General features: G+C 42.2%; 6 protein-coding genes across 11 annotated transcripts; 2 read left to right on the top strand and 4 right to left on the bottom strand.

Moving 5' to 3' along the window:
- Window positions 1–21080: 21080 nt before the first annotated feature.
- On the top strand, window positions 21081–67087 carry IDUA (alpha-L-iduronidase). 2 transcript variants are annotated; one of them, XM_069880678.1, is made up of 14 exons: window positions 21081–21211; window positions 24739–24879; window positions 52347–52429; window positions 53045–53152; window positions 53800–53895; window positions 54460–54662; window positions 55074–55253; window positions 58214–58430; window positions 59039–59254; window positions 59821–59942; window positions 61244–61369; window positions 61965–62041; window positions 62791–62891; window positions 65001–67087. In XM_069880678.1, the coding sequence occupies exons 1-14, from the start codon at window positions 21090–21092 to the stop codon at window positions 65099–65101; spliced, it is 1893 nt and encodes a 630-aa protein (XP_069736779.1). In that variant the 5' UTR covers window positions 21081–21089; the 3' UTR covers window positions 65102–67087. The 2 variants fall into 2 exon arrangements, with proteins under 2 accessions (XP_069736779.1, XP_069736780.1); XM_069880679.1 differs by lacking the exons at window positions 21081–21211; window positions 24739–24879 and adding an exon at window positions 27089–27114.
- SLC26A1 (solute carrier family 26 member 1) lies at window positions 30510–65122 on the bottom strand. 4 transcript variants are annotated; one of them, XM_069880676.1, is made up of 4 exons: window positions 64987–65122; window positions 64518–64618; window positions 33615–34265; window positions 30511–32314 (listed from the first exon to the last, which is right to left on the bottom strand). In XM_069880676.1, the coding sequence occupies exons 3-4, from the start codon at window positions 34233–34235 to the stop codon at window positions 30794–30796; spliced, it is 2142 nt and encodes a 713-aa protein (XP_069736777.1). In that variant the 5' UTR covers window positions 34236–34265; window positions 64518–64618; window positions 64987–65122; the 3' UTR covers window positions 30511–30793. The 4 variants fall into 4 exon arrangements, with proteins under 4 accessions (XP_069736775.1, XP_069736777.1, XP_069736776.1 ...); XM_069880674.1 differs by lacking the exons at window positions 64518–64618; window positions 64987–65122 and adding an exon at window positions 46241–46420 and having other exon boundaries at window positions 30510–32314; XM_069880675.1 differs by lacking the exons at window positions 64518–64618; window positions 64987–65122 and adding an exon at window positions 40995–41163.
- A 5457-nt stretch (window positions 67088–72544) lies between the features above and the next one.
- On the bottom strand, window positions 72545–78914 carry LOC138733275 (purpurin). Of its 2 annotated transcripts, XM_069880330.1 has the most exons (6): window positions 78785–78914; window positions 77768–77885; window positions 76291–76427; window positions 74614–74726; window positions 74195–74407; window positions 72545–72773 (listed from the first exon to the last, which is right to left on the bottom strand). In XM_069880330.1, exons 2-6 carry the CDS (start codon window positions 77882–77884, stop codon window positions 72763–72765), a joined length of 591 nt encoding a protein of 196 aa, XP_069736431.1. In that variant the 5' UTR covers window position 77885; window positions 78785–78914; the 3' UTR covers window positions 72545–72762. The 2 variants fall into 2 exon arrangements, with proteins under 2 accessions (XP_069736431.1, XP_069736430.1); XM_069880329.1 differs by lacking the exon at window positions 72545–72773 and having other exon boundaries at window positions 74166–74407.
- A 13461-nt stretch (window positions 78915–92375) lies between these two features.
- PDE6B (phosphodiesterase 6B) lies at window positions 92376–116282 on the top strand. The gene is made up of 22 exons (XM_069880460.1): window positions 92376–93211; window positions 95510–95662; window positions 95998–96087; window positions 98602–98742; window positions 100404–100478; window positions 100569–100633; window positions 101692–101758; window positions 101903–101950; window positions 102130–102279; window positions 103253–103396; window positions 103975–104040; window positions 104666–104812; window positions 106360–106467; window positions 107512–107621; window positions 108630–108717; window positions 109223–109323; window positions 110683–110790; window positions 111472–111535; window positions 112230–112304; window positions 113182–113265; window positions 113545–113701; window positions 115639–116282. Exons 1-22 carry the CDS (start codon window positions 92801–92803, stop codon window positions 115695–115697), a joined length of 2511 nt encoding a protein of 836 aa, XP_069736561.1. The 5' UTR covers window positions 92376–92800; the 3' UTR covers window positions 115698–116282.
- Window positions 116283–119280: 2998 nt separating this feature from the next.
- On the bottom strand, window positions 119281–121717 carry ATP5ME (ATP synthase membrane subunit e). The gene is made up of 4 exons (XM_069880159.1): window positions 121623–121717; window positions 121406–121460; window positions 121014–121112; window positions 119281–119422 (listed from the first exon to the last, which is right to left on the bottom strand). The coding sequence occupies exons 1-4, from the start codon at window positions 121656–121658 to the stop codon at window positions 119397–119399; spliced, it is 216 nt and encodes a 71-aa protein (XP_069736260.1). The 5' UTR covers window positions 121659–121717; the 3' UTR covers window positions 119281–119396.
- Window positions 121718–125651: 3934 nt separating this feature from the next.
- TMEM175 (transmembrane protein 175) lies at window positions 125652–140097 on the bottom strand. Its single transcript, XM_069880680.1, has 10 exons — window positions 139961–140097; window positions 139183–139221; window positions 137514–137611; window positions 135394–135445; window positions 134119–134154; window positions 132823–132906; window positions 132004–132168; window positions 130672–130750; window positions 129075–129216; window positions 125652–128532 (listed from the first exon to the last, which is right to left on the bottom strand). Exons 1-10 carry the CDS (start codon window positions 140087–140089, stop codon window positions 127875–127877), a joined length of 1482 nt encoding a protein of 493 aa, XP_069736781.1. The 5' UTR covers window positions 140090–140097; the 3' UTR covers window positions 125652–127874.
- Window positions 140098–142312: the final 2215 nt, after the last annotated feature.

Here is a 142312-nt window from a genome sequence, read left to right on the forward strand (position 1 = left end):
AGAAAATTACAACTCTGCTTTATCTAACTAGTTCTGTCATTTGAATTACAGTTCTGAGAGGACTGAAGGTCCAGGCAGTTTTTTTTTCTTTTTTTTCTGCCTTGTCTCCTTTTTCAATGCCCAGCACCACACAGATGAGGTGCTGTTGGTATCACCAGCCAGGAAGATGGACAAAAAAATTAAATAAGTCCTCTTATTTTCCAACTTGTATGATTAAAATAAGTAGATTTTCCATAGCACTTCCCTGCTCTTATGTAGGGAGATAGGCTGGCTGTGACTCAACTACATCTGTAAATAACAGTTTTATTCTAGAAAGAATATTATATACACCACAAATTATTGAATTTGTAGTTTTGTATTGGATATACTATATGTAGACCTCTACGTTAAGGACTTGTTCCAGCTAGATGATTGGTACATTTTATTGCTCTTTTATGACTGTATGTGCTTTGCATTATGCTATATATTTTTTTAAACCTTCCCATGTTTCACATGGACTGTGGGATAAAAGCCGACATCATCTATTACATGCTTAGAACAAGAGATTCAAATTAATTGTGAAAGTTCTGTTCACTTTTATGTCATTTAAATGTTACGTTAATAAACACACAAAGAATGTCCACCAAGATATGTAACAAGCACATGCTATATATTTTTCTGACAAAGATTCCCCCTTTCTTCAGTCCCTACGCACAGGGAGTTATTTTCTGTTGTCTGCTGACACTCTGCTAGCAATCTGTGGTATCTACCAAAGGTAACTAAGAACAAATTATTGCTAGTAGTTTTAAATTCATTTGGAAAAATGCAAGGATTTAGATCTGAGAAAGGCTCATCATAAATCTAAAACAGCAGATGGTTTGTAAAAATGACTGGTTGCTATGATCAAAACGTTTATCTCCTTTTTAAAATATAAAACAAAGCATCAAGCTTTTCAGTAACTGAAAATATATTTTCCCTGGCCAGCAGGAATGTAGATATATCAACTATACCCTCGTAAAAAGTCGATTAAAACATATTTGCTGTATTCTAGCAGTTATAAGTACTAGATTCCTTGTTTAATGAAACATATATCCAGGATGGAGAGATTCAAATAGTTTTACAATGAAACCACAGAGTAAGGATATATTTTCACTGCTAGGCACTTTCAGGGAGTATTTGTAGAGAATGAGTGTTTGCCAGGACTATCTGGAAAAACAAAAGACAAAAAAATAGCAGTTAAGAAAGAGTATTATTTTCACTAAAAAGCAGACCATTTTTCATTCCGGGAAAGGTGTATGACAAGTCGGTGAAGAAGCACATCTCATGTTGTCTATCTTCTGTTAGCAGACAAGATTCCCCACAACAGCTTCAGCTTTGTAAGATCACTGAAATTGACTGGTTTTAGCTATTACTTTCTTTCCTATTCCTTTAACAAAGATGCTTTTCCTCTTTCTCTTAAAATAATTTTATTTCTTTATACTGTGCAGGTTATATTCATTAGATGAATATATAGAGTTATCTAAGCACTTTGAAAGATGTTCTTCGATATGTAGGTCAATCAAAAATCACTCTCTGATACCCTGTTCCCACTCTTCAAGTATACTCTCTTTTTTATTTGTATGTAAATAACAACTTATTATAGCCATTATCATACAAGAAAAATATTTAATGTCACTGTAGTCTTCTTTTTCATAAGTACCGCACGTCAGAATATACTAATTTATCCTTCTATCCCTCATCCCACACTAGTTTTCTTAAGGAAAACTAATTGGACTGTTAGATAGCTTTGACACTGAAATACAACAACTAAACAGTTTCTGGATTTTCCTCGGTCAGCAATTTGCAAACACCTTGCAGAACTTGCCTAAAATGCTCTGTTTCCCTGTTGGCCTGAGGAAAGTAAGCAGAAGTACGTGTGTATTTAATATTTCTTCCATTCAGAAACTCTCCAGATTCCATGAATTTGAGCTGGTGCCTGTTGTCAGGGATTAATTCTCTCTGGCTTTCTTCATGACTGAAAAGAATTAACAAAAATTTTATTAGTCTTGTAGGAGTATCTTGGGAAATAAAAATTAATGTGGGCTTTTCGATGAGATAATCAGTTCTACTGCAATGTTATCAGTGCTACATGTAAAGTAATCTCCTGAATTTCTACATAAAGTAATTTGATAGTCACTACAGTGTTTTGACATATATTATACAAGTGATGTTGTATGCTGTTCTAATTTGAAAGCCTATCTCCAGATATGAATGGAGATTTGTGTGATTACTTGCAAGTACATCATTTATGACAAGACTGGCAGGCTTGTGGTTTTACAAGAACAATAGAACACTGGGTACAATCTCAGTCATACATTCTGAAGTCAATGACAGCCACATGCTATAGATGAACAACCTTTGCATTTTCCAAATATTTTTCCAACACCTTAAGTTCACATTCCATCTAAGGACACATTCAACAAGATGATGTACATTGACGGTGTCCTGTTACGGTAGTACTCATTTCAGTATCATGTCCCAGACAGATGTTATACTTGACAATGTACCTGAAGCATGCTTCCTTACTATGTTTTCCTGTCTCTTACAATGCTCAAAATTTACAGATGACAAGTGCATAAATTGGTACGGAAGGGAAATATTGCTTAATGGCATCTTTTTGGTTAAAGGCAATGGTATCTGTGAAGAATATATCACAATGGGTTACATCCTTGGAACTTGCCATAGTTTCACCCTGTGTTATCACTTCTAGAGAGAAACACTGTCTGATAAACATGAAGTTAACTTTCAGAAAATGAAGCTAGTTAAACAAGACCTAACTGAAGTTAGAAAATGGATTTCACTTTAGGTCAAATTAGAATGGAACTATTTCATTCTCCTAGATGAACAGAATGCTTCTTACTGCCAATAAAAAATATATATTTTGGTGCTAGAGAACTGTTGAAACAGAAATGTATTTTCAACTCATCTTGGTGGAGCTGCAGATACTGCATCAAGTTCACATTGAGATTTGTGTGTAGTTTTTAGTGCAAGACAGAGTAGGAAAGCCAGAGACTTCATTCTTAATAAAACACTTGGTAATGTTTCTTTACAAAAGAGAAATCCGTCTTCACAAAATTCAAGCTCACTGAAGCAATAAAATAGCTAAAAATAAGCTTAATGTCAACAATAAATTCATCTCCCGGAAATGGTAGCGTTTCATCGACTGCCTCTCTGAGTGCCTGGTATAACTGTTTCTCTGAGATTACATGGACCCTATAAATTTTTATTACTTTTTTTAAAAATTGAACTGGCTTCAGAACTTACACCAAGCATTAACTAAAGTCATAGTCCTTGTATATACCTTATATACAACACAAAGTGAGGCTAACCCTTCCTGGGATTTAATGCACTCCTCATACGGCACTGAAGCCTAAAGTTGCCAAGATTTTATTTCTGAGAAGTCTCAAACTCACCTTTCCATTTTTCTGTAGTGGACAATTGTCATCATTGCTGCTTGGTAACAAGTATCCATAAATCTAATCCACTTAATAAAGTCAACTGGAGTTGATGTTTCTTACAGGTGCAACACAGGAGCTGTAACTCATTAAAGGTGATGACAGTTGTTGCCCTAAGCTGTTGTTATACCTCTGTGATCCTGGCTATTTCAGCAGCTAAGCCAGTTTTCAACAGTTTAGTAACGTGATACATGACCAATATTGCAAACTGCTTTATGGATATCACAGCTACTTGAAATGCCTAGAGTTCTATATAATTTCAGTTTCTGATCCTGGCCCATGTAAAATAATGACTTTAATTTGGATTAGTCCAGGACAGTTTCCCTGTCATCTGGTACAGTCACATCTATAGAGGGACCTCAGCAGATGCTGTTGTATACAGTTAACTCCGTCATTTGGTCTTTAGGATACACTCTCAGTTCCTGATAGCTGAGTATATTTCCTGACACATACCATGTTATGGCTTCTAACCTGCATATCATATGGCTATTCCTGAGTGCTGAGCAGTACTGAGTAAAGAAAAAGTGTCCCCACTATAAATCAGAATTTTCCACAGACAATACCAGATGGATGCTGCCCTCTTATGGTTAGTGCTGGAGACAGAATATCAGTCTCAGCCCAAACACTGGAACCTTCCTTAGTCTGAACAAGTACAACCATTTCTATATTTTTAAGATCCTGTCATCTAATAGAATAATCTTTAATGCATATATAGGTGAAAAACATAATGGATGTCAAATCCCTTTTAAAGGCACAAGATAGGCACAAGATGCTGTCTGAATACTGCCGGTTACCAGGGATGCATGTTCATCCCAACGAAATTTCCATGTGAATGAGCTAGATAGTCTATGGGGCCGGATGGGATTCACCCAAGGCTATTGAAGGAGCTGGCAGATGTGCTGGCCAAACCCCTTTCCATCATCTTCCAACAGTCCTGGAAGACTGGGGAAGTTCCACTGGACTGGAGGCTGGCTGATCACAGAATCACAGAATAACCAGGTTGGAAGAGACCCACCGGATCATCGAGTCCAACCGTTCCTATCAAACACTAAACCATATCCCTCAGCACCTCATCCACCCGTGCCTTAAACACCTCCAGGGAAGGTGAATCAACCACCTCCCTGGGCAGCCTGTTCCAGTGCCCAATGACCCTTTCTGTAAAGAATTTTTTCCTAATGTCTAGCCTAAACCTCCCCTGGCTGAGTTTGAGGCCATTCCCTCTTGTCCTGTCCCCTGTCACTTGGGAGAAGAGGCCAGCACCCTCCTCTCTACAACCTCCTTTCAGGTACTTGTAGAGCGCAATGAGGTCTCCCCTCAGCCTCCTCTTCTTCAGGCTAAACAACCCCAGCTCTCTTAGCCGCTCCTCATAAGGCCTGTTCTCCAGCCCCTTCACCAGCTTTGTTGCTCTTCTCTGGACTCGTTCCAGAGCCTCAACATCCTTCTTATGGTGAGGGGCCCAGAACTGAACACAGGATTCGAGGAGCGGTCTCACCAGTGCCGAGTACAGAGGGAGGATGTTGTGCCCTTCTACAAGAAGGGTCGCAGGGAGGACCCAGGAAACTACAGACCTGTCAGTCTGACCTCAGTGCCAGGGAAAGTCATGGAGCAGGTGATCTTGAGTGCTATCATGAAGCACATGCAAGAGAACCGGGTGGTCAGGCCCAGTCAATATGGGTTCACAAAAGGCAGGTCTTGCTGAACTAACCTGATCGCCTTCTGTGACAAGGTGACTCGGCTGCTGGATGAGGGAAAGGCTGTGGATGTGGTCTTCCTGGACTTCAGCAAAGCCTTTGACACAGTTTCTCACAGCGTTCTGCTTGAGAAACTGTCAGCCTCTGGCCTGGACAGGCGCACACTCTCCTGGGTGGAAAACTGGTTGGATGGCCGGGCCCAGAGAGTGGTGGGAAATGGTGTGAAGGCCAGTGACAAGTGGGGTTCCCCAGGGCTCAGTGCTGGGTCCAGCCCTGTTCAATGGCTTTATCAATGACCTGGATGAAGGCATCGAGTGCCTCCTTAGCAAGCTTGCAGATGATACTAAGCTGTGAGGATGCATGGATCTGCTGGAGGGTAGGGAGGCTCTGCAAAGGGATCTGAACAGACTGGACCGCTGGGCAGCGTCCAATGGCATGAGGTTTAACAACACCAAATGCCGCGTCCTGCACTTGGGGCGCAACAACCCTGTGCAGTGCTACAGACTAGGAGAAGTCTGTCTAGAAAGCTGCCTGGAGGAGAGGGACCTGGGGGTTTTGGTTGACAGCCGACTGAACATGAGGCAGCAGTGTGCCCAGGTGGCCAAGAAGGCCAATGGCATCTTGGCTTGGATCAGAAACGGCGTGACCAGCAGGTCCAGGGAGGTTATTCTCCCTCTGTACTCGGCACTGGTGAGACCGCTCCTCGAATCCTGTGTTCAGTTCTGGGTCCCTCACCATAAGAAGGATGTTGAGACTCTGGAGCGAGTCCAGAGAAGAGCAATGAAGCTGGTGAAGGGGCTGAAGAACAGGCCTTATGAGGAGCAGCTGAGAGAGCTGGGGTTGTTTAGCCTGGAGAAGAGGAGGCTGAGGGGAGACCTCATTGCTCTCTACAAGTACCTGAAAGGAGGTTGTAGAGAGGAGGGTGCTGGCCTCTTCTCCCAAGTGATGGGGGACAGGACAGAGGGAATGGCCTCAAGCTCCGCCAGGGGAGGTTTAGGCTGGACATTAGGAAAAAATTTTTCACAGAAAGGGTCATTGGGCACTGGAACAGGCTGCCCAGGGAGGTGGTTGATTCACCTTCCCTGGAGGTGTTTAAGGCACAGGTGGACGAGATGCTAAGGGGAATGGTTTAGTGATTGGTAGGAATGGTTGGACTCGATGATCCGGTGGGTCTCTTCCAACCTGGTTATTCTATGATTCTATATATAATGTCCTATATTAACGAGTTGGAATATTTTCTGCAGAACCAAACCCAAAATTTCCGGATGTAAATAGAACGTAATATTCCTCTTGTAGATTAGGCAAAATAGGAGCACCCCCACTTTGACTTCTCAGGAAAACCTGTTTTCTAGAAGAAAGAAATGGAATACAGCGGTGTTCCCTACTGCTCATACAGCTCTCCTGTTTTCATTCTGCTTCTTTGTTGCAAAAGCCAGCACATGTGTGGTCACTCCTAGGGTGTGCTTGGAAAGCACTGGAGCACAGATGCCAAACTCTTGAATGCATTTTTTACAGCATCAATATATGGGGCTGTGGCTGCCTTCCTGGCTAGCTTTGTGCTGCTGGCTGGCTATGCATTTGCCTTCCAAAACTACTGCAGGAGTTGCCAGCAGGACTGGTGTGAGGATTAGTCTGGTTCAGCTGCCCTTACCTCCAGGATGCCATGATCTTTCAATTTCCCTTTCACAAAGGGAAAGAACAAGATTCTGGAAGCATTTTTTAGAGATCATTTTACAAGTGGCTTTTGCGGTGAAGGAAAAGGAAGTGCTGTATTAATCTGAACTGTTAGAATACACACAGCAAATAACCCTTGTGCAAATTCTGTTCATACATTTTGAACAGGCCACAGATTGATCAAGTTTCTTCCTCAGCTTGCTCATAGCTAAATGGCAGAGCCATATTACTTTACATATTCTTGAAGACTAGGTATCTTGAATATTTTTAATTTGGCAACAGGCAAAATAACATATTTACGACTTTAAAAACAAGAACAAGTAAGAACAAGTCATATTGTTCGGTTTATGACTAAAGCAAGAATAGTGAGAAAAATACAAAAAACAACTGAGATAGGGACCCTGTTTGCCTCTTGAACAAATGTACCAATCCAAACTTCCTCCTTAGTCTTTCATATGCATCAGATAATGGTGAGAGAGAAAGAATATAAAGATCTGTCTGGCAAATATCATAACCCAAAAGCAGGATAAAGGTATTGAAAGACACCAAAGTGACACCTATTTCTTTTCATCTTGGCTGTAGGACAGGTGTGTGCATGATGTACATCCTGAAAATAGGCTGGTAAACAGTACATACCCACTACATTTCTGGAGGTCTGAAAGGCAGTGTAGCTTACTGAGGCAAAAGCCAATATAATGTTCCTTAGGGGATGGTACAGTCCTGCACTGCCTGAATACAGGGCTATGCTTACAAGCTGCGAGAGAATCCATCGTGTGTTCATTCCAGTATCTTTAGCTTCCAGCTAAGACGTATCTTTGCTATTAATTTCCTTAAGAACATCCATTACTGAGCACAGGCATGGGCTGCAGAGGTGAATACCCCATCTCTCTCTTTGTGCTTTGAAAAGTTCTTACACAAATGGTGGCTCCAGTCCTTTTTGGAGTACTGCATGGGGTACTCTAGTCTCGAATGAGAAGTCCCCCAGGGAAAGTAGAAGTGCTTCTGATTCCTATTTACAAGAAGTGAGTAATAAGGATGGGATTTGAACACATGCAAGCCACATGAACCCATTTATTGATAGTGGGTACTATGTTCAGAATTAGAGGAGGCCTACTTCCAGCCAGGTGGAAGAGAAAGGAGTTTGGTTTCACTGCACTGTGTGGATTTGATAGCCTTGCATATTTAAAAAAACCCCACAACCTGGTAACTGTTTATATCAGTTACTGGTAAGGCATAGTGCAAGGAAAGCCTCAATCAAGAAAAGGACTGGCTCTTACAAATTAAAACAAGTGAGTAGTTGAGGAAACTAGATCTTAGACAATCACTTTCTCATGTGCTTTCCTTAATGGAGAGCTGAATTCTCAGCATCTAACTGCATCGATGCCTGCACTCAGATGGAGCTGAAAAGTTGATTCCCTGTGCAGTTGCCTGAAGATTTAAACCTTTAGGGATGGCAGTTATCACTGAAGGCCTTTTTTGTACTGCAGCTTAATAAAGGATCTGAACAATGACATTATTTTAGGATACACATGTGAAATACAGCACAATGTGGTGATATGCAAACTTGCTCAAATGTAACTAGTTAGAAAATAAATGGCCCAATGCACCCAGTCTGAGCTAATTAGCTCTCTAGATTGATTAGCTTTGGATTAGTTTCACCAGTCTAACATGATCATGCTGCTTCCCGGAGTCCAAAGTGGTTTGCTTGATGCTGCACTGCAGCAGTTAAGAGTTCTGTTAGATGTTGTATGCACCATGATTGTTAGATGGGATACATGTGCCAACAGTCAGTGTTCCAATTAGCAGCCAGAGGCTAAAATGTTCTGACACTGCACTGGCTGCAAGTGGCATTATTCAAATCTTATGGGAGAAAGCAGCACACTATTTCTTCCACAAACTAGAGCACACGGTTAGCATTTCTGCTTCCAACACCTAGACCTAGTCCTGTAATCTAATAGTACCTCTATTCCACAGTCAATAATTGTACATAAGCTATGTGTATGAAAACAGCTGGAAAAAGTGTTAACAGCCCATAACGTAAAAAGCCCTCAAGGCTTTTACCAGGTATTTCCCTATCTTATTGTAATCCCTACTTCCCTACCCTAATGCACAGCCCCTGTGGAGACAAAACATACGTAGTTATTAAAAGATTTATTCACAAGTTGTTTTCTGGTAGCTTCAAAGTTGTTTGAATGATCTCTCATGGCAGAGATCACAAGTGATGCTAAGACAACTTAATTTCATTGACATTTTTGTTGTCTGTTTGTTTTCTAAACAAAAGAAGACAAGAATCTACCTAGTGGTCCTTCCCCTCTTCTCCCAAAAGATGCAGGATATGAGAGCATACCTGATTCACACTGCTTACATGGGCTGCCCCAAGCTGCTCCTAAGGTAGCACAGCATTCAGATTTCAGTGTAGCACCATTGATGTTGACTTCACAGCGACCGTCTTGGATGTTAAGCCAGCAAGTCCCTTTCAGGCTATCTGCAGTGGAAAAGAAAACAATACAGATCTGTCACAGCAGAAAGCTGGCATGCCATCTTCATGCTGCTAGCAGACAGAGAACCAAGGGAGCACAGGTTCTCTTTTAAAAGAAAACCTTCCAGCAGAGTAATTTTGTACACATTTTTGTTTAGAAGAGGTGGAAAGGAACAGTACTTTCACTAGAAGCGAGCAACAGAGCACACTGCTTGAGGTATTTTATAGTCCAGATCCCACAGCTAGCAGAGTTTTTCCAGGTACTACAGGGATTTACTTTTTTATTTTCTCTGGTTACTGACTGGTCTACAATAGCCAAGTTACAAACGCAGGAATCATAACCAGGGACATCCCCTTCCAGCTGACTGCCTGAACCACTGTTATGAAATCCAGGTGCTCTTGCCTCTCTCACGCTTGGTGAACCTTCAAGGTTGTTGGGAAGGAAAAAGAGATAAAAAAGTGGGGCACAGGAGTATGCTATAGTCTCTTAGGAATTTGGTTTTGCTGGTGTGCTAGCTATGCTTTGAACATGCCTGTGAGATTATACTCCACTCTCTGCTCCTGAGGGATCAGCCCCAGCACACTCCACTCCTGAATCATGAATTGGAACCGATAAACCTGACGAGCTCATGGCAAAACCATCTCAGGAAGTGCCCAGCTACCTCAGGCAGCACCTCCTGACTGCTGCCCAGCCTAGAGAGCCACTGAGCAGAGCAGAGATTTTCCACCTCAACTGCTCTCTCTCCTGCCTGAAATCCTCTGAAATTCTCTTCTAGGTATCCAAATCTTCAGGTCTCAAAATTCTCTCTTTCTGTACTCATGCCATTTTTTTTTTAAAAACAGCAGTTAGATCCTGAATCATTTACAAACCTTAAAAGTTGTGTGTACAGCAACCTTGTAGAACAAAAATCTCTTGAAGCAGACAATAACCTTTGTGATCAGATAGCAAAAATGGTCTGTATAGATCTAACCCAGACTGGAAGGTTAGCCTGGATAGAGTTTAAATGCATACTCAGAGCTCAAAGCAAAGCAAGTGGCCCAGATGAATTTAATTACTAAGGAAAGGGGAATTGGATTTGGTTTTAAGATTGATGTATATTATATGGACAAAAAGCCAGACTATTTATTAGGTGTTGTTGATCAGTGCTACTAACACCTTATATTTAGGAGCAAAGTTTTTAGGATAGAATCATTGTTTATTTTTTTTCAAAGAACTTCAAGTTTTCTACAAAATAGACAAGTTATAAAATCATAGACTTGTTGAATCATAGGATGGCCTGACTTTGAAGGAACCCACAAGGATCATCAACTCCTGCTCCTGTCCCTGCACCAGACAACCCCAACATACACACTGTGTGTCTGAGGACATTGTCCAAATGCTTCTTGAATATCGTCAGGTTTGGTATCATGAGTGCTTCCCTGGAAAGCCTGTTCCAGTGCTCCACCACCCTCTAGGTGAAGAACATTATCCTAATATCCAACCTAAACCTCCTCTGGCACATCTTCCTGTCATTCCCTTGGGTTCTATCATTGGTCACCAGAGAGAAGAAATCAGTGCTTGCTCCTTCTCCTTCCCTTGTGAGGAAGCAGCAAACTGTAATGAGGTCTCCCCTCAGTCTCCTCTTCTCCAGGCTGAACAGACCAAGTGACTTTAGCCACTCCTCATACAGCTTCCCCTCTAAATTCTTCACCACCTTTGTAGCCCTGCCCTGGACACTCTCCAGAGCTTTATAACCTTTTTATACTCTGGCACCCAAAACTGCACAGAGTACTCAAGGTGGGGCTGCACCAGTGTGGAGTAGAGTGGGACAATCACCTCCCTTGATCAGCAAACAATGCTGTGCTTGATGTACCCCAGGACACGGTTGGCCCTCTTGGCTGCCAGGGCACTGCTGGCTCATGTTCAACTTGCTTTCAACCAGAACTCCTAGATCCCTATCTGCAGGGCTGCTCTCCAGCCTCTCACTCCCCAGTCTGTAGGTATATACAGGGTTGCTGTGTCACAGGTGCAAAATCCAGCAATTGCCCTTGTTGAACTTCATGGTGATTGACCAGCTCTCAAATTTGTCCAGATCCCTCTGCAGGGCCTCTCTACCCTCAAAAGTGCCAACAGCACTTGTGTCACCTGCAGACTTCATTATCAAACCTTCAAGTCCTGCATCCAGGTAATTTATGAAGACATTAAAGAGTACTGGCCCTAAGATAGATCCCTGTGGAGCCCTGCTAGTAACTTGTAGCCAGTCCGATATAACCCCATCAATTATGACTCTTTGAGCCCGATCCATAAGCCAATTGCTCACCCATTGTATTTGTGCTTATCCAGTTGAATGCTGTACATTTTGTTTACGGCAAATGACTTAGTAGCGTCCCTTAGTTCCTTAAAGAATGACTCATCACTGTTATCATCCTGTTTGGGTGGTCTATTGCAGACTCCCACCATGACACCTGTTTTAATTGTTTGTCCCGTAGCCCTTACCCAGAGGCTCTAAATTATGCCGCTGCCAATGCAAGCTCATGCATTCCAGTTCTTCCACTACATATAATGCCACTGTCCTGTTTTGCCTGCCCTGTCTATCCCTCCTGAAGAGCTTGTAACCATCCATCATTGCACACCAGTCACAGGACTCATCCCACCAGGTTTCACCTACGCCAATAATGCTGTATCTTCGGGACCGGGCCAAAGCTTCCAGCTCCTCTTGCTTATTCCTCATGCAGCATGCATTCATATAGAAACACTTCAAATGTGGTTCATTGTGTCCATTTCCTCATGGAGCAGACTGATTCTTATTAGGAGGCAGCTCCTCAGGTTTTGGCATGCGTTCCCATTGCTCATCTCTGACCAGCCTGCAATTGTCCCTTTCCCTCTTTAAATCTAGTTTAAAGCCCGATCAATCAGCCCTGACACCTCTTGAGCAAAAACCCTTTACCTCTTCTGTGAGAGGTGCATGCCATCAGATGCCAGTAGACCTTATAATGAGTAGAACACAGAGATGGCCTTTGAGATGATATAGAACACAATCCTTTATCGGCTGAAGTAACAGGAAAAACATTCTCCCAAGAATGTGACTGGAATCAGCCCTAGATACTGAGCAACACACTTCTTGAACAGTTAAGTGTAAATCAGCTGTATTGTTTAGGTAAATGTTGCTCTTGAACATGTAGGCCACACTGAAACATAGGCACAAAACAATGAGGGATACAGAACAGGATAAAAGGCATCTTTCCCACACCTCGATCAGCTTTTAGCTGACAGTCAAGACTTGGTTTAACATGGTAAGACCAAAGAAGAAACCTGGACAGTCATTAGATGGGTCTGCTCTTAGCCAGTCACAGGATGGGCATGTCCCATATTAAGGCACCAACATGGGGAGAACAAATACAGGTTCTTTAGCTGCTCTTCTACACCACATCCAGCTTGCTGCACAGGTATAGATGTCTCTGCTTCATGTCCCAAAATGTAAACACTTCCATTGTTTTGTTCACTAGATGTTTCTTGAGCTCAATACCATTTATTTTTAGCAGCCAGCTTTAAAGCATGGAAAAAAACAAACTAATATCCCAACAATGATTTAAACTATATAAATTAGCAGGTGACTTTCCTCACACCAGCTGCATCTGCATTATCCTGCCAAAGCAGGAAGTTATTACCCAGCATCAAAGCATTCTTTCTGTTGCTTGCATCTCTGATTCTGACTTGAAGAAGAATATATGCATACTACAGGCAGATGGCAGCCTACTTATTGTGCACCGTATGAACTCCACAAATCTTGGCTCAAATGTGCATTAAAAGTATATACTAAGTGCATATTTCAAAAAGCATTAATGGCAGTATCCCTACAGTATGAGCAATTCGCAAACAGCAATGCACACTTGTACCACCAACAGATATATTTCAAAAACTATTCCACATTTTTCCTCTAAAACTGCAGCCTCAGTATTACCAAAACAGTCAATATGCAAGCAAAACAAATGCAAAATATGTCATTTTTTTTTTTGTGTGGAATGCTTTGATTGCAAGTGCTGAACTAACAAACCTCCTTTGCTGGAGGTCTGAACTTCACTTTGAGGGCAACTGTTGTGACTTGAATTCTGACTGTAATTTGAGCAGGTAACTTCTTCTGTGCCCTGGAAAGCTCACAGAAAGAGACAAATGGCTCACACCTGTGCCCAACTTCTACAGGTAATATGGATGCAAATGGCTCAAGACACCTGGTTCTTCAGGCTTGAGGCTGAGCAGACTGAGCAAGGGAACCAGAGGAACCAATAGACTGAAGTCTTCTGTCCACAAACCAAGTAAAGAACCTGCATCAGCCATATCACTTCTGCATATAAGATCAGGCTGACATGCTGTGTACAACCTGAGTCCACAGGACAGTGAAAATCAGCAATAAGACCAAGTAGCAACGAACACGCTGGAGCGACACATTGTACCAATAAAACTAACAGTAATGTTAAATTAATCCTTTCTTATTCTAATATAGTTGTCATGTGCTTTTACTTAAAAATTTGACATTAGCTTATTTTGATCAATCTTCCAAAGAACACAACACATTCCTAAACCCGTACACTACCTCAGCCATATATTTAAGTTTTGGCATTTGCTTTTCATAGCTGATGCTATAGGAATGCTTTACAGAAGCAATCGACTAAAAAAATTAGGGCAAATATATTCAATATACAAGTCTTTCACTGCAGCAGTAATGGGAAAAACCAACCTCTTCTACTCTAGAGAAAGAAAATGCAGGCATTCAATAAATGCATTGGTAAGTTTTGCACACCATAAGCTACTTGTAGCCTCCAGTCATAGAATCACAGAATCATAGAATAACCAGGTTGGAAGAGACCCACCGGATCATCGAGTCCAACCATTCCTATCAAACAGTAAACCATGCCCCTTAGCACCTCATCCACCCATGCCTTAAACACCTCCAGGGAAGGTGAATCAACCACCTCCCTGGGCAGCCTGTTCCAGTGCCCAGTGACCCTTTCTGTGAAGAATTTTTTCCTAATGTCCAGCCTAAACCTCCCCTGGCAGAGCTTGAGGCCATTCCCTCTTGTCCTGTCCCCTGTCACTTGGAAGAAGAGGCCAGCACCCTCCTCTCTACAACCTCCTTTCAGGTACTTGTAGAGAGCAATGAGGTCTCCCCTCAGCCTCCTCTTCTCCAGGCTAAACAACCCCAGCTCTCTCAGACGTTCCTCATAAGACCTGCTCTCCAGCCCCTTCACCAGCTTTGTTGCTCTTCTCTGGACTTGTTCCAGAGCCTCAACATCCTTCTTGTGGTAAGGGGCCCAGAACTGAACACAGTACGCGAGGAGCGGTCTCACCAGTGCCGAGTACAGAGGGAGAAGAACCTCCCTGGACCTGCTGGTCACGCTGTTTCTGATACAAGCCAAGATGCCATTGGCCTTCTTGGCCACCTGGGCACACTGCTGCCTCATGTTCAGTCGGCTGTCAACCAGCACCCCCAGGTCCCTCTCCTCCAGGCAGCTTTCTAGACAGACCTCTGCTAGTCTGTAGCACTGCACAGGGTTGTTGTGCCCCAAGTGCAGGACCCGGCATTTGGCGTTGTTAAACCTCATGCCATTGGTCTCAGCCCAGCAGTCCAGCCTGTTCAGATCCCTTTGCAGAGCCTCCCTACCCTCCAGCAGATCGACACTTCCACCCAGCTTAGTGTTGTCCGCAGACTTGCAAAGGGTGCACTCGATGCCTTCATCCAGGTCATTGATAAAGACATTGAACAGGGCTGGACCCAGCACTGAGCCCTGGGGAACCCCACTTGTCACTGGCCTCCAGCTGGATTTCACACCATTTCCCACCACTCTCTGGGCCCGGCCATCCAACCAGTTTTCCACCCAGGAGAGTGTGCGCCTGTCCAGGCCAGAGGCTGACAGTTTCTCAAGCAGAATGCTGTGAGAAACTGTGTCAAAGGCTTCGCTGAAGTCCAGGAAGACCACATCCACAGCCTTTCCCTCATCCAGCAGCCGAGTCACCTTGTCACAGAAGGCGATCAGGTTAGTTCAGCAAGACCTGCCTTTTGTGAACCCATATTGACTGGGCCTGACCACCCGGTTCTCCTGCGTGTGCTTCATGATAGCACTCAAGATCACCTGCTCCATGACTTTCCCTGGCACTGAGGTCAGACTGACAGGCCTGTAGTTTCCTGGGTCCTCCCTGCGACCCTACTTGTAGATGGGCACAACATCAGCCAGCCTCCAGTCCAGTGGGACTTCCCCAGTCTTCCAGGACTGTTGGAAGATGATGGAAAGGGGTATGGCCAGCACATCCGCCAGCTCCTTCAATACCCTTGGATGAATCCCATCCGGCCCCATAGACTTGTGGGTGTCTAGTTGGGCTAGCAAGGCTCTGACCACCTCCTCTTGGATCACGGGAGCCTCATTTTGCTCCTCTAGCTCCTGGGTTTGTACTTTACTCACTTTTCAATAATCCAGTCTCATCAACTGTAGTCCAATTCCAAGGGAAATTTTGCAAGGCAGAGAAACATAGAAAACCAAGCTCCAACAGCATAAATCTGGATGTCTTGCATCAGCTGTACTGATGATGCTTTTGTCCTAACACGATCTCACTGGTAGTACAGAAATTTCTTTCCGAGATTACTTTGCTTGATGCGAAAAATTAATGATTAGGCTCACAATACATGGATGGTTCCTATTATTCAGATTTTTTCTGACTGGTCACGTATTTTTTTGTCGTTCGCATTACATTCCAGGCCAAATGGGACCTCATACTGTAAACATTTCAATGGAAAGCAGTTGTGAAGAAAACCCAGAACACTGTAATAATCACGCCCTTAGTGAACTTGTAGCACCTCTGGACATGAGAACACAACAAGATTGACAATAAACCCTACAAAAAAGCACAGATTAGTGTGGCCATATGAAGAAATCAGCACAATGTAAAAAAGAACAAAAACAATGCTAAACTTTACTGGCCAGTGATGCTACAAGGAAATTGAAGAGAATGTTTAGGCACAAAAGTAATATTCACTTAAAAAATACGTTAAGGCATAGACAGATTCCATCATTAAATGGAAACTGGAGTCTTTGCATTCAATTTCCTATCTCAAGAAAATCTTGGCAAGTCAAGAAACTTGAACGAAAAACTCCAAGCTCATTTTAAATTAAAAAGAACATTTAAAATTAGTATCATCTAGTCATTAATGATACTCCAAGCCAATTTATCCCACATATCCTACAATGACTTCAATTATGTTACACAAATAAGATGAAACAATTGCAGCTTGCGATCACCTAACATGTACAGATGTTTGCAATCCTTTGAGTTTTCTTGGAAAGGCAAGAAAAAAAAACATCAATGAATGGCAATGAAAGATAAGGCCAATGACATCTTGCAGACAACTGTTGCTTCCAGCTCTGATAAAATCTGTGCAGTCAGTGCTCTGCTTTTTTTCAATGAAACAGAATCCTCAAGGGATGCTAGCATTATTTATTTATATACCTATACTCTGTGTGTGTCTGTGTCTGTCTGTGTGTGTCTGTGTCTGTCTGTGTGTGTGTGTGTGTGTGTGTGTGTCTGTGTGTATATATGTGTGTGTGTATACATTGCAGGGAGCTGGCCTCTTCTCCCAAGTGACAGGGGAGAGGACAAGAGGGAATGGCCTTAAGCTCCACCAGGGGAGGTTCAGGCTTGACATTAGGAAAAAAACCTTCTATGGAAAGGGTCATAGGGCACTGGAACAGGCTTCCCAGTTAATCAATATGATGCCACAATTTTTATGTTAGTTAGAAGGGAAAATAACAGGAGGAAATACCCACCGTGACATATCAGCCCTGTAGAGTCCAACTTGCTGCCAGGTGAACATTCACAACTGAAAGATCCAGGATGGTTCCTGCAGGCACCATTGACACACGGGCTGCTTTCACATTCGTTTATATCTATAATCCAGAAACAAAAGACATTGTTACAACTATGATGTGCTCCTGGAAACAGCATACAGCACAAATGCTACTGTGGACCATGATTTGCCAAGACTGATGGGTATATTTGTGTCCCTCACCTGCCTCATCCTCTCAGTATGAGACTCGAAACATATAGGGACAGGCAGGTACAACATGTGTGCTTGGGCAAGGTAGCACCTATTTTGACAATGTTAATTAAAATGCTCTTTTCTACAAAGACAGTGATTTCCATCTACTCAGACTATATAGCTTTCCAGCATCAATTACAACTGTCCTGTGAGAAAACAAAACTCTTTTTTCATAGAATGCAATGCATTTCCAGCCACAACATCCACTGCACAATCACAGGCCTCACTGTTTCTGTCACTTACAGCTCCATGAGGCTGTAGAATAATTAGGAAAACCCTGTCAGAAGCAAACTATTAGAATGCTGGCTGCAGTTCATTAGTTCTGGAAAGTGTTCTAGACATCAGAGTTGAATACTATAAATGGTACTTCCCTCTAGCCCCCAACTCCTTCTATTTATTAACCCTGTGAGTTTTTTAAGCCTGTTCACATGTCCAACTAGAAGCCCTGCAGACAGTATTCTTTGCCGATTTAAGTGAAATCAGTTTAAAGATTAAAACAATTCTAGCAAATATTTTCAAACCACTGTAATCTTTTGATTTGGGCCCTGAATCAAGCAATACATTCTAATCCAACTGGGCTACTTCTTTGGTGGGCCTGAAATAAAACTGTGCAGTGCTTGCTTATGTTTTCTAGTAGTGCTTAAGGAATAATGTCACATCCGTAAACTAAAATACCCTAACATAAATTCATTACACATTACTATGGAATCTAGTTAAGTGCTGGAAACACCAATAACATCAAGAGAACTTTTTCAAGGCGAACTAAAATACCTTTCTCATGTTTTAGAAGCCTGGAAAAAGGTACTATTTCCTATTTCATAGAATGGTTTGTGTTGGAAGGGACCTTAAAGATCATCTAGTTCCAATCCTCCCGGCCATGGGCAGGGAAGCCTTCCACTACATTAGGTTGCCCTTCTCTTCAGGTCTACTCTCAATGCATTCTCTGCCCAGACTATATTTGTGGCCTCATCCAGCTTGACTTTGAACACTTCCAGGGATGGAGCATCCATGACTTCTCTGGGCAACCTGTTCCAGTGCCTCACCACCCCCACAGCAAAGAAATTCTTCCTAATATCTAATCTAAATCTCCTCCCTTTCAGCTTAAAACCATTACTCCTTCTCCTACCACTACACTCTCTGATAAACAGCCTCTCCCCAGGATTCCTGTAGGCTTTCCCTTTAAGTACTGAAAGCCTGCTATAAGGTCTTCACAGACCCTTCCTTTCTCATCTCTAGGCTAAACAAGCCCATCTCTCTGAGGGTGTCCCTGTATGGGGGGTGTTCCAGCCCTCTGATCATCTTCATGGCCCTTATCTGGACTTGCTGTAGTGGATCTATGTCCTTACTGCGCTGAGGACTCCAGGGTTCAAGTAGCGCTCCAGAAAAGGTCTTATGAGAGCAGAGCAGGGGGGCAGAATTACCTCACTGGACCTGTTGCCCACACTTCTTTTGATGCAGCTCATGATATGGTTGGCTTTCTAAGCTGCAAGCGCACGTTGCAGCTCATGTTGAGCTTCTCATCAACCAACACCCCCAAGCCCTTTTCTTCAGGGCTCCTTTCAATCCATTCTCTAATCAGCCTATTTGTGCTTGGGATAACCCTGTCCCAGGTGCAGGACCTTGCACTTAGCCTTGTTGAACTTCACGAAATTCTAACAGGGCCACCTCTCAAGCCTGTCAAGGTCCCTATGGATGACATCCTTTCCCTCCAGTGTGATGACTATACCACAGAGCTGGGAGTCATGAGCAAACTTGCTGAAGGTTCCCTCAATCCCACCGTCTACATCAGCAAGAATGATGTTAAACACCACTGGTCCCTGTACCAACAGCGAGGAACGTCGTTAATCACCAGTCTCCTCTTGGACATTGATCCATCAACCACAACTCTTTCAGTGCAACCTCTGTCAGGTCTTCTCAGAAAAGAGAGTTTAGAGAAGGCAGTTATTCCACTGCAGAAGACCTGGCTGCCAAACTGGCATTACCTGTAAAGATAAAGGCAATCTCTTAGCTATCCTACATGGAAACCTCATTACAACTCAGATTGGGCTTGCTGCTCTTCCAAGGCCTTGGTGTATGGAGCTGAGCCACACCACAAGCAGGTCTCGGGAATTTAGATATATTCCCCTTGCCAGTTTACCATTCCCACCTGAGCCTCCAGGATGTAATGCAGTTGCCCAGCTTTTGGCTGCGAGCCTTGTAAACTCAAAACAAGTACCACCAGGACTGAAGTCCTCAAGAGGCAGGTGAAGCTGCAAGCAGAGGAATAACGTATCAGCAATCATAAGCAAGCCACTCTGCAATGTCTTAGAAATGGGCCCCAGCTAGTCACCCCTTTGAGAGAGGGAACCTTTTGGCTGAAGCAGAGTTACACAAGGCATAAACTTATTCATGTCGTCTTTCCCTAGTTGCAATATTCTTGAGCTGAGGAATAAAAGTCTGTCTGTCTTCATCTCTGCTGCCTCTGGCAGAATGTGTTCATGGAGAGCTCTGGTGAAAGGGGCTGAAACAACAGAGCTTTTGGGGTGGGAAATTTTGGTTGCTCCCCTAGAACTGACAGCTTCAATTTCCATGGGCACAGAAATCACTTTGTTTTCTTCTTTGTTCTGGTCTGCAGCCCAGTTCTTTGCCTGGCATAGTGCAGCTTCCCTGGTGTGGGCACTCTTACAGGGGGCCGTGACTCCCCCTGCTAAATCCAAAGCCTCTGTTGGAAATCAGGCTAGAGTGTCCATCCACATATTTCATCAGAACTAAGGGACACAAAACGAGATGGTATTTGGGGATGCGGGAGGCCCAACTCCCCCCATTTTTCTAGCTGGCAAAGCTTGATGATATTCCCGAAGACCATAAAATATGTAAAAATGAGGGATGCTAAGGAAGAGAGTTCCACCCCCATGGAAAACCCAATCCTCAGACACATGTCATCAGAACTAAGTTGTTAGAAAGTCAGTCTACAGCCTCTCATTTACATCATAGCACTGAAAGCTGTTGCCATGCTGCGTTTGACGTTGTCCAACACAACAACTGGACTGAGAGCCAGCTCTGCCAACGCAGCTGAAACAGAAAATTGTTCTTACGTTTTCTTCTGGTCAATAGCTTCTTCCTCAGAAAAGTCTTAAAGCTTACACCCGCCCCCTTTATGCGCAGCCAACCTGCTTTGCTTAGACATCCTTCGGCGCCACTCGTACAATAAACGAGATGAAAAAGAGACTCTTGTCTCTTAATCTTTCCAGCCTTGCGGATAAGAGAAAGGCACCCTCTTTTTGTTTTTATCCAGAGACCGTTGCAATGATATACCTTCCATTGGAACTTTCTTATTTTTTTCTCTTTTATAATGAGATTTATCTAGAGCTAAGGATATTTTTGCTTTTTTTTTTTTAAATTTTATTTTGACTTAAAGCTCATTGCCAAGCCGAGATCACCAGACGCGTTTCGGCTGAGAAGGAGGAGCCGCGCCGCCCCGTGTCCCGCGGCGGCTGCCCGGCGGCACAGCGCCCTCTCGCGGCTGCCCGGCCGAAAGGCGCGCCGCGCCTCGGCTCCGTTCGGCCCCGTTCGGCCCCGCTCGGCTCCGTTCGGCCCCGTTCGGCCCCGCTCGGCTCCGCTCGGCCCCACTCGGCTGGGCTCGGCTCCCGCCGGCCCCGCTCGGCCACGCTCGGCTCCGCTCGGCCCCGCTCGGCTCCCGCCGTCCCCGCCCGGCCCCCGTGCCGCCATGGGGCCGCTGCTGTGGCTGCTGCTGCCGCTGGGCGCGGGCTCCGCCGCGTACGTGGTGTCGGTGGATGCGCGGCGAGCCGAGCGGCCCCTGCGGCACTTCTGGAGGAGCACGGGCTTCTGGTAAGCGCGGGCCAGGGCTCCCCGCGGCGCGGCGGGGTCGGGCCCGCTCGGCACTGCCCCCGGGCGGGTCACGGGACGGGGCCGAGCCGCGTCCCCGACCGGCCTCGGGCGCCCTCGGAGGTGTGAAGCCCTTCTTCGTGCCCAGGCAGCACACCTGTTGGAACTCAGAGCTCATTCCCTTTCCTTTGCACCGTCCCCGTGGTCGCAGTCCCGAAGTAGGGTCAGGCAAAGCTTCCCTGGCTGCTAGTTCTCTGCAGGACACTTCTGACAGGCACCATCTTCCTGGCACGACCAGTGAGCGCATTTGGTCCAAGACAAGGGATCCGGTGGGGCCACCACTTAATCAAGAAAAAATATTTCACGGAAACAGTCATTGGGCACTGGAACAGGCTGCCCAGGGAGGTGGTTGAGTTGCCTTCCCTGAAGATGTTTAAAAGACGAGTGGATGAGGTGCTCAGGGACATTGTTTAGTGATTGATGGGAATGGCTGGACTCGATCCAGTGGGTCCTTTCCAACCTGGTTATTCTATGATTCTATGATTTTCTTTAGTGCTTTGCTTCTTGGAGGAAGCCCAGTGTTGCTGAGCTAACTGAGGCTACTGCAAGTTTTCATGGAATCATTAGGTTGGGAAGGACCTCTTCGTTCAGCTAAATGAGTAACGAGCCAGATAGGAGTATATGGGTAGAAAATGTCTTTCTATTAATCCAGAGAGTAGGCTGAAAATATTGAGTGTAAAGGGAAAGACAAAAGTCAGTACTGACTTCTTGAAGACAGAGGCCTTTGTAGTAGGAGGACAAGTCAAAAAAGCATTAATAAAAGAAGTGAGCAGGAGCTACTTCAGATAAATTGTGCTGTTCAGTAGTCACTCAGGTGCCCATAGCTACCTACTTTCTGCAGTATTTGATTTGTCCACAAAAGGAAAGGAAGGAACTGATTCCCCAGTCATACCATATCCTTTTAAAAGGTACAATTCCCTACTACTCTTGGCTCCCCATGAAGGCCTGTATTCTGTTTAAGCATCCTTCCCTCTTCTCACTTCTAATAGCAGGCCACTTGAACTCTCCAGACCAGAGATCGTCTTTGTTCAGTTGATTTGCACAATGGTGCTTTAGTCATGGACTTTAGGTCTTTCTGAAATGCTTGTGTCTCAGTTGTGCCTCGGTTTCATCTGTGAACTGCAGGTGCAGACTCACTAAGTCTGCTACCATGATAATTTTCTGTCCAAAATGGCTTAACCATCTTTGTTCATGGGCGTTCAGACACGTGTATGACACACACTGTGAGAGTTATCGTAGCAGACTGTAAGTGCTTTCCAGCTCAGACATTATTTCCATGCATATGGTTAGCCTAATCATCATAGAATCATAGTGTCTCCAGGTTGGAAAACGCCTCTTAGAACATCAAGTCCAACCATTCCTATCTGCCAATAAACCATGTCCTTGAGTATCTCATCTCCCAGCCTTTCAAATACCTTCAGGGATGATGACTCAACCACCTCCATGGGCAGCCTGTTCCAGTGCCTGGTGACCCTTTCTGTGAAAAATTTTATCCTGATGTCCAGTCTGAACCTCCCCTGGTGCAGCCTGAGGCCATTCCCTCTTGTCCTGTCCCCTGTCATTTGGGAGAAGAGGCCAGCACCTACCTCTCTACAACCTCCTTTCAGGTAGTTGTAGAGAGCAATAAGGTCTCCTCTCAGCCTCCTCAAGGCTAAACAACCCCAGGTTCCGTCAGCTGCTCCTCGTAAGTCTTGTTCTCCAGCCGCTTCACCAGCTTTATTGCCCTTCTCTGGATGTGCTCCAGGACCTCAACATCATTTTGTACTCTACATGAATGCTTCTAGCAGGCTCAGGAGCAAAAGACAGTTTATTCCTCAGCCACGTTCGTATCTTAGCATAAACTGATCATGACTTCCTTCACTTAGGCATAGAGTGGATTAAAAAACAGATGTAGGTCTGGAATCGGTGGTAGTAAGCACTTCTTAAAAAAACAATTGACATTGTCCTTATGTACTGGAACAATTAAAAAGACCCACGTGGTTGATACATTTTAACTAAGAGTGGAATTGTTAACTTCTCTGTCTTACTCGTGTGACTTGAAGCAATCTCAGGGAGGTGATGTCTAAGTGCCTGTTTTACTAGTAAAGTTGGCAGAAGGGGTCACACGTGCTGACAGGTTGGTATGAAACACTGTAAGGCTGTAATCTGTATCAAGACTTGCGCTTTCTGATAAGGATGCAGGAGGTGAGGTAATAAATAGGCTGTGTCTTATCTAGGATAAAAGTTGTGTTAGGTTTTTGGCCAGTTGGGGTGAGGCTTTTCCCCTTTTGGGCACACGTGTTTCTCCAGCAGCAAGTTCATTCAGTGCTGTCCTTGGAGACCTTGGAGATCCTTGGATGTATGTGGAGGGGCACAGAAGAGGAGAGGGTGACCGTATGACTATTCCCAGCATAATTACAGTGAACATGGAGCTGATCCAGCCTTAAGAGGAGACAGATCACAGTAGGAAAAGCATAAACTATATTACTTCTTCAAATACACAGTTAATATGCAGTCTGTAGTTAGAGCACAAGTCATCTCTCTTTGCAGTGTGAAGACACATGGAAGTATTCCACCAAACCTTGGGGACAATGTTTCATCTTTCTTGTAATACAAATGCTTTAACACTCAGATTTTGTATGTTATTAGGAGGCTTAATGGGAGTCCCTAAGGATGCCCACACCCAGTGAGTTGGGCAGTGTTCTAAGTTTCTGACTTGGGAGGGTGAAGTTGAGATCTTCCTCCATCTTGCAGTTATTTATCTGTGGAGATGGAGGCAGCAGAAATTTACCCCAGTGTCATGTTAATTTCAGTGAAATAAGTAGACACCAAAATCAGTTTAACAGAGTCATTGCTTTGTAGCCGTGAGCAGACTAAACTGCTTACAACATCAAGTATAGACTCTTCAAGCCACATGCTTCTGTGGTTCCTTATGCTTAGGAGTGAGTTGAACATGGCTGGAGGATGTGGAAGCTCTGAGGGTCTAATTCTGCTTCTAATAAGTGCAGCTTCCACAGCAGAGCAAGAGTTGGTGTTTTTACATGGACTTCAGCAAGAAGATCAAGCCCATATTTGTCTTACTGCTCACCTGAGCAAGTCTGACTTTCACTCCAAAACCTAAAAGACACTGAAGTCCCTTTATCATCAGTTACTCGGAGGCAAGGTGAATGTCATTGTATGGCCTCTGCAGGCCACTGCTGCTTGAGGTTGCTACCTGTGCAGCAATGACTGCTTGTTATACTTCCTTTTGAGCAAGGCAATGAGATGCCCCCAAGTTGTGTCCTGCTTTGTCAAACTACATGTGTGTCCAGTTAGCCCCAAATAACCCACAACTGCATTTTGCTTCCATCTCACATTAGACAGTATTCCTCATGCCAGGGAGGATCTTGCAGGTGGTGTAGGGGCCTAACACAGGAATCTTTGGATAGTCAATGGAGCTGCTTGTTAATGTTGCTATATATTGTTTCTTTTCTGTCTCTCCTTTCCTGTAGCCCTCCTTTACCTCACAGCCGTGCTGACCTTTTTGACCTGAGCAAAGACCAAGAGATGAACCTTGCCTACATTTCTTCTGTTCCACATGGCGGCATTGAACAGGTTCGGATTCACTGGTTACTGGAGTTAGTTGCTCTCAGGTAAGAAAACACCTCAAGTCAAAATCCAGTAAAACATGACACATTAAAGTGTCCAACAGGTGCTCACTTTGATATTTGTCATAGTATAATTGCAAGCTGAGAATTAGTTTGCTTCCTTGGAAGTCAGTTTGGGACTGTATGACATTAAGAAAGAGAGAGCTTGGATTGAGAAAGGTGGGGTTAACCTGAATACACTTCATTCTAACAACAGTTTAAGGAGCACTTTAAGGTTTCATTTTGCCTGAAGATTCTTCTGCGTGTGCTGGTGAAATTGTACCGAGACCATCTCAGGTTGCGTGCTACAGTCATTCCACATCTCCTCTCTGCTGCCGTGTCCAGGCCTCAACATCTTGATTCCCTGTTTTACCATGAGCTCCAGTGAGGCCTGGCTCCAGTGAGACTGGCAGAAATGGGTTTCCTAGACCATTGCATGCGCATTGCATGTGCCATGGTCTAGTGCAGCGTTTTTTAACTGGATGCATCCTTTCTAAAATACTGCTTGGCACAACTTTGAAAAGAACTCTAGAGGATTCTGCAATGGTTCCTTAAACTAGGAGGAGTTCTGCTTTGCAGTCAGGACATCTACACCTGGTGTTCTGGAGGGAGCTGTCAGTTTGATTCAATGCAATGACCTTTCCAAATGTTTGAAGACTCGTATTACGTGTTAGCACTGCTGTTCCTTCAAGTCCATCAGAGTTTGCTTAGTGCAGTGACACCAGCATCTACTCAGTACTGCTGGGTGAAGCCAGTCTTTTAGAAGTTCAGCTTGAACACATCCATACCAGTATGCCCAGTTGCAAAAACAAATAGAGATGCCTGGAACAGGAGTGTTGGTCTGTGAAGAAAGACAAACCACAAAAAAACCCCATCAGCAGTTGTAATAGCTTTTAAAGTTCTTCCTAGCTCAGGCTGTTGCTAACCTGAGCATATTTACAATCCACATTGTTACTGCATCTGCTGTCTCAGCCACGGGAAGATGGGGAATTTGCCATTTTTAACTGTGGAGAAGTGACAAGGGGAAGGAGGGCTCAGACTCTGGAAACAGGGTGTGAGCAGACAAGTAGTGGGTTTCAGAGTGTACATTAGGAACAGGAGAATTTTTTTTCTTAGATGTTAGGGTGTGCTTGTGTATTACATAATTTGTAATTGTTTGTTTGGGAAGGAGTTCAGAGATCCTGCACACAGAGAAGTGTTGCGTTTGTACCTCAGAGCTAGTCCATCTGTGAATACAGGGGGTGAGACAGCTCCTCCCTCCTATCTTTCCCGGTGGAATTTTCCCAGTAAACACCCTTTCCTGTGCTGTGTCTCCCTCTCTCACTGGATTTTATAATTACTCTTGCAGTGACTCAGTTTCAGCAGGGCCAAGGACAACTGTCACTGCTCACTGCTGCTGGAGTCCCTGTCTTGGATCTCAGAGGTTTCTTCTGAGGAATGGCTTAGGTCTTTCAGATCTCTGTAACCAATTGACTTAGAGAAAAATCTGTGAGTACCTTTGAAAAGAAAGCAGCAACACCTACACTCAGAGTCCAAAATCTCTCCTGGAAGCTTGTTTTAGCTGTGCGATGCCTTGGATTGGGCTTTCCAATGACTGCGTAAAGGGAATGCATCTGTTATGGATTCTGCTCAGCCTTTCTAGGGAGTGAGGCACGGAGTCCTTCAGAGTGGGATGTTCTTTGCGCAGTCTAAATTCTAGGAGCATGATGGCTTAGTAGTCAAGTAGGAAAGCTGCAGTAACTGAAGGGTAGGGTTCTAACACACCAGACTCAGTATCTAGCCCAGCATTGACACGTAGAAATTAGAAACTTTACTACTGTCTAGAACCAAGCTCATTTTGCAAAACTGTGCATTTGTCAAAGACAAGAATACATTTAAGTAGTGAAAGGACAACCAGTGACCTAAGCAGCAGCAACAGTTTGGAATGGAATGTTTTGGGAGAGAGCATGGAGCCTGCAGACCAACATTGGGATTGAAGAAGCCACAGGGGCAAGAATGCAGGTCCGAACAGCAGTTCATTGCTAATGCTGAATTCTGTGCATGTGCAATTATCTTCTTGAAGCAGTGATTTCCAGAAGGATATAAACCGTTTTTGAGTGAGCAGCCTGGAACAGCAAAACTGTGTTATGTCGTGGGATTTGTGTGTAGAGATGTCTTGGAAGCTGTTGTAAGGTACTTGACTGAAGAGCACTTGCAAAAAACAGAGAACTAGGAGATCCCACCACTGTTGATGGCTAACAGGTACAGTCATTGCTTTTCCTCGCAGTTGTGCCGTCTGTAGAAAAGTACCATAAATATTCCTCCCAAGAAGCAGGCATACTCATAGAAGAACGCTACCTTCACTTTCTTGCTTCTATAATGCTCTTTCTCATTATGTCTTCTAATCCCCCAATGCTGAGTGCATCCCTGTATTTTAACCCTTTTCTAGGCAGCAAACCAACATCTTATCTTTTTCTTTATTCCAAGTTATCCTGCCATTTTACCACCTGTGAAAAGATACCACAAGGCAAACTGTTTTCAAAGAACTACTAGTTTTATTTTCCAAATGAAAGCATGTGTTTGTCTCTAGGTCATGTGACACAGGAATATTCATGTTTACAAGGGAACCCAAGGTGTCTTTCATGTACTGGACAGTTGCGAGGATTTTAGTTACCAGTGCCAACAAATACAGCCATTTTTACACCTACACCACACATTCTGGTCATGCTGCACTAGTAAACAGGAGAGTTTGAGGTAAAGACTCGCAACTCTGTTCCCAGCTTCATGCAACCCACACAATCCACAAGTTGAGAACCCTTTCCTGTTCTTATGTAGCAGTACTGAAGTTTGTTGGATACATGGTTTATACAAGGCACCACAGCAAAATAGTAAATCTACATATGCATATAACATTTTCTAAAAGACATATAATGATTTTATTTCAACATTAGTATAAACCTAGTTAGAATTACAAGCCCATTCCCAGCTCCTCTCAAAGTCACGATACCTAATTCCTGGTAGAACAGGAGAAAAGAGAATCAACAGGTTTTAACATTTTCAGTCTTCACAACATGAATCTTTATAAAATGCAGTATAGCAAACATACACGTACCAAGGAAAGGCTTGCTTTTTCAGTTACCTTTTACTTGCTCCTTAGAAATAATTTATAGTCTCCCAGCACACCTACATCATAGTACTGAAAGCTGTTTCCATGCTGCGTTTGACGTTGTCCAACACAACAACTTGACTGAGAGCCAGCTTTGACAATGCAGCTGAAACAGAAAATTGTTCTTACGTTTTCTTCTTCCTAGGAAAAGTCTTAAAGCTCACACCCCCTGTTTATGCACCGCCAAGTTTCTTTGCTTGGATATCCTTTGGTGCCACTCTTAGAATAAACGAGATGAAAAAGAGAATCTTGTATCTTAATTTTTTCAGCCTTATGGATATGAGAAGGACACTCCCTTTTTGTTTTTCTCCAGAGACTGTTGCAAGGATACACCTTCCATTGGAACTTTCTAATTTTTTTCTTTTTTAAAATGAGACTCATCTAGAGTTAAGGATATTTTTACTTGTTTTTTCTTCACATTGTAGGCTGGTTGCTTGACCAATAAAAGAAGTCCAGATTGCTAGGATGTGTGTTCTTTTGTACTGAAGCAATTTTATTTGACTTCCAATAACAGCTTGCTTTGGCACAACAGACTAAGAGTGTCTTTATTGGCACTGTCTGGCAAGAACTCTTGTAAACCCACTTCCTCATCCTAGGCCCTGGCAGGACCTTAAAAAAGATATACTCTGATCAAAGAATGGTTAGAAACAAAAGCAGACACAGATCAATACTTTGTCCTTGGGCTCTGCCCACTTGCTTTTATGACGGAAATAAGGTAGTGATACCAAGTCAGCAATTTAAAGAATAATGTAATTAAACTGTTTTATGGCAGGTGAATGCTGCCATTCGTCAATCCTGTAATCTCTTGAGAGACATTTCTACCACGTTTTACTGCTCTGGTAGTACTGAGCTGTGCAGCTGATATGTGTTTTTTTATAATGAATACAAGAAAATGTCAGCATTGAATCACTTACCTAATATTGTGCTATTCTCAATCCTTTTGAAGAAATTTTTTATTTGTCTTTTGGGAATGTACTGCTTTTCCCTTAAGAAAATATTTGTTCTTGAGAACCAGACAGGCTCTGGGGCACCTGGAGAACCTCAGTTTGAGTATTCTTTCATTCAGTGTCCTGAAAAGTTGAAATAAGCAAGTCACATGATGTGTTGGCCTGACTTTCCTTTTTAAATGGCACAGCAGAAAAATGGCTTCTGCATACATGGAATGTATTTCTAGAGTCTGCTGATTGTAAGAGGCACAGCTGTGATAGAATTTCCTTCCATGCTTGGTGCTGTGTGTGAACCAGCTACAAATAAGGAGAGAAGGATAGGGCAGCTGTCCTAATTTTTGTGCTGGTAATTATAAGCTTGAGTATGAGAGAGGATTTTGTTCCAATGCTAGAACACTGACTATTAACTGTGTTACAATTAAAATCTGAATCTATGCTTGTTTGTAGAGAGACAACATGCAAATAGAACAACACAATGGTCTCTGGGGTTATCATTTGACACAAAGCAGCAAGTACAGCAGTTAATGCAAATTGTTATAGAAGGTAACCCAGCTCTGGAAAACATAGTTTAGTGTACCTCAGAATCAAAGAATAATATGATAGGAATAATAAAATAAAATTTAAAAAAAACCCAAACATCTGTAGCATGTTCAGTGATGGAATTTTTACAGCATATAGGGATACACAACTTATGAAGTGTTGCTGCCAGGTGGTGGCCCAGGTATGCTGCTGTAAAGCTTCATTAGCATTGCATTAGAGAAGACCAGCCAGGCAGTTCTCACTGACCCATCACTTTCCTTCTAGGCACACCACGCATTTACCTTACCACCCTACCATATTTACTCCTGTTTCTCTTTGCACCTGTGCAGGCATCTGTAGAAAGAACGTGATGTGGTGCATCACAGTTCTGAGGTTTTGTGTTTGATGGTGCTTATGTGTTCCTGAATTGGAGCTGAATCTGTGCAGTAGGGTCAACTTATTTTTACAGGATGGTACAACTACCTGGGTGACTGTGTGACTGCCAGTTAAAGCCATTCATTCTTCTTAATCCTGTTGATCCTCTTATTAGTTACAAAATTGTACATCAGAGTCATATTTCTTCCAGCAGCATGAAATGGATAGGAATATGAAAACCTTAAGTAACTAATTACCACAGATTGAAGCCAGTAGCACAAGTGGACTCCACGAGTAATTTTTGGAAATGATGGTTTTGAGAGGGAACTTTGGAGAGGGAACTCTCCTGTAGCATGTTGTGTCATTAAACTGATGTAATCAAGGTGGAGAGACATACTACATTCCACAATATTTTACACATTTTATTTGTATGCAAACGGTGGAAGTTGTCTATGAGTACACTTAGAATGACAGAAGGGGTAGGGCCTTACAAGCCAGAATTTAAACCATTATGTGACCAGGAGGCTACATCCATTGCGTTTTCGTGGAGATGGCTTGTAAATTGTGTGTCTTATTAACACAAACCAGCCATTCAACCACTAGGAGAATTAACTGAAACTGGGCAGACCTTCCAGCACAACAGTCTCATGATGTATATATTGGGTCACAATATGATCATGGCACAAGGGGGAAGCCAATCCCAAACTGTTGTACTGTTCATTACCTGCGTTTTGAAGTGAAAGTGTAGGTAATAAGCCAATCTGTTTCATCCTGGTCCCCGACTGCATCCCCAGTGGCTGTCCTATGTGGCAACTAACTAACAACAGAGCTTTTCAAGGGGGAAAGGCCAATGTTGTGCCTGATAATTTAATTACTGCAAACTGCCCCTCCTCATCCATCACTTCTGTGGTGAATCATCAGTGAAGACACAGAATTAAACTGAGCAATCTGCTGGAAGCATTTGGTCTTTTGCAAACTGCACAGCATTGTGTATACTATAGAACAGCATTTCCTGCATACTTCCAGAATCTTTCCCAAAGTAACCTCCTCTTTTCAGAGAATCTATCACTGAAGGATTGCAGCAAGCCAGGAGAACAGAAATGTTTAAGTCATTGTAGTCTTTCAGGATTTCCTTTAGAGTATTAACTCCAGTGGTGTCCAAAAATGAGATGGAAGAGCAATCTACAACAAGGGCTTGGAAATCAATTTGTTTAGGAACTAGTTGCAGTGTGGTTTCTCCAGTACCTAGGCCATTAGCAGCTGTGTGATCTCCCTTTTTCAGATGCTGCTTTTCCTTCTTTTCATATTTCTTCCTTCTGGCAGCTTCTAGGTTAGGATCTAAGTTGGTCAATCTGTACAGAGACTTTAGAAAATAGTTTCTATTTGCATAGTAAAGTGGGCCCTCAAAACGGAATATTTTGACCTTCGGAACAGAAGAAAGATTTTCATATTCTAAGTCATCTTCATAAAAGCTGGTGTCTTGGATCTGACCAAGCAGGGCTGTCCGTGGGCGCTGAGTTCGAACAATGATACATAACATGGAGAATACAATGCCAACCAACAGCCCTATTTCTGTGCTAATCAAGGCAGAGGCAAACATGGTAACAACCCAAACAATTGTGTCCAACTTATTTGTGTGGTACCGTGCAGGCACATCCTGGAACTTCCTCAGTGCTCCTCGAAGGCTGACAATGATGATACATGCCAGGACACTCTTCTGCAAGGAGTAGAAGAGAGGTGCCAAGAAAAGCAGCACCAGCAAAACTACCATTGCACTAATGACTCCAGAGACCTGAGTCTGGCAGCCTGTAGATGTTTTGACGAGTGTTTTTGCCAGGGCTGCACTTGTTGCAAAACAGTGAAAGAAGGAAGGAATGATGTTGCAGAACCCCACAGCAAACATTTCCTGATTGGCTCGGATGGTGTAAGCATATTTCTTTGCACACATTTCAGAAAGGGATACAGTGAAAACAAAGCTGACTATGGCGAGAGGCAAAGCATCTACAGCGACTCGGACCATTAAGTTGAAATGTGGTACCTTGGGGGGAATAAATCCTGTTGGAATAGTCCCAGAAACACTGGATGCATACACTTCATTTAACTTCCCGTAGTGTGAAATCAGTGTTGCCACAACAATAACTACCAGTTCTGTAGGAAGAGGAAATTTCAGCTTATGCTTATACCGATCTCCCAATTCCTTAGCAGTGACCAGCACCACTATACAAATGGCACTTGTGATGACATCACAAAGGTTAGCCTGAGAAATGTTCCGGAAAATATTAATCCAGGTAATAACAAGCATCCCATGCCCTTGGCTACGTGGAATTTTTATTCCAATCAGATACTTCACTTGAGCTGTTAAAATAGTTAAGGAAGCACCAGTTGCAAAGCCGTCTAATACAGACTCAGATAGGTATATAGATACGAAACCCAGTCGAAATATCCCCATTAGAACCTGAGGAGACACAGAAAAAGAAAAAAAATATAAGCCTTAAATCATGCTGCAAGTACCTAAGAACAGATGGGAAAGAACTAGCTGGAGGCAAGTAGCATTTAGCTGTTTTAATACAGGAATTATCCTGATGTTTCTAGTCTGCTTTTAAAACATGATCCTTTTTACTGTTTGGCGTACTACAAACCCAAGAGGTCAATAAGGAGTTTGGGATAGGGTCAATGAAACTCTCCAACTCAGGCAATGGTCTGAAGTTATTCCAGTGAAATGGATTGTCGGAATTTTATTTCCCGTGCAAAAGATCATTGGATCCCAATATGCTTCTGTTATACCAAAACAAATTTTCTTTTTTCATGTCTTAAAATGAATGAATTTAAAACTTACAGCCATTGCTTTGTGAACAGAACTTCAATGACAACAGCCAAGATCCTTACATTAGTGGCACTGTTACATGAAACAGCTTTTAATTGTAGCCCTTTGAACAGAAGGGAGAGTACAGCATATACAGGACTTGTGGCATGCCTAAGGTCAGAAGTGGCAGAATTGCTCACTTCTCAAATCCCAGAGTACTGCCCTTAACTAGTTGTGGCTCCTTTCTTTAGTGGCTTTGGGAAATAAAGCTTCACAAGGACATTTTATTGTTCATAATTGTGACCTGCAGTTTCTTAGTAAACAGGAAGATAGCAAGCTCTTTCCATACAATTAATATGTAAGTATGTTCATCATGCTCCCTTCTGTGTTCTTTTGATATCCTCATAACTGGCAGCATGTTGATGAGTCTCAAAAAGTCCAGCACGCCCATTGTCTGAAAAGCAGGTTAGTCAATCTATTCCCTGTCTTTTCCTTTCTGCTTCTGAATTATCTTTGGACAGCAGTTTGGTAAACATGGTACTCACTAGGAAAACACTGAGCAGTGCATTTAAAGCTTATGTAGAAGTAGGTGAGTGGATCAACGCCTTTATTAAAAATTATATCTTCATTGTTGAAGTACACGGCTACCTGGGAATTTCTGTATTGGATTCATGGACCCATGAAAGCAGCAAGGCCAAGAGCAGTAATAGATGATAATAGTCTTACAGAGGATACTTGTTTCACCTCTGCTTGCTAGAAGCTAAGAAAACTGCTTACCTCATGCTTTCTCTGAGTTGCCTACAGGTAGGCTTCCTGGAGAAAACAGTCTTAAGGTCATTCAAGTGAACTGATGCTGTATCGCTCATTAGAAGAGAGTCAAACCAAAGCTTAGGTCATGCAAAGAATCTTTAGGAACTTTGTACCTTGCTTTTGGATGTCAGCAGCCACTTACCTGATACACTCCAGCCACAAATGTCAAGGCTGTAGCAATGCCAATAGCATAGCATTCTTTCCCGCACTCAGCATTCATCCCTGCAGTTGTGAGGTTGAAGGCAGTTGTATTCAACTGACTGCCATTCTGCAGAGAGCCATCACCCAAGGCTGGTGGAGCATCATCATTCAAGTCAAACCCAGCCAAGAGAAGTTCTCGGTCCACAACTTGTCCCACCATTAAGCTTATCAAGCTGAAAATGCCAACTGAGACGTGACGGGATGTGCCCATTAAGAAATAGATGATGTTGGCAAAGAATGATGTGTAAAGGCTGTAAATGGGCTTCAGACCTGCTAGGAGTGAGTATGCAATTGCCTGTGGCACCAAAATAATCCCAATCACTAACCCAGACATAATATCCCCCCAAATGTACTCTCTGCACTGGTACTTAGGAAGCCATTGTAAAACAGGAAAGAAATCCATGACAAAGTTCTTCAACTTCTTTGGGGTGCAGGAGCAGCTCTTCCTCAGCTTAGCTAGCATGACTTCTTTCATACTAATCTTGACACGAGTCTTTCTTTCCATGAGAAAGCAGGAAGAGGTGTTGTTTTCCATCATGGTAGCCTCAAGTGGTCTTTCCATTGTCCCAGTGTTTACTTCATGTAGCTGTTCCTGCAATGTGAAGAAGACAGCTGGTAGGGTGCAATGCATGAAGTTTTTTTAGCACAGATGCTTAACACTAGAAGTTTGTCACCTGATTGTGCTTTTAAGGAAGCATCATTGCAACAAGAACACCACCCCAAGGCTTCAATGACACATACCACCAAGAAATAAATTTACACATTGAGCTCTTTCATGCAGACATTTAAGAGTACGTTCCTTTGAATCTGGTTTGTTTTACTAATGAAAAATGAAGTTAAATTAGTCATTTTGTGATATATTTCTGTCAGCTCTTCCAAGTGCTCTGTCATAGAGGTCTCTGTCATCAGAGGCAACGCTCAATCATGTGAAATAAACATAGGCTAGCGAGGTAGGCTATGATCCTTCTAATAGTGTGTCTGTAGTTACTGATGTGGAACTCATATATGATATAGTCATCTGTTACTGCACCTCAATACACAGGAGAAAAATTTTGCTAGTAGTATAGGTAAAGTAGAGTTTTCAGGAGAGCAACAATTTAGTCTTATTCAATGTTTGTGCACAAACCATTGATGGACTCCAGAAGCTGCTACATAAAGGATCCTATTGAATTGCAGATTGTTCTGATGTGCAGCTTCTATTAATTAGTAAGCATCTTGTCACAGATAGCTGTTTGGCAACATGTGGACCATAAACTATGATGGAATCTGTTACCATCTCAGAAGAGTGCTACAAGTTAGTATTTCGAGTTTAAACTTACAATTGCCTTGGATTTGCTCTCCAAATAGTAAGATATAACAAATAATTCTACCTGCAGCAGAACAAATACAGTGGTGTTTTCTGTGGTTCTCCTGCATGGCAGTTTTCTGATATGTAAAAACTGGGAAGATTTATATTCTCCAGATATAGGTGCTTTTGATGTCTTTTTCTTCTATGAACACAACTGTTTTCACTGAACTCGGCCTCTGCATTTTTGCTTAACTGTCAAATTAATTTGAAATTAGCATAGTCTATTCATAAGTCATTTGGGGGTAGTTTGGGACGTTACTAAGAGGCAGGACAGTATCACATGCAAGTGGCCTACCTTAAACAGTTTGAAAATAAAACTAATAGTAGGAAGGTGGAAAACGTCAAACAGACTATGCCCAGTGGCAAATCTTGGATTCTGATTTGAAGCAGAAAGAAAGAACTGAGTTCCAAGCGTAGATACCCATATGTAAGTACTGGGAGATATGGAATGCCTCTTATTGACCTAGAAAAAGGGAGTATGTGCTAGTACAATGGTATACAGAATCTCTAGAAAAGAAAAACTTCTCAGGCCCAGCCTCTCTCATAGAAACAGCCATTATCTCTACAACAAAGCTATTTGGTGCCAGCTGTGACATTGTCATATATGTCAAAGCTTGTCTTCACTTACAAGTTAAAGCTATTTCTTCAGTCTTTTAGTATCTAGAGACAGAAACCATACCTGTCAGTATCCTAAAACTTGGAGTACACTCACTGGTATAGTATTGTTGGTATATTTTAATTATTTTAACGTTAATACTAAGTTTACACTCTAGTGACAAAAGTCATCATTCTTTGTGTAAATTTTATAGGGTTTTTTTGTGAAGAAAAGTGTTTTGATTTGTTAATACTTGGTAACAACCAGTTAAAGTGGGGAATTCAACCTGAGAAAACACAAAGGGCATACGAGTCCAACTGGAATACCAGCAGCCTGTAAGCTTTTATCTGTAGCATTCCAAATAGAGTGTCTTGTTATAAAGTGTTCTGTCTGTCCTGCTTAGAATTTTTTTTCAAGATGTTAACAAGTACTTTTTGCTAGCAAATTGAAAACAATAAGAAGATACGTTTTCTGTAACTAGCCCAAAAGTCTTAACTTCTTACATAGTATTGTAAATGACACAGCATGATTTTGAAGGCCGGGCAAAGTTTACCCACAACTTGAAACGGGATGTTTAAGCGTTACATTTACGTAATTCATAACTTGGGTAAAAGGCAGACAAGAGTTTCTTGGTGCAGGTATGTTTACTGATTCTCCAAGTAGAAAATGACCTGCATAGTAGTATAAATATATTTTTAGAAAAAAGTGGATATCTATCCATCCAAATTATATTAAATAGTTTTTAAACACTGTATAACTTTCTTTGTGTTTGTAAGTAAGTTTTATCTCTGTCATAAAGCAAAACTAATTACAATTTAGTGTAATTATTTCAAAAGATTGAAGGTTAATTTTTACCAGTTATGCCAAATTTAACTTTGGACTGTAATGTACCATATGGTAATGCTAGCCAAGAGCTGCTTGCACAAGAAATACGTTGGATCTAGTCTTTGTTAGAATGCAAAGGTGAGAGAAAAGATAAAAGAAGTTGCAACACCAAGATAAATGCTTAAGAGCATAATTAATGTTTACCAAATACAGAGTGCTAGCAACTGTAATAAGACACTCATTTTTAAGATGCAAAAACTCCGTGCTTTTTGTCTTACCTAAATTAGTTTTGAGCGTGAGAGGCTTGCGCATGAGGACAGCAAGTCCTGTTTGAATGCAACCCGCTTCTTTCAGCCAAGTGAATTCAGACAGCCAAGAAATAAATACAGCTTTTGTTCTGTGTACTTAAAGCTAGTGGGCAGTTCAATACCCAATGAATGCTTTTGATAAGCTACATTAAAAAAAAACAAACCACATTCACTTTTATATACTAATCTCATATATTTAATTGTACAGTTGATGTCTGCCTCTCTCTAAACCCACACAGTTTACTTACAAGTAAATTTGTGTTTACCGAAAAAAGCCCATTAAAATTCATACATATGCATTCTTTGTGTGGCTTTCTTGGAGTTGTAATAGTTGATAGTAGATAAGATTATTGGAACATAATTTCAGTGGAAATCTGTTAAGAGGTCTTATGTATGAATGATAATTTAGCAATATATCTGGGTTGTACTAGTGTGATGAAGCATGGGTCTTTTCAATGGTTTTGATGCATTTTAGAGACAGGTCAAAAAATCTTCCTGGTGTAATAAATATGCTCATACTAAAACACAGCTAAATACTGAAAGTAAGTGATTTTCTTCAGTTGTTTTTTCTCATGAAAATAAGGATTTTCTTCATATAAATAACTATTTATTCTGCTAGAACCCATGTCAAACTAACCTGCTAACTATAAAGCACTCAGCTCTAAAAAAAAGATGATACTGATTTCCAGAAACTATTAATGCTTATTGAGTTTAATTGTTGCTTTTAATACATATTAAAGCCACACCAAATAGGAGAAAGGGAATTGTTACCAGCTAAACTTTTCCAGCTGTGTAACCCAAGAGTTGACAAGCTCTGATGCCTGTAGCTCAGTAATAATTTAATTGGTTCACCTGAAGAAAACTAGGTTCCACCATAGCTGCGTGATATCCCCTGTGCATTTGTACAGCCTAGCAGAGAGGTGGGAGCTTTGAATGCTTTTGCCATCTCCAAAGAAAGGAGGGTAGAGAGCAGATGTGTCTAGTCCTGTGCACAAGTAGACTCCAGCCTTCTGATTCTGGCACTGAGAATAATGGTGTCTTTTCACAGTGGTAATACTTAAGCAATATTCAGAAGCCCTAGGAGCATCAGTAAATAGATTCCTCCACTGGTTCACCAAACTGATTCATATTCAGCTCGGTCCGTACTAAGTGGTTTATAAGAAAAGGGACAACTCCTTCTACAGGCTCCCCATCACACCTTAGAGGTTTGCAGACCTCTTTTGCAGACCATAAAATGCTGGCATTTTATGCAAGTAAAGGCTGCCAGTCACTTGCTGAAAGAGCTGGTTTTAGCAAAGATGCGCAGATGAAGAAGTATGTATCTTAGAAAGTGTCTATCCATTGCATGGACATTGGTATCTGAATGTCCTCAGCTGTGTGGGTACAAATGAGTGTTGCTTGTGTGCACATTCATATCCATATATATCATCCATGTCATGACAACAAAAAGTAGTCTTGGTTATTTTTAATTGTATTTTAATGTTTGGAATTTTCATAGTTACATTTTTTCAAGTTGCCCTTGACCATCTAGGAAAAAGAAAAAAGCTTTTATTTCCTCCTGCTTGAGGAAGTTAGATGTAATGTGGTTTGTCTTATCAAAAAGAGAAACAAGGCAAACAACCATTATAGCCAAAGAAACTGCTGACTTTCCAGCTGGCCTTAGTCCCACCTTTATTCCTGTCATTTGACCATGCAACTGACCTAATAAAATCTCTCTAGAGGGGAGGAAAGATTCATCTCAATGTGTTCAGTAGGATTTCGCTTTGCAGATTCCTTGTCAAGCAGTTTCTGCTAGTACATGTATGACCATTCTAGCTGGATGAGTTCTTAGTGAAACAGAATAACCCCCAAAAAACTTTATTCTGTTGCGTCCTTTTGTCTCCCCATCCTGATTGTCCACCAGAAAATCTGAAGCTGTATCTCTAGAAAACCCAAGAGGGAATAGGCAGGGTGAGCCTGCCTTTCTATGCTAAAGCAATCTTTTAAGTGCTGTATGTGGGACAGAAGTCAGACTGTATCATAATTCTGTACTAGAATCACTCAGTCTGGCTGAAATACTGATTGTAAGTTAGGGTGGAGCCCCTTAAATAGTTTGAACCAGGTGATGGCTTGCTATTTTCTCTATGTTCAAACTGTGAAAAATCAGCTAAAACCTAATGTGGTTAAAGCGGGTTTTATGTTTATCATAGGAAGTTTCATTGTGGTTTTGTTGCATATACCGTAGTAAAAAAAATGTAAGACATCAGTTAGGCAAAGCGTTTGATACAGAGCACTTGTAAGTGTTGAGTTAAACTGTTTATTTTACTCATCTTTCCTGACAGCAATCTTTTCTGCCTGTGAGGAACATCTCTTGGTCTCTAACTGCTATGATTATGTTACTGTTCTGGATTTCATTTTTAACACAGTTTTGAAAAATCCTTTGGCTAGCTTCATTTATGATGCACACATTCAATGTACAGAGGCGTGTTATGCTGGCAAACAAGGGTTTTTTTCAAAGGAAAGAACCCAGAAGCTCTGCCCCAGTGCACTCTGACTCTTCATGGTGGCATAAAAACCTGAACCAGCAATTGTTTCTTTGGTTAGACTTGAACAGATGTGGTAAGGACTTTTAGACCTGACTAGTCTGAAATAAAATCACATGAAACATATATATTTATAATACAGTACTGCTTCAGCACTTACTGCTTTGATTTACTAAGGTGTTTGTTGTGCAGAATTACTTAGAAATGTCAACATAACCTGTTAGAAAGGATCAAGTGACAAAACAGAATAAATTAAATTAATGTTTTTCAGTGGCTTGCATCAGCTTTTGTGTTTTCAGCTTTAGAGGGTGAGGACCCGCATGTACTTGGAAGCAGCCTTAAGCAAGGTGCCAGCTACCAAAGCCTTTTTTTTTAAACACTGACCTGGCAAGCTTTCAGGCTACAGGCAGAGAACATCGCTGTGCATTTTAGGAAAGTTGTGTGAAACATGATGGTCTGAGTTAGTTTTTTACTATATGTGAGCAAAATATTGTGGCTTCGAAGCATTTTCCTCCTGAGTTCCAACATTATGCTAATTTGAAATTGAAAGAAGAAAGCATTTATTGGTCTCTACGAGTCTTAAGTCATCTAGAAGTTAACACGCTATATTACGGAGTTATTCTGAAAGTCAAGCACTCTTAGATTTGTATATTTCTAGTTAAGATGTCCAATTTACAACTTCTACTTCCAGCTATAAATTAATCTAGGATTTCCAAGGTAAGTTAGACTTTCTCAAATGCCTCCATTCATCAGCAGCTGTGATTCAGTTCATATTTTTCCAAGGATTCTTGCTTCAGTGTCCCAGTGAGTAAGATTACAGCCAATGACATGTTACAATCCCAGGGATGAAGAGCAGTCTACAATAGAACTCACAGTCAGCCAGCAGCTGCTGTTAAGACTGCCTATTCAGATCATCCTTGTGAACGATCAGAGCTTGGAAATAAATGATCAAGTAGTTCCACTGGTTCTCCAGGGACTGGTTTTGTTTAGGGGTTCCAGAACGTGCTGGTCAAAATACTGGCATGCATTTGAAGGCAAGACAGCACTATTCTGCAGAGTCCTAGGACATGACCACTAAAAACACATTTTCTGTGGTGTCAAAGAACATTCCTAAAAATCAGACTTCTTCCTTTGGGAAAGGTAGCTAGCCCAAAGTGAAAGTGTTTCTTTAAAAAATCTTTCAAGACAGCTTTTCAGGACCTTAATTATTGGTCACATAACTATACACTAATCTCTGTTTTCTGCCCTGTGGTTTTGCTGGACTTTGTTTAGTCACATTAAACTAATGTTACCCTCCCTGGTGTCTTGGGTTTATTACACAAAATAAGGACAATATTTTGTAAACCCTCTCCCATATTTAATCACTAAGAACATTCTCTGTTTAATGATAATTCAGTAATTTGGGAAACAGATAAGCTTCATCTAGACTACTTTTCAGAAGTACAAATAAAAACTAGCCAAAGAGCTTGTCTTGAACTCTTAGGCCAGACTTTGCAGGAAGGATTACTTCCATAACAATTTCAGCAGACAACATGTTTTACAAACCTTTGCCCAGTATCTACTTTATAAGCAATATTTATGAAGAATGGAATAACAACAAAGCTTAAAAAGCAACACCAGCATGCAAAGTAACTGAAAAGAAGCAGTTCTACACCTTTGAAAACAGCCAGAGAACATATAAAACCTGAATTTAGAGGTATGGGAGGGGAAACAAATCTCTTACCTGGATAGCTTTTTGGCAGAAATGTTCAGCTCTGGTTTTGCATGTGAAATGAATTAAAGTCTTCAGTCAGGCATTGCTTTATTTGCATAAAAGGTAATTATTAGCTAAATATCCCTCAAGGGAAAGTTGGGTAATTATGGAATCTTGAGCTTGCCGCTTGGTAGCGTGTTGTCACTTGTACCGCTTAGAAAACTTGGATATATATGCAGCACTTGCTGAGGATATGAGTTACATAATGTGCAAGATTATTAATTAACTAACACTGTTCCAAAAATTATGCTGAGTTTGGTCTAGCACATCTCTGACCTTTGAAGCCGTTTCTCATCTGAGATTTGGTCTGCTTTATGCATCCTCACATCACACTAGCTTTTGATTTTTACATATTCAATGTATAAGAATAGGACTACAGTCTTGCCTGAGATTTGTGTGTTTTGCAGCCTGGAATAAGTACAGCACATAGGATGCTACGGCTGGAGGTCAGAGTTCCATTCCTACACATCGGCACGTTCGGATCACGAGATCTCTTGCTTCTGTGTAAACCAGTCACTACAAAATTTAGGCAGATCAACAGGACAAAGACTGAGTTTCTTTGTAAGGTATAGTAGGTCCGACGCAAAAAAATTAGACTAATCCTGTAGCTCAGGAACCAACTGTGGGAGGGGGGAGACAAAAAAAAATAGTTACAGAACATGTTCTAAGCTATCACGATGATACAAGGCTCAACTTGATCACTCAGTGCAAGTGGACACATGTTCACATAGAAACATGTTCTTAACCTCTTAACTGAAGGAATCCATGATAGAAACTTTTCAGTTATTGACTGAGGCTTACAGTGAAGAGATCTCTAAGACCAAGTCAGTGCTCAAAGAAACCCAGTTTTTGTTGGTAGAAGATTTGAAAGCAAACACAACAGGGAATCTCAACAGCCTTTCAGAAAATCGTCTTTGGAATTGCTTTGAATGTTTACAGCATCGTATGCAGCTGGGTGTCAACTCGGAAGGGAACTATTTTGAAGGATCATAGCTGATTGTCTTAATTTGTTAGATAAAAAGTTACAGGCACTGTCTTGGGATTTTTGTGTTGTACCTCATATAGATGACCAAGTCCCTCCTCTGTTGCCTTAGCTTTTTGGATAGGTGCAGACCGATGCAAATGACTAATAATTATCCATCTCCTCCTCTTGACAAATGTGATAAGTAATGTTAAGTGGTTACTAAGCGGTGTAGATTAACAGATTGGGCTTAAGGCCAGGACTCACAAAAGCAGTTGGTCTATAAGTTACGGGATAGAGATGCGTGTTGCTCAACCAATGAAGAATATGAATATGTGTGCAATAACAATCTGAAATGGGAGGTCCAAGGCCTGAAAAGGACTGTGTTGCTGGATAGACAAAGGTGAAGTGCTTGCAGGGAGATGCAGTGCAGAAGCATGTTGACAGAGGGCCAGGTTTCAGCATCCTCTTTTATTCTACTGCGGAAGTTTGTTTGCTGCTCTTTAAAAATAATAAGGAAACATGAAAATTATGGAAATGAGAAATGTAAACAGCAGCATGGGTGTGAAACAGCAGCAGAAGCACATCTCACCTCCGTGATGCTAAACTAATTGTCATGGGTTCTTGAAACTACTGACTGTTACCAAGAACTCAGACTCGGTAACAGTAGTTGTGACATTCTCATCCCAAAGTCTAAGGAATGTCGTTTAAGTCCTTTCTTGCCCCTTCCCTGTAGGAAGTCTTGTCAAACATTCTTTTCCCTTTGCCATTCTCAAGATAAATAAAAGGGAACAAAAAGAAAGCAGAAGTGCTCCTAGCCTGAATGATGAATTTTGCACATTGATAGTGGAAAGGTAGTATATCTCTTTGGTCTTGTGGACCATGAAAATAAAAATGGCCTTATTTTTTTCTGTTAATTCCTTTCCAGGCCTGTGCTATTTCTTACTTGCAGATTAAAGTGACTTAAACTCAAACTTTCAAATTTGTTCTTTCATCCATTTTACTGACTAATTCTTAGAACCAAGAGTCACCTTCTCTGAAGATCCCTTAAAATCTATCATGCTATCTGCTTTGGGACCTAAGTAAGCTTGCCTGCTGTCTTCTCCTTTACAGCATGTTTCAAAGATTTGCAAACTTCACAATGTCTAGTATTCACAGTCCTGGAATTTGCAGAATAATGGGTATTGCCCTACTTAACTTTTTTTTTTAAAGACATCTCTCTGCATTTCTTTCCAACAGTACTTTTCCCAATATGAGGCTTCTAAGAGTACTGTGGGATGTTAAGGTTATCACTTGACCCCTACCGTATATACTTGGTTGTAACTTTGTTTTGCCTCAGGCTAGCCCAGAAATAACATTTTCTGAAATTTTCAAAGAGAATCAATAACATAAAGTCTTCAAACGTACATGATGCAAATGAAATAGCCTCCTTCTTTCTTCTGTTCAAGTGTTTGAAGTTCATAAATACGGACAGTTATAAAAAGCACTTAAACCTAATGCCTGCAATATTTAAAATGCCATCAAGCCTCAGTTAGTCTACAATTTACTTTTATGCAATAGTGACCAAGTGATGTGCCTAAAACCCACACATTTGTTGGGTATTTAATAGGAAAGATGGGAGCAGTAAAAATAAGCATCCCTCCTTTTAAAAGCCCCTATATGCTAAACCTAACATTCCTTTTTCAGTTGTGACAAGCTGGAAATGTTGTGTGTATGGGAGGGGAGAGACATGGTATTGATTAGCTGTTTAAAAAAAAAAAATAATTATCATCTTCTGTAGTCCCTGCTGAGGGGAAACACTGAGATCTGCAAAGTTTGGTGCAAATGTGTATATTCAAAACTGATTAAGACCATCCTTTACTAGGTATCTTTTCTTCTGTTTCCCACTACAAAAATAGAACCAATTGATTAGCGCTTATCAAAGGCACAAGGTAGCTGCAGTAGGTCCACACGGATTTCTTATCAGCACACAGTAGCACTGTTCCTTAGAAGCACAGCTTTCTACAAGACTAGATTAGAAATTCTGTCGTAATATAGTTCAGGTCTGCCCAATGGTATTACTCCATTGCTGTTTACAGTGAGATAACATAAATAAATAGTAGCACTGGAAAAAAATCTTTGTCCTGTAGAGTGTAATCACAGGTAGAAGATAAACTTAAAATCATTATGTTACAGGGGTGAGTAATCTCTGCCTTCATACTCATTCCTACTATTCTGTTTTAATAGAGCGCATTGTACTACATAGAGATCAAACAGAAGTGCAGTCCTGACTTAGCTTTAATATTTTCAGGAGTATTGTATACTTTCTTCAAGTAGACAAAAAAATACTTCTTAGTGTTAAGTGGAATTCGGATAAGCAGCATGTGGAACTGTCCTTGCACACAGTGTTGAGCTGTCCATGGTCGTTAACACAGTTGTGTCCTTTGAAAAAGGTTTTTTATTAAAATACGTCACGGAGTGGGCTGGGCTCGTAAATCTTAATGTCTATGAAGACTTTGCATACCTTCAGCTGTCTAGGAAGATTTTGCATGAGTGTAAAAAGTCTGAGCTTATCTGCCCCATGAGTGAAACTGACAGTTGTTTCATCCCTAAACAGCTAGAACTGTGGAATCAAAGCCTGCTTATTGCTTGGTTTAGGATGAACGTTACTACTGATATTTGTAAGTCTTGGAGGCAAATTTTGCTGAGCAAGGATAGCCTCTCAGGAATACTGAAGCTTCTTCAACTAATTCCTTGCATTCATATGTAATCTTGACTGGATATCCAAAACCCGTTTCTGTGTGCAAAGAAAGTTGAGGATTTCTTACAGCATTGTCAAGTAAGCTTTCATATTTCATTAGCACAGAATATAATGCACCTTTATACTGAAAAAAAAGTATAAAGGCATCATTTCATATTAGTGGAAGTTGTTTAGCGTAGGAGAAGAAAGAATTTAAAAAGGTTATGCATGAAGATGAAGACCATGGAGTGGAAGGGCTGACAGTACCACGTTTTTGCAGAGACATGTAAGTTTGCATCTCATTGAAAACTGTATGTAGCGCAATTGCTCCTTAATTGTTAGAGGTTTTGCTGTATTTTACATTGAAGAGACAAGAGCAAACACTGGGATGCCATTTAAAGAGCTGCACTGTCTATGAGCAACCTGAGTGCTTGCAAGATATACAGAGAATACTAAGTAGAATGTTGTTGAACTTGATCCTGGTTGCATATTTGGCAACAGGGAGGGCCATCATTCGAACTCCTTGTTGTGATATTACACAACAATAAATAAGCTATGTCCCATGCTGTGTTTGAACTCACATACTGTTGGACTGTATTTCCACATACAGCAGACAGGCAAAGGAATAGAAGGACCATAAACAGAAAATAAAGGTGAGAATGAAGGTGTGACAGTAACAGTACCATGACATGAAACCAGTAAGTCAAATATGTACCATTGGGCACCCATTACTGAGGGTGTAGTATTAGGCTGGATGCTTGAATTAGAATTCTGGATGCATACAGAGAACAGTTGTGCTGCTGCTTGGAAAGAAAAGTTCAGTGACAGCTTTCCCAGACGATGCCAAAAGGAGTTAGGTGCTTCAAACAAGCTAATTTTAGCACTTGGCCCTCATTCCTCTTACTTGTGCATGTGAATATCACCCATTAGTTGTCTTTGTGGTTTTAGTCTCCATATGCCCTCTTTCCAAAACTTTTGCATGTAGATGACACTATTTGGTATTCTGTCATCAAGGACAGCATAAAACCACAATGAACATTTTACTTGTAGCCATGTAAGTGGCTCCTCCTTGTTAATGCAGGAGGAAATCACCTCCATACATCAAACTCAATCAGAAAGAAAGGTATCCTCTATTAGCCCAGCCCACACGTGATTACTGAGCCTACGTATTGGTCACTGACTGAGCCTTTACATTTGCAGTGAAAAATCAATCAAAAAGTATACCCTGCTACTGGGTTCACCTTACCATTATTTCCTTGCTTCCCTTCCTAAATGAATGTAGACATAACAGATCTCAACATAGGTATCACAACAGGATCTCACAACAGTCTAAATTATCCATACCTAGATGATCTGATGGGATATGTTTGCATGTCTGGAGGGACCAGATACTAAAATACCTTATGCCTTTGTCTGAATTGCTATGCTTTCATAGCCTGTTTCACCTTTTACATCTTGAATTTGTTTTGAAAGGGGAGAAGAAAGGTGGGAAGAGACACAACAATCTAATAATATTTTCCTAGCAAGCTAACTCACCTCGGCACAGGAAGCTGCTGATGCTTTGTCTGCCTCTCTCTCTCTTCTCCCCACACACAGCATGCACATTGCTGAAAGAAGGACTGAGACTGTGCTCACAAAAGCAGGCTGAGTAAGAAATGGAAAATCATAGGTCGTGATTAGCATCTGCTTGAAAGCATTCATTGTTAGGTATTTAAAAAAATAAAAAGATTCAGTTGAATGCACAGCCTCCTGGCTAGCTTGTAGAAGAGGCAGTGATTTCCAGTAAATAACGGATCTTGTATTTTGCATTTTTGAAGCGAGCTTGTTCCTAAACGACAAGGATTCATAGCCGTCCTTCTTTTTACGCATGTATCATGCTGGTTGGTTGTGTGGATGGATTAACTGTGACAAGCTGTGACATCAGCAAGGGCTGGATGCTGCCTGGCTGTGTAGTTTTGTAATGCATCCTCCCATTATTGCTGGGCTGACTCTTTAATGCTATAGGGTGAGTGAATTATGCGTAGCATAGACCCAGGATGTACTAAAGACTTCGGCACTGTGCCTCTCTGCAGAAGCTGTGCCATAACTGTTAAGCAAGCAGATTTTCAGTCCCTAGTAACACAAATGATGTAGCTGAGAAGCAAGTGCAGAGTAATGTTAATGCTAATAAATAAACCCAGAAGTGGTAAAATATGCCAGTTCTTTATGTGGGTGCAGTAGTTTTTTGCCTTGCAACTTTGAAAAAAGCCTCTGAATGAGGTTTTTGGTCTGCAAAGCATGTGTGAAAAACACAGGCTGTGTTTTGCCTGGGGAGTGTCAGGAAGAAAGAATCAGTGTTCACGGACCTGCAAAAGGTCAAGTGATCGTGATTATTTTTGGATATGGGGATTTCATGGAAGGGAGAACATGTATGATACCTATACTGATCATAGAAAGCAAGAGCGAGTGGAGCAAGAACTTGGTGGAAGCAGCCGTGGTATGAATGAGTACTGCATTGTCAGCTTCCACTAAATTGAGAAGGGGGAAGTGTTTTTTATTGAAGTGTTGTTTATTAATAACACAGGAGCCTGCTGATTTTGTAGTTATTCATTAATGATCTTGTGCTTAAACCTGAAGTACAAATCTAGTGGGGTTATTTGGGTTGATATTGAGGAAACCTGGAGCAATAACAACTGAGAAGGCGTGCACTGGAACGGTGAATGCTAAGGAGGGCTATATACTCTGAGGTGTATAGAAAAGACAGGACCATTTTGTGTTTTAAAAGGGACTCGGGGGGCAACAGTTGTCCTTTTGGGAAAGATAAACTTGCTGGCTTTTCCTTACCAGGAAATCTTGAAGGTGCTGTGCTCACAGCTTACATGCTTCATTGTCACTTCAGCAGCCTACTCTCCTAGCTGAAGATATGTTACTTCTGAAGATGCTTGTGGAGGGCCTGCTAGCAGTTACAGTTTGAACTGGCATAGTTTGTTGGTGTTTGTTCCTACCTCTTTCCATTAAACATCTTGGCTTTGAACATTGAGTCCCTCTCCAGGTTAGATGGGCTCTTGTGTCTATTTTGTAATTGTAATGATCCCTAAAATGACATCACATACTTTAGAAAGCAGTTCCTTGGGACGCTGTTTCTAAGGATGCTCCTGATAGTAGTCACCTACTGCAACAACTGTTTACTCTTTATGTACTTTTGAGAGGGAGAATTTAATTATTATGCATATTTACACTCATCAGAACAGAAGTGACTGTGTTACCATTGGTCCACGTGTAAAGTGGAATTTGCAGTAACCAGCTTACTAGGCTGGACACAGATAGCTTGACACACAGTTAAGCATCTCTGTCACATGAATAGTGGCATATAATATATTATCTCAGCGTGACACCATATGAGGATAGTGTCTTAGACTGCTCTTTCACTTCTCTCCAAGACTGTAACACAGAAAACTCCCATGAATCGGTCTTTTTCAGGTGGCTCCCTCATGTACCTTTCAAGTCTGAGATGGACCAATACCCTGCTGAAAAAAATTATTTACTGTTAAAGTGTCCATTGCACCTCTCCGTTGGCAATATCTTGTGCCAGTTCTCTGTCCCTATTTCTTGGCTGCATTTACACTAGGTGGGCAGTCTTTCCCAGCAGATGCTTCCAGTGAGGATGTAAGCAAGCTCTGCTGCCTTGGGATTGGTATTAGCCAGCCACAATGGCCAATCTACTAAAAAAAAGACTGTTCTCAGACACTGGTGAAAGCAAGTGAGGTTATGTTAACTTCTGATGTGCTTGTTAACTGTGTCTACCAGAAGTAAAAAGGTAGAGGGTACCAGCCAAATCAGTCTGTCAGGATGAGAAAGGCACTAATCCAATATATAGATATTCCCCAATCATATAGATCCTAGGCTAGACGAAGCTCTCTTTGATAGGATAAATCTATTGATGGTAACCCTACATGTTACCTCTGAATTCCTAAACTGACTGTGAGCTGACAGGTGTCAGTCACAAGGCTTCCTGTACTGGGAAATTTTGTTTAGTGTAGTACAATGAAGTGAGATAAAGTCAGCTTGACGTGTTATCAGAGTTTCAATACTTGACAGCACATATATCCGGAATGGAACACTCCATGCCTATGTTTTTCTTAATGTCTGTAGATAAGATATTTGGTCCAATGTCTGTGGACCAAACTATATCCCTGGACAGAAAAGAAAAGAAGTAGATGCTGGGCACAGGAGAGAAGCTGTAGCTGTAAGACTGAGTAGCAGTATCCACAGTTGTGCTAACTGGATCAGATCTGGCTGTGATTCAGGGTGTTGACAGCAAAAGCTAGCTTACCGCTGCCCTCCCAAGAGATTAATTTCATGAATGGGAGTAGGCTGAAAGTGGCATGGATAAGAAGCACAACATGATTATTTTACAACACTTTGGCAAGTTATGCAACAGCTGCCTATGCACCTGAAAAGGATTTCCCTCTATAGTGGAAAAACCTTACTCCAGTAAAGAGAGGCGGTGGAAAGCTATTAACATGGGCCTGTAACCTTTGACTGAAAAACAGATGGCCCACAAAGCAAGCCTTCCCAAGGAAGAAAGCAACAAGATTTTGGGACAGCCAGCAAAATCCCCTCCATACTCATCACTGCTTTTCATGTTTACAACACAGTTGTTGCTTTGAAGAGGCAGCACGTACAAATCGGTCTGGAACTGAGACCATGACAAAGACTGCAAACACCTCACCAGCAAGCTCTCAGTCTCTGGAGTATAGCAGCTTCAGACCTGTGGCTTATAAGGACATTGGTACCGAGATGCCAGTAATTGTGCTTTAGTGTAGCTGCGTCTTCTGACAGGTGTCCCAGAAAAAGCCCAGTTGAGGAACATTTGAAAACAAGGCACAGACAGGACAATAATTGCTGCTTCATGTCAGAAACGTCCAACAGCTAACAACGAAAGCGAAAAATTCAGCACTGAAATGAAATGACAAGGATATAGCCTTCTGTGTGTTCATAAATAAGGACAGTGGTGTCTGGAAACCATGACTTAATGGCAGAGAGATGAGAACAGGAACAGGCTAAAAAAAATGGTAGAACATTGTAAAAGTCTGTGGGCTTGCCACTGCTATGGGTTCGTGATGCTGCCACAGAAGGTCCTAAGTCAGATATACAAAGCTGTTTTGACAACGTTGTCAGTGTCAAGTGAGTTTATCCTGGATCGGGGATTTACCTTGTCACATGCCTGTGACAGTTTTGATTTGGTCGTCAGTGTCATAAAATTATATTTATAGTACTTCTGGTAACAGCCTGACGGTTGAGCCAATCTTTCCCATACAGGATGTTTGTGAATAATACCATCTTGTGAGTTTCCTGCTGTGCCTCATGCTTGACAGTCAACACGGCTTCCAGACACCGCATAGCATGTAATCATGCAATTCAAGTTCTAGTGATCCTGTATAGGTTATTAAATAAAAGCATCAATTTCACATCAGAAAAATAACATGAGTAAGGAGAAGATCAAGATCTGAGGAAGTGGCAGTCCTATCAGTCAAGTAATCATTTTATTAATAGGAGCATGCTGCCTAGTCTGATGTAAGCAAAAATGATTCTCATTAAGTGACAAGTCAGCCAAGTACATAAGTGCCTTTGTGTCTACAAACATGACACAGGATTTCATGTTCTGTTGTCACTTCAGTCATGGGTAGGAATGGCATTCTGTTTGAAATGTTTTACTTAATTGATACAGGGGAAAAAAGTGTAAATGTACTGATATCTTAAGTGTACATGCGTCAGATAGAAGGCCTTATTTACCCACATGTTTTTACACTGTAGACATTTGACTGGAGTCAGGAAGACACTAGTTCCTTTGCTGTTATCTAAATGGTGTTATTAAGTTTTTACAAGTCAGTAGAGTTAATCATTCTTATGCTCACTGACTGTAAGTGTTCATGTAAGCAAATATTTTAATAGAACACAGGGTACAACTGGAAACAGTTAATGGATCTGAGGAAGCAAAGCTACCTTTTGCAACAAAATATTTGTCTTTGAACTTTGGAATAGGACTATGAGATTTTTTTTTAACTTATGTCTTAGCCACTCCCCCCCAAAGTTCCAAATGGCCATTCTTTAGTTCAACTGTAACTTCTAAAATGCTCTTATGGATACTAAAGTAAATAAATATCTTTTTGCTATTTGCTTCTTTCACAGCTGCACCATTTGACTTTGGCAGGAGCTGCAAGCTTATCAGTTGCTGCAGGCGTGGCAATTTCTGTCATGGTGGTACAACATACTTTAAAAGAGAAAAGTCAGCTTCAGGTTTTTGGTAGAAGAGTGTGACCATGCTGGGGCTAGGACTGTGCGCTTGGTTGCATCACATGTGGAACCGGTGCAGTGGATATGGCTGACATGCCTAGGACATTGGATCTACACTTCACTTGTACAGCTTTTGGCCCAAGCAGAGGCAAGGTGCCTGGGAAAGAGTAGGCAAGACAGCAGTGGCAGAGCTCAGGCTGCTCTGTGCCAGAGAAATTAGGTGTAGTGCTCTGGCAGAGCTGGAGAAATCAGCTTTGAGAGGCACTGGTAAGACCCCAATTAGCCCTCCTATATGACCAGGGATGGACTTAAAAAGACTTGTACACAGCGCATACTGAGTTCAGAATTTAGGCACCAGGCCAAGGCTATGGCTTGTGTCAAATGTCCGTAAGTCGCCCTACCAGAATATTGTCATCAAAAGTTCATTTTTAATTCCTATTTTGTACTCCATAATGGCAAAACTTCTTCCACCCTATCAGATTTCAGTTAAATCAGACCACATGTGCAGAGTTTATGGGAAATTACAAACTAACCCACATGTTTGTTTTCACTGGATATCAGGCAAGAAAAGCCTTTCAGGATTTTAAAGCATATCTTCAAATGTGTCATAGATGAATTGCAAGTGCCAGTTTTCATTCTCTGGGTAAAAGAGCTCTAGTGCTCCCATGCAGGTTCATGGCCAAATTTTATTACCTATGGTCCTGCAAGATTCACTAACACAAAGGGATGGATCATGGGACTACTCCTAAGTCTTTGAACACATACATTGAAAGCTGAGTAAAGGGATTACATCCTGATATCCTGGGAATACAGGAGAATTAGTAAGGAAATGCTAACAATTAAGAAAAAATTACAGATGTGTGCATAAATTCAGTATTCTTTGAAAAATACAGAGTTATTTCTCAGGTGATTTATTAAGAACATTATTAAGAAAGTTATATATTGCAAGTTATGAGGATATTAAGAAAGACTGCATATGAAACAAGGTGGAAACCAACTGGACTGGCAGTAGAAAATCAAACGGAAACTGAAAACACAGGTTAGCCAAAAAAAGCCGAGGTAAATTTTAATTTGGAAAAGAGTTAGAAATCTTAATATCATGTTAAAAACTCAACATCCAGCAAGCAAGTTCATTGTATTGCTACTATTGCTGCTGCTGGAATAGGAAAAGGGCAAAGATGGGACCAGAAACAGTACTTGCTTATGGTGAAGAGCCATTACTTTAGAGGAAGGAATTTTGTGCACAATTCCAAGATCCCTAGTTATCTGTAAATTTTGGGAGCCAAAAGGAGGCAGCCATCTGCAGCTAAGTGCCACCTTTGCTGTAATATTTACATTTCTACTTTTGATTACCTGTATTTTTCAGAGTGATGAATGGGAATCTTTACTACAATTTTACTGCCTTGGATAACCTTATGGAACTTCTGTGGGAAAATAAGCTAATTCCAGGTAAGAGCAGCTCCCTAAGTCCACAATTTCCTACATCTGTTTCTCCATGTTGTGCAATCATCAGAAAATTCCTAGAGAGCTTTCCCAAACCTGATTTTGATAAAAATCAATTCTTTTCTTACTTAGGTTTACCTCATGTCCACGTAAATGTAAACAAGGTGAGTAAAATAGTATTAGGGCAATTAAGACAACACAAATGGTTTTACATTGCTTTCAACAACAGCTTGAGATGTATGAACTGGGAAATGAGTACTCTTGAAGAGCAGAAACCATTGTACCCATTAACATGTACCTAAAACGGCCAGAGAGGCAGATACTGAAGGTATAGCTTCCTTTGAACTTTTGCAAACATCCACTGTTTAAAGTTCCCTCTGAGCCCTGAGTTTATGGTGGTAACTATTAGTATTGATTACTATAGTCATTGACAAGTATCAAGTGTGAGCAACCTCGAATCTGAAATATTCCTGGCAGTACATGTAGAAACAGGAAAGCCCATTTAATGATGTTACTTCATTAACAAGTTTGTTTTAGATAGTGAAATCACCCTTTTGTTAATCAAAAAGTGATAGCATTCACAAACAAAAAAAGAAAACCAATCTTTTGTATCTCTTTCAGGATTTGAATTGATGGGGAATCCATCGGGATATTTTTTGGATTTTGAAGATAAAGAACAGGTAGTAAGATGGAGAAACTTAATTACATTTCTGGCCAGGAGATACATAGGTAAGTTCACACAAAAAAAAAAAAGTTCTTTATTCTGTAGTAATCCCTTCTGAGAACCTCCAAAATTTCAGCGTATTGTGATCAATTTCAAGAGCCTGGATTTCTGCACACAACGCAAAAAGACCCATGCCAGAACAGACAATGGGATAATAGACCCTTTTGGGAAGAACCATGACCAACGTCCTGAATGAGTAGCATGTTATGGGTACCACATTTGGCCTGCCTCTGAGGGCTGACTTTTAAATTTGTTATGTTGTTGTCATTGTAAACCATGAGCTTGCACTAGGACATGATAATCTGAATATTTCCCGTATGCCAGCTTCAAATATCTCTGATGAGACAGAAGCCTTATCCTGAATTAAGGCTCGGTTTGTGCCTCAAACACAAGGCTGTAACTCACATCACCTTTCTCTCTGCTTTCATCTTTTTCAAATACTGCTTCATTTGATCAAAAATGAGAGATCATTTAGAAACTACCCAAATCACGTTTCCCTCATTATTAAAAATAGATAATATTTACACCTCATTGTAGCGCTGGATGTTGAACCTCACCTGCAGCCCTAATTGATAGTACTATATAGATCAGTGACTATTTGGTAGGATTGCCTGAATATGCATCTTACTGATAGATGAGGCCTCTCCTACAGATAAGTATGGGTTGGAGCATGTTGCAAAATGGAATTTTGAAACATGGAATGAACCAGACCACCATGACTTTGACAATGTGTCGATGACAGTAAAAGGTAAGCACGTTTTGAAGCACTGACTAGTGTAGTAAAGTGAGAGAGGTGTGGGGGGTGGGTGGAAGAATGAGAGTCAAAAAAGAGAGATGCTGGCAAAGAATTAAGGTAGGTAGGAGAGATAAGGAATGTGAAAGGTATACCTAGTCTGTTTTGCTAAGGTCGTGTAACTGACTCCACGATGTCCCCTGCTTGGCTATCAGTATAAATACAGGGATAATAGAACAGGAAAAACAGAACAAGAGTTACACTAAGAAGGTGCAGTTCATCATTTGAATATAAAGTAAAGTTACTGGAGGTAAAGAGGGTGAAGAGTGTAATAGGAGGAAAATTGTTCATTGGCAGATGCATGCTTTGGGAACCTGTCCTCCCAAGACCTTTGGAAGAGCCTTGTGAATGTAGCTGAGGTTTTGATGTCTTCTCATGTTGTCTGCATAGGAAAGAGTAGTCCTGGTTGTGAGGTTGTGCCAGTAAATAAAATAATAGTTATAACTTCTCCCTGTAGTTTTAGATCAAGATTCTATTTTGAGTTACCATCTTTGATACATACATCTGTTTGGAATTCAGGGTTTCTCAACTATTATGATGCTTGCTCAGAAGGATTAAGAGCAGCCAGTCCTCTACTGAAATTTGGAGGGCCTGGGGATTCCTTTCATCCCTTACCCAAGTCACCCATATGCTGGAGTCTTTTGTGTCATTGCTACAACGGAACCAACTTCTTCACAGGGGAGACTGGTGTAAGGCTAGACTACATCTCTCTCCATAAAAAGGTCAGTCCAAGATTTCATTTAAGGTTGGTTTTTAATTGGTTCAGTCCAAGTTTCATTTTATTCTGATTTATGAAGCTGACTTCCAGATGAATATCCAGCCTGTAGCAGGAAGCATTGCTGCCTATTCTAATAAAGTTTTGAAGATGTTCAGTTGTGAGATTTAAACTGAAAGCAAATTTGCCTTTGCCTAATTCCCAGGGGAGAGCAACTCCTTTACCTCTTCTCCATTTTACATTCTAGGAGGAGCTCATGCAAATATGCTGTACTGAATTATAAAAAAATACTAATACTATCTGGCCTAGAGCTCCGTGAAGACTCCAGGGATATGTTTTCAGGATATGTTTATATTTTTATGTTGTATTTACTACTGTTTGCTCACTTTCACTAAACAGAGTGGAAATGTTGTTGCAGGGAGGTGGGAGTTCTCTCTACATCTTGCAACAAGAAGTAGAAGCAGTTGAACAAATTCAGAAGCTGTTTCCAAATTTTACTTCTGTTGCCATATACAATGATGAAGCAGATCCACTGGTTGGATGGTCCGTTCCACAACTGTGGAGAGCTGATGTGACTTATGCAGCTATGGTTGTAAAGGTAACTTGTTTCATTGAGTGTCTTGCCACAGGAAGATTCGTGACACGTTAATGCAGTTGCAAAAGTAGACTTACAGTAAATTTTTAACCAGGTACTCAGAATAATAGATCCAACAAGAGGAGATCTCCCTATTGATACAGCTGGGGTTTCCCTGGATAGCCTGTTTTTGGTAGTTTTATTGAGTTTATATTACTTTTATACATCTTCCCTTTGAAAACAAACAAACAAACAAACAACGACTAAGAACTAGCCTTCCATGTATTGGAGAATATGTCAGATATTGTATACAGTCCCTGAGTTAGGTCCATGTGATAAGACTACACCAACACATCCCCTCTCCATGTAACACTACTGCTATCATCTACTACTGCTAGCTATTACCTCCCTTATGCGAGATATTATTTCCCAGCTTGTATGTAAGTTTATTTCATCAAGAGACATAAGATGTAATGAAGAAGTCCCTTGAGCTGTCAGCATAAGCCCATTCTTCAGTTTTGGATGCTGTCTGTACATGTGGTCTTAGTAATTACTGCTAGTAATCAGTGCTGTTGATCAGAAAAGCAAAAGGAGAAGAGAATGCTCAGCCTTCCTGCCCCGGCAGGAATTCTGTCCTGGCCCTAGAGCAAGCTCAGCTCTTGACCTTGCATAGACTCATAGAATCATACAATGATTTGGGTTGGAAGGGACTTTAAAGATCATCCAGTTCCAACCCACTTCTATGGGCAGGGACCCCTCCCACCAGACTGGGCTGCTCAAGGCCCATCCAACCTGGCCCTCAGTACTGCCAGGGAGCGGGCATCCACAACTTCACTGGGTGACTTGTTCCAGTGCCTCACCACGCTCATCTAGAAGAATTTCTTCTTAATGTCTGATATAATCTTAGCCTTTCCAATTTAGAGCCATTCCTCCTCATTGTGTCACTACATGCCTTGTAAAAAGTCCCTCCCCAGCTTTCTTGTAGGCCCCCTTCAGGTACTGGAAGGTCACCATAAGGTGTCCTTGGAGCCTTCTCTTCTCCAGGTTGAACAGCTTCAACTCTCTTGGCTGGTCCTCATAACGGAGGTGCTCCAGCCCTCTGATCATCTTCGTAGCCCTCCTCTGGACGCATTCCAACAGTTCCATATCCTTCTTATGTTGAGAAATCGAGAACTGGGCACAGGAGGACTCTAGGTGGGGTCTCGCAAGAGTAGAGTAGAGGGGCAGAATCACCTCCTTCACCCTGCTGGCCAGGCTTCTTTTGGTGCAGCCCAGGTTACGTTTGGCCTTCTGGGCTGTGAGCACACATTGGCAGCTCATGTTGAGCTTCTCATCCATCAGCACCCCCAAGTCCTTCTCTGCAGGGCTGCTCTTAATCATGTTGTCCCCCAGCCTGTATTGAAACCACAAGTTGCACTGGCCTGGGTGTAGGACCTTGTACTTGGCTCTGTTGAACCTCATGAGGTTCACGCAGGCCTACTTCTCCAGCTTGTCCAGTTCCCTCTGGATAACATCCCATCCTTCTGGTGTGACAAGTGCACCATTCAGCTTGGTGTCATCTGCAAACTTGGTGAGGGTGCACTCGATCTCACTGTCTCATCAATGAAAATATTATAGAATCATAGAATCATAGAATAACCAGGTTGGAAGACACCCACCGGATCATCGAGTCCAACCATTCCTATCAAACACTAAACCATGCCTCTTAGCACCTCGTCCACCCATGCCTTAAACACCTCCAGGGAAGGTGAATCAACCACCTCCCTGGGCAGCCTGTTCCAGTGCCCAGTGACCCTTTCTGTGAAGAATTTTTTCCTAATGTCCAGCCTAAACCTCCCCTGGCAGAGCTTGAGGCCATTCCCTCTTGTCCTGTCCCCCATCACTTGGGAGAAGAGGCCAGCACCCTCCTCTCTACAACCTCCTTTCAGGTAGTTGTAGAGAGCAATGAGGTCATTAAACATTATTATTAATATTAAATATTAAACAGCAGTGCTCAGTACAGACCCCTGAGGATCCCTGCACAGCAAGAGTACCCACTGCGGGTTTGTTGCTGTGTGAGCCACTACCTCATACAACATCTAGAGTCCAAGTGCTCTTATGCAAAGTAATAATTACCAAACGTGGGAGCATGTCTGTCACCTGGAAACGATATGTTTCATCAGCTGTTCCTGTGGAGACAAAGGCTCACAGCTCTTATAGGCTGCACACAGAGGCAGTCTTCTCCAAGCTATTGACTGTATTGCAGGAAGTTTGTGAGAGCAACCAATAATGTTTATAATATGGATATGGTGATATGAAGAGAAAAAACAAAGGACATCCAACGGAAAATTAACACTTGGGTGGATAGGAGCTGGAGCCCTTTATTCCTTCAGGGATAATATTATGAGACCTTTTCAGTTGTTAGCCTTCTGAAATTCTGTTTGATTTTGATACTTAGGCACAATCTGGTAAACACAGAGCCGGGGACCTCTGATATGTTGAAGGAAAGCAGCACAGCAGTTAGGGAGAATTAATTCCATGTTAGCACCAAGTGGGTAAAATGACTTACTGAGGAACAGAATCCAGGACCAGCTCCCAGACATTTGTCTAATTGGTATGAAGTAACTCCAGAATTGGAGAACCATTTAGATTTAATTCATATGGTAAATCCAGATTACTAATTTAATATTCAAGATAGAGGAGTGTCATTGTTAGTGCAGTAGCCAAGGAAATATAATTTATGCAGAGTACTAGTAATAGTTATTTCAGGGTCTTTCTGCTGGCAAAACTATCTGGATACTTCAAATTTTCCAATGATTAATATATCACCCAAGGAAGAGTTTCTCCAAGAATTATGAGGAACAGTTTAGTTCTTCAGGCTTTTCTAAATGGCAGTGTGACAGCTCTTTTTAATACGCTGTTAAGATTTAAAAAAGATACAGATATTGTATGTTTGTTGGATTTTCTCTGGCATAAAGTTCTCCATCTTCCCTATGATTTTGCAGGTAATCATCCAGCATCAAAACCTGCTCCTTTCCAAAGCAAACAACACCATCAACTACACACTGCTGAGTAATGACAATGCCTTCTTGAGCTACTACCCCCATTACTTCACACAGCGGACTCTGACAGCACGTTTCCAGATGAACAATACAAAGCCACCTCATGTCCAAATGGTGCGGAAACCAGTGCTGACTGTTATGGGCTTGCTGGCACTGCTAGGTATAGTAACCACTGGTTAAATTGAACATTAAAAAACTCATCTACCTATAAGTTTCTTGCTTAAGAGAAATTATTCCAGCCATTGATACTAATATTCTTACCACTGATAGAAGCAGGATATATTCCGTCCTCTGTTTACCAGCTATGTTAAGAAAATGAAGCATCATTTCCTCTGAGAAATTAACAGCTTGGGATATGTTCCTGACAGTCTGTTGTCCATTTGATTTCATTTACTGTTTTGTTTTTGCCCTCTGTCTGCCAGCTATTCCTTTTTTGTTGACTGGTGCTTCCCTCTTGTGCCATGATATCAGGCTGCAAATGTATTCAAGTAATTGCCAGCTGTGGAAGACGCGTGCCATGTACTTAAGGAAGATCCTAATTCAGTTTTATATGCTTAGATGTTACTAGCTGAACTGCTATACATAAGAACTACCATAGTATGTGCCTCTGCTGCTGTTGTAAAATAAGCCTGACTGAATGCTATACCTGGTAAAATAAGCTACAACGTATCTCAACCTGTAGATCCTCATGTTTTAACCCTTCCTGTAACAGAAGCTGATACAGAACTGACTAACACTGATGCTTACAGAGTTGTCACTTTTTTAAAGGAGAAAAGCAGATTTTTTCCGAAGTGAACAGCAGTGAAGGCCTGAGTACTCAAAACAGCACAATTGGTGTCCTGGCATCTGTGCACAACCCAAGTAAGAGTCAACCCTCAGACAGCTGGCAGGCTACTCTACTGATATATTCAAGTGAGGATAACAGGACTTCGTCCAACATCAGCACCGTCACAGTGAATGCCACACACTTCCCCAAACTTAGAGGTAAGCGTCATGTGGGCAGCTCACATAATTGATCGTTAGGACAGAATATCTACTGAAACACTTCTGCTGTGTCACCTTTCGTTGCAAGAGTGAGTTTCGTTTGTTAACTTTCTCCCTTAGCTTTTGGGCACTCCATGATTTTCTGAAATATGATGGTGCTCTTCTGGGAACAGTTCTTTCCTAATGCCTGCACTTTGACCCTGCCTTTAATGACAGCTGCAAGTTCTGCCTTTTTGGGAAGTTATTAATCTCAGTGTCTTTAGCTGGTATGACAGCCATCATGACATGATTACATAGTTGATGCAGTTGTCCAACGAATGTGTGCTACAACTGTGCAGAAAATTAACAGGGTTTCAGTTCTGGTTATGGAAGTAGTAGCTGGAAATTTAAACTTGTCAAATTAAAATTTTAGAGCCTTGTAAGAGTGACTTTCCAATGGAAACCAGGGTCTGAAGTGTTGAAATCACTTCTGATAACGTAGATTTAAACAGTGTCCGCTACATTTATTCTTGTTAATCTTTAAATCCAAGTAAAGAGTTTACTGTCTTTCATTTGTATTCCTAAAGAGGTGGTGTTTGTGACCTATTACCTGGATAACAACCATACCAATCCCTACCTGGTCTGGAAAAAGCAAGGAAGCCCTGACTTTCCTTCCCCAGAACAGTTCCAGCAAATAAGGGATGCTGAGGTATGACCACGTGTTTTTTTTGAAGTGTCGTGTAGGTAAAGTGCTTGTAAATTGCTTAGCTACAGCTAAAGAAAAAAGAAATCAACTCAGGTAGTCAAAATTTCCTTAGCCTATGGACACGCATGCGAAAATGCACTTGCAGTCACATCAAGAAATGCAGCTGATATGTATTTCTCGACATGAGTATATGACATATGCATATGATACCTAAATGTAGATGACCTATTTCTTTGCTACTGGCCTACCTTTAGCTGAGGAGGCAGAGTTGCTCCAGAACAAGTTTCACCTTCTTTCTGAAACTTCAGTGCGCTTTGAGAGCCTCTCTGTTATGTGGCCCTGTGTATATTACAGAAGGGCTAAATTGCTGCATTAGGGAGTTGAAATGAACCCTACCGACAGCAGAAAACAAACAGCTCCCTAAGGTAGAAACTACCAAGTACAGGTTAGGAAGACACTTGGCATCTCTCAAGAGCTCACAGGGAAGCCTGCAGTTTCCCGTCATTGTCACCACTACTGAATGTACACCAGATGGGACAGAGGAGTAAGTCCTCCCAGAGGACTAGATGATCTTTAAGGTCCCTTCAATCCCAAACCGTTCTATGATTCTATGACTCCACTCTCCCTACTGAGAGAAGCCATGCCCAGTGAGCATATATGAGCAGCCTGTCTCTTTAGCTCTGTCTCCCGTAGTTTCCCTATGCATTCAGACCCCTTAGTTAAAATAAAGGAGGCCATCATTATGCTCTTCAGGGCCCATAAACAGTGATTGCCTTCAGACTTTGATGTACAGTACTATGTATTCTTTTCCCAGTCATCATAATCCATTATTGCTATGGCCTGTGGGATACTGTAGGAGCCATCATATCTTCCGTCGACAGGGCAGCAGTAAAGTTTTCAATTCACTTGGCCATCTGGTGGAACCTCATCCTCAGAGATGAGCCGAGTGGCTTTTGTTGCAAGCAATAGCTTTCACTGCACCAAGAATCTATATCTAAGAGCCGGGGGGTGATTTATGAAGACTATAAGTTTGAAAGGTATCCATGAGAGGTAATGAAAAGTGGCAGACTTTGGAATTTGTGATCAACCCAGTTTGTGAGATGGACAAACCTTCTGTTTCCTGAGGAGAGGGAAAAAAGATGAAATAGAAAAGTCCCTTGGCTTGAAGAGCTTTGATGGGTTATCAGCACATTCAAAATTTACAGTCCCAAAGTAAATATACAGTCCATTTCCACTGATGTAACAGTTGGACTTTGGGTGCTGTAATGAAAGATCATTCACAATGATTCTGTTTGGCTTCACAGGACCCAGTGACAACAGGCCCATTCCCATTTCCTGAAGATTGCATCCTGACATTGAAGCAAGACTTACCCATTCCCTCAGTCTTTCTTATCCACATCTGTGCCAGACCTAGATCTGTTCCTGATCAAGTATGTGTTGTATTTTACTGTCAGACTCGCCAAATTAGAAACTGCTCCCTGCTTTAAGTCTTACTAAGAAGAGCTGGGCTAGCATTTGGGCCTATTATTTGTTAGAAGTAGTAAATATACAGTACTTCTCTCCTTTGATGGGAAGGCTCTCCAAGGTATAATTCAAGATAAGCCATTCCACAGCAAGTGATAGGAGCCGTCACTGAGATAACTGCAAGTTTATCTATGATGATAAAATAATAATGCAGTACTAGAAAATGCAGTATCTTTTTGCAAATTACATTATGTGCTACCAGGCTTGACAACAGCTCCCCAGTTAATAATTGATAGCTAAAAATGAAATGGAATCATTGCTGTCATAGATTAGATGTCTGTATCTGCTTATTCAGTCCCACCCCCGTTCATCCTCTGAAGTTTCTCTCTAAGGTTGACAGGTTGGAGACATAGGCTACAAAGCCACAGAGACAGGAATTTTGGTTTTATCCCCTGGTCTCCGTTGAAAGAATAAAAGCAAATAATTAGTAAGGAAGGATGAACACAAAAATCTGACCTGGCTGATTGGTTTGTATGCTTTCTTGCATGTGTCTTTGGACAGGTGACTGGTGTTCGTTTGATCCCTCTCACAAAGGGACAGGTCATTGTGTTGTGGGACGATGAATGTGTAAATTCAAAGTAAGTAACTTTTAAAACAAAATGGATATAACTGAATTACCAGCACATTACTCCTTAAGTTGCCAGCAGTCCTACAAAGTGAAACGACTTTAGAAATTAATGACTACTTGCACCTTGAGAGATGCTACAGTATATTTGACAATGAACTGTAGGATCTACATGCAGTAACTATGGAGAACAACCCTGACTTGTGGTCTGAGCAAGGGAATCTGCCTGTTGCTCACCAGCATCCAGTGGCATTTTTGAGTGACTTGCCTTCAGCACATCAGACAGGAATATCTATGATAAAAGTTGTACTATATATAAAGTTATATATTATAACCTGCAAGGGATGTGAGCTGGAAGAGAGAACCTCCAGTTCCTCACTCAAACAAGCTGCACTAGCCTGGAAACCCTCTGTAGGGAAACTTCCAAGAGTCTATCCAGTGTACATCCCAACTCCCTCAGGAAGTATTGACTTAGCTCCTCTTCAAGCCTTGATGACCCTAGTTTGAGAGTAAAAGTTGTTTGACAATTTGTAGTGCTGCAAGTACCCGATATAACAAGTCAGCCTGGGTGTTCATCTGTGGGCTGTTAGATCTGTGATTCTTTCTAATACTGACAATTCATGCCAACCCACATTTGGTAGGAATGAGTCAACTAAATATTCCTGGATTTGGTCTTCTTTGTTGAAGTGTCCTGAGATCAGGATTTGATTACTCAGCGCATTATTAGTTTTATTTATTGAGCTGACTGCTTTTCTTTTCTAGATGTATAAAGACATTTGAAGTGCAGTTCTCACCAGATGGAAGAGTGTACCAGAGAATTAATGCCAAAGACACAATATTCACTCTCTGGATCTACAGTCCAGGTAAGGCAAGAACAGATTTATTATTTAATCTGTTATGTTAATAGTGCCACTCAGGAGTATGTGAAATATCATTTAGTAACTACTGACGGTATATAGTGACATGCAATCCCATGACAAATAAGGGAACGTCCCTCCATTTAAGACCACATTCTCAGTGAAAGCCTTATTCTCAAGGACAATTGCTAATTGAAAACCAGCCATGAGGACATTGTGAGGAGTATTGCCATGACAAAGTTTCTTGTCACAGAAACCCAACCACTTGCAGCTGCAAGCCTGGCAGGCTCTGAGAAGCAAAGTAGCACTTTTGTCTTTATTCGTATCTGGTGTAGAAACATGCGGGGAGATAAAAAAAAAAAAAGAACAGAAAAAAATAGCTGCACGTGACCAGAACATGATGTTGCACTCTTGGTAGTAGACTCACAGCAAGGCAAGTCTGAGGTTTGGTCTCAGCCTGTCAGGTATTGGCCATGCCTTTGCCTAAATTAGTACAATGCTCTTGAGGTAAGGCAGTAGGAGCAGACTGCCTTATTAATACTTGTTTAGTTAAGATTGTCTAAGGACATGGCATCAACACACAAAAGAGTAGGAGGTCACATCCACGTTTCATGGAGAGTTTGGTCACATTCTGATTCTGAGCTGCTCTGGAGAAAGCTGCAGTTCTGCTCTCATCATGATGACCTGTCTCTGTTCCCATGCCCTTTTATGGCTTGGGAATCTGAAGCTATTGAGCTGCTTTGTTGTAAGAATAGAAGAGATCCTCCATTAGGACAGTTTATCATGGCTGTCTGAACACCTAGCCAAGGAGAGACTGCTCTTTTTGCTGTTTCCTTTAGCCCTGACTAGCTTGCCTAAGTTTTAGATGTTTCACGTTAGAGGGGAGCAAGTTTCATCTTTGTTAAAAAGGCAAAGCTTATCCCAGAGCCTGTGGTCATTATTTAAGTACAACGTAGATGTGATAGAACATACCTAGAAGAAAAACACTAAAAGAAGATAGTGGTGCCTTCTTTCAGTATTTTTTTTTGTTGTTTTGGAGTATTTTTCTTACCAAGTATGGTCTAATCCACAGTGTGACTGTCCAACAAGTAGTACTAATAAGCACTGATCAGAGTTGTGTGAAAGAGACCTTGCCTCAAGGAGATACTAGAAAGAGCAATTGAAAGAGTTCTTTGCCAGAAACACAATCTCATCATAGCTTGAAAACAGCTTAGTATCAGCAGTGGGTACGTAATAGGTTCAGAGCTATTATTGCAATGTAAAGGCTACACAGGTAAGCAAAGACTGTAAATTATGGCTAAAACAAATCTCTGAAATTAGGATTCATTATCAGCTAGTGCTACACATCTGGAACACCCAGCAAATTTAGTTGTTTGTTTCAAAAACATAAGATTGCTTGAAAAAAATCTCACATCTCAGCAGCCCTTACTGCTAGGTTTTCCTTCTTACTCATTATTTCTAGCATTCTTTTAGGAAAAAAAAATCATAAAGCAAACATAAAAATCAAGAAAATAAATGAGAAAAAAAAATTATGATTTTTAGGGGGTTAAATACCGTGGTAGTGAAGGCTATAGTCTTCAAACTAGATCATGTATGAAAACCAGCAGATCCACGGAACATCATCTCACGTACCTTTGGACCAAGTGGTGCTGCTTCGCGAGTTGAGCAGAGGGTTTTCAGTCAGCCTGCATGCTTCTTGTTCTGCTTCTTTGTTGGTCCTGTCCCCACATTACCTGTTCCAAGGCACAATTCAGGCAGGAAAGTAAGTCAGAAGAAAATAAATTAGTAGTTGTGGGTTGCAGGAGATGTCATTGATTTCTTCCAAAGGGGCTACTGCAACAGCAGTCGTCTAGCTGTACTTGCAGATCTTAATTAGGAGAGAGGGGTTCCCCACTGCAACAAAGAAAAAAAAAGCCAGTACTTGGCCATGAGGAATTTATGATCATTTTTAGTTAGGCAGACACAGACATGCTTACATAGGGTGCAGAACTGATTTCACCCCTTCCCCAGCACATTCCACAAACCTACTTTTTATAGGAGTGCCTGCCCCACATCCTCCACGCACCACAGGTGTCAGCCTTTCACAGTGACCATTTCTAACCTTTTCATTTGCAGGTAGCTCAGTCTCTGGCTTTTACAGAGTGTGTGCCGTTGACTACTGGGGGAAGGCAGGCCTGCCCTCTCTTCCTGTGAAGTATGTTGAAGCTTTCAGGTGACTCTGAAGAATGGTGTCCGGCTTGGTGACTACGTGGTGTATGGTCCCTGGTGTATGGTACAAATGACAACTCCCCAGCAAAATAAACTCCTCCCAAGCTGAGGAGGGAGTATCGAAAGGACCTGATGAAGCTAATGAGGAATGTGAGTTTGAAACTGCTACCCTTATTAACTCTTCAGAGCTCAAAAGATATCTTTATCAAGTAGCCACAACTGACAATGCAACTGGTACAATTTTAAGAGGCTGCCATAGGACTGGGATTCAGCTTAGTAACTAGGAATTAAGGAAATAAGTATTTATCATTCCCTGTTTTACACTGAGCAAGTGGCTGGAACAACAAAAGATTTATAGATGTTACGAACTGCAGCAGGAATGGGACTATTGCTTCACTGTATGCATGAGTGTGGCAGCCCAGGCACAAGGACTGTCTGAGAGTGAACCGCCTGCTTTACCTACCAGGCTGTCTTGACATAAGGGTTTGATGGAAAGACACACAGCACCCAGATGTGTTCGGAGCATGAAGTGGAGGATCCCTGCTTCCCTGCCAGTTAGTCACACATGCTCCAGTGGGTTATTTCAGAGCACTTGCCATATCTTCTAATCTATGAGATTCTTCACCCAGCTTTCTCTGCATTTGAGGCTGTTACTTGGATGCCGGAGCTATTCCCCTTGCACAGGCAGAGGGAGGAGTAGTGGCTCATCCTAAAAGGGGACGAACACACAGGAAGCACTGCCCTCCAGACCTCCCCACACTTTCTACGTTTTCCCTAACTCACCTGTTTGCACTGTGACTGTTAGCCACTGCCTCTTTGCAGTAGAGGCTCTAAACCTGAAAGCCCTTCATTCTGTGTATTACCTCTGCAGGCCTTTCAGCTAATGTCTATCCCAAGCAATGCCTCTCCTGTCAGACTGTAAGTGTCTAGAGGTCTGGCTTGCAGTGGCCAGGAGAACTCTGAAGTGCCTTTTGTGTTTTCGTATTGCAGGAGACCACACTCCTATAACACATCCTATAACAAGGCTGCTACTGACAACCAGTTAAGAAATTATTTAAGAACAGTTTGAGCTTCTGTGCTTTGCTGAGCATTTGCGCAAGCATGTGATGGCCTCAGATCTTGAGCTGTGGAACACCTCTGGCTGTCTTTGCAGCTGCCTAACGCTTTATGCAACAACAAAGTTTCCTGAAGTTGCAGGGGAGCTTTTTCACTCTCCCCTTTTCTCAGCTGGCACGGTTTCAAGTTGCTTTTAAAATGCTTGTAGAGGGAAGGATAATGCCAGTGAAAACAGTTGGAGTGTTTTCCCTAAGAGGAGCAATTTTGTCGCACAAACAAATCCCCTACTGCTCTCTTTGCTGACATCAGCCACCTTACCAGTGTAACAACAAAGACTGCATAGTTAACATTCAGGTCTCAGACAAAAAAAGCCAAGTTTGCACAGTAGGAGAGAGCTGAAGTACCTCAAATGGCCTCACTTCTACATTACTGGAAAAGAAACATACAAAAAGTCAGTATATATGAAATTAGGCATTGTATCTTCTTTCTTGTTAATCCTTCAGGTGCTTATGCGGAAAGTAACCCTTAAAAGATTCATTTTGTCACAGTACTCAGATGAAACATTTCTTGCCTTACTGAATAAAGTGTTTATCACATCCTAATCTGCCTATTCCTTGCCCATAAAAGCTAATTCAGAATAGAAAAGGGCCATCACTTAATCGATAAGTGTTCTCAGTTTCAAAAAAAGTTAGTGAGAAGTTCTACTTGGATGTTGATCGAAAAAATAGATTTGCAAGTTGTTATAACTACCCCTAAGTGAGGAATTGGAAAAAGCAGTCATGTGGTTTGTAACAAGCAATTAAATCAAATCTAGCAGTTAAGATATATTGTTTTGCCAGTATGAAGTGGAACCACAGGAAAAAAAGAGTTTTGGAAATATTTAAGTATATGTCCTTGAGAGATTTCAGTGCATCTGAAGCAGAGGAAGATACAGGAGCTCGAGAGGACAGTTTATCCAGTTAGGATATTTGAGTAGCCTTCTATGTTAAAACTCTCCCACATAGCAGTCTTTAACAAACCAAGTACTGTGCACTAGTTAAAGGTGTTTGAAAAAAAAACAAAGCATAACTGTTGCAAAGAGTATTCATCTTGCTGTGCAGGGATATGGTAGAAAATATGTAGGTGTGAAAATCATGAAAAATAGAAGATTAAAAATCACTGCCCTGCTCTATCTAGTAGACAAACTTCAATCATACCTCATACAAGTGAGGTCAATAATGGCATATATGAGGCAAATGACACAGAGCTGGTGAGTCCTGGTGGAATGTTTGGCTTTTGCAAAGCTGCGGAACATAGAATGACAATTTGCTTACTCTTGCACTGTATTGAAGTTTGTTGCTGTGGCAAGTAATTTGCTTTAGGGCAAGTTAGCATCTTTGAGAAGCTTTTAGGCTGGGTGTTCTGCTGGTCCAGGATTTCTGCTTCTCAGCTGTTACAGACATGAGGTTTGCAGCCGCATCTCTGAAATGGTTTGTAATTCTCATGCTTAAAAGTAAGAGTGCTGTCCTCTCTACAAGTTCAAGGTAAAATTCCATGCATTATTGTATTGCTTATTGAAGCTGCAAAAAAAAAGCAGAAATTTTATTTGCAAGGTCAGAGTTTATTATGTTGTAGATGCAAATAAGATTCAGTTTCTTAGGATCAAGTCCAGCCACTTTGAAAATCTGTCAGTAGGTCTCTTTTGCAGGGCTTCTACAGAAAACATCACCCAAAGTAGGGAAGACACAGTGCTTTTTCAGAAATTTTCCTGGCAGTGGCAAATGTACGTTGAAAGCAGAACTGACAAAAAAATGGTGCAGTGTCTGTCAGAAACAACATTTGAATATTCAGCAAGATTTTTTTTTCTTCTATTTTGCTGCTTTGGTATAAACTTACTTTAAACAGTTTCAGCAGAGAAGAGACTTCGATGTTTCCAGACTTGAATTTATTTCCAACAAAGTATAGAAGTTTTGGGCTGCCCTTATCTTTTTTAAAATTTAAAGTCTACAGAAAAATGCTATTTGAAACTTGGAACTTGAGTATTCTGTAACCGTGTGTCACTGGCTCTGTCTGATAGGGCTTCCAAAATTGCGTGTTTGTAACTCTACCATCTCCTCTGTTACAATGCTGTGATCAACAACCCCCCGCACAGCTTTAGTTTTCTAGAGTGCTGAATGTATGTAGTGTTAGGTGGGAGTAGCAGGTACTTTGTAGTGCCTTAGCATCAGAACCAAAACAAGGCTTCAGAGTGCTCAGGTATGTCTGTTGCTGAGCATAAATCCAACTAAGAAACCTAACTGCAACTGCAAGATGAGATTGCCTGCTCTTCAAACAAAACCTTCTGAGGCCTTGTAAAAATTTTTCAACTATTTGTTAAAATGAATGTCAACTAAGAGGCTTTCAAAGGAGCGTTTTATATTGTCTAATTGTACTGTATTCATTACCATCTTCTGTGCTACCCAGTAAAAACAGTTTTTAATCTTTCACATGAACCCTGTAAACACAGGATCTGATCACTGTGTTCTGGAAACGGCTTGAAACTGTTGTGTCAGGTTCTTAAGGTAGGAAAGATAGCTTGATTGGTGTAAGTTCCAACATTGCTTAAAAATGAAGCGTGAAGGGAATGTGACCATAAGAAATCTCAAGGCTGAAGTAGGAACTTAAACTCAGTTACCACAGTCCAGGGAAAACTGGTCTAACTCAGCATAATATCGTAGCGTCAAATTGCAGGACTTTCTGTGTCCTTGCTGGGAGGAGGTTCACTGGTGTGTGAAGGACAATATCCTTGCAGAGTGTCTCCTGCTGTTGCACAGTTGTGGACTTTCTGCCAGCACCAAAGGACCTTCTGAGGACAAAACAACAGTTCTTTTCATTTGTAAGTAGCTTTTTCTTTTCTCTTGGTACTGGAAAGTCCATGCGGGACGTAAATGATGACTTGGGACCTATACACACACTTAAATCCAGGAATAATAGACTGTTTCTCATCACCCAGCTCAAACAACAGACAGAAGTGTGTCTGCTTGTAGACATACACTACATGATGTATGTTGAACTCAATAAAATAACAAGAGAAGTGTAAATTGGATCAGAAAACACCTGCCCTACCCCATCTCGTCTTTCACATTCCTGCAGTCAGGGGAGAACAACAGATAGGAACCTAACTCCCATCTTTTTCTTAACTCACCAGATTATATGATGAGGGCCTGCAAGCAGTGCTGACGGGAACATGTTCCCCAAATTCCTCTGAGAACAAGGCAGGTTCCTGGGGCATATGTAGCCCTGTGGTGTATTCTCCCAAAACCACCACTATCCTGCAAGCCTGGATGCGTAACCTTGTGGGGCTGAAGAGGGATATTGCTGCTTAACTCATCTGGACAGACTACACCAAGCACAGTAAGGATGCACTTGATCCTGCATTCAGATCCTTCTTGCTAGAACTTGCATCTTCTCTGGTCATACTGTTATTGTAATTATAGACATTAAAAATCACACTTCTATAGGACTGGTAGTATTGGTCTGGATGTCCTGAACAAAGGCCAGGCTCCTTCAGCTAAGCATTTGCATTGTCTAATCACTTGTGACAGAAGTCCTAAGTTCACAGATCTCCACCCCAGTAATTCCTAATGAAAGTAGAGCAAGTGGAGAACATTCAGTCAGTGCACTGACCTTGCACGTAGTCCAGCACGAAAGGCTGGTATTTTTCAACACTCGGTAGTCTCTATGTGGTTTTTTGTTTGCATTGCCTGCTGTGTTCTTCTGTCTCTGTCCTTAGATTTAGATGGAAGTTCACTGTCCTGTTCCCTGTCAGGGTAGTTTTCCCCAAACTAGAAGAGCAAGGAACACCTTTATTTGATGATGGCTGAGTCTTAGGAGACCCACCTGGAGAGCCTGGGAAACAAGCTTGAGATACTCCCCTGCATCCCTAGGATACTGCCTCTTGTGTTGGAGAAGAGTCTTTAGTAAACGGGTTTTATGCTTCTTCCAACAGATGTAGTAGATAATCAGTGGATACTATAGAAAGGACTGTGCAAGCATTGTGAGGAATCACAGAATCACAGAATAACCAGGTTGGAAGAGACCCACCGGCTCATCGAGTCCAACCGTTCCTATCAAACACTAAACCATATCCCTCAGCACCTCGTCCACCCGTGCCTTAAACACCTCCAGGGAAGGTGACTCAACCACCTCCCTGGGCAGCCTGTTCCAGTGCCCAATGACCCTTTCTGTGAAGAATTTTTTCCTAATGTCCAGCCTAAACCTCCCCTGGCGGAGCTTGAGGCCATTCCCTCTTGTCCTGTCCCCTGTCACTTGGAAGAAGAGGCCAGCACCCTCCTCTCTACAACCTCCTTTCAGGTAGTTGTAGAGAGCAATGAGGTCTCTGCTCAGCCTCCTCTTCTCCAGGCTAAACAACCCCAGCTCTCTCAGCCGCTCCTCATAAGGCCTGTTCTCCAGCCCTTTCACCAGCTTTGTTGCTCTTCTCTGGACTCTCTCCAGAGCCTCAACATCCTTCTTGTGGTGAGGGGCCCAGAACTGAACACAGTATTCGAGGAGCGGTCTCACCAGTGCCGAGTACAGAGGGAGGATAACCTCCCTGGACCTGCTGGTCACGCTGTTTCTGATACAAGCCAAGATGCCATTGGCCTTCTTGGCTACCTGGGCACACTGCTGGCTCATGTTCAGTCGGCTGTCAACCAGCACCCCCAGGTCCCTCTCCTCCAGGCAGCTTTCTAGACAGACTTCTCCTAGTCTGTAGCACTGCACAGGGTTGTTGTGCCCCAAGTGCAGGACCCGGCGTTTGGCCTTGTTAAACCTCATGCCATTGGTCTCAGCCCAGCGGTCCAGCCTGTTCAGATCCCTTTGCAGAGCCTCCTACCCTCCAGCAAATTGTCACTTCCACCCAGCTTAGTGTCGTCCGCAAACTTGCTAAGGGTGCACTTGATGCCTTCATCCAGATCATTGATGAAGACATTGAAGAGGGCTGGACCCAGCACTGAGCCCTGGGGAACCCCACTTGTCAGTGGCCTCCAGCTGGATTTCACACCATTTCCCACCACTCTCTGGGCCCGGCCATCCAACCAGTTTTCCACCCAGGAGAGTGTGCGCCTGTCCAGCCCAGAGGCTGACAGGTTCTCAAGCAGAATGCTGTGAGAAACTGTGTCAAAGGCTTTACTGAAGTCCAGGAAGACCACATCCACAGCTTTTCCCTCATCCAGCAGCCGAGTCACTTTGTCATAGAAGGCGATCAGGTTAGTCTGGCAAGACCTGCCTTTTGTGAACCCATGTTGACTGGGCCTGATCACCTGGTTCTCTTGCATGTGCATGTTTAGGAAGCTGTTTTATATTGTAGTGCTCACTCAGTATCAGCCTTGTGCTGCACACCTTTTGAAAGTCTAAAGAGCAGGGACTGTTCAGCTTGGTTGTCAGTCCCTCCTAGGTAACTGTAACTTGGAAAAATTTGTGTTGCTGATAAACTGCTGGGTTCAGCAGGGTCCCGGGGGTGTTCTGAACTGGTAATTTTTTTTTTCATAGGAAAAATTCAAAGTGAATGTGATTTTACTACAGGCAGTGGATAAGATATATCATTAATGCTGACTTTTTGTACATGGAGTTGTCTAGATACTATTTTTCTGGTTCCCACTATCTATGAAATGCTTGTCTGTAAGACCTGTTTGTTCAGTATCTTTCAGTTCTATAACTCTCAGATACTGAAGGTTGCACTGCGAAGGCAGTGGTGAGTAAATTACTGTCTACGCCAATCGCAAGGGAAGTAAATGCTCATTTAAAGCAATGTCTCAGTGTTATTCGTTCAGGGGCTTATTAGAAATACTCTGTGCAAACTTTTGAGTATTCAAATGAGCCAGAAATAACCATAAGATATTAGCAGGCAGCAAGGATCTTCCTATCAGCCTAGTCTCAGTGTCAGTTGTTCCAGAGGATTTCCTGGCTTCGGGCTTCAATGAGAAATGCTGGTGCATGAGGTACGTTGTGTATGCCAGGGCCCTGCAGGCACCTACAAGCCTTCATTGCTTTGTGCAGTCTCACCTGGGACCTTCACCTGCACACCCCTTGCCCCTGGTCTACAAACCATCTTCAGTTCAGCCCAGGTCCCTCCTCCTTGGGAGCTTTGCTGAAGGTAGCCCTGCCTCTGAGTCAGTCACCAGTCCTGTTTCTGGCCAAAGCCACCTTGCAGGCACACTATGGTGCCTTGTCACCATACATTTGCCTAATGATCAGCACTGTCAGGGGTCCTCTCCTTGTCATCACCGCTGCCCTGCTCCCCTCCTTGGTGCTGGGAGGGACATGACGGCCTGTGCCAGGGCCACCCTTAACTGCTGTCTCACCTCTTCTCAGTGAACGGCTCAGCATTTCCTGCTCCCTAGCAGGAGGGCAGGTGACAAAAAGCAGTTCCAGATATGTTTTTATTTAAAAACTTTTATTGACAAATGCCACATTAGATATTCCCCTGAAAATTCAAATATGAATACTGTGTCGCAGTCTACAAAATCCCAACATTTTCAAGTGTTTTTCAGGAAAGACATTCTAGTCCATACTATGATTTTCTTTTTTCATTACCTGAGTGGCAACTTCAAGACCAAGAGGTCTAGATTCTGTGCTTAGGATCAGAAGTGTGCTTTTAGCAGGCCCCTGGAAAGAAAGAAAAGTAAACTTTAGTGCTTGTAAGTAAATTTGCAAAGTACTTTAACAGCCTTTTAGTCTTCAGTGAAGCTGTAGCTACAACATTCCTAGGGTACTTCTGAACCAAGATGAGAATGGGAGAAGTGCAAAAGTTGCTGTTTGCATTGCTCTGTGTCTGCTGACATAGAACTTGTGCAGCCTTTGCTAGTACCAGCTAGCTGTGTGTTTTCAGCTTATGTGAGCACCTAAGCATGGGCCCACAAACCAACTACCCTCCCTCTGCTACACTAAGCAATATGGAAGATCTTGGGGCAGGTGTGCCCTTACCAGCCCCAAAACCTTGGATGATGCCAGCACTTGCTCTGTAGTGAAGGACTGTCTCACAATGATACACTGCTCAGGAGGTTTTAGCAGTTCTCTCTTGTCTAGCGGTGCAGAACACATGTTACTCTGGCAATCCTCCAGTCCAGGTCTTCAGGCCAAGCTTAGGAAAGGACCAATCTCCAGGAAAGGCAGTGTGCATGTATAGAGTGTTGGCACTCAACTGTCGACAAAGGGTAATTTCTGCCCCCAGCATAGCCCTAAAAAACTATCTGCTTATCTCACGAACAGCCCATGAGGTAGAAAATCAGCTCCCATGTCTCCAGAAAAAAAAAAAGTTATCTCAAGATGGGCTTTAGACATGCTCTGTTCACACGTAGGTGGCACAGCTCTTGACTCCCAATGCCAGCAGACACAGTCAGAACCGTGGCTCAGCTGCTCAAACTGTCCGGGACACAAATCATGGTGGAGCTAAGAAGGATGAGGGTGGTCTTTCCTGGAGGCAGCTTCTCATTTCCTGGAGGACACTGAATGGACCTAAGGTAAGACGCTGTTACCCAGATAGCCAAGACAAGCACTTCCAAGTCCAGAAACACCATGCTGATATCCTATCCTATCCTATCCTATCCTATCCTATCCTATCCTATCCTATCCTATCCTATCCTATCCTATCCTATATCCTTAGAGGTATTTAAAAAGCAGGTAGATGAGGTACTTAAGGATATGGTCTAGTGGCAGATAGGTACAGTTGGACTAGATGATCTCAGAGGTCTTTTCCAGCATGGTGATTCTATGCTTCTATGATCCTATCCTATCCATCTATTAGCATCACAAAGCTGATCTTCCTTTGGTTAGTGTGTCAGTTTCTGCACACCGGATTTCTATAAAGGCAAATATAAGGCTGTAGAACCGTCCTGTAACAGGTTCTCTCCTTCACGCAGACTTCCCTTTGCAGCTATTTCTTGTAAGATATGATGTTTAAAAAAGGTTGCTAAAAGAGTACAACTTGGATTGCTGCGGTTCTGTTGCATTTACAGCAAGTGCAATCACCTACTCTACAAGCTGTCAGTGCAGCCGTTCCAATGAGGTTGCTAATTAGCCCAAAGTACCTGACTGAAGCACAGGCTGGAACTGGCCAGACATGCAGATTTCCTCCTGCTTCTGACGCACAATGCGCTGAATCGCTGGCGGGAGGCCACGGGGGTTGCGTGAGAAGATCAGGGAATAGCCATCATCACAGGAACCATCCTCCTTTAGACTGCGGCAGGCATAGGTAATGGCATAGTTATCATAGTCGGTGTCAATCACCCAGTAATTATCCCCTGAAACATTAGAACACACATATTTGTCACAGTCAGCAAAACAGAGCAGAGGTGGACACAGTCATTCTGTAGGAAAACAGCTAATTTCAGCATTCCAGCAAAGTATCTAAAGTCATATCTCACATCCAGCTTATCTCTACACCATTAAGTGTCTAGGCAGATGTAAGCTATCGACCAACACTGTGGGACTGCAGAAGTTCACTCACCACCACTGGAGAGGTAGCTGGCCAGGCCCTGGTAAGTCATGTACATTTTTGCTGGAGTGGCTGGGTCAGGTACTGTGTACTGAGCAGCCATGTCAGCACAGATCACCCAGAACCTGCAACAAGATCCATGAGATTGAAGGCAAATCTGTGGCATATTTTCAAAAGAGTGTCCTGCATCTAGGACTCAGGCCAGGACCAGGCTACGGTTCAGCACAACTTCATTCGTCATAGGTATGGTCCTTCTTAATGCAGAGTCACAGTTTGCCAGCGAGTAATGCAAATCTGTGGCAACCTCCTCATCACTGACAGTACATTGGTGCTCTCTGGTCCCACCTCTCTGCTGCGCAACTGTGCTGCAGGTAGGGTGGTGTTCTGACCCTCCTTCAGCTTAGCAGGCTTTTTACCACTCATTTCTGTTCAAGCAAATAGCCACCAAGCAAAATGACGCTTGTCATTTCTTGGCTCCCTGATGTCAGTGTGTAGAGTGAGCTGACTTGCATTTGGGTTCATTTGGGCTCATCTGCTGTGTTCCCAGGTGGAGCCAAGGAGTTGGCTCTCCTCTCCCTAGCACTTCCTAACTCTGTTGGCACAGGGATTTCTGTTACAAGCAAGGAAATACTTACAACCACTCTGCTGTCCAAACAATTTAAAGGCCATTCACACAGCCGGTGGGAACCCTATAGGGTATGGCCTATCTTTATTGCCCATTTCTTCTGATGCCCTTCTCTGGTTGGCGTCTGTTCACTTTGAATACTACCTTTGTCTTAGCACAGTTCATCAGGCACTAGCTGGATTTGTGAAACAGTGGAAGGGTCTTCACTCCTTACCTTGCACAGGTTGCACTTCTCCTTTACCCTGCCATTGCAGAAATTGATTCCTAGCAGCCCTGAAACCTCACTAGATTTCTGAAAAGTCCTTTTGGGAATCATCCCACACACACTGTATGCCATGCCTGCAAAGATTCATTTGCCCCATCCCAAAAAATCCTGGAGTGCTGTGCTTTTAAGATTTACAAGGTTCATAGTCACTTGCTCTACTCCATTATTTATGCAGTTCTTGGTAGTTAATGCACAACAGAACTATTGTTAACCTACGGGAAGCCCCATTTTTTCTTTTCTATGCTCAGAAAGCTATTTAATCTTTTTATGTGTTGCAATTCCTTGTAGTAACCATGACCAACAGTCAAAACTCTTAAGCTTCCTTCCATCTATTTATTCAGACATCACAATGGCATCCCAGAATTGACCATTTTCCTCAGAAGTCTATTCAGTACTGTTTTGAAAGGTGTGTGAAAGCAATGCTCACTTACACACCTCTCATTCCCCTGAACCTCTCAATGAAATCAGAGCTGCCCTGTCCTCACAGCCCCACAGGCTTCGCCAGTTCCTCTCTCTTGGTTGCAGTTAATTTACCCAACCACTCCTTAACTCAAGGCCTTACTTTATAATTTAATTTATGCAGTAGTTTTGTGATGGACTCAGACCAGAACCAGGCTGAGAAGTAACCCAGGACTTTTAAGTGTCTAACCTCTGGCATCTAATGTATTACCTTGACTGAGCTTCCTTTTTTGACAAAGAAAACCTAGTCATGTTGTGTGCTCAGGATGGATCACCATCCATGTCCCCCTTCTCTAGTACTTCGTGGCAGCAGCTAGAGATGAAAGTCAAGAGAGCTCACCCAAAAAGCTTCACTCTGCCTTTGGAAGATGCTGTCATTGTTCCATCTTCCTCCACAGTATACTCAGCAGAGATGTTGTCCTGAAGGAAAAGGCCTTCTGGATCCTTCTTGGCCAGGGCATACCATTTCCCTGCATACTAACATCAAAGACTGTTAATATCTGGACTATTAACCATGGCAAGATAAGCACAAAAGCATTTTTGTAAACATAGTGCCCTTCTAACTATTCATTGCCTGGCCTGTGGAGAAAGTGTGAGTCTGTGTGTCTGTGTAGCTCAGGGGTCCCACTATGCTGTCTGTTGTACCCTTGCCTCTCTGCCAGAAGCGGTGGGTCTAGCAGCTTTGCACTTGTGTGTGCGCATGTACTCATTGTCACATGAGACATGCCTGTCAGAGTGACCCCACGCTGAAAGCTTCTCCCGTCTGCTGGGGGTCAGGCCGGTTCTTCCCTGTTTGTGTTCAGGGCCTTGCTTTTCCACAGAAGATGCCAACAAAAACACCATATGGAAGACAGAAAGTCCTTAGCAAGTTGGCTGGAGACACTTTTGTGGTTCCCAGGAGCCACATTTGATCTCTGATGTTGAAAGACTACTCAGCAAAGCAGAAAGCAATGGCTCTATGCACTAGGAAGAGGAAAGGATGTATTTGGGGGACTAGCAGCAAGGGGAAATAAGATGAGATTAAGAAGAAGAAAAATTCTAGGAAACAATGGGTCCACAAATATATACAAGTAAAATGAAAACAAGATCTAAACAGATAACTGACAGACAGAAAGGCCCTCAGAAGTTACAATTATCAGTAGAAGTACTGAGGAAAGCAGAGCACGGCTGTGTTAAATTTGATATTTCAACAGAACTAATGAGATATGTTTGGCAAGTTAAATGCTTAAGCCTGAAACAGAGTCCATAATCCCCAAATACAGGAGCCTGAGTAAAACTTTGACTTTTTAAAACTGGGATGTTTCCAGCAAAGCAAATCTTGTATAGAGGAATTGCTGGCTCCACCTGAGCTCTGTCTGGAAGGGATGTTTCCTGAGGGACAGTCAAAACACGTACTGGCACACTTGTTTGGACCTTTCCAACACCAAGTTAGCCTTGATTTCTGTCTGACAGGCAAGTGCCCCAGGCACGTGTTTAGACTTTCTCTCTGATGGGGGTTTGTATTGTTTCATTGATGAGATGGCTTAAAGCTGAGATTTATACTGAGTTTCAAACTCACAGATCATGTCTAACAGAATAATATCCTTAACTTTCAAGGACAGGTTTACCATAATGCTTAGAAGGTTAAACAGTAGTGAGATAAGCAAACTACAGGAATAATGTCTGTGAGACCACAAATGAAAAGTTAACTTCTTGGTGAGAAACCCCCTTAGATTAATGCAACCCATCACCTGGAAAAAAATATGTATGAATAATATATTTCATCATATATTTATATGAAACTTCTTCACATATACTGTTGAAGTAACCATAATTACCCTTTTTGGATCAAAATTGTCTTTCACAGAGAAAGACTCCACAGCACAGGTCTGAGCTAGGCTATATTCAATAGCGGAGAAGATTGAGGCCAGGAAAACATACTGTGCATATTTCATTCTGCAAGACAAAAACAGACAGCTTTATTTCATGCAGTAGGTGTGAGTAGCTAGTGCTGTGCCTATAGATACATTCCTCTTATTTTCAAAACCAGTTTCTTTCCATACCGAGTAGACTGCCAGCTCCTCCAGTGAGAAATTACTGCATCATTTGTGGTGCCTGAATCCAGCCAAAACTGAGCATCAACAGTAATTACTTTGCAAGAGCATTTTTATTGTTTGTAGCAGTGTAGTGGTTCATTGTTTTTTTACATTATAAATCAAATCTGACTCTGGATAAGGATGGTAAGAATTCACTAAAATTTGATTTTGTAAAAATTTTTGTTTTCACAAGAAGAGTAATGTTCTGATGAGCTCTGGTAAAGCACTGTAGGTTGTAAGGATGTTGTTTCTAAATATTTCATGGTGAATGTCCACTTCACTGTCAAACTAACAAGGACATGTTCTTTATGACCAGCTTTCTTCACCAAAACAGCTGTCTACTCTAATGGCAAAAGATGTTTTGGTATTGTCTGACCTCAGATCATTCCCTCTACAAATATGACATAATAGTCAGTCTCCAGGGTCTTGATCTACCATAGCAGCACACCCACAAGGTGGCCATGCCTTTATCTGTCTCCTTGGGTATCCCAGCTCATCTGTATCCCAGGATATTTGTTGCTTACACTTTTCAAGGAGAGCACATGCATATATATTCTTGCAGAGTATTTGATGTTGAATACCTCTTCTGATGTCAAGATAAAACACCTGAAACTTGCCTGCAGCATCCAAGCTGAGCTACCAACCCAGGATGTTCAAACACCCAAGCAGCTACTTTGTTCCCAGCTGCTGCCATGTAAGCGGCACTTCCCTGCTGCAAGAGATATTAATCTGGCCCGGCTCTGCTGAAGAGAGACTTACCTGTTGGGGTAGAGATGTTGGAGATCTCTGAGACTACTCTGCTTCAATCTTTGGGCTACAGTCAGCGGGAGAGTTTTGTGTCAATTGCCCTCCAGCTGCCTTTAAATAATGAATCTGCAAAGTCACTAATTGGTTATATTTGGTCGTGTGGCTGAATAAAACACTTAATCTTGGATAATCCATTATGTAAAAACCAACTGTAATCCTCACACTGGTCTGTCTGACTGTTATACTAATACAAACACAGCTTTTACATAATGGAAAAAGCTGCCCAGGAAGCTAATGAGTCTGCTGATGTGATTGTACCACACCTTTGTCTCATTGAAGTCTTTCTACTTCTAACACGTGTTAGGAGAATAAGAACAGATCATTAACCAGAGAAACTCGTGGACTACACATACTCACCTGCATAGGCAAGTGTTCATATTTTATTTGACAGCTTGCATGGGGTAGATGTATAATTATGTTTTCCAATATCTACATCATTAAATTAAGGTGATCTTGGCAAGAGCAGAAAGAACTTATGTATTATCTACTGGCAGGAAAGTGTAAAAATAAAGATTTTTGCCTTCATGTTCACACCAAAATCTGGGAGTCCCCAGTTCTCCTGTGCACAGAAACATCTTTATATGTATTCTTCCCAGCTCATCTTGTTAACTTATCCAGTTACATAAATACTATCTCTCTCCTTCCCAAGATGTTTTTCCTATAAGACTTCCGCACACAAAAAAGCACACAAAAAAATGAGAAGAAAGGCATGGCTAAAACCCATTTTTGATAGCAAACTGTGCCTGCTGTTCTTTAAGTTGCCCCAAGTGCTCAAAGAATTTTCCCCAACTGCAAAGGTTGCCCATGTCCTCTTTCTACCCAGGCTCACCTGGAAGACTGAAGACTTCAGACACTCATCTAGGTGTTCCTAGCACTGACAGTTACTTTTCCCACTGGGCTTCTGGGTGCCGGGGAGCCTTGGACATACATGTTAGGGATGACTTTACATTTCCTATGGAGTAAGCCCAGGGAGTCCTGAACTTCCAGGTTCTGATCCAACAATCTAGGCATTTAGAGTATGGATAAAGTCTCTTTATGTAATGAACATGCTGCAGAGATCCCTTTTAGCCACTTTCCCAGGAATTCCTGAAGAGAAGCACACAGCCTGAGCCCATAGCTAGTGTAAACTGTGTTGCTTTCCAGGCGTAGTGTTTAGGGTTGCCCCTTCTGTGGGAAAGACAGTCCTTGTTTGCTGCCAGAGGAAACTTTGTTTTGGCCTCAGTGCATCTTCCAGTCACATTTTAGAAGGAGGCAATGATATTTCAATTTCTGGCTGTGGAACTCTGTGGCTAGACAGCGTAATGTGTGATGGTCCCTCCTTCTCCCTGTGCATTTTGGCTGGGTTTACCTAGGGACACCTGGACCTGGAAGTGTGAGGAGATGGCACACACCTGGCCACCTCAATGAAACACTGGTTGCTTCATGTCCTGGACAACGTAGATCTGCTTCATCCTGCCTGGACCCCTTGGCCTGGTTTTATAGAATGGTGCCAAACAGCCATTTGCCAAACTGATTTCTCAGCTACAGTTTTCTGCTCATCATATGTACCGTGCTCCAAGGATGAGCGGGGTCCCTGAAAGGATTGCAGAGCACTGATGGCCTTCAGCACTGAGTGATGATAACCAGATCTGGTAGTTCAGGCACAGCTTGTTACCTGTGGCCTTGAGCAGACACTGGGCTGCCTACCTCCAGCTCCCCTGGCATCTTCTTTATAAGCAGCTTCTACTTCATTTAGAAGAAAAAGGAAAATCAACAGAAAGCCCATTTAATTTCTTTGAAATGCTTGAACACTTAAAGAATGTCATAAAAAGCAACTCCTTAAATTACATTTTGAGGGCTAGATGCCCACTAGATTTTCAAAGGACTTTCTCCTGACACTGAATCCCAGTGCAGAAGTGTGCTTTTCTATCCCAATATGGGGATATGAGACAGAAAAACTGCAGTGTTTTCTGTAAATTAGAAGGGCTTCAAAACATTTACCACTTCATCTGTTTCCAACAAAACAGATTAGTTTATGTCCATGTGAGACATAGGTGACGCTTGAAGCCATGCTTAGGTGACCATTTAATCCCCTGGGGATTAAAGACATGCTAATAATAGCTAATCACAGCACAAGATTTTGGTTGGTAACCATAACATCTGTCACTGCATTATTTTCAGTTTTGAGCAAGAAGAAAACAAAATCAAACTAACCTTCATTTTCACAGTATTATGGTAGTTTGTTCTGGAAAAAAAAAAAAAAAAGGGAGCATGGAAGTACTAAAGTGTATTCCTGGGCATGTTAACTTTGATGTACCATGGAATCTGTCTCATGAAAACAAAGCTGCACTGCAGGAGCTGGTTGTCAGAGAAGATATCCAAGGGCTTGTTCCAGACCTGCTCAGAAAAACTCACTGTTTTTTAACAGAAGAGGTGGCCTGACCAAAAAAACACACATGCCATGTACTGGATTCAGCAAAAGAGCAAGGGGTAGTTTTAATGGCCTGCAGAAAATAGGTATGCAGATGAGTTGAGTAACCTTATTTTCTGCCATATCCTATGAAATACAGCAGCAGCAGTTTTGCATTTCCTACCCCTAGAACCCACCTACCCACCCCACCCCCCTTCTGCCTTATTATTGGAATAAGCACTGGGTAAACTGCCCCAGGAATTACTGCAACAGCACTGCAGGTTCAGATTTAGCAACATGTGCTAGCTCAGCAGCCCATGGCACAATATGAGATCTCTAAATAGACTCCTGAATCAGGCATTAAGTTCCCTGCTGTCCAGCAGACCATCAAATTGTGGGCTTGTTTACCGTGCTGGAAAACAACTACATGTAGATGCATTTTTACCGACCTTTCACAGCTATTGTAGTTGTTACTGCAATGTAAGTTGGGAGGATTTCCTGCTCTAGGTTTAGAGCTAATTTTTGCTGCTGAGGATGCAGGGTTTCCTTCCAGGGTGAAACATACCTGTCCCTGCCCTGCTGGAGGACGTGTGTCTCAGTCCAAGGTCTGCCAAGGACTAAGAGGACAGGGGTAGCTTGCTGTACTCCCTCACCAGGGTAGGAGGCAGAAGAAAGTCTTTCACACAGTGACACACCACATGAAGGCCATTGGCTACGAGATTCTCAGTTTCTGTGACTCTGCTCAGAAATGCTGATCTTTCCCAATGAAGAGAGTGATAAAATACAGATGAAGCTGAAATCATTTGAAGTTTGATCCCTTGTCGTTCAAGGGTAAAGTTATTGGGTGTGTTACATCATTAGATAAAAAGGCATCATAAATCACTGCCTTTTTACTTTCAAGGTGCCATTCAAACGCGTCACAGCTATAGATGACATAAACTGAAAGGCACTTTTTCCTTCTGAACTACGGTAGTGCCATTTCTGCTAAACGTATTGAGTGAAAATTGGTAGAGCTGGGGCTCACATGCTTTTATGCACACAACACATTGCAGGCAAAGACAGACACAAGTGTCCTCCAAGCTTGCAAGTGGAAACAGGAGGTTGCCCAAAGCCTGGAGGAGTCAAGGATCCTCAGCTCTTCTGCTGCAATGGGTAGCCAGCCAAGGGCATGGTTTTGTCAGGGCTGTTGTCAAAGGCTTGTCAGCAAAACTAAGTTACAGAGTCTCTCCAAAACCCTTCAGCATCTTGCCACCTGGGCAGCACAGGGAGAAGGCAGAACTGGCGACAAAATCTCCTGAAGTGATATTTAAACATATAGAGATCTGCTGGCCAAAGAGACAGATCAGTTGCTGTGCGGTTTCCTGGTTTCTGCACAATTGCGTGGAGGATGTTTCCAGCTTGTTCAGTGAGCTGCTGGGTTTCACTCTCTACGCCACGGCAGCTTCCCTCATGGCCTGTGCCTACTCTGTATTGAAAGACTGTACAGACCTGAGAAAATCTGATGAAAAAGTGAACTTTTTTGGCCATCAGATGAACAGCTGTGTTTTTTGTTGTTGTTTTCTAGTATTTACTACTAGGCATACCATTGGTGTATCTATACATGTAGCCAGTATTTACTACTGGAACAGCCCATTTGCAGACTTTGGCAGGTTTATTCATTTTAATCACAACACTTGCTTAAAGATACTATACTTGCCTTTTTATGCCAACCTGCTAGCTTCTGGAGGGCAGACAGTAGCCCTTTCAGCATGGGAAGCTTGAACAGCCTGCCTTTTAAAAGAGGGCAAAGAGGATGGCACACACAAACATGAGCAGAGTTCATCTGTCTATGGTTAAGGTCTTTGAGCTTGAAAACAGCCATAGGGTGTCTCCATGGCCTAATCCTATTCTTCTCCTAGGAGAAGGCAGGAGGAAGGAGGTTGCTCCCTTCAGGTAGACAGAACCCCTGCCACATTTTGCAGTGAGGTACAGACCAGAGCTTATTTTATCCCTGGTGTTATTCCCAGGATGCCTTCCAAAAACAAGAGGCACAGAGAATGAGAATATCCCTGAGGGTACAAATCATACATGTAGTATTCTAAGTCTGGTTCCTTTTCTGTTCATACAACAGAAGCAGCTTAACACCAAAAATGCAGAAATAAATCTATAGGCTCTAACTTCTTGCAAAGCATGATGTAACAGCAGAGTGTATGTCCTCCAGCACATATAGCAGGCAGTAAGTGCTGCCTTCATATTATTACTCCAGATTACTCCAATGGGATATTTACAGCTCCTTACATGGCATGCATCTCAAAGTGCTTTACAAAAGTAATACTGCTGGCACAGAGCTTGAGTAGTTCTGGATAAGCCAGGATGTCCATGCTTGCCCTGAGGATGGATTTAAAAGCTAAAACCAGAAGCACAAATTACCAAAGCCATGGGAATCTGTATATGCATGCAACCAAAGGCTGCTAGCCAGGCACCTGGCTTTACTGAGCATTAAGGGACACAGTTTCCATCTGCAACAGAAGGTGGAAACAGACTAAGGAGGGAAGATTTATGGCAGCACCTCTCTGCACTCCAAGGAGTGGGCAGTTGTGAACATGAGGCTGATTAGTGAGTCAGAGAACTAGAGAATAAGCCAAAGGCTTTCACATATAATTGCATTTCAGCTTTTTATCTCTGCTTCCTCTGTGGGAGAAAAGGATGGACTTCCTTATATTGCTTTGGAAAAGGGAAAAGAACTGTAAGGGATTTTTTCTAAGCTATCAAAGATGATGTATTTTTTTTTTCCATGGAGGACTTTGTTTTATACTTTAGACAGCTGATTTTCTTTGAAGCTCCAAGACCTGAGATAAGGTAAATTTTCCATGGATGGGAAACCTTACTGCTCTCACCATCGTATGCTTCTCGTCAGCTGAGGGCACTCAAATAACAAAGCAATCTATTTTATATAAGGTCAGAGAGGTTCCAGTGAAGTCTCAGAGTCACGAAGTGTTACCACCACTGTTAACTTGCAACTGGAATACACTTGACTCAAAGACCACACTCACATCTGCTTCAGACTGAGCAGCAAGATGGAAATGCTGATAACTGCAGCATTGCCTCAAAGAGATAGTTACTAATGCCCATTAAAAATAACATTTCTGGAGCAACCTCTGCTGCAAGAAATGAACATTAAGCAACCCTTAGTCCACAAGGAGAGAAGGAAGAAGAGGCAGGCTGCAGCTTGTGCAAATATTATCAAAACCTCTGGAGTACTTATTGCAGTTCTGTGAGTGGAGTCCCAGCACGGGGAGCTACAACTATTCATTTTACAGTCACTAAAAAACCTGTATGACAGACTTTGTTGCTGGTCTCTGGAACATGAGTAACTGCTTCCCCTTTGCTGCAGCCCCGTGCGTACCAATGTTGCACCCCTCTTTACACTGTTTGCTGAGTACACTGAGACTACATGGTCTCTCCCAGCTTCTTGTGATTTCTTGTCTTGACTTCTTCTTACCCAAAGTGTCAACACTCACGCTCACACTCCCAGCTCCCAGTTGTTCACAGAAGTCTATCCTTTGAGTTACAGCCACTTTCGATGATTGCATCCCTGTGCCCAGAACTGTCACCACATCTTGGCAAGTCCATCCCCTGAGTCACCTCCATCTTTATTATCTCAGAGTGCCATCAGCTTCTTTCTAAACTCATCTGAACGTGTAATTCTCTGGAGCATCTTTCTAGCCTAATTAGTTGTCCTGGAGCAGTCGTGTTAAGAATCACTCAGCATCACCTCCAAAAGCAAATTCTGAAATACTCCCCTAGGATGCTTTCAGCTTTGATTTTCCCTGCTCAATGCCGCCTTGGCTTGCTTCTGTCCCCTGGATCTTCCATGATAAGAAGACCAAGGATTTTCCTCAATAACCAGTTGAGAAGCATGGATGGGTGTTTTCTGTTGTCTTTTGCCCCATGGGCCTCCTGGCTCATCTGTGCTCTTTTTAATCACTGTAGTCTCCATGCTCTCTTTATTCCTTCCCAGGTTTCAGTCCTTTGCTGTTTCCTTAGCTCCCTATGAACTTAATAGTCCTTTTCTTCTTCCTCATTACTTCAACTTCAAAAGTAAAGAAAGAGCAGAAGAGATGATAGAGTCAGTTTTCTCTGGTCCATTTCTTTTCTTTTCTGTGTTGTTTTTTTTTTGGGGGGGGGGGGGTTTGCCATTATGGTCATGTTTCCCACAAATTCACTCTTCTAGGATGCTGCCATCTTGTTCTGCAGGCATCTGAAAGCCTTTTGTTAGAGACTCTTCTCTCTCATCTTCATCATTTAAGTTTGAGAGGAGTTTAATGATCTTTTTTGTTCTTCAGCTTCACAGGATATTTGACCAGCTAAGTAATCTTCTTAGTCAAGGTTTAGTGATTCATGCTAAGAGCTTTGGATACAATCTGTCAGTTGAAAGATAATAAACTGATGTAGTCTTATTGCAGAAATTGCCGTTGCTACTGCATTGTAATAAATATTTTAACTAAGCCATCTCTCCATAAAATTAAGAGGAAGAGAATCTGTGCCTGTTTACAATGTATATAAGGAGGGTAAAGACAAGAAGGCATGTTGCCATACCAGGTCTGGTAGACTTATTCAAGGCTCAGGTACATTTCTACTCTTCTGGCATGGCAAAGATAGCTTTTCTTGTAGAAGTCTCTCAAGAAAAAACAAGAGGCAGACTTGCCAAATTCCCAATTGACTTACATGCTAGAGTGCAAGTGAAGGGCTGCCACTTTCAGAAACTCATGACGTTCTGAAGTGCTGGGCAGTGCAGGGTCCAGCTTCTAAGACACTGTCATTCCCCTGAGTGAAGCAACCTTTACAGCAGGTGCTCTTATGCCTCCTTTTAATATTAGGCAACTATTAAAACAATCAAGCAACAAAATACTGGCATTTATTTTAAAAGCTTGCAACATTCTGCATTTAGGGAGAGGTTGGATTTTTCTTCAGAAATAAAATGAAGCAACTAAGAACTAGATTCACATTAACCTGAAGAGGTACTTCATGTTTCTCAACAATTTTAGGATATAAACCAACATGCTTGTTGATTGTTCCTTATTCAGAACACACTACTGATCTAAAGTAAAACTTGTATTTATGTATGTGAACATAACGCCACATCCTTTCTGTGAGAACTGTTAAGATTGAAGTCCCTGACTATTTTCTGCAATTCACCAGTACAATATTTAAATTAGTATGCTATTTTTAAAGTAATTATCCAAAAGAATTAATGAGGGGAGGGTTGATGTTCTCTAGTCATGACAAGATGGAGCCAATATTCTGGCCAAAATGTAAACAAAATTTTCTGAGGGGTGTCAAGGTACTAATTTTGATTTTAAAACACATTGTTCACCCTTCGAAACTGAACTGCTAGCAGCACACTTCCCTCTGTCCTTAGTAGTGGGTGGAATGTATACTTTATCGTAAACATTTAACAATCCTGCTACAATTCAGATATTGCCTCTCTGGAAAACAGTGCTTTAGCATAACTAGCTACTTCTCAAGTTGCGTTTTCTGCAGACCTAGTATCATCACTAAGCCGTGTTCCTGTGCTCCACTGCTGTATCTCTGTGTAACTGGTGTGCAGCTTAGGCTGGGCTCATGCACGTCCCCGACTTGACACACATCCCACCCTGCTATCCTGCACCTACATCAGGCTCCTGCCAGCCAGGGATGTGCTCTAGGAAGTTCCTGGTTCTTGTTTCTCTAGCCTGCTGAGGTCCCTCTGAAGAGCAGCCCTGCCTATTACTCTGCCAATTCTATACCCTCCCCAGGCTTGTTCCCACTGCCCTTTGCCTCTCATCTGGCTCCAATTATCTCGCCCACAGGTGCCTGCAGGAAGGCTGTGACAGTTTCCCACCATCTAGTTGTTCCACTAGCTGGGGCTGCAGGCCCAAATGGAGCCCAGCAGTGCCTGGCACAGGGTATGAGTTCCCAGGTGGCAGGGTCATGCTGTGGTGCCATATAAAGAAAGGCCAAGACATGATGAGGTTTTGCAAGAGCCCTGAGGTTTTGCACACTAACCCTCTATGTAGCAAGAGACATCCATATGCATCTGGAGGAGCAGGCTGGACTTTGGGTCAGAAAACAACCCTGCCCAGGATGGTTAAAGGGCATGGCTCTGGGCAGGAAAGATTATTATTAGATACAAACAGGTGGTATGAGAAAATTAGTCGGTAAATCAGATAATCTGCAATCTCGTTATACCAACAGATGAGTGAGCCAGAAATATTTGAGTGTAGCTGCCAATACAGCATCCTGTAAAGATAATGTCTAATTAGATTCATCACTTGCAGCTTCCCTCCCTGCAGCCTCTTCATTAGGAGAAAAATATTGTTCACATGAAGGAGGGAAAAAGACATCTTCAAACCTGGCATCCCCAATGCTTGCCATCATCCTTTCTGTTTTGCTGGCAATATCTGCACAATCTGCCTTGGATACAGTCCTATAAATGGCTCTAGCATTGTTTCTTCTCTTGAGCAGTATGTTTTGTTCCACATCAGCTGGATGATTTTACTTCACAAATGAAGTTTTTAGTAGTGTCCACTCTAGGGCTGGGGAGAGATTGTCGTATGAGTTGTAAGGAAAGGGGGCATTTTATTTCCAGAGACACCAGACACCAGCCAAGCCTTCAGGGCAGCTTAAGCATTTGGTGTTCCCATTTGAAACACTGTTTAAAGGACATCCACCAATACTCCACAAGGCAGAGGTCTTATGCCAACTCTGCAATTCAGTTTTAAAGCTATTAAAAACAAATGTGTGCAACCACACGTGCGCAGATATTATTACATTGTGTGACAGCTTAGTGCAAGTTTCCTAAAATAGCAGTTTCATCCTCTTCCAAAATCCTTCATTGTCTGCCTAAGTCCAATCAAACAGTATTATCCTGTTGAAAGCTTAGACAGTATCTACCTCAGTTATCACTAGTAAGCCAGCAATGGCTTTCATGGTGCCACCTAAGTTTCTCTGAAGGCCTAGGGAGCACCTGCAGTCTTTGCACCATGCTTTAAATGCTGGGAATGTCAGCCCACTCTTCTCTAAAGGATTTGTTCTGGCACTGCTGCTTCCCTTTTTGCAGGTCATTTAGATTTCCACCCACCATTCTTACATGGTTTCAGTTGCACTGAAGTTACACAGCCCTGATTTGCCTTGATTAATATTATGTTTTTGAAATTTCTCCATTTCTGCAGCTATAAACTTCAGTACTTTAGGATATTTATGCCTTTCTCTTGTTAAGAGGAAATCATCTTTTTAAGTTTCAAACTCTGTGTGCAGAGAAAAAATTGAGCTTGGATATTTTATATTTTGAACCTAGAATGTCATTGTTGGACACTGTTTGTTTCTCTTACAAATACTTCAATATGAAAATATTTATCTTGAACTGAAAAGAAGGCTTCATATCAAACAAAGTAGGGATATCTGGAAGGTTTGTGTCCAAATAAGTGCCAGCTTTGACTCAATGTCAATAGTTCATCCATTTGCCATTTTTCAGACAAATCACAGTGCAAAATCACATGCAATGGTTTGCAGACCCCTTAATACAGCCACCAAGCCTGTTTATGTCAGCTTATACATAAAGAGTGAAGCTATAAAGTCTGGAAAACACCATATGTTACCAAGCCCAAAGGACCTTCTGTTCAGACATAAGGACATCCTGAGTACATCCTCTGACTGTATAGCTCTCTGCTGTGATGCCCATTTCATGTACAGCATGATTCCTAAATATTGGAATAATTCAGGGAAGTGGCTATGAGCTCTGAGGAGACCTTCTCCCCATCCACAAATCTGACCCCCTTGCACAAGAGAAGTCCACTAGATCAGAGAAACTGCCAGCCCACAATATGCTGGACCATAAGAGGAGCTACAATTCACTTCAGACCTTCTTCGAAGTCCAGGTGATAGGATACTTCATTCCTTTGGGATATCAGAACCTAAATATGTTAGCCCTCTGACAAGTTTTTTAGTTGGTTTTACTTTACCCAGTCCCTTTTCTTCCTCATTATTGTGGGATGAAACAAGGCCCATGCTTTACAGCACACTGAAAGGGCCCAGACTGATACTGGGGTGAATGCCTTGCAAGGAAGAAGGGTACCTTTCTTCATCATGCATTAATCATCAAGAAAATTACTCCTGTTCAGCAGTATTACACTTGTGGAAGTGAAATTTTTCCAGACATCCAAGTAAATGTTTTCTTCACATTTGACTGACCTGAGAGGCCATGGACTGTGGAAGGCTAGACCAACAGAAAAATGGGCTTCCCTCTGGATATAAGTTGATTTTTGTCCACACCACTTCTAGCAGGCTGGTGTCATTACATGTGCACCACTTCCGACCAGAGGTGTTCACTGGGAAAACAAATGATGTCTCTGTTTCTAGAGATATCTAAGATAAGGTGAAAGTAATCTCTTCCCATTGCTGTAGAAGCCATTTCAGTGCCAATTTGAAATCTCTGGTCTACTAAGGAGGACAGACTTTTTCTTAGCAGTAGTCTTTTAGACATTTGGGGATTGTTTTGTTTAGAAAAGAGATGACTCAAAAGACACAACAAACCTCAGTCTTTCCTCAGAAGTCACATTTTTTCACTGTCTTCCAGGTGAAACATTTGTTTAGTACATCTTGGCATAATCTGTTATACAGTAGAAGGTTCACCCTTACGGACATACACCTCCTTCTGCCTGGCAGGGCCGTCTGTGATAAGCCCAGGTAGTGACTCATTCCAAGATCTCACCAGGTGACTGTTCTCCATAAAAGCAACAACTTCCACACACCTTTGGTGAATTCTAGTGCCCTTCTGTACACACCTATATGTAATTTAGTTTATGGATGGTGCTCAAACATATTTACAGACACCTAACTGAGGCTCATATGCTGGTTTAATATGCACTGATGCTTAATATGCCTTGGTGGAAACACTGAGATGCTCTACATCTAAGACCGCCTCTGCAGAGACTCTTACTCAAGAAGTTCTTACATTTCATTAGTAAACTGTTAACAATGACTCTCCATCTTCCAAACAGATTTGCTACAACCTTTTAACTGTTTCATCTAAACCTTTTCCTTAAGAAACAGAATATCTTGTGTGCCATTTCCTCATTAATCAAGACCTGTGACAGTCACTATTTTCCTTATCTCCACACACTTCCAACTCTGGCATAGAGGAAGTTAAGCCAGTATGACAGTTTACTCTTGATGAAAACTACATTGGCTGTTACTTTTCTCCTCTGGTTATTAAAGGAACATGCATATTCTTATATTTTCCTAGAAGCTAGGTTTAAAGTAGTCTGTTGTGGAATTGTCAAGTTCTACCTTTTTTGTGTCTTTTTTGAAATAATCCTACCATCTACTCTTTCCCAGCATTTCAGGCACTCAGAAGATCCTCTGTTGATTATCAGAAAAAGCCATGAACAGCATAGAAGTTGTTTTGCACAACCCTCTGAGCACTCTAGTCCTTCAATAATTTTGTTGATATTCCTATTCTTCCTAAAGTAATAACAGAAAATGCTCACTGTCCTTCATGTTCCTCATCTAATCTCATTTTGGATCTTGACTTTTCTGACTTCTCGTTTTTACTCATTCATGGTATTTTTATACTCATCTTCAATAGTTGCACCAGGCTTACACACTTTCTGTTTGCTTTTCTGTTGCTTAAGATCAAAAGGGGCACGTAATTTACAAAATGGCCTGTTTTTCCCAGTTTCAAACTCTCATTTCACGATCTCACTAACCTAAACTGCCTGCCTTCTTGAAGTTCTTAGCTAGTTCTTTTCATTGCGTACAGTCAAAACCAAAGAAAATTTTCTCTTGATCTTTCTGCCAGCCTTCCTGAATGACCCAAAACCTGAGGAATTGTTATCCTTACAAATGTTAGGCAATTGAAATTCTCCACTGCCACCAAGTCCTGTGCTTGGGACAGATCTACTTGTTGCTCACAAAAGGTTTCCCACACCTCCATTCTGGAGACCTAGAACAGACACCCACTAAGCTACTGCTGAGCCAGTCCTCATCCCTCTGTTAGAACATGGACGTTGGAGGCAGTCCATACACCCCGGCACACATCACCTCCTCCAAGCCTTTTTGAGCAATAATTTAATTATCCTGACTGCAAGAATTACCCGAGCAGGTCTCTGCCACGGTAGCATAGAAGTATCTAAGACATTCAACCAGTTGATGCAACATCTCTCCTACTGCCTCACGAGTGATCCATAGAACTGAAAGAAGCAATAGGAGAAAATGGAATTGTAAATAATAATGGAATTATAATTAATATAAATAATAAGACCTTTATTTCAGTTTCCACCATTTTACCTGCAACCTTCTGAAAGGATTTGTCTCTTAACCCTTTTCCTCTATGCTCCCATGCCTTTGTGTGAGGGTGTTCACCTCTTATTTCAGGAGTGGACTTGGATGGATCAGCAGCTATCTGTTCCATCCTTCCTGCTGATGGGGGGTCTCTCCACCTATCCCATTCCTGTGTTTCAGACACCTCTGCATAAATGTTTCCAACACTGAAACCGCAGCCTCTTCTTTTGTCACCCTTCTCCCGGGCACCCACATTCATATTTGGGCCAGTTTGCAGCAGTTCCAGCGGAAGTGGTGGCAACAAGGGATGGACAACCTGAATCTTTATTTCTTGAGCAGGTGAGCCTTGGTTATCTACCAGCACACAGTGCTGGAATTTAAGCCTATTCCACCCTGATGAAAATCCTTATGCATTTTCTAATTCCACTTGAAGACTAGTGGCCTCCACGGCATTTTGCCTCCCAGCATGACACTGATCTTCACCTGTTGTTTGCACTGCGTGGTGGCTTCATTGATGTGAAACAGCTTCTGACCTTCACATCCATAACTGCCACACTTTCTACACCAATAGTGATGAAGGAAGTTTTTCTGCCTTCTTGAATGGTTGGGTTTTTTAATGTCTGGAGGGCTTCCCATGATTCCTGACACTCTCCTGATTCCTTCCTAGAGGAATATCACTAAGGGTCATGTTTTCTTCTGAAAGAGCACCATTACGTCACTATTTTTGGTTTGATCACCGTGCTCTTCTGTGGAGGATGCATTTGTTACTACTGCAGGGAGCTGGGAGAGCAGAAATAATAAGATGCTCACCTTGTTAGCAAAGGATTAGGCCCAAGCAGTATATATTTAATTAGACTTTAAAGAGCTTATTTCATTGTTAGGAGATGCAGTTCTTGCCCGTTGCTGCTGCCTCCATATAATTGTTTCAGTTAGTGTTCTGCTTATCAAGAGAAAGGAGAGTGTTTTCAGATATTGTGAGTACTCCATTTATATTTGCATTTAGATTAAGAAGAAGAAAGTTGACTCAAAGCTCTTGTAGAGGTCACTTAATCTGTTTGGTTGAGAAGATCTGTCCTCCCACAGACACCTCTTCAGCAGTATAAAGGAATACCTCTTCCTGATGACAAGCTCTCCTTGCAGTGTTACCTCAACCTTGGTCACTCTAGAAGCAACATCTTCTATTACAAAAATTTAGGAATAACATCAGAAATTAGAGCACTGTTTGCATAGACAATATCTTTGGACTACCATCTACTGTGAAACCCAGGGCATTCACAATGAGCATCAGTGAAGACGACGTGGAGAAGTTTCTTGATGGTAACCCTGCTTTTGCCAAGCAGTACTTTGAGAAGAAACTAAAAACAGAGCCATCAGATAGCAATGAGAGTGAAATCCTTTTTGAGTTGATCCAAGACATGCAAGAAAGCATCAATATGGAGAAAGTTGTTTTCAAGACCTTGAGAAGAATCAGGTCCCTTATTCATGCCGACCGCTGTAGTCTTTTCATGTACAGGCAGAGAAATGGCACACCTGAACTGGCAACAAGGCTTTTCAACATCCAAGAGGGAAGCACCCTGGAGGAATGCCTGGTCTCCCCAGACTGTGAGATTGTCTATCCGCTGGACATAGGCATTGTGGGCTACGTTGCACAAACCAAGAAAACCATGAACATCAAGGATGTCAAAGAGGTAGGTTTGCCATTTATTCATTCACTCAGTAGGTGAAAGACTCACATGCTTACTAGTACAAGGGGGTCAAGAAGCAGCAGGACGTTTTGGTGCTTGTTCAAACCTCTTGTGGGGTAACAGCTGTATGGTGGAAATGAAAGCACCAGTGGCAGGTCTGTAAGTTGCTTCAAATGTTATTTATGGAGTGAGATGAAGTAAGCACAGGAATTACACAAGGTATTAATGTCTGCAATCAAGTGCACTGTCACATTTGTCTAATTAAAGAAAAATAATATCAAGTTTAGCAGAGAAGAGAGAGCGAGGTACAGTCAGATGTGCACTGAACACACACAGTATTTTCCACACACACTAATGTTCCAAGAGTAATTTCCAAAGAGAAAGAAATCCTTTACATGAAGTCCAGAAAGCATTTTCCACCACAAATGACATTTGAAAATGTTTGCTGTCTGATGAAGCTTGGGACAGGTGCATTAAAGGTGTTTTTATCAACCAGAAGGAGTGGATTTCAGAGCAGGTGGGTTAATTGCAGCCTGCACGTGGGTGATCTTCATTGGAAGCAGCAAGAGGTAAACTTGACCAAAAAAACTCTTTCAACAAGCACTGCACACTGCAATACCAGGATGGGTCAAAGGAAATTGTATGTTTTATTTTTATGCCTTTGTAACCATATTTACGCTCCCATAGTCCTGAGTTGAATCATGTAAAACTGTATGGCAGCAATTACAATCCGCTTTTTCTAATCATATACGTATAAAACTAAAATCCACGTGACCCAAATATGACATTTGGGATTATTCCATCTATTGTTTGCTAGCTACAAAGAGACCATCTGTCTATCCATCCATTTATTGCTCAATACAAGCCTATCCAAATCCTTTGGCAAAAACTTCCTTGTCTGCCACAGAAATTTTTTGGGGGGAGTGGGGAGGAGAGCATTAGAATTTTGCTTAAAATTCTTAAAGTTCTCTGGCATCAGACATTTCTTCAAGATATGGAAGGATTTCATTGCTCTGAGCCAAGGGCTGGACTGCAACTCTAGTACTTTTAGGAAGTGCCATAAGGTGATTCCTTTGAGGAAGATACAGAAACTAAACTCTTAGCCTACCCCAGTCGTCAGGGAATGCCAGCAGTGGGGGGAGTGTGGGGAGAATGTGCATTAGGGAGTGATTATTCTTTCTGGTGCAGCCTTCTGAATGTGATCAGAGCTTCAGGACTTTTCCTAACCCAACTAGAAGGACTCACAGCTGATAAGATATTCATCTGAGCAGGGGCAACACCTTGGGTCAGCAAGACCATCCCTGCGCTCACTAATGGCAAGTGATGGTGGTGTCAATAAGGCCCCGTGAAGGTGAGGTGATAGGCTATCAGCATTCCTTGACTATCCTTACTCTATTTTCTTTTCTTTTGGGATGGGGGCATCTGCGGCATTCATATAAGGAACAAATGGATCAATTCACTTTGTTCTCCCCCTCCATCATGACCTAGCCCTCTCCCAGTGGTGTGAAAGGCAATTCCCCTGCAGGCAACTTCCTCGGCAGTGTAGTCCATACAGATGGTAGCTACACGTTGCAACCACTGCCAAATTGCTCCTGGGGCAGAGGGCGATGAGTTGCCCTCAAGGGCAGGGGGAGAGCGCCCGGAACCATACATGCTGCTGGTGCCAGCTGCATCCTCCCTTGGGATATCTTCTTAATCACCTCCCATGCACAAAGACCGGGCAACATAGGAGGAAATGCCTGGGAGAACATTTTCAAGAGGAATAAGGGGTAGGTGTCTTCATGGACACTGCAAGCCTGCAGTAGCTTCAGGGTCCAGTCAAAGGTAAATTAAAATGAGGGTATGTGAATGTCCCAGCAACTGTAGCAGACAGCACTGGTTTATAAATTGTGGCTACACAGTGCTTTGTGGTAACTGTGCCCCCTTTGCAATGTCAGTGAGAAGTCAGAGAAAAGAATGGAGGAGGTACTGTGAAAGATGTCAGTGATCTGATGATCACCAGTGGAAAGCCTACTTGTTCTGGCAGTGTTGGACATGTTAAGGTTTATGTTTTGCAAGACATTTGCAAAAAGTGAAAACTGCATGTATTGCAGTCAGAAGTCACAGCCAGTTCTCGATACTAGTTTTTTCCTCTGTACCTTGTCCAATTTTATGCTAATTCATTTCTCCTCCTCAATAATGTTTTAAGCAAAACTTTCTTTCGGCAGCTTACTTCAAGAGACTGTGCTTTAACTCGATTTTAAGACTACAGACATTGCAGAAAATGCTTAATTAGTAAATTTTCTGGTTTTATTTTAACAGTGTGCCCAGTTCAGTCCGTTTGTTGATGAGCTCACTGACTACACTACAAGAAACATCCTTGCGACACCCATCTTGAATGGCAAAGATTTAGTTGCTGTCATTGTGGCTATTAATAAACAGAATGGCCCACACTTCACCAGCTCTGATGAAACAGTAAGTGGTCAGTAGCTCAGATTCTATCAAGCAGTTGTCACTTTTGCCATGTAGCACAGCCTCTTCTACACTAGGGATTCTGCTTTAGAGAAGTTCCACTGGTGTGAACTTCCCTACAGGGGTCTCACCCTCTAACAGAAGAGGCTTAATATGAGGATGCTTATCTCAGAAATCTCTCAGGGAAGTTACACTGGGATAAGCCTTATCTCACATCAGTGCAAAGCAAAGCATTTATCCAGGGGAATTACCATGACGTCATTAGAGGGTTCTTGGGAAATCCAGTATACATGAGGCTGCTGATACATTTGACTCATTCTCATTGTTTGCCTTTTCAGCTTTTTCTGAAGTACCTGAATTTTGCCTCTCTGAACTTGAAAATTTATCACTTGAGTTACCTTCACAATTGTGAGACTCGAAGAGGCCAGGTAAGTGCGAAAATGCAATTGGGCTGCATCTCAAAATCAAATCAGTTCATTCTACTTATTTCAAAGGTGTAGCTGGTCTGCTTCAGTGATTCATCCTGAAGAGTAGAAAGAAAAAGGTACCTTCATCTGCTTGCAATTACCACTCCTTCCCCAGAGTCCTTCATTTGTCTCTCTTCCTGCTGCTGTTGGCAAAACAGTAGGAACTGACACAGTGGCACCAGCTTCAGTAGGACTGAGGTCCAGAGGTTTTGTTGAACTCAGGCATTGAAACACTTGGAGTGTTTAAAAACTGCAGCCAGCAGCACCTAGAGATTTCCCCAAAGAATTAAGAATGTGGGGTTTTTTCTTATCTGCTTATTAAAAATTGCTACCAGATTTCTTTTTAGTGACAGCAAAATTATTCTCGTATGCCTGTTTTATTGACATCTCTCAGTAGAAATGTACAACGATAAGAGGTTTAGAGTATTCTGAACTGAAATAACTCAGCCACCATTCTTTTCCATGACTCAGGTTATGAAAGTAGTCTCAAATTTATTGGGACGGATGTCAATCCATGTAATCACTTTCTGCAGCAGACAACTGGTTGTCATTGTAGAAGACATGCAATAAAGTCTGTGCTTCTTGGCAGCCATGCACTTGTCTCTGGTGGGGTTTCTTGTGAGGACAAATGCCTTTTTCAGCAGAACGGATGCAAAATGAAAGTTTATTTTAGAAGCATTAGGATAATAATTTACCCGTGACAACTGGCATTCCTTAGGGGTCAGTATTTGGACTGGTGTTGTTCAACATCTTTGTCAGAGATATGGACAATAGGTTTGAGTGCACCCTCAGCAAGTTTGCCAACGACACCAAGGTGTATAGCATGGTTGACACGCTGGAGGGAAGGGATGTTATCCGGAAGGACCTTGACAGGCTTAGGAGGAGGGCCTGTATGAACCTCATGAAGTTCAGCAAGGCCAAGTGTAAGGTCCTGCATCTAGATTAGGGCAATGCTAGACACAAATGCAGGCTGAGGGGACAATGGATTTAGATCAGTCCTGAAGAGAAGGACTTGGGGGTGTTTGTGGATGAGAAGCTCAATGTGAGCCAGCCATGTGCCCCTGCAGCCCAGAAAGCCCATCGTATATGTGGCTGCATCTAAAGAATCATGACCAGCAGGTCCAGGGAGTTGATTCTTCCCCTCTACTGTGCTCTTGTGAGACCTCACCTGGAGTCCTGTATTCAGTTCTGGAGTCCTCAACACAGGAAAGACATAGATCTGTCAGAGTGAGTCCAGAGGAGGGCCACAGAGACGATCAGAGAGCTGGAGCACCTCTCGTACAAGAACAGACTGAGAGAGTCCAGCTCATTTAGCCTAGAAAAGAGAAGGTTCCAGGAACACCTTATAGTAGCCTTCCAGTACATAAGGGAACCTACAGGAAAGCTGGGGAAGGGCTCTTTATGAGGGAGTGCAGTGACAGGACAGGGGGTAACCATCTTAAGATGAAAGAGGGTAGATTTAGAATGGATATTAGGAAGAAATTTGTTGACTGTGAATGTGGTAAGGCACTGGAACAGATTGCCCAGAGAAGTCATGGATGTAACATCTCTGGAGGTGTTCAAGGCTGAGTTGGATGAGGCTATGAACAACCTGATCTAGTGGAAAGTGTTTCTGCCCAGGGACAGGGACACTAGGTGATCTAGATGACACTAGCCAGCTGGAACTAGATAATCATTCTATGATCCTATGATTTTATGATTATCTCATATGCTTCATCTAATTTGTTTAGTAGTCGAAAGGATGAACGATAGTCCTGTGACACAGCCATCTAGTAATGCTAATTGAACTAAAGCAGAACTAGAAAAGGTTTATTCCTATTGAGGACTTAGCAGTAGGACAGGGAGAGATAAGGGAGTGGCTAGAAGACAAATGAAAGCACCTAAAAGGTGGAAGGACTAATATCTCCTGCTGGGTGTTCTGGTCTGGGGCTGAACCTAGTAGTCATGTATTCATATGTCTCCACTACATCAGCAGATCCCACAGAAAGGAAGGAAGGCAAGAATGAGTTGCGAGACAGACTGCTAGCTCTACCAGTAGTTCAATTGGCAGACCTTTGGCCACCTAGAGAGTTAACATGGCTCATTGTGTTCAACCCAAAAGTACTTAAGTACAGAGCAAGCAAATGATATTCTTGAAGGTGGTCAGTCTTCATAAGACTGGACTTCTACACAGCACTACATGATCACAGAACCATAGAATCATAGAATGGTTTGGATTGGAAGGGACCTTAAAAATCTAGCCCTAGTTCCAGTATCCCTGTCATGGTGATGACCTGACTCTTCCTCAAAGTGCATCTTTCCCTAGTAATTTCTATTGTGAATAAGCAATGCTTTTATACTGCGCAGTGCAGGTTGCTGCTGTACTTTTCAGAAACCGTAGTAAAAAACCCAGTTGTTTACTTGTTACTCCAAAGACATTTGGGAAGTCCTGCTCTCAAGGAGAGATAATGCTTACTCTTGGATTTTATCCTGCAGGTGCTGTTGTGGTCAGCTAATAAGGTTTTCGAGGAACTGACAGACATTGAAAGGCAGTTCCACAAGGCTTTTTACACAGTGAGAGCATACCTGAACTGTGACCGGTACTCAGTAGGTCTCCTGGACATGACGAAGCAGAAAGTGAGTGTTACCATGTGTGTTGTACATCTTTCTGCATTGCTGGTAACTACTGTGAGGTGATGTATGGAGATAACTTTCACTGAAGCAAACAAAACTTAAGCTAGATTTGAGTCATTATTCCTATTTTGGTCAGCAATTTTTTTTTCCATTGTACAAATGAAGATCATACAAAAAATAAAGAAAAAAGGAAAATGGAAGAGCTTATCACTGTGCTGGGACCGTTGAAAGGGCCAGAGGCTAGGAAGGCAAAAGAAGGGCAGACATGACTGCCCATGTGTTTTACCAGAAAGTGTGATCAGCATAAAACCCCAAACTCTCAAATACTCTGTGAAATCAAGTTTTACTCAACTTATTACAACAATAAAGGTAACAAACGATCAGTAGTAATCAACAATAAGTTAACAGTAACAGCTTTACAGGCAATGTATCTAATCCCTACTACAAGAGAATAAGTATAGTAATTAAGAAAGATACATCACCAATTATCACATTATCATCATCCAGATTTGCAGTCACTGGAGCGACCCTTTTTTTTTTTCTGCAGCAAAGATCTGGAGAGCCTTACAATTGGGAAGTCCTAGGCAGTGCATCCACTTGTAGGGGAGGTCTCCAGCCATCACTGTGAGGGGTCAAGCACGTATATTGTTGAATAAACAAATTACATCACCCTTAAAAACATGGAGACTCTGGACAGAGCTGCTTACTGCCTCTCTTTCTCATGTTCTCTGCACCAAAAATAGCACAGCACAATTCCACTGATAACAGCAATGTGAGAAGTTACAGTTAAACACTACACATAACAATGCAATACTAATCATTCATGGGTCACGTATCTTGCTTTAGGCCTGACAATAAGGCCCTGTCACTGCACCATGGAAATCTTGGTCAAAATCTGCAAAATCAGGAAGTCTGTGGATATCAGAAGTAAAGTGAAAGACCATGCTGCTGAGACCAAACTCCCAGCAACAAAGCAGCCACCTTCCTCAAGGACTCACCCACGTGCATGTTGTCTTGTCTTTTGCATGCAATCTGGCTTCATGAAAATAAGCTGACAGAAGATAAATTACTTCTGCAGCTCTCATGCAATTGTTTGCACCTTTGTCAAGTCTTTTGTGGGGGTTACACAGCATCCTTGTCATAGGAACCCTGCTTCATTCCATGGTCAGGGTAACTGAGGCTACCATGGACTTTGATTTCCAGATTTCCACCACGTTGCTTTTATAGGACGCTAACTGGTGAAGAGATGTATTAGAAGACCTTTAGTGTGCTAAAGACACTTAAAGTAGCCTAAGGAAAATAAACAAAACATTCTTTCACTTTAGCAAGCTAGTAAGTAGTAGATCAGCCATACTGGTCACACTCTGGAAAATGAAGAACACATAAAATATTTACACAAGTAGTTTGGTCTGAACAAAAGAGTCGTTTTCACTGAACAAAATGGCATCCTCTGTATAGGCAGTATATGACTATATACAGCCATATAATGCGTCTGACACTTCCTAATTTAGATATACCGTTCTTCTACCTAGTATTGAACGAGTATTTTTTCATACCTTGTTTACACAGCACAAAACCCAGCATGGTAGAGAAGTGATTACTTTGAGGATCGAGGTAGGCCACATTTTTCTACTCTAAAAATACTTCTTCCATTTTAAAACCAGGAATTTTTTGACCTGTGGCCAGTCCTGCTGGGAGAAGTCCCCCCCTACTCAGGACCTCGCACCCCAGATGGCAGGGTATGTGAAAATCGGATTTCTTAAATTCCCTCCTCTCTGGCTGAAGTGCCTCACCACTAATTTTAACACTGTTCTTCTTTATATTTGTAGGAAATTGTCTTTTACAAGGTCATTGATTATATACTACATGGAAAAGAAGACATTAAAGTCATACCGTAAGTTCTCATTTTCTGTATGTTAAATACTGACACAGAGTGTAGTGAAAACCAAGGTTCCCCACGGTTTAGACATTAATGAGAAGATACGCAAAGGACAGATAGAAGACTGTGTAAGAGAGTCAGAACGTAAGTTAGTGCTTCAACTCACATTCCTGCAGGACAAAGATTTTTCTGGGGCACTGGTATCCTGACTTGCAAGTCAGGCTCCAAAAGTCACTGCAATCAATGGTTCTTTTTAGATGCAGAAGTTAAATTCCTTAACTGCTGCAATTTTGCCACTTTCCTTGCCAGGCAGAGATATTAATCCTTCTTGATGGCTTCCCTGTCTCAGTAGGTGAACACATCTTTTGTTGAGGTACCCCCTGTCTCAGCTCTGCCTCTCACCACTCTGCCACTCTCCCAATCTCTCATGGTCATTCCTGCTTCCCTACCTGTCTTCCAGGTTCCTTATTACACTCTAATCCTACAGTCACAACTACCATCTTAAGGCTACTTCTGGTCTTCTCTATTCTCTTGACATCAAACAGAGACTCCTTCTCTCTGAAAATCACTCTCTCTTCTTGTCAATGAATTTTTCAGAGGAGCCTTGGGTGCCTTGGATAAATGTGGAGTAAGAGGAGTTCCACCCAGTTCTAGTCATAGCACTTTGTCTCAGCAGAAGCGCTGCAAGAAAGGCTCCATTGCTTAGGTACAGCAGTGTGCAAAAGTTCTGGCTGGAAGTCACTCTTAGGCAGTGACTTTATCTTTCTTTGTGCTGAAGGTCTGAAACATAGCCCCTACTGCCAGGAATGACTTTTTCTTAACTGTCTGCAGTCTATGATATTTTATGAGTTATTCTGTATGGGTTATTCCTTGAAGGAAAAGAACTTATTATACGTGAAAAAATTTTTGCCTGCACATGTGTACAACCTTTGAAAGTAACAGGACTGTTTAGTAACTGGGGGTGAAATATGTAAATGCAGGTTATACAATCAGCTAAATACATTCTGGCTCCATGATCATTCTTCAGTAAACGTGTATCCTTGATTTCCCTTATGCATTTTTCTTTCATCCAGAAATCCTACCCCGGACCACTGGGCGTTAGTTACTGGACTGCCAACCTATGTGGCCGAAAGTGGATTTGTAAGTACTTAACCTAGGCTCCATCAAGGCTTTCTGAGATTAAGTCATTATTTGTTGCTTTCTCATCAATTCAGGTTTTTGCTTTGGTATTTAAACTTCTCATTGCCCATATTGTAAAACTTTATCTTTTGTGTGATCCCCTAGATTTGCAACATTATGAACGCTGCTGCAGATGAGATGTTTAACTTTCAGGTACTGTGAAAACTTCCAGGCCCAAAGGATTTTACTTTGTTTGCAGAAATGTAATTTAGAGTCAATATTAGGCATATAAATATTTCTTTATCTTATAGTCTTGACATAGAATGGGAGTGCTGATATACCCAGAAAACACATTAAGTACATGGTTTCTTTCTGCTTGCTATTGCTTCAAGGAAGGTCCTTTAGACGAATCAGGATGGACTATCAAAAATGTTCTCTCCATGCCAATAGTCAACAAAAAGGAAGAAATTGTTGGTGTTGTCACATTCTATAACAGAAAAGATGGGAAACCATTTGATGAACAGGATGAGACCCTCATGGAGGTACAGTTCCTTGCTGTGGCTGAAAGTAGTGCATACGGTTGAAAGAGGTCACTATTGCTCATTGTACACCTGCAAAACATCCCCCATTGTTTTGTAGTGGAGTAAGTTTTTTTTTTTGCTTATAGAAGTGTTGTGCATCAGCCTGAAAGTTTTGAAAGCAACTATATGAAATACTCCTTCTTTTTTCAGTTTTGGAAACCCAGCTGGTTTTGCATCATTTTGTTTCAACATCTTGGATTGGACATCTAGCTATGAGCAGCTACGATGTACTAACACAACTAATTTAACATGATCACTTACATGACAGCTGGGCAACTCTCTCAAGAAATTACAGGGAAATTGTCTGTGTAGCTAAGATACAAAGGGTGGCCAGCTATTATATATACCAACCGCAGCTGTAATTAAAGAACTTGCTGCTTAGAAAAGCTTCTGTGCTAGTGTCAGTCCAATACAGGCATTCAGCTCTCGGCATCTGTTAACAATCAGCGTGTTTCCTGAAACAGATTTTTCTTATCGAACAAAAAGATTGTGAAATAAAAAATCATTTTGAATTGGCAACTGGGAAGGAAATAAATTGAGACTAAACACAGGGTGTAGGTAAATATATGAGAATGGTGATGAGACCACCTAGTTCTCCCTTGATTTGAGGATTCCTGACCTCACCATTATGACACCAGCATTTCCACAGGCATGGAGACATTTGCAGCAACACAAAAATAATTTTCTGTGAGCTGAACTGAACAGAAGGTCCTCAGACCTCCAGACCTCCAGAGGTCTAGGCAGATTCAACAGCTGGGAAGCTGCTCTGCTGAGGAGTAAGTTGTGGTTGGGAGCAAATGCACAGTTGTGCATTGCTAGACTTGTGGCCAATGTGGAGCTTATGTCTCTCTAAAAATATATCATGCTATTTCTGTGACTTTGAGGAACAGATGTTTTCGTTATTTCACCGTTTCTTTCTTTTTCCTTCACCAAGTCCTTGACACAGTTCCTGGGTTGGTCTGTACTCAACACGGACACGTATGATAAGATAAATAAGCTGGAGAACAGGAAGGACATTGCTCAGGATATGGTGCTCTACCACGTGAGATGTGACAGAGATGAAATCCAGGAAATTCTGGTAATGCCTCACAACGTGAAGTGCATCCCTAAGTATGCTGGCCTGGCCCTTGATTTATGTAACAGGTCTTCCATCCCACAGAAGTCCTTCCAGCCACAACAGTGTGGAGGCAGCACCTGGGAGCCCAGTTATTTCACAGCAGCAGAGCAAGGCTTTCTTTTGACTCTGTGGTCTGCCCTACAAATGGACAGGCTGCCACATTGTGTCTGCTGTAATTTCCTCAGCAAAGCCAGGCCTGGAGATAAGGCTTATGCAGGTGCTACTTCAGAGCAGGGCTATAGGGGTGGAAGAAAAGCTGATTTAGTCCCCAGAACCTCCTTAGGGCAGAGGAGGTGGACTTAGAGGGCCCAGCTGGAACACTGACTCTAGGGGAACAACTAAAGAAAGCACAAACCAAAATATAGGAGAGGAGAACATTTTTACCAGGAAGAATGGATTGAAAGACTAGAAAAAAAAGTAAAGTCCAGGAAGAAAACACAATTTGCATACGGGAGCTGCCTTAGATTTCCCCAAAGCTGCATAGTGCAAAGTCCTGTTGGGGTTCACTTATCAGTTTAACACATTCGTGCTCTTTGCAGCCAACACGAGAAAAGCTGGGGAAGGAGCCAAGTGAGTGTGAGGAAGAAGAGCTGGCAAGCATCCTGGTAAGAGCAATTTAGTGTTGGAATGGACAGACCTGGTAAACAAATATTGCTTGTAGGTGGGTGGATGTAGGGAACAGTTCCCAGTGTTGGCACACTGGTACAGATCGACAGGGCATCTGGTGAAGGGTGAAGGCAAAGCATACATTCCCTATTTTGCTGTGTGAGTTTTAGGTTATTATCAGGTGGCAGTGAATGCCTTCTCCAGCTCCTGAGGAGACCTGCTCTCTGTCACATTATCTCAAGGAGTTCAAAGTTCACCTCAAAAAACATCAGCCACCTTGACTTATCACACATTTTGTTCTCTGGAGTAACCATGGAGAGGTCTAAGTCTTTCCTTCTAAAACCTTTCAAGTTTAGAGTCTCCAAACTATATCATGTCAACAAGGAAAGTACTTAACAGAACACAGGCAATATTTCCTACACTTGATGAAAAAAGGCCTCCCTTTTCCCCATTAACAGGGTTATAATGAAAAGCTGCTTTTCAGTCTATTTATGTGTTATATTACAAAAGGAACAGTTCCCAGCAGTATCATATTGGCAAATTTTTATTAAGCAAAACCCATTCCAGGTGCTTCTAGTGTTGGCGTAAGTAGCGCAGCAACAAACAGCCCCACCTCTCTTACAGAAAGAAGAACTTCCAGGACCCAACAAGTTTGAAATCTATGAGTTCAGATTCTCCGATTTTGATTGCACCGAGCTAGAGCTGGTGAAGTGTGGCATTCAGATGTACTATGAGCTTGGCGTGGTGAAAAAGTTCCAGATCCCGCAGGAGGTAGGAGATGGGAACACCCATGGACTCTCGCCTTGGATGGCCAGCAGACTTGCTGTGTGGCTGAGGTCCCCACAAGTGCCCTGAGCAGCTCATGGAGTGGCCAGAGGTCTGGTTGCACAGGGGCTTGCGGGGAAAGGGGTATGCATCTTGAGCCCACTCACCCCGCTGAGGGCAGGGAACACCCTGTAAAAGCCCTCGGCTTCTAAATGCAGGTTTGGAACATGAAGCTGGTCTCTCCTGCTCTGCACAGTCTGCTACGGGAGCAGTTTGATATTCTTTCTATATAGATGGGAGCTACGTAACACCAAAAAAATTCTCGCACTTGCTGCATCTAATGCCACTCACAGACACAGTATAAAAGCATCGTTTCCAGGTGCAACACGGGGCAGTGCATGTTTCTGTGCATATTTCATTTGTTATAATGTGTACCCTATTGATTTCAGTGAATATACACAGACACCCATACTTCTAAGTCCATCTGCTTCTCTTCCCCTGCAAACACAGACTTGCCTTTACTTGGTGCAGTTGATACCAGCTTCCCGAATTCTGGCAACAGGAGTGGTGCGACTCTGTGAGAGCAAGGACCCCATAGACCCTGGTGTGCAAGTTCAGGCTTTTTGCCACAGTTAAAACCCATATAGGACTTGTGAAACTAACATTTCTGTGGCTCTGCCACTCCCCAAGGGATTCCTCAGCACGTCATGTGATGTTTATTTCCATCTAGTGGTATCTGGAGTTAATTGGAAAGGCAGATTGGGAAGTAGGAGAGAACTGAAGGAAAATGAATTCACTGAATGGGAATTACTTCAGTGTTTCTTATTTATAGCATGTCATTGGCAAAAAGTATTCAAAATATCTACTCTGGAACAGCTAACCCCTGACACAGGTGTGGAAAGGAGTCACTCTTGGCTGCCCCTCTGAGCAGCTGAGATTTTAAAAAATAAATATTCATCCATGAATTTGGTCTTTATTAAGAATAGCTACAAGAAGTAGTACACATGGAGAATTAGAATAAAGAGGGGTAAAACCAATTTGTTATTTAATGCCCTATATAGTAATTGCTTAGGTGATATGAGCACTACCCAACTCTCTGTCTATGGAACTACACCTCTTGAAGAAAGATATCAGTATTAGTAAATCACAAGACATGGGAGAGACAAATCCTCCTACAAGAGGTAACATAGAGAAACACAGAAATTTAACAAATTCATGAGCAGTAGGATAAAATCTCTTTTACTCTGGACATTGTTGTTTCTTGTTTCTCCCATAGGTGATTCTTTTTTCTTTAAAAGAAGAAAAAAAGAAAGGGAGAGAGGTATTAAAAAGCAGAGAGCTGTATTTTATAGTCCTGTTTAGATCTCCATTAAGCTTTTCACTGTAACAACACCACTAGGGAAGCCTGGTGAAATTACAGCTTCTGATCCCTTTCTGGGGATCTGTATAGATGGTCTGAACCTCGTCCATGACTTCTGCATATGGTCTCTATTGCAGAAGCAACAAGCAGTAGCCTCAGCACACAAACTAACCTCCTCTTCCCCAATGTGCAGGTTCTGGTGAGATTTGTGTACTCAGTCAGCAAAGGCTACCGCAAGATAACTTACCACAACTGGCGCCATGGATTCAACGTCGCGCAGACCATGTTCACACTCCTGATGGTAAGGTAAAACCACACCAGTTAAATCTGTGGCATAGCCTCATTTACAGGAGGCCTTCTGTTGCACCCTGGAGATATGCAGGGCTTCTTCTGGTGTAAGACAAGAGTTTGTCACTCCTATCACAGCTACTGCTAAATGAGATATCCATTTGCTTGAAGTGACAGTCCTTTCATTACACTTAGAGTTGCAGCAAATACTGACCAATGAATGGAGTGCTTTAATTCTCATAGGCACAGATGTGTACAGTGTTGAATAACCTCCAGATTAAATCCTTCTGCAGAGTAGGATATACAGTCTATAGGACTTCCCCTCCTCCAACAGCTTCTGAGAGAAGAAGCCAAACATAGCTGGCTAGGATGGTGACAAACTCACACTTTCCACTTCTAAGCTAGGGTGGAGGCAACCTCACGTTTTCCATTCCCAGGCTAGGGTGGAGATAACTTCATGCTTTGCATTTCCAGACAGGACAGGCACAGGTGTAAGTCTATCACTTACACTTGTGAAGTGGCAAATGCCATTTCTCACGGGCTGTCAGGACAACAGGTGCCCAAACAAGTAAAAAAAATTTATTAGACTGCTGGTCTGCACTGGGGATAGACCAGCACCAGCACCCAGTGAAGTCAGCGTGGGTGACACTGCTGACAGCAGAATGATGCCTACCATCCTAGACAGTCTTTTGGGTAATTCAGCTTGGAGACCCTGTTGCCCAGAAAGATACAGGGCCCCTTCACATAGTACCTTGTGTTGAGTGACTGAAGGGGTGCTTATGAGAACTCTGATGTCCCTAGAGCACACGGCTGCTACAGCAGCAGGTAGGCATTGAGCAGGTATGTACAGCACACATGCTCGCCTGAGTCTGAAACATTTCATTTCCAGCTGCTTTCCCAGTTTAACCTAAGAGTACCATATATTGCACTTAAGTTTCACACGTGTTTTCTGTTCTGCTGGGCTGTTCCAATGAGGAGATCTCCAGCACAGAGCAGTCACAACTCAGAACCTTTCCTGTCACAGACACTAACAGACATGCAAATTCTCTCCCTCCAGACTGGCAAGCTAAAGCGTTACTACACAGACCTCGAAGCCCTTGCAATGGTAACTGCTGCTCTGTGCCATGATATTGACCACAGGGGAACCAACAACCTTTACCAAATGAAGTAAGCACTTTCCCACCTTCCTACCGCTTGAAACCATTTACTGTTGCTCTCGCATGGAGTGGGATTAGACTGCGATCACATCAAATTGCAGTACAGCCCTGTTTTACACACAGGGGTAACAACCTTCTTTTGCCCATATCCTTGCTTTTCAGCTTGAAACAGCATTTGGGTTTATGTTCAGGCCAATGGAGAAATTGAAGTTTTGCAGCACTCTCCGGGGCTTTACTCACCCCCTGGAAAAGCTCCTTTTGTTAAAGCAACAGTCTGCAGGGTGTAACAAGTACAGCGCAGGAATTTAGAATCCTGTGCATCATAGGAGACTCAGGATGCTACCAGGAGCATCCTGGACACAAGAAGCCTACTTTTTGCTGGAAGTTATCTATGGAGAAAGCATTATATGTGGCACTGCCCTTGCCACCTGCAGATGGGTATGAGGGTCATGCTTTCTGTAGGTAGCTACTAGCTACAGAAAAACAGTTGGATTATTTTGTTGATGAGTCAAGCCTCTGTTGTTCAATTAAAGCATTGTCAAATCAAGCAATCAAATGCAAGCTTTTCTGCAATGCTTCCTGGCAATACCGTCTTATTGTTTTCTGCAGCTTTGGAAAAATTTAAGTGAAGGTGGCTGCTGTTTTGTATATAAGAGGGTCTTGCTTTTTACCTAGGAAAGTGTCCAAAGACTGCTACTTTTTCTGTTCTTATTACTAGATGTCAAAATGTAGTTATTCAGGAAGTAAATAAGCCAAATAATAAAAGTTCAGTCATAAACAACATTTTGGGTGAAATTTGTAGTTGGAAGACTGTTTTATACAGTGTTAAAATAGTTGCAAGCAGTGCCAGGGAAGTGTTTTAACTAGTCTGAAGTGATTAACTATTAAAAATATTACATTTAAGTCTTTCAAAATTAGTTGAAATTGTGTGTGTAACAAAATTAAATATAAAATGGGACATTTCTTTTTAAAATTAAGTGCTGCACTAACATCTTTAATTTTTTGTTTATGCAACCAGATCTCAAAATCCTTTAGCTAAACTTCATGGATCCTCAATTTTAGAGAGACATCACTTGGAATTTGGAAAATTCTTGCTCTCTGAAGAGGTTGGTAATGAATTTTAATGCAGGGACACAAAGTTTTTCAGCAACAAGAGTGCTTGGAACAGTATCTTCCTCTGGTTTCTAAACCTGAGGAACTGCAGCTGCCTCACTCTGACGTGCTGTCTTCAGAAGCCATATCATTATCCCCAAAGGAATATGTTAAATACAGAACTGTTCTCCTGTAGTCCCTCTAACATGGCCAAGGCTGACCCTCCCCTTGCTAACTTCATTTCAGGGAAATGCACACTAAGGCTAGGGTCTGGGCACACATTGTGTTTCAAGTTTCAGGACACTCACTTTGTTCATTGAACAAAAGGCAACTCAAGGCACCAACATACGGGCTCACAACCCTTGTACCTTAGAGGAGAAAGCTGAAACTATTGCTGAAGCTATATTTGCCAGGCAAAAAGTGAGCACTTTTAGCTCACTAAAGGGGAGAAAGGGAGATGGCTAGTAACTCACAATAACACAGTGCTTGGATTCTGCAGCTCCTTTTCCTTTGTTTCAGTCACTGAATATCTGTCAGAACCTCAACCGCAGACAGCATGAGCACATGATTCACCTTATGGAAATTGCCATCATAGCAACAGACCTGGCACTCTACTTCAAGTAAGTCAGTCACATACACTGTGTGCAAAAGGCAGAAAGCAGCTGGTACTTTACAAAGGCAAAATGTGATGATTTGCTCTGAGAACCACCCCCATGCAGCAATCCTCTTCACAACACTGCCTCTGTGAGGCTGCCTTTAACACCGACATCAGAACTGGTGAGGCGAACTCAAATAATTAAAACTAATTTTTACTCACTAGATCGCTTTTGTGACATTTTAAGCTTCTGTTTGCAACAAAGCAGTGCTATGTGATCCTCTAATGGAAAGAGATGTCTATTTTTTTTTTTTAAACCTAGCACTTCACCAGTAAACTTACTCATATGGGAAACAGCCTGGCCAGCGCTACATTAACTTCTCTGGGAGATCAGCACAACCCAAATAACAAGTGGTCCATAATAGATGAATATCCAGTTCATAGATGATTTCAAACCCAAAAGCCAAAATTCCCAGACATCTTGGAGCAGCATGCACTGTATTTCTGGGATAAAAGGCTGGAAGTCAGCAATACATGACTTCCTAAAGAGCAAGGAGCTTTCAAAACACACTTTCAAAATAGAGTGCCGAGACCACAGACTGCTTCTATGTTTTGCACCGAAGAATGACTATGCAAAATATGAACAATCCATAAAAGAGGAATATGAGGAAGGGTGTGATATCCAGTCCTCTTACTCCAGGGGCAGAATGGCTATATGGGAATAGATACCCACTTCCCTACCAGGTGAGAAAAAGCCAGTCTTTGCTCTCCTTGGTCCACAGTCTGCAAACAAAGGCTTGGTTGAGATTAGACCCAGGCAAAATTATACAGACATAACACGTAAGTGAGTAGCTTTGTGGATCTGGCCTAAAATATGTTCTCTAATAGTGTTGAAACAGCAGATTTTTCAGATTTCATACTTCTCAAAATATCTCTGTGTTATATACAAATCCCTGCCCAGAATTTGCTACTTATATTTAGGTATATAAATAAGGTTGAAGAGGTCGGACTAAGGATGTAAAGCCAGGTAGCTTCACAAGCCTTCCAGACAGCTCTAGGTTTCCCTAGTTTGCCTAGCATTCAGAGGGAAATTCTTGTGTTGCCTACAAAGGTGGAAGCATTTCTCAGATGAAATAATTTGCAGCAGAAAGTTCCTGATCATGTCTCACTAGTACACTTACTTTTAAGTAATTTACAACAGTCTCCCCTGCTTAAGAGAAGAAGGTGACGTTGCTTAGTTTTGTTGGGGGCTTCCTTGAGGACCTAAACGCCATGACAGCAACTATTGGAAAGCCTTTTGGAAGGGCTATCAATACCAGGATCCATTGTTAACACAATTTTTACCTTATTTGGGAACTTTTTTTTTTTTTTTTTTGCCTCAAAGAAAGAGAACAATGTTTCAGAAGATCGTTGATGAATCTAAGACCTATGATAGTTCAACTGCATGGACTGAATACCTGTCTCTGGAGACAACAAAGAAAGAGGTTGTCATGTGAGTAGTCAGCGCTGGAAAGGTTTGTGATGTGATCACCTGGCGAGAGCTCCGGAATATGCCTTGTGCATCACTGTCCACTCAAATCTGATATTCTGGAAAAGCAAGGAAAGTATAGGTTTTGGAGTGTCCTTCTGGCCACAGACTCCTAAGGAGATGCAGAATCTGTTCTGGCTCTGTACCCTACCAGACCTCTTTGTAGGTCACAAACAGGAGCAGACTGCAGTAGCAAATTAGAGGTATCCAATCCATTAGATGTTCTTCCCAGCAGCAAACAATCTGAATAGCATAATGCTGTTGTTTTGGCAGGACAGATGTTATACAGTGTGCTCTGCACTGCCAATGAATTGCATCCACAGTGTTACTGCAGCCTGCACTGCCAAACCTCCATGAAGGGGTCAGACTGTTACTCCAATGTCAACATGTTCAGCCCAGCAGTAACTAAAGCAGAAAAAATTCTAGCTCCAGAAGCAAGCAGCTTCCTAGCACAAATCCATTTTAATAAGGAGAGCAATCCTTGATGAGTGTCCCAGTCAGAGCCAAGGCTGTTGCAGCAACCCATCTTTCCTAAAAGCAGGGACTGGGGGAGACTTGACACAGTGTTTGGGTAGAAGCACCCTGAGCCTGCAAGACGTGAAATGTAGGCTATAGAGAAGAAACTAATGTCTTTCCTGTTTTCAGGGCAATGATGATGACTGCCTGTGATTTGTCAGCAATCACAAAGCCTTGGGAAGTCCAGAGTAAGGTCAGGTGCTTGATATACTATTATTTTTCTCTAGCTTATATATTAATGTAATGGAATTGCCTAATCTGCCTAGAAGGTGAATCAAAGTTTGCTACCAGAACTGCCAAAAGGACATTAGAGTAATGGTTTTGATAGTAGTTCTGAATTCTGCAGAAAAGTACCCTAAGTATTTAGCCTCATGGGTGACAGAGATTTTTTACATGTAATACATGGGTTGGGTTTTTTCCAGCAATACCTGCTGTTTCCTTAGTTATTTGATGCCCTTTAGGACTTCCTTCCTGAACTGTACTCAAGCAATTGCTAAAGTAAGAAATATTAGAATTTAAAAAGATAAAAGAAATAAACCCCACCTTGCTGTTCAGCATGAAGAAAGGACAACTACGAGACTCATAATAGGCAGCCAAAACTGTGACCAAGAGGTAAATCCTCGAGAGGGACATCCTGAAAACATTGCTTAATAGATGAATAGTGGACCAATGAGCTCCAGTAAAATAAGGTTGTTGAGCTATCACTACATGGGTACAATTCCCTTGCAATTGCTGCCCTTCCAAGGAGAAAGGCTGTGGCTGGGTGTGGACATGAAGTGACAGAGGGGCTAGAAGTGAGACTTTCTTAATGGTGGAGACCTAAATTGCATCAAGTTATGAAGCTGAGGTCAGAGTTAACTTTTCTTTTTTCCTCCTTGGCAATGTAGGTAGCTCTCCTGGTAGCGGCTGAGTTCTGGGAGCAAGGAGACCTAGAAATAAGCGTCCTTCAGCAACAGCCTATTGTAAGTATCATGCAAGAGCCAGACAGTTCAGTTCAGACAGCAAGTCTCAGCAGAAACTTAATACAAGCAACACTGTTGTGAGTCTTCCTGAAATCACCATGCCTGCCAAAATCCTTTGGAAAAGAAGGTACTCAGCTGGGAAAGACATTCTGTGACAGAGCCTCTTAGATGATTCCCAGTGGCTGTGAACCAGCAAGGAGTGACTGTCCCCCTGGAGACTTTGTGCTGATCCCTTATACATAAAGGAAAAATTAATCATAGAGGAAAACAGTGTTTCCAAAAATAAGAGGAAATGCTACAAACTTCATAGAGTACATAAATTATTTCTGATAAATGGACATATATTAAAGCAGTGTTTCTTAATATATTCTTTCTGCTACAATAACAAATGCTTAATTTAGGCATTGAAAGAGACTAAAGTAATTTCCTGATGCAACCTCCACCTTTGTTGTTTCGGTTTACTTAAAGTAGACTTTCATGCACCCCATCTACCCACAGAGGTATCACATATGATACAGTAAGCAACAAGGCCTTATAAGAGTATTGTTTAATGTTCAGTTATGTTTTAGAGAACTGAAACTCTCCTTAGCACTTTATAAGATGAACCTTTTCGCAGGTATCTGGGTGCAAGGAAAAAGCTGTCCTCTTCCCCATTCACAGGCACTGAAAGAGCTGCCTAAAATTTCTGCTAAAATGTCAAAGGAAATAAGCCTACTTCATTCCTCTGCAGTGGAGGAAGAGGGCAGTGATGGACAACCTTTATGGACAGCATAGAATTACCAGGCTGACACAACGTGGCAGTTTTGGGGAAAAAACAGGGGTGTGTTTTTCAATGAAGTGTTCTCACAAATCATGGTGAACTTGTGTCCTCCCACAGCCCATGATGGACCGGAGGAAAGCTGCTGAGCTTCCAAAGCTTCAAGTTGGTTTCATCGACTTTGTGTGCACATTTGTCTATAAGGTAAGCAAAGCGCACCCTGGCACACTCCATTCTTCCCAACAGGGGTCCAAATCCCAGGTGAGTGAGTCCTGCTGCAGCAACTCATGGGTAGATGGATAGGTACAGGAGACAACAGCTGCTCCTCTCTGAGGCATTGCAGCATGGTCCCTCTTTGTGTAGTTAATGCTTTCCCCGCATGAGCCAGCCTCACACCAGGGGAGGTGTTGGGGTTTGTTCTGGGGTATGATGGACAAGCACTACGGCTGCACTCCATTGCGCTGACGGGTGTGTTTCGGTTAGGAATTTTCCCGTTTCCATGAGGAAATACAGCCTATGCTTGATGGGCTGCTGAACAACAGAAATGAATGGAAGACCCGTGCTGATGAGTATGATGCAAAGATGAAAGCACTGGAGGAAGAGAAGAAAAAAGAGGCAGAGAAGATGGCTGCAAAGAAAGGTCAGGAAAAATACTTAGATTTTCATTCCTGAATCAAAAACATACTTATGCGATACTCTCTCTGATCTGCAGCAAGCTTTGCTGACATGGCAGAGTCAGATGTCCAAAACAAGTTTTCTTTCACTTGCTCCACTGGAAAGGTTAAAGACACCTGGTCTTCAAAACTGGCACCATAACAAGCTGTCAAAGTAAACTAACTGCTTAAATGCCCAGGAGGAGCCAGTGGCTGAGAAATTAGTGACATTACATTCAGCATGAACACCCATGCAGCTAGGGACAGCAGAAAGTCCTTTGTAGTATATGTATGTCCATGGAAAAGAGCAGGGAGACATTCCTTTGTACATGGGAGCTGTGACCAAAATGCTATCCCACAGGTCATAAAGCAGAATGAGTGAAGGAAAGCTATCACACTGCTAGGGAGAAGTCTTGAGGAGATACAGTTCATCCCATTTCTAGCCCAGATTCGATTCTACCTGGAAGCAGACAATAGAAGTAATAACTAGTAGCAATTTATTTTGGTAAAGTCAGTGACCAAATTCTGCGGGCCCAGCCTGGGTAGCACTGAAATCTGTCAGCTGCAGTGGGCATTGGGTGAAAGCTTGTTTGGTAGCCTGAGGATCTGTTTGACTCTCAGAAAGCTGGAAGCAGAAGGCTTTTCTGGCCTTTCCCGAGCATCTGAGCAAACTCTTGTCAGAACTTGGTGCTTCCACTCCACAGAGACTGCATCTGAAGTCTCCTTTTGTTCCAAACTGGACCAAAATTGGGCTGAGACCAATGGGATGAGGTTTAACAAGGCCAAATGCCAGGTCCTGCACTTGGGGCACAACAACCCTGTGCAGGGCTACAGACTAGGAGAAGTCTGGCTGGAAAGCTGCCCGGAGGAGAAGGACCTGGGGGTGTTGGTTGACAGCCGACTAAATATGAGCCAGCAGTGTGCCCAGGTGGCCAAGAAGGCCAATGGCATCTTGGCTTGGATCAGAAACGGCGTGACCAGCAGGTCCAGGGAGGTTATTCTCCCTCTGTACTCGGCACTGGTGAGATCGCACCTCGAATACTGTGTTCAGTTCTGGGCTCCTCCCCACAAGAAGGATGTTGAGGCTCTGGAGTGAGTCCAGAGAAGAGCAACGAAGCTGGTGAAGGGGCTGGAGAACAGGCCTTATGAGGAACGTCTGAGAGAGCTGGGGTTGTTTAGCCTGGAGGAGGCTGAGGGGAGACACCTTATTTCTCTCTACAACTACCTGAAAGGAGGTTGTAGAGAGGAGGGAGCTGGCCTCTTCTTCCAAGTGACAGGGGACAGGACAAGAGGGAGTGCCCTCAAGCTCCACCAGGGGAGGTTCAGGATGGACATCAGGAAAACGTTTTTCATGGAAAGGGTCATTGGGAACTGGAACAGGCTGCCCAGGGAGGTGGTTGAGTCACCTTCCCTAGAGGTGTTTAAAAGATGGGTGGGTGAGGTGCTGAGGGGCATGGTTCACTGGTTGATAGGAATGGTTGGACTCGATGATCCAGTGGATCCTTTCCAATCTAGTGATTCTGTGAAAATCGCAACAGCCCATGGGGGGAGATGTTCCTCAAATGATACAGTTTAGAAATTATTAGAGCTTTCCAGATGTCTTATGTCCCTCTAATTCATAGTAATTAACCTAAAATATAAAATGTAAGCACTTTAGCTATGATATGGAAAATTTCTGAAGAATTATTTCCTAACTAAGAAATTGGTGTTTAAGTGAGGAAGGTTTCTATTGACTACAAAACACTTTTTCCAAGGCCTTACATGTATGATTACTTTGCACAGAAGCCTGCTCTGGGTATGAGTACTATAGGTACAACCTGCATAGATCACTGAATAAATTAAAAGTACTAAAAAAACTCCCATAATGGCTGAGAGGAATATTTATGACCATACCTCTAATTTTGTGTTTCTTTTTATACGGCAGATGGAATAACCTGTAATGGAGGAACAGCTCCAGCTTCCAAAACCTGTAGCATACTCTAGAGACGTTATCAAGGCAATATATGCCACCCAAAATGAGAATGCCCAGGCTTTTTAAGGAAAAAAAAAACAAACTAAACCCCCCCCAAAATCACGGCATACAAATATATTTTTGATTGGACTGTTCTGCTACCTTAATTAGGCTTATGACCAGCCAGGGAAGGGCTAGATCTTGTTTGCCTTAATTGCATCTCTTCCTAATGGTGAGGAGCCCATTCTGTCCTGTCTCTTGCTCTATTTAATGCACCTGACATCAGATGGCATGTGGCAACCCAGAACATTTGGCCTGATAAATCAGGTTGCATGACTACAGAAGAGCAGTTCTCCAGCACAGAAACACTGCTTATCCCAAAGCGGACGGAGCATGTTGAATTCATTATCCTGCTCCACACAACCCCATGTGATTGACAGTATATGCAACCATAGCATGCAGAGTAGGAAAACTGGAGAAGAGCCAAATTTATCATATCTAACCCTGTACCTGTTATGATGTCAGAAAGAAATCTGTGGGTGGGGAAAAAGCATGAAAACTGACAGCAGTAAAACTTTAAACTGCTCTAAAGCATTACAATTCCATGTGAATACAAACTCCCCCGCCCCCACCCCCGAATCCACTCACAGAGATGATAGTTCTGCACTTACTAGAATTTGGATAGGTTTCTGCTCTCTAGAACATGGAGTTTACATGGAAACATGGAGCAACACCCAGTAGCTGCCATCTTCACAAGCAGGATCCACGCTGTGCGTTGAGGCTTCACTCTGTAATACATGACCGTAAGACAACAGTTATCCGTTACAGTTGCAGTTACCCAAGCAACCAGAATCATGGCATCTTCTAAATTTATTCTGTTTTGCCTCATAATGCCAATGTTATTTAACACAGTCCTCTCATATCAGTACCAACCCTTCTTCCTTTCCTCCTTTTTGTTATGTCTGTTTTTTAGCTTCTGCTCCAGACTTTGAAACACTGTTGACTGTATTATTGTACTTCACATAAAAGTTAGTTTTCATGTTTATTTCTGCAACCATATTAGGACATTCAATTACACTTTTGTAGCAGAAGAGACACTCTTCTCTGCTCCCTCCCTCCTCTCTCTCTCTCTCTTTCTCTCTTTTTTTTTAAGTGTTTGGAAATTTATTTTGCTGGGGATTTTCTTCTTCTTCTGTTACTCCTGCTACCTTCAGTGCTTTTACCCTTCAGTATCTTGTTTTGCATTAAAAAATACCGCAAGTAAAAGAAAAAATAGAGCCATGATTGTACTGGGTGATCATTTATCCATGTATTAGTAGGCAAGATGTAATCCTCTACCACAATGCAGCAGCAAACTGTCCTTTGGGGAAATACAGAAACTTGTCCACTTACATGAAAGCTAAATATGCCACTAGTAATCACTTCATGCTGTCTGCCTCAGTTTTGTTAAGAACCACATAAGAGTATTTCTTCATACAGTATACAAAGTCAAACGAGCCTTTTTTCAGCAGGAAAAACACCACAAGATTATCGTAGATCATCACAAGCCACTGTACACTTAAATGCTGAGAAAAGCTCCTTATGTCCTCAAATATTTTCTGGAAAATCAAACCAGGTGGCCAACCTTCCTGCTCCCTGTGCCCAACATGAGGTGCTCGGAGTACCACAGGGTGCTCCAGCAGGGCTTCTGACACAAGGAACACAGAATGCCTGCCCAGCACACCGAACAGTGCTGGCAGGACCCGGGGCTGTGGGTGGAGGAGGTTGTTTCTCAAGGATTGCTCGTTTTCATGGGAGCAGGAAGGTCTCCAAGACTTCCTTCTGCAACAGTGGGGCAGCCCAGGAGCCCTGGGGCAGCAAAGATCCATATATGTGCACCACAGGAAGCTGTGCTTCACTAATGGGAACAGAGCTTGTGTCCCCTTCCTGCTCCACTGTATGCTCTGACTCTCAAGGTAGGGCACGCAGCTCTCTGTAGGTCATTTCTGCAGGCTGGTGGTTGCGTGTCCAAGCTGCTCTGCTGCTGACTGTCATGTCACTGTGGGAAGGCACATGCAGCAGTCTGAGAGCAGTAAGAGAAACAGCAAGCTGAGACTTTTCCTTTTACTTCCCCCTTGTATTTTACCTCTTTCTGATAGGATACAGAAGTAGATAAAGCATTTTCCCCTGCAACTTAATCTCAGGGGCTGCAAGAGTTCTTGCCTATCTTCTGTACAGAAGCTGCATCACTGTTGGAGAGCCACTGGTAACTGTTTTGAAGGGGAACAGGCAGCAGAAGTGATCCTTCCAGGTCCACATGCAAGCAGCTGTTGAAGTGCAAGCACTGATGAAGCTGAGAGAAGGTGCAGGGTGGGTTGAAAGGAACAGAGAGACAACATAGAGCTGCAGTCTCAGATTATCCAACAATAAACCGCAAGGCAGCACCTGTCATTCATCCGTAGTGCCCTGGGACAAGCCCTGACCCCTAGCCTCCTGGGTTGGCTCACGCAGGCATGGATGCTGGGCTGGCATGAACGGAACAATGCAATGCCCGAGACAGGCAGCTGGCGGGAGGAAACTCTTCCCACACATGGAGAGATGTTGTGATGCTCCATCTGCTACTCTCATCTGACACACAGAGCACGTACAGTCCTGAGCTTGGGGCAGCCTCCTCTTCCCTTCTGCCCCTCGCTGTGGCTCCTCTCCACTGGACGTATTAGACACTTAGATCCAAGTGAAACCTGGCATGGCTCCTACCTGCAGTGGTCCCCCTTGGCAGCTGGGAGTTGGCTGCCTAGACTTACTGGGCATGGAGAGGGGAAGCACAGAGAAATAGATTTTCCATCATTTTCCCAGCCCTGGGAGAAAAGTGATGTCATTTCAACACAATTCAGGAGAGGGCTCCTGATCAATCAGCTTTGTGTTGACTGCTGAGTCTAGCTCTGCTTCTGCCATAATTTCCTGTACCTCACTGAAGTATTTTCACCTCTGGCTCGATACGGCTCTCAAGTCCAGTGGGAGATGAGAGATGGTCTGTTAAAATTTAAGTATCCTACTGGAAAAGGTAACACATACAGACTTCCATTCTTGGTTTTGAAGGTGCAGGTAGGGAAGTAGGGATATTGCTATCAGGGCAGGGGACATTTTCTCAAAGAGGAGCTCAGGGGCTGAGAGTAAATTTTCCCTCTGGTGCAGGAGGAGGGGCTTGCCTGAGCATGGAGCTGTCAAGGGATTTTTAGTGCTGTAGCTGGGTCATCATCCCACATAGTAGGACAAGCTGACTCTTGACAGGACCTCTTTGCTCTGCTACTGAAAAAAAAGAGCATGTGGGCGCACTTCAGCTGTCCCTTCTGCTGGAACCAAGCTGCCAGTGGGTTCTGAGTGGGTTCTGAGCGGAAGTGGCTGACATGGCACTGACAAGAGATGCAGAAGCAGGCACGAGGTCTCTTCAACTGGCAGAGCTGTGAGGGTGGCAGTTCGTGCAGAGAGGGAGAAAAAAATCTGCCAGAGAGAGTGGAAACAGTGGTTCTGTCTTTAGCCACCTCTCATGGATTTGGGAAAAGTTCTGTCTTTTCCCAGCTAGCCATGGTCAGCACTTCAGCTGCTGTTCTGAGCAATTCAATCAAAAAATACCAATTGAAGTGTTCCAAGTACTTTATTGATAGAATAGCATGCAGAGATCATCAACCACAGAACAGTTCAGAGCCTTGCCACGTTACTTCCATGCATGAAATTAAGATCCAATCTTTTGTTCATTTCAATATGGACTCTTCACTCGCTAGAAGGGAAGAAAAAACACAGTTAGAATTACTAGTCACTCCCATACAGTACTAAAACGTGCGAAGCATTAGTGGGAGTGAAGGCTACCTTTAAGTATGCCATTTCTTTCTAGCTAGTTTCTGATTCCCACTTCTGCTTATTCAACAGAAGTATATTTCATTGCTTTGGGGTAAAGGAATTTTTTGGCTTACTCATCAGTAAATGGAGTTTTCTGTACTGACGGTTCAAATTAGCCCAGAAAAAGCTATCATTCCAGACATGTGCAGCTATATCCATCTTAAAAGAACAATCTCCAACAGGAGCACTGTACTGAATAAGGTTTCAACAATTGGAAAACGGCACCAAAACCACTGCTAGGAAAGCAGATACGCCATATGTGTGGCACTTAAACAGATTACACATTCTGAAGAAATAACAGAATTCCATTATTAAGTGGAGTAGCAACACCACAGTATAGTCTTAATCTCCAAAATTAAAGAAGTTGCAGCTAAACTAGAAAACATTTAAAAGGCCTGTTTACTTAGTCCATGACCAGTGGAGACTATATATTTAAGATGGTAAAACAGCTGTGCAAAATAGCTTTACATCTCATTAGTAACACAATTCACCACCTTACACATCTGATGTTATACATGTGCAGTTTATTTTACAGGGTTTTGCTCAATATGAGTCTTGTTTAGGACAATGCAAGTATCACAGTTTCCCTGGGGAATATTCACTAAGTGTGTAGCTGCATCAAGAATAGCTTAGATTATTAACCAATTTTTTTCAAGCTATTTTTTTCAAGCCTTTTTTTTTTACATCCACCCAGAAAACTTCACCAAGGTGAATTCAAGCCAGAAAGCACAATCCTCTGGAAGAGACTGAGGGAAATCCTCCATTAGAAATGCACAGGGGACCCAAAAAATAATCATCAGGATAACAGTACTCTACAGCAGGCATGCTATAAGGCCAAAGGCAATGAGAGAAAAGCAGCAGCTCTAAACCTAGCTGACCACTTCCAGTATATTGTTTTCACATGCCAGATACAACAAATGAAGCTGACCTCTAACCCTATGCTAGTGATAGCAGTTAAGATTTTGAGTTGCAATCACAGGCAATTGTCTACAACTTCCAGTTTTGATAATGAGTCAAACTTGTGAAGTTTCTGTATTGCATGGAGAAAAGCGATCACAGGTTTGCTGCATCCAGCTGAATAAGGGACATCCAAGTACTGTTAAGATACAGGTCCAGTTATTCATTAGAAATTAATCAAAAGCTTTTAGCAGTTTATTTTCTCAGCAGAAATTAAAGTAGTCATTTAGCAAGTCCTGTTCAGGTGGAAAAGCTTTTTTAACTCTCCCTCTACCGGTGATTACATTAGGAAAAGCATCTTGAACAGCAGCACTATTTACCATTCAGATAACCCTACCCACCACGCTATCGATGCACACGGGTCTGCAGCCCACTGAGTGCAAGTCTGGATTTTCTCCAAGAAACACTGCAGTAAAACAGTATTCCATTCACAAGCCTATATGTGCACTCTCTACGCGTATTCCACCTTTATGTGCACTCTGGCGTGAGATGCATAAATTAAACAGAGGGACTACCTTCTGCAAGTTCTTTTGCAATCCGCTCAAGTTCTTCACGTTTCTTCTTCTCTTCAGCCTCTATTCTTCTTTCTTCCTCAGCAATAGGCTTTAAGTAGTCTGCCAGTAACACATTTGCTTTAAAACATGACTTCCAGAACCCAGCAGAAAGCTCTGCACCCACCAGCTCACAAAAAACACAGGCCAATAGGTGACTTCAAGCCCAAGAGAGCAGGTCTATGTGGGGCGGCTCAGCCGGGCTGGGGCAGCTTGCGGGGACTTGTGTGGGGCAGCAGGACTGGGAGGGTCGGTGCGGGGTCGGTGAGGGGCAGGAGGGCCGGGGCCGCTCCCCCGGGGCGGGGCCAGGGCGGGGCCGGGTGAAGGTGCCCTTGCGGGCCGCGCCGCGCACTCACCGTATCGCTTCTTGCCGTAGATCATCCCCACCAGCAGCGCCGAGTACCGCGTGAACTGCGGGGGCACAGACAAGGGCGCGCCCTTGGCTCACTCCGCGCCTCCCCCGCCGCCTCCCCCCGCGCTCCCCCCGCCCGTCCCACTCCCCCTACCGCTCGCCGACCCCCATCCAGCGCCGAGGGCAGCGCGAGGCCCGCGCGGAGCCGCCGCCGCGCTCACCTTGATGAGGGGCGAGACCTGCACCGGCGGCACCATCCTGGCTGCGAGCGCGCGGCGGCCGGAAGTGACGCAGGCGGCGCGGCGCCGCGCGGGGAGGGGCGGGGCGGGGCGGGGCCAGGGGTAGGTGGAGCATCCTGCCCCCCTGCTCCTCCTGCGGGGCCTCCGGGGGAGGGTCGCGTCCGGTGCTGGATCCCTCAGTATCACGCGGATGTGGAGCTGTTGGAGCGCGGCCAGAGGAGGCTGCAAGGATGGTCAGGGGGCTGGAGCACCTCCCATACTTGTTCAGCCTGGAGAAGGCAAGGCTCCAAGGAGACTTTATAGTGACCTTCTAGTACCTGAAAGGGCTACAGGAAAGCTGGGGAGGGACTGTTCACAAAGGCTTGAAGGGATAGGACGAGGGGCAATGGGTATAAACTGGAGAGGGACAGATTTAGGCTAGACATACAGAGGAATCTCTTCACCCTGAGGGTGGTGAGGCACTGGCCCAGGTTGCCCAGGGAAGCTGTGGCTGCCCCATCCCTGGAGGTGTTCAAGGCCAGGTTGGATCAGGCCTTGGGCAGCCTGGTCTGGTGGGAGGTGTCCCTGCCCATGGCAGGGGGTTGGAACTAGCTTTAAGGTCCCTTCCAACCCAAACTTTTATTTTATGATTCTACGAAGTCAAGGCATGATGGTTCCTAACAGTGAAGGCTTCTTTGCAGAACGAACACAAATCTCTTGTGAGGTGTTTGCTTGTGGCCTGGTAGGGGATGTGGTTTGCTCATGGCAGCCAAATTGCATTCAGTTGCATTTTGAAGTTGTACCTGCATCTCCATTATTGCTGTTTAACAGGCTTAGGTTATGGAGCAACATTTTCAGAAATAACTACTAATTTACAGAAGCTGAGATCAACATAATGTATTGCAGTAGTGTACAGCTGCTCAGCAGGACAACGGCTTTTAAGACTAGGTGCACCTGTTGTTGTTCCTAGGTCATTTTGCCATACTGTGTGGCACTCTGGTGTTCTGGTGTGCTAACGCACTGCATTCCAAAACAGGCCAAAGGCAAACAAAGTGCTTCCAAAGGGGCAGTACTTCTTTGCTTAGTTTAGGTGAAGGAAGAGATTATTTGTTATGTTACTAACCTATTATATACTTGAATATTATGTATAGGTTTTGTGATTTGAAAACTAAAATATAGGATTATCTCCAATAATAACATTTAGCTAGCCTGTGCCTCGATACTTCCGCTTACATAAGGTATTTTAACAAGGCTGCAGTTAGAAAGAATGGGAAAGAATGTGATTGTATCTAGTTAAGCCAGATAACAAGGACTAGTGGAATGATTAGAGAAAGAACCAGCTAGGACCCAACACAACCTTGATGAGCTGCTGAAGGAGTCTAAGAGCATGTGCAAGAAGGAGAGTTGAAAAGTTCACTGTGAAGAAGACTGTGAGCCTTCCTCCAAAAGACCCCAGCCCAAGAACCCCAGAGGTCGGGGCATGTGCACCAAAGGGAGGGAACTAACATAAATAAATTCCGGGAACGGATTATAATAGACACACCTGTTCCAGGAGAAGTGATGAATATGTATGCTTTGACTGTATACAGCCTTTGTGAATTGTGCTGGAAGTTGTATGCACAGTAGGTGGAGCGATCCCCTGCATGCCTAGTATCGCATTAAACGATACCTTACTTAATAATCAAATTGGCATTCATTATCGAGTCTGGCTTTTCACAGCACCACCAGGTTGGATGGGGACTTTGGCAGCCTGGTCGAGTGGGACATGTCCCTGCCCTTTGCAGGAAAATTGGAATTATATGATCTTTATGGTCCCTTCCAACCCAAACCATTCCGTGATTCTTCAGTGACACACAGTACAGATGTTCCAGTCTTTTGCTGCTGACAGAGCAGGCACCTTGTACTGCAAGCTGTGACGCTGACACCATCACACATGGAGAAGAAAAGGGAGTAAATGATACCATGTGTTTACCTGCAATAAAATCTCAAATTATAAACATTAAGAGATGTGTGATTTCTTTTCACAACAAAAACATTTGCCTTTGTGCCCCATTCCATAGTAGCAAACAAACAGGTCATGGTTACCTGACAGTCTCAAGTAACCCCACAGATTACCAAGCCGAAGGCTGTGAGCCAAGTTCGTACAGTGAATTTAAACTTTGCACGCTACTGAAAAACACTTTACACTGAAAAAAAACACCTTACACTGAAAAACAATCAAACTGATCAAGGCCAAAATTCCTGGTGGCTGACTTTATTTTACTGAAAAATCCAAATGCAAGAGCTGATGCCAAACAATAGCTTCCGCTATCTCTGCTCCAAGCTTGAGTCATCACAAGAAATAGCTTCCTGGTTAAGTTTTAAGAGAAATTTAATTTTCAAATAAAATGGGCAACAGTTGTAAATGACTTACAACATAATGATTAAACACAAATCCTATCTCTGCAAAGAACAGCTGCTACTGTTGTTCCTCCAAAGTAAATTAAGAGCTCTGTACATTCATCATTATTCTGAAGGCTCCAAACTGAAACTGCATCCTTTATCAGTCTTTAACAAAACTTTTCAGCTAGCACTACTTGTTATGGAAGGCAAAGATAACACTGCTGCAAGTGGTTGTTATCATCTTTTAGTGTCTTGAATGGATTGATCTTGACCACAAACCCATTAACAAAGCCAACCGCTCTGAACAAAACAAAATGGACTTCATTATGGAATCCAGTTGTGAACAACAGATTTCTCAAATACCCTCCCACCCACAACCATATTTTGCCCAACTTGACCTATTCCACTTAGGAGGCAGTTGTTCCTGATTGTTAGTACCTGTTCCATGGGCAAAAAATTTCAATGTTTAGAGTTTTACAGAAATGTTTTACATCAATTTTGCTTTCAGGACATCTATTTAAAAGTATTATTTTGGCAAAGATGCAGCCTCCTGGACTTCAGAAAATGGACGTGATTGGTGAGAGCATATGCAGCATACTGTATCCAGCTCTCCTCCTCCCAGTACAGGAGAGATACGGACATTCTATCTAAGGCAAATCTGCCAAAAGGCAATGGAGATGATGAAAGGACTGGAGCATATCTCATGCAAGTAGAGACTGATAGTGCTGGGACTATGCAGCCCAAAGAGGAAGGATCGGGGGTGGGAAATCTTATCAATGTTTATGAATATTTGAAGGGGAGAAGCAAAGACTGAGTCAGACTCTTCTCAGTGGTGCCCAGGATGAAAAGTAATGGGCTTAAACTGAAATATAGGAAATTTCTTTTAAATGGAAAAGAACCCTTTTTTTTTTTAATCTAAGGGAGATAGGACACTCAAACAAATTTACCTGTTGAGTGGTTTATGGTGTTGCCATCTGTATAGATGCTCAAAGTCTGACCGGACACAGACCTTAGTAATCTGCTCTAGCTGGTTTTATACAGCTCCAGCTATTTTAAAAGGAGTGTTAGATTGGACAGTCTCCAGAGGTCCCTTCCAATCTCATCCGTTCTAGGATTCTGGGATTAATTCTGGGATTCACTTAAGTTTTTCTAGATATAAAACCCTGTGGCCATTACTAATTCTGTAACGAACACCTACTTAATTAGATTTGAGAACGCTTTTTCTACTTGAGAATCGCACATTTCTATTAATGCCTCATTCTGAAATGCATTTTCTGAATGCATTTTTTCTCATTCTGAAATGCAACCTCCCAAAACTATCAGAATGATCCTAAACCAACTCTGTTTATACAAAACTTTAGGTCAAGTTTGCTGTCATGTTTAGGTTCTAAGATATTACTAAATTTAGGCTGAATAATGGTATCTTGACTACAACCTAAAAAAAACCCCAAACCAAGTTCTTCTATGTTGCAATTCACTGCTCTGCAAAGCATCCCTGTTAACACTCGAACGAAACTCATTGGTCAGATTGTTTCAGGTCTCATTTTCCCAATGTAATAAAAGAATTAGATTCAACATTTCTTTATATCACATTTTTTAATGTTTGGCATTCACACTAAATGACAGAACGGTTGAGGTTGGAAGGGACTTCAATGCTTCTGAAGGAAAAAAAAAGAAAAACATCCAGCATAATTGTAATAGTAGATATCAGGTTTAATATCTACCTGCAGAGGAGAAATAAAGGGCTAGAAGCTTTGTTTTTTCACAGGCTGAAATTTATTACAAATACACATATGCCTATTATGTGCTGCTGCACATTATAAGTTGAACCACAGAGATCCAAAAGTGCTTTTATTAAATATCAGAAAAACCCTGCAATGCCCAACACAATACAGAATTCTACTGCAAGTCATTTAACCTCAACTAGGTACAAATCCCCTTGAATATCTGAACATACTCTCTCACAAGAGGCAAATAATATTAACGATTACATATTGGTACCAAGGTGCTTCAAATCAAAAGCACAAGTGCTTCTGAAACTGATCTCAACTGAAACAAGGTATCTGAATTTGTTTTTACCAGCAATTACTCCAGGCATACTTTGCCACAGCATTTTAATATTTTTTTCCAATAACAACAAAATCCCTCCAATGCCTTTCAATATGGCATTAATCAGGCACTAAGACAGTTTAAGATTTAAACTAATTGCTCTGCCAAAAAGCAATGTGAAGGCTAGATGACTGCCTACTCCTCCTGTACAGCTTGCTGCATGTTAATGTTTGACAAGCATAAAGCTTATCAAACTGTTCACAAGCGTTAAAAAAAAAAAAAAATTCAACATGCCATGGGCAGGAAATTCCACAGGGTTAATTTTTTTTGCTGTCTTGCTGACTCAGAAATTTGTGAGATTCCTTAGTTAGCCTCTACTTAAGGAAAAATTCAAACTTCCCTACCTGACTGAGAACTCTCATATGTGGCATGGAAATCTCATACCCTCTCTCAGTATGAAATCATGCCTTCAGAATAACATACGGGTGTTGCTTTCAACAGGCATGAAAAAACAGACAAGAAAAGCATGAGAAACCTAAACCTTTCATTTCAGATGAGCAGCTGCTTCAGAACTAAAAACAAATTTACCTTTAGTCCCACAGCTCCTTGAATGCCTGGGAAATATCAAACTACTTCAAACCTTGGAAAGATACCCACGTGACTTCTCATTTGTTAAATACATCCTTTTTTAGAAGGCCAGATATGCCTTAAGAACTTGTGTTCAGGTAGCCCGGAAGACTGTATATGGGTCATAACTGCAACTCCCATCTAAGCTCATGCTCAGAGCCACTCAGACACAAGCAGTTTTCAAAACTACTGGGTTCTGGGCCCCTCACCAGAAGAAGGACGTTGAGGCTCTGGAGTGTGTCCAGAGAAGAGCAATGAAGCTGGTGAAGGGGCTGGAGAACAGGCCTTATGAGGAATGGCTGAGAGAGCTGGGGTTGTTTAGCCTGGAGAAGAGGAGGCTGAGGGGAGACCTCACTGCTCTTTACAACTACCTAAAAGGAAGATGTGGAGAGGAGGGAGCTGGCCTCTTCTAAGTGACAGGGGACAGTACAAGAGGGAATGGCCTCAAACTCTGCCAGGGGAGGTTTAGGCTGAACATGAGGAAAAAATTTTTCACGGAAAGGGTCACTGGGCACTGGAACAGACTTCCCAGGGAGATGGTTAAGTCACCTTCCCTGGAGGTGTTTAAGGGACAGGTGGACGAGGCACTGAGGGACATGGTTTAGTATTTGATATGAATGATTGGACTCGATGATCCGGTGGGTGTTTTCCAACCTGGTGATTCTATGATTCTATGAAAATGCTATCACAAGTTTGTGATTTTTTTAGTTTACGACTAATAAAGGGGGGAGGGGAGACCAGCAATCAATATGCACAAAGATGCGCCATCCAGAAACCCAGAGTTTTCTATGTCTTCCAAGCCTCACTTTCTCTCTTACAGCAGCACAACCAGCTGCTTCTGTTTCTGTGTTTGGTTGCCATAACAACTGCTGTATGTCAGAAAAAAAAGGGCATTCTGCTGGGTGTCTGTGCACTTCTTAATCAATCATCACTGCAGTTACCTGTAAAGCAGCAATTTTTCCAAAAGGATAACTCTAAAGGAAGGAGGACATGCTTTTCTTTGTATCCCCTATGTACTCATTTTTTTCAGTTAGAGGTTTTGGAGAAAAGGTCTCAAGCACAACCAGCTAAACCTTAAATATGCCCTAGTTATGGCCAACATAGGCTTTGGTTTAGATCAATATAATCCACACATGAAGAATGTGAATTAGAAGAACTGAAGTTAACATTATAACTCCACATGCACTGCACGGAAATTTAAGACGTTTCAGTAGGAGACAAACACGCCTCCTCTTCTTCTAACAATACAACCTTGCGCCTGGAAAGAGACATAGCGGACTTTATCACAGTTAAAGAAATTCTAACAAGAATGCGCAAGGCAAGAAAAGCAAATGGGATTATAATCTGCATAAGATGGAAAATTGCTGTACTAAATTCACTTAACAAGCATGTTAGAAAGAAGGCTCCAAGGCTTACGCATGGGTAGAGAGCAAGCTTGGCAAACATAAAGGCATGCTCCTTGCCACCATATCTAGCAAATGGATGCAAAGTCTCCCTTTCATAGAGGAGGGCTGTAGTCCATATTGCAAACTGAAATATACTGGCAAAGAAAGTGATAACACAACTGACCTGAATGGCTTCTATTTCATTGTGAGACCTCTCTGCAAATTCACTGGTCAGCTGGTAAGCTAGTGGAAGCCCACCGATGAAAGCCAATGAAAGTATGTTAAGCAATCCCATTAATCGTGTAGCTTTTGTTACATAAAGGAAAAGCGAGTGATGGACAAACCACAGGAGACCAATTGTTACAAATGAGCCAAAGTAGGCAAGGTAGTTTGGCCCATATTCACTTAAAGCTTCAAGAAGGCTGCCATGAAACTTCTCCACTTCTCTGGGATCAGGGACGTTGTCTTCACTGTGGAGAGAAAGCTTAGTTTATTTTGCATCTTACTGTTATACAAACACACCTGAAGCAACACTGAACTATACTGCTTTACTCCAAGCAAGTAGGGGACAACAAGCATCTGCTTTGTACTTCTCTAATTTGTAACTTAAAAACAGCATTTCCAATAAAAGCTCTGCAAATAAGTCAGATGTGAAAGGAAATCTGAAAGAAAACTGGCATTCCTTTATGTTAGTGCTAAAGCTGCCACCGTGACTAAACAGCTTCTGTTGATAAACGCCTTTCATCTGAAAACATGACTAAGCAAAAAAAGGAAGCTTTCTTCTCCAAGGCTCACCATCCCAATATCCCATCATAGACTGATGATCACTACTGCTGAAATATGGGTGTGAGAACTATCTTTTGTTTTCTGTACCCTTCCAGAAACTCAAACTAACCAGTGTAAGTTTTAGAAGTCAAAGACAATGTTTGGTTAATTTCATTTCTTCAAATATTACATATAGACAGAAGTTATATTTAACAACACAAAGTGTAAGAGACAACACAAGCCTTACCATATATCCAAAATGAGTAGGGTTGCTACAATAGCATAGACTCCATCACTGAATGCTTCTACCCGTTCCTTACTTAGAGGCTCACTAAGGTAAAATGTGAAAGTTTCTAAGCTATGGTGCTCCTCCTCTTCATCACTTTGACCTGGGAACAAATCCAGATGTGAAATGAAAAACAAAATCAAGCAGTATGAAACAAGGCATTTACACTGTGACCTCCCTTTCCCTTTCTCCCGACCTGCCAAAATCTTTCTGTAGATAAAAGGGTACTGTTCATCCACACAGGTCAGTCAATCTGTGCCTCTCCCTGAAGTTCAGATTGCTTTCAAGACAAGTGCTTCAGGGACAAAAAACCTCTGTCCTTTAAACCATATGGCAAAACATTTCTACTAATTGAATAATGACTCAAAGCTGTAATTGAACAAAACATCTGAGCTAAACAAATCAGATGCTGTGCTGCAGGAAGTTGTAGATCCTCTAAGACAGTGCTGAGAACTTATATTACATGGGAGAAAAACATCCTGGAGCCCAGGGCCTGTACTCGGACATCAAATGGCTCGTTTTGGAATACATCCAGTTTTGGTCAAAAGGTTAGGTTCTGGAGCTCTTACAGGAAATGATAAACACAACCCTACAGACTGCCCAGCTAGCCAAACTGCACCAGCTCAGGAGTAAAGACTGGACAAAGAAAAGGTTTACAGCTTCCAGAGGAAATAAGAAGAGTAACTGAATGAAAACAAAGTGTGATCACAACTCAGTTAATAGAGCAGTAATTTACGTCAGTTGTCTAACAGGGTGAGAGCTACACAGACGCGACCTGAGTGCAAACCACAGTGCCCTGTCACAGTGGCCACAGGCAATAATTCTATGTGTTTATTCTCTGGCTCTGGGAGTCTGGCTTTAACCCTCTCAGAGCATTTCTGCCCCCATGTTTGCAACTGCTGCCACATGGAGGAGTCAATAGCATGTCTCCATCTGCAGTGCACACAGACAGACTTGTACCAGGCTGAACAGTAGCAGCAGGAGCACAAAGTTGTTATTCTGACCCACCTTCGGAGTGCTGATTCCAAAGAAATGATCTGTTAGTGTTTTTGTGGTCAGTTACAATAACGAGATTTAAGACCCTAAACAGTTAACTACCCTGAAACACTCTGATTTCTAAGTGCTCTGTTTACCAGTTTTGACAATGTGGGACCATACAGAAATGCTGAGAAGAAAGTGATACAGGCATAAAGCTTCCGTGCCATAACTCAAACCCTGGCCTCACTTTTTAGATGGGAAAAGGGATAGATGGCCTGCAGCCATCTTTCCCAAACTTGTGTGTGTGTGCATGCACGTCCATATTCAGGACAAACCAGAGAGGTTTTGCACTCAGAAATTATCTTTGAATGTTTTGCCTTACACAAATCAAGTCACAAATTAAGGGAAACCAAAGCACAAGAGAAACCACTTGGAAGCACAGCAATAAATCCCCAAATTACTATGTTCCAAGAATGAAAACGGAAGCAGAACTAAAATTACTTCATTCCAGGCCATTGGGATAATATGTTGGAGACCTAATAACATATCTGAACATAAGCCTAAGAATATTGTTACTTACCAGCAATCTTGGTTTTACACCATGTAATGAATCGACTGAGGTGCGGAAAAACGATTACAAGCCCAAGAAGTACATAAGACTACAGAGAGGAAAACGAACACCGTTTAAATTTAGTTATAAAAACATAAATTACATTCCAAGTTTAACATGAACTACTACTCTCAATCTTTAGGCATAATCACATGGAGAAAAAAAAATCTTGGGAAAAGGTTCATCTGAAATGCACATGCACCCACCTCCTGACTATTGCCTGTGCAGTGTAATACTGCTTCTTCATAGCTATTTCAGTACTAGTAATGAAGCAAGCTAAAAGAAGAAAGGAAGTAATTCTGCTAACAAAAATGCAGTAGTGACTTCTTTGGAAGTTGGAGAACTATCCTATGTGATCCTGATGAGTCCCTTCCAACTTGAGATACTCTGTGACTCTGCTTGTGTCCAAATATGACTCAGTGGGTCATACGTGGTTCACAGGCTCTGCACAGCTCTAGGCAGAAAAGGAACTTGGACACTAATTTTGCTGTTATTCATACAAAGGGAAACCACTAGTGAACAAGGCAAGTGAAAAAAGGGAAACAAGGGATTAAGAGGAAAACGTATTTTCGGTTAAAATTAGGCCTGTTCATGTTTGGACTCATAACTGTCCCTTTTATCAAAAACAACCTGATTCCTCCCAAACATGGGGATTATTTAAACACTGCTAATTCCCTTGGAATCTTTCTCAAAATTCATGTTTTCCTAAAGAACAAGACTGAGGAAAAGAAACTCAGGATATATCCAAAAATATATGTTTCAGTTCTAAGTGGGTGTTCTGAGAAAGACAAAAACTATTAATAAGTAGGAACAACTCACTGCCATGTAACAACAATGGTAAAGAAAGAGGCTGCATAATAGTAAGCTTTAGCCAAACACATTTGTATTGAGATGCAGGCTGGCTAACTGGTCTGCTTATTCTATTTGGTCTATTTCCTGACTTACTGCATCAATTATATTCACTTGCCTCCAGTTTGTGCAATGTCATGTTTATTTCATTTAACTTTCCACATTATCTCACCTACCTATGATATGCAAGATGCTAAATTACAGTTTAGAAGAGCAGAGCAAGTAGCAGAATATTCTTGCAAAACTATCCAAGCCCATGGATCAAATCACAGATCAGTAACTGTGGACTGAACACCTTCAATGCAAAACAGCAGCCATGACTACAACACCACAGAATTAGCATCTGAGAAAGTTTGCATATTTAATATGGAAATCATTATTTTAATACACTGTCCTAAATACAACTAATATAAACTGCTGCATCAATGTTTCCAATTAACTGGGAGAACTTACCAAAGGAATAAAGAAAAAAGAAAATATTGCTGCTAGAAAGCATAAAATTGGTCCTCTTAGGATAATCTTTAAGATGCGACGTTTATAAAAACTCTGATTTTCAGACACCTGTATCTGCTGATTCAGCAAGTGCGGGTGATGGAATCCATACGCTACTATCACAGCCTGGGAGAAAAGCATTACTGAAGTTATTAACACACAAGTATACACAGCATTTTAAATATAAAACTGGTAAAACTATAAATTAACAAATTCCAAAACACTTTCAAACTTATCCCTGACACTTGAATGGTGCATCGGTCTTAGCAACACTCAGATTTTACAATATGCTGCATGTCAAGATTTTAAGTCTTCTCTGCAGAGGCTGTCATGACCAGGAATCTTATATGAAAAGGAATGAAGGCCTCCACAATAAGGAAGTGGCAAGGCCCTGAACCAGGATAAAATACTGCCATCAGACTGAGGCTTGACACTCAGTTTTACTCAGTCATCAGTGTTCAGAAAAAAGCCCAGCAGCAAAAGTCAATTGCTATTTCCTCAAGGTATTTTTATCTAAAGAGTAGCAAAGGCATCACTGTTATGCGGACTTGGAGAGTAGCACATTCAGTTGCATAAAATCTGCTTCCCAGGGATGTGGCAAAGTAAATTTTCATCATGCATATAGACACTACACTATCACAACAGACCCAACTTTGAATAAGAATGCTATACGTACAAAAAAGACATTTAGCAACTTACATCCATAGTTAAAAATGTAATTTTTGTTCTGCCCCAAAAAATCTACTTAAAATTGAGAATGTAAATGGATAGCTCCAATACCTGTATAAGGCCAATGACAACAGCACAGACACTGAACAGGAAAATGCCAAAAGGTACGTCTGGAAAGGAGGCCATTAAGGAAAACTAGAAAAAAACACAACTAATCAAATATTTAATTAAGAAGCAATGTAGGAATAACGCTCTTCATTTAACAGTGAAATTTAAAAAAACTAAATAATACTTTGCATTACAACATCATTCCACTAAATGCAATTTCTACCCGCAAATATTCGCAGGCACCCCAACCAAATCAGTCTGGAGAGATGGCTTTGCGCTCATGTCAATACTACAAAGCCACAGCCTTTCTGACACTATGTCTCCATAACAATTGTAGACTGGTTTGCAGTTGAGCATAAAGATTTACAGTGGTTTGGAGGACAAGACGTTTGTAACTGCAAAAATTCTTTATATTAGGATACCTTTTCAATTCTTTTAATTTGGCTACCTCCATGGCTCCCTGTTGTATTAGTTTCTGCAGTCCACTGGGAGTTAAAAAAACAACCAAAACAGCAGGGAGTAGTAATAGGGTACCCCTGTCAATTTTCTAAAACTTATTTCAGCTTCAAGGCAAAGCAAAAAGTATGTGCTCTTGCTGATTAAGATTGCTTTACTGACCACAGCCTTATTCTCTGCAGACTAGTATATAACACAAATAACCATGGTGAAACAGGTGCCTGTCATACAAATCTGTTCTACACATACAATAAAAGTCAATATGCATTTTAAGCATCTGTTTTGTTCTGCGAAATCTGTGTTCAGCTGCAAATATTCTTGCTAGGTCTAAAGGCTATCTGACCAGAAATTGTGCAGAACATCAAATTTGCAGATTTAAAGTATGAATGATTGGCTGCCAGAATCAGCCATGCTGACTTAAGTCAAAATAGATACCAAAATCTTGAGTCTAGATAACAAAAGGAAAATGTTTCACCTAAATAGGTGTTTGCAATACAGCTTTAGGTCCCTTACAAAATGCAAAATTTTCATCTGGCAACTCTTGACACTTTTTGAGACAGGTGCTTTTTAAAAAGAAATCATAGGAAACTATAACTTTCTATGGTTTTCATTTTTCTTTAAGAATACTGATTTTCTGCCAGGCCTAAAATTTATAGTAATTGAAATTTAAGGCACATCCTCGAGATTTTTTAAAAAGTAAGACTTAATACTACCATGGATTCGGGGTTTATAGCATAATAACAATTTCCTAGGTTTCTGAATACTTTGGTGAAGTCTTTCCAAATAAATACCAAAAAAAATGTTGTAATTCAAACATATGTCAAATTTTAGACAAGTACTTACTGTGTAAGGCAAGAAAGTTATGATCATCATACAAGCCTAAAAACAAAAAAAGCACACAGAAACACTAGGTAAAACAGAAAGCAAGCAATTCCCTTATTAAAGATGTGTCAAGACAACAACAAACAGATCAACAAATTCACGTTTCTGAAGTTGCTAAACTTTGACTGTAACAAATGGCTAGTTAGGTGCACATCTTCCATGTTTGACATCTAAATTGTACAGGCATATTTTAGAAAACACTATAGTTTTGCTACCAACAGCACAGGTAAAAGCTTTGTTATGGGTCTTAACAGACTTATTTCTAAAGTAGCAATGCCAAAAGTACCAGACTTCTTAAAGAGATGTTTCTGATTTGTCAAAATCATTAATCTCTCATCACAAATATTTCCTAAATAATAAAAGGCAAAGGAAAAAAAAAAAACAACACTTCAAGCACAAAGAAATGAAATGCTTTGAAAGCTACATTAGATAAGAATTACATGCCTTAAGCTAGTCCTCTAACTAATTTGCAGTAATGTTACCTCATGGAGTTTAAACTCAGTACTTTTATTAACAAAAATAAATTAACTGTGTGCACATGGTCAGAGAACAGAATTTTAAACAACACAGTAATGCACAAAGCTCTAGCTCAAAACAAGAACATGTTTACCATGGCAGCATCCTATTGCAGCTATCAGCAACCAAGATATACAGGCTGGCTTGTTAAAAAAAAACACTCAGATAAATGAAGAATTTTTAAGAGATAAGGTTTAGCCAAGTGTAGATCTCAAAACAGCTATTCAAGAGATTGATCTCTCAGTAGTAGTTTTTAAGAGTAAATAATCCTCTGTTTCAAATAAGCTTCAGAATTAATTTCTGAGCAACTTAAACAGAGAAATGACTGAAAATGTAATTCAAACCTATCACTAAATTTTTTTTGCCGCAAGAGAGACAGCATTTCATTTTCTTAAGCCTGCAGGACAGATACTTCAGCTGGACATAGATTAACAGAATTAAAAGTTTTTCTGTTTCTACCTCTTCAGTTTCCTAAGATGAACTTCAGACTAACCTGTTGCAGAGGTTCTTTTTTGGCTTACAGTAGAACACACGCAAGATAAAAGCAAGTTAGTTATCAATAAGCAATATGGAAAGGAGGAATTCAAGCTCTTTCTATCTTCCCAACTTGGAAATTTGGCAGAGTTATGCTATTTGAATCAGAAACTTTAGAATCTGTAAATACAGACTTAAGAAAAAGTGATCTGTACTTCCTAGTCCAGCATGTCTGACAAGACTCACCAGATTTAGAAGAGCGAGGACATCATCTATGAACTCTATCACTTGAAACAACCTGTCAAGGCAAGGCAAGATACCATGAACAAGCCAGGTCCCAAAATATGTTTTACAGCACTTTATACAAGTTCTATTTATTCTATTATAGTGGAATCTGATTTCCTTTGCTCCAGAATTTACACAACTAGGTGTAACCAAAATTCATTCATACATAGAAGTAATTTATTAGAAAAATTTAAGAAGCAAGATATGAAGAGTCAAGTTCAATAATGGAGCAGTTATTAAGAACACGATTTCTATTAGAAGGACAAGTGACACGTGATATAGCAAACTGGCTTTTTTTCCCTACTCTATCTTTCATCTACCCCTGAAATTATGTATTTACTTTGAAGTAAATTTCACTGTTGTTAAGAGCCAATTAATCTGTGAACTGATCCACGTTTCAGTTTTGACCCATTGAGTCACATACCAAAAAAACTAACAAGGCTGTAAGCTACAAATGTATATCATTCCTTGGAAAATGGAAGATACATGAGTGACTCAGGAGCAGGATTTGATGATGATTCTCTGGAGGACTTGCTATTTCACTGCAGGACAAAATGCAGCTACATCATAGAGCAGGCCACTGCTTTGCTTTTCCCAAAGCAGTTTTTCCCCAGAACAGCTCTATCTTCTGTCACCTGACACACGGGACAGGATAGCCAGCAAACTGCTAGTGAGCTGCACAAGGCTTGGGAGCCACAGCACAACCATCACCTATTGGCTTAAACACAGGCAAGGCCCAGAACTAACTGGCAGACAGTCTGTGCTCACTGCTCAAGCAAGTGCTTCTGAAGTGTGAACAAAGGCAAACTTCTAACAGCAGGCACTGTTCACTGCTCACACAAGAACACTAACAAGTCCATTTGACAGCACTACATGGATCTTCCAGAGCAGATCCAGATGTTCAGAGCCGATCCAAGGTCTTGGATTTTCCTTTGTCTTACATGCTATTGTCAAAATCTACTATTCTAATCTCTGAGTTTTACTTGAGAGAACAGAAGCAAGTTCATGCCAGAATATTTTCAGAATTTTAAGGCTTAAAATTTATTTATCCTGAAGATTCAGCATAGTCTCTATTGGGCAAACAAAACAAACCTTTCTTCTAAACTGCCACACAGTTAAAGAAATTGCTGATCCATGAAAGTGTCACTTAGAATCGGTAAAACCAATCACCCTCCACAAAACCCTAAACTATTCAAAGACTATGCCTCAATAGGCAGGGGAGGTTTAGGCTGGACATTTTCCGCCGGGGAGGTTTAGGCTGGACATCAGGAAAAAATTCTTCACAGAAAGGGTCATTGGGCACTGGAACAGGCTGCCCAGGGAGGTGGTTGATTCACCTTCCCTGGAGGTGTTTAAGGCACGGGTGGAAGAGGTGCTAAGGGGAATGGTTTAGTGTTTGATAGGAATGGCTGGACTCGATGATCCGGTGGGTCTCTTCCAACCTGGTTATTCTATGATTCTATGAATATTTACTTATGCAGTCAAAGAAAAGCCATGTCATAACAACACTGATGTGAAATATCAGCTTCAAATAATGAATAACAGCTGGCACACCTCTAATTGAATGCACTCAATCTACTTAAGGAAAGAATGCTATAACATTTGTAATTTTCAAAATGGAAACAAAACCTGTCCTGATTCCAGCATGATGCCTACAAGTCAATTTCTTTTTAACCAGGAAGATACTGGTAGGTGGTTGTAACATTACAACTGATTTTGTGAGAAGCACTGCTGAGGACAGACAGACAAGTATTACACCAGTTTCTCTATTTGTGTAGCATACAAGTTACAAAATTATACTTTAACAGCATAATTAGAATTTTAATTCCACCTAGAACATGAAGTAAAATAAGGTGTGACTCTAATTTAAAAGATGTATGTTTTCCTCTATATCACTGTGTTAGAGGTGCAAGAGTACAGTTATCCACTGTAAAGCACTTCTTTATGATTAATATTTTGTATAACCCAACAAAAGACAATTCATAAATATATCAGCCAGACAGAAATGTATCAGACACATGGTTAACTCCTTTTAAACAATGCCTTTTCTTTAACTTCGGAGTTAAACACTGTTTTCCTACCTTACATGAGCTGCCCATGCCACAGTGACTATCAAAAAGGTCATCAAGTAGACTGCAATTTTTGCTAGAAGAAGTTGCTGAACACTTTCACCCAGTTTCTGAAACAAGGAGTGACAACCAGAGACAGAAAAAAAACATTAAATGCTGCATTGTGAAATTACTAGCAGTATATGCAAATGAGGAAGGACATGCAGTCATGCAACAGATATTTTGAAAATACTTGCCAAGTACGCAGTTCTCTTCCAACAATCTTTTTACCACCATGCAGTGTGTCTGGTTTATTAGACACTTAGAAGTATGATGAAATGAGTAGTTAGGGGAATATGATGTACTAACACATCTCTTCGATCTGTAAAAGTGCTTCCCAAAGCTGTTCACCTCCTGATTCATTTATGCACTGTTACTGTGATAATGTATTTCAGAGGAAGTTTTCATATGCTGACTGCCAATGATGAGGAAGGGAAGGGCTTAACTACAGCTAATTATGTGTGTACCATCACTACGACTTAAACAGACTAACTCAGCACTCTTGCTGTGTGATCACACTTGAGCTTCCTGAACTAACGGGGGCAAAATATCTGTGCCTAAGTCTGTAAAAAAGAATCTGCAAACTTCCTCAAATGTTTATGTTTCCTAGCATTCCTGTTTCTTTCAGAATTTATTTTCTGTAGTCTTCTTTTCCTACCTTTGTGCTTGTTCTGATTACACTTATTATTAATCTGATTTTAAAACCAGCTTTCATCCTGCACTATATAAGTGGCTTCTCTAAGTGATGACTCATTACTAAAAAGAGCAGATGCTTTTGGAAAGGTGTTTTGGTCAGGCAGGCAATCATTTTTCATACAGAAGTAACTGGATAAAATCTATGGCCTGTAGTACAGGGCTCATTCAAACTTTACATCACAATTGCTGCAGATCACACAGATGTTCAGTATTTAAGTTTTTCCCCCCAAGCTCAACAGCTGCTTCCTCTAGGGAAAATTTCTGTTGGCTTTCATGTTACTTATTAGTATGGGCTTTTTGAAAGTCTCGAACTTGTGAAAATGCAGCAAATAAAATGTCTAAGACTTGGAGTTTTAGAAAGCAAGCATCCTTTATCAGGCCTGGGCAACATGAGGCAGTGATCTCCATCAATCACGTGCAACGAGACAAAAGGTGGTTAACAAACGTATTTCCCACTTAAGTGGATATGTATAAATTTTTCCAAAAATCTTATGCATATTCTATTACTTTACAAGGACTAATTTTCATGTTGTTATGAATTTCACAGTCAAATTGCTGGCTATTTTGGAGCTTTGGAGCCAGCTCTGTCTGACCGTGCATAAGATGGGAAAACACTGCAAACAGAGGTGATTATAGAAGATGACACATCTGTTCAGCACAGATCACACTCCCCACAAGACTTCATCATCTTCAAAGAATGAACAGTCTAGAAAAAACACCACCTCAGGAAAATCATGTTATGAGAGGGACATTCTGCCTGACTTTCAAAAAAACACAATTACTTAGGTGAAACCTAACTCTACTTTAGCTTAAATCAAAAACATTCCACTTTTTGTAATAGTAACTACTTCTGGTATCCCTTGAAATGAACTGGAGGTGCCAAATTTGAATGTTACACGCATTGTAAGGATATGACAAACAACAACAACAAAAAGATGCACAATACCTGGTCTGGATGTATTTTTGTATGAGCCACAGGCAAAATCTGAAATGACAAATGTAATTAATACACAGCACTATTTTCCTTATTGTTATAGAACCATGGAACAGTTTGGGTTGAAAGGGACCTTAAAGATTCCACAATTCCAATTTCCCTGCCATGGGCAGGGACACCTCCCACCAGATCAGGCTGCCCAAGGCCCCATCCAGCCTGGCCTTGAACACCTCCAGGGATGGGGCAGCCACAGCTTCCCTGGGCAACCTGGGCCAGGGCCTCACCGCCCTCATCTGAAGAAATTCCTCCTAATGGATAGTATAAATCGGCCCCTCTCCAGTTTATACCCATCGCCCCGAGTCCTATCACTCCAAGACTTTGTAAACAGCCCATCCTCAGCTTTCTTGCACTGGAAGGTCCCTATAAGGTCTCCTCGGAGCCTTCTCTTCTCCAGGCTGAACAGCCCCAACTCTCAGCCTGTCCCTGTGTGGGAGGTGCTCCAGCCCCCTGACCATCCTTGCAGCCTCCTCTGGCCCCGCTCCAACAGCTCCGCATGCCCCTGATGCCGAGGGATCCAGCACTAAACACGACAACCCGATAAAGTCCCGCAGGAGGAGCAGAGGGCAGGATCCCCCCTCAGCGCTGGCCCCGCTCTCGGGGCGCAGCCCGGGACCCGCTCGACGCTCACGCCGATGCCCCGAAGCCTCTCCGAGCCGCGGCGGCCGCGAAGGTCCCCGGATCCCGCGAACGGTTGCCCCCACCACGCCGGGGACGGGCTCCCCGCGCTCACCATGACGGTGGCGATGATGGAGAGCAGCGCGTCGCTGTAGGCCAGCAGCCGCTGCGAGGTCTGCGCGCCCCGGCCGCGCTCCGGGGACAGCGACGGGTCCGGGCCCGCCGAGCCGCCCGCAGCCGCCATCGCCCCGGCAGCAGCGGGAGGGCGGGGCGGGGGCGGGGGAAAGGGCAGGGGAGGGGACGGGAGGAGAGAATCAGGGAATCGTAGAATCACAGAATCACCAGGTGGAAAGAGACCCATCGGATGATTGAGTCCAACCATTCCTATCAAACACTAAACCATGCCCCTCAGCACCTCGTCCACCCATCCTTTCAACACCTCCAGGGAAGGTGACTCAACCACCTCCCTGGGTAGCCCATTCCAGTGCCCAATGACCCTGCCCATGAAAAATTTGACCTAATGTCCAGCCTAAACCTCCTCTGGCAGAGCTTGAGGCCATTCTGTCTTGTCCTGTCCCCTGTCATTTGGGAGAAGAGACCAACACCCTCCTCTCCACAACCTCCTTTCAGGTAGTTATAGGCAGTGATAAGGTCCCTCCTCAGCCTCTTCTTCTCCAGGCTAAAAAATCCAGAGTTCCCTGAACTTCTTCTCATAAGGTTTGTTCTGATTGGACATTAGGAGGAATTTCTTCACGATGAGGGTGGTGAGGGACTTGTACAGGTTGTCCAGGGAAGTTGTGGATGCCCCAGCCCTGGAGGTGTTCAATGCCATGTTGGATCGACAGCCTGATCTAGTGAGAGGGGTCCCTGCCCATGGCAGGGGAGTTGGAACTGCATGGTCTTTAAGGCTTCTTCCAACCCAAACTGTTCTATGATTGTGTGATACAAGTGATGTGAGTTGGCAGCATCTGGGGGAAGAAGCCTCCTTACAAATGACATGCTGATGTCACACACCACCAAAGCCCCATGCAAGTAATGGGCATACACCAAAGGTTGCACTTGTAAGCACTGTAGTGTCTGCAGTCATAGAATTGTAGAATGATTTGAGTTGGAAGCAACCTTAAAGATCATGTAGTTCCAACTGCCCTGTGTTGGGCAGAGTCACCTCCCACAAGTTGGAGGAGACTGCAATTTTTTATATGGATGTTTTTCTATGCTTTGTATGAAGCATTTTATGGAACTCGTAGCTTGAGCTTAGACTGTACTTATTACAGAGAATCAATATGTTGCCAGGCACAAAAATCTCTGTATGACTAGTTCAATTTTATCTTGTATCATTGTAAACCCTGAAGCTAAAGAAAAAAAAAGCAATGCAGCAGATGAATTAATACATTTCATGGGACACTTCTGATAATCATTAACTGTGCAATAAAATATTCCTCTCTATTGCTCTCCCTAACACACACTTAAGCAATCATAGTTCTCTGAGAACTGGTTTTTATTTGTGTTACAGGCTGAACAAATCTGTTCCTAGAATAAAAAAAAAAGGCTAAACCAAAAGGGATGCAGGTGGTCTCTTTCCTCCAACCAAGTCACCTCATCATGTATTGCTTTATAAAGCAGTGACTGGCCTGTTGCAGAACACTTGCTGCCACTTGGGTTATCAGAGTTAGGCAGTGCTTTCTCTGGTCATTCCTGTAGCTAAAATACAGCTTTGCTTTATCTTTTGAGATCTGGTTTTGATTAAGTTGTCTAAGTGCTTTGCCTTTCTTAGTACTTTTATTACCTTGTGGATCTCGTACAGGAAAATGTCCTGAAGGTCAGGGGAGGTGGTTCTGCCCCACTGTTTCTCTCTTGTGAGACTTCATCTGGAAGATTGTGTCCAGTTCTGGAACTCTCAGCATAAGAAGGATATGGAGCTGTTGGAATGGGTCCAGAGGAGGGCTACAAATATGATCTGAGGGCTGGAGAACCTCCCATACGAGACCAGGCTGAGAGAGCTGGGCTTGTTCAGCCTGGAGAAGAGAAGCCTCCAAGGAGACTTTATAGTGACCTTCCAGTACCTGAAGGGGCTACAGGAAAGATGAGGAAGGACTGTTCACAAAGGCTTGAAGGGATAGGACAAGGTACAATGGGTATAAACTGGAGAGGGGCCACTCTTGCCCACTGGAAATGAAATTTTATTAAGAAATCATTTTTTGGCCTTTGTTAAAAAGGAAAAGGCAAACTGAATTACGCCCATCTAATTTTTATCTTCTAGGTAAGCTGTGTGATCAGATAAGTGATACTGTTGTAGATGCTCATCTCAGCATTGATTCAGGTGCCAAGGTTGCCTGTGGCAAGCACAATACACATAGAAAAACAGATTAATGAAGTATGACAAGTATGTTGATATAACATCCCATGGTCCAAAATTCTTGCAATAGCTGGCTAGCAGTCAACACTTCCACAGTAAATCCAGAGGCCA

Source organism: Phaenicophaeus curvirostris, chromosome Z (genome assembly GCF_032191515.1).
Source record: "Phaenicophaeus curvirostris isolate KB17595 chromosome Z, BPBGC_Pcur_1.0, whole genome shotgun sequence".
Classification (NCBI taxonomy): Eukaryota; Metazoa; Chordata; class Aves; order Cuculiformes; family Cuculidae; genus Phaenicophaeus; species Phaenicophaeus curvirostris.

What these genes read in the sequence shown, in the direction of transcription:
- IDUA (XM_069880678.1), top strand. Translation starts at nt 21,090, where the DNA reads ATGGGGCCGCTGCTGTGGCTGCTGCTGCCGCTGGGCGCGGGCTCCGCC. An exon ending in CTGGAGTTAGTTGCTCTCAG is followed by an intron (nt 24,880 to 52,346) that starts GTAAGAAAACAC and finishes TGTATTTTTCAG; the next exon opens with AGTGATGAATGGGAATCTTT. An exon ending in TGTGTCGATGACAGTAAAAG is followed by an intron (nt 53,896 to 54,459) that starts GTAAGCACGTTT and finishes TTTGGAATTCAG; the next exon opens with GGTTTCTCAACTATTATGAT.
- SLC26A1 (XM_069880674.1), bottom strand. Translation starts at nt 46,405, where the DNA reads ATGAATGCTTTCAAGCAGATGCTAATCACGACCTATGATTTTCCATTT. An exon ending in CAGCAGCTTCCTGTGCCGAG is followed by an intron (nt 34,266 to 46,240) that starts GTGAGTTAGCTT and finishes TTCACATTGCAG; the next exon opens with GAACAGCTACATGAAGTAAA. An exon ending in TTGTGGCTGGAGTGTATCAG is followed by an intron (nt 32,315 to 33,614) that starts GTAAGTGGCTGC and finishes GTGTCTCCTCAG; the next exon opens with GTTCTAATGGGGATATTTCG.
- LOC138733275 (XM_069880329.1), bottom strand. Translation starts at nt 77,884, where the DNA reads ATGAAATATGCACAGTATGTTTTCCTGGCCTCAATCTTCTCCGCTATT. An exon ending in ACAATTTTGATCCAAAAAGG is followed by an intron (nt 76,428 to 77,767) that starts GTAATTATGGTT and finishes CTTTGATGTTAG; the next exon opens with TATGCAGGGAAATGGTATGC. An exon ending in GGCAGAGTGAAGCTTTTTGG is followed by an intron (nt 74,727 to 76,290) that starts GTGAGCTCTCTT and finishes ATCTTGTTGCAG; the next exon opens with GTTCTGGGTGATCTGTGCTG.
- PDE6B (XM_069880460.1), top strand. Translation starts at nt 92,801, where the DNA reads ATGAGCATCAGTGAAGACGACGTGGAGAAGTTTCTTGATGGTAACCCT. An exon ending in GAAGACATTAAAGTCATACC is followed by an intron (nt 100,634 to 101,691) that starts GTAAGTTCTCAT and finishes TCTTTCATCCAG; the next exon opens with AAATCCTACCCCGGACCACT. An exon ending in AAGAGCTGGCAAGCATCCTG is followed by an intron (nt 104,041 to 104,665) that starts GTAAGAGCAATT and finishes CCTCTCTTACAG; the next exon opens with AAAGAAGAACTTCCAGGACC.
- ATP5ME (XM_069880159.1), bottom strand. Translation starts at nt 121,658, where the DNA reads ATGGTGCCGCCGGTGCAGGTCTCGCCCCTCATCAAG. An exon ending in CTACGGCAAGAAGCGATACG is followed by an intron (nt 121,113 to 121,405) that starts GTGAGTGCGCGG and finishes TGTTACTGGCAG; the next exon opens with ACTACTTAAAGCCTATTGCT. An exon ending in TGCAAAAGAACTTGCAGAAG is followed by an intron (nt 119,423 to 121,013) that starts GTAGTCCCTCTG and finishes CTTCCCTTCTAG; the next exon opens with CGAGTGAAGAGTCCATATTG.
- TMEM175 (XM_069880680.1), bottom strand. Translation starts at nt 140,089, where the DNA reads ATGGCGGCTGCGGGCGGCTCGGCGGGCCCGGACCCGTCGCTGTCCCCG. An exon ending in CCATCATCGCCACCGTCATG is followed by an intron (nt 139,222 to 139,960) that starts GTGAGCGCGGGG and finishes TTGTCATTTCAG; the next exon opens with ATTTTGCCTGTGGCTCATAC. An exon ending in CTTTTTTCTTTATTCCTTTG is followed by an intron (nt 130,751 to 132,003) that starts GTAAGTTCTCCC and finishes TCCTCTCTGTAG; the next exon opens with TCTTATGTACTTCTTGGGCT.